This window comes from Capricornis sumatraensis, chromosome 9, assembly GCF_032405125.1.
Source record: "Capricornis sumatraensis isolate serow.1 chromosome 9, serow.2, whole genome shotgun sequence".
NCBI classification, from domain to species: domain Eukaryota; kingdom Metazoa; phylum Chordata; class Mammalia; order Artiodactyla; family Bovidae; genus Capricornis; species Capricornis sumatraensis.
The window spans coordinates 100,545,757-100,689,935 of record NC_091077.1 but is presented as its reverse complement, the minus strand read 5'-3'; the positions used below and the strand labels follow the sequence as shown (position 1 = coordinate 100,689,935).

General features: G+C 37.7%; 1 protein-coding gene across 1 annotated transcript; it reads left to right on the top strand.

Moving 5' to 3' along the window:
• Positions 1-32,669: 32,669 nt before the first annotated feature.
• Positions 32,670-130,746, top strand: SLCO6A1 (solute carrier organic anion transporter family member 6A1). Its single transcript, XM_068981131.1, is given in 18 exon segments — positions 32,670-33,027; positions 46,318-46,578; positions 53,553-53,738; positions 55,342-55,431; positions 66,390-66,402; positions 66,804-66,913; positions 67,983-68,095; positions 75,560-75,704; positions 82,752-82,947; positions 102,010-102,163; positions 110,050-110,237; positions 125,075-125,139; positions 127,488-127,625; positions 129,418-129,530; positions 129,754-130,417; positions 130,420-130,509; positions 130,512-130,607; positions 130,610-130,746. Coding segments are annotated over 18 exon segments (3,117 nt in total).
• The last annotated feature ends 13,433 nt before the right edge of the window (positions 130,747-144,179 follow it).

The window sequence follows — 144,179 nt, the reverse complement described above, 5'->3', positions numbered from 1 at the left end:
TTTACTTACTGGACTTGGTGAGTAGCTCATTCCCTCTCATTGATTTCACTGTTGAATATTGGATAAGGCCTTGCCAAGTCGTTTTCCCATGTCAGAGTTCACCACGAAAGGGCCAGTTTAATGATCTCCCCCGACTTCTAACTCTTAATTAAATTACTGATTCCTACAGTCCTTCTTGAAGTTCTTAGGAAGCAATTTAGTCATCAAAAGATTAAGCATTCACCTGTAGACGCTAATTTTTAAAATACCTATATAAGTGAAAAAAGTATACAAAATAGCTTATAATTCGAAGTCAGAGACTGAGTTATATAAAGTTCATTAATCTACAATTCATCATTTAGTAGAAATGTTAGGGACCACAATGATTTTATAAGATCATTCCTGCATTCATTATTTAATGAAAAGTATACTGCTGTCTATTGCTGTTGTTAAGTTGCTAAGTCATGTCTGACTCTTTGTGACCCCATGGACTGCAGCATGCCAGGCTTCCCTGTTCTTCACCATCTCCTGGAGTTTGCTCAAACTCATATCCATGGAGTCGGTGATGCCATCGAACCATCTCATCCTCTGCTGCCCTCTTCTCCTCCTGCCCTCAATCTGGCCCAGCATCAGGGTATTTTCTAACAGCTCTTCATATCAGGTGGCCAAAGTATTGAAGATTCAGCTTCAGCATCAGTCCTTCAATGAGTATTCAGGACAGATTTCCTTTAGGATGTCCTGTTCCTGAAGGACAGGACAGGTTTGATCTCCTTGCTGTCCAAGGGACTCTCAAGAGTTTTCTTCAGTACCATAACTTGAAAGCATCAGTTCTTCTGTGCTCAACCTCCTTTATGGAGCAACTCTCACATCTGTACATGACTACTGGAAAAACCATGGCTTTGACCATAAGGGACCTTTGTCGGTAAAGTGATGCCTCTGCTTTTTAATATGCTGTCTAGGTTTGTCATAGCTTTCTTTCAAGGAGCAAGTGTCTTTTAATTCCATGGCTGCAGTCACTGTCTGTGGTGATTTTGAAGAAGTTCTATACCATAGCTTAAAAATAGCAGCATATTCTCTTTTAAATATTTGTATAGTGTTTCTTATACTCCTAGCAGTGCTCTAAGCTTCTTCCATGAACTAACACATTTAATCTTCATAATAGCCTTGAGATAGGAGCAATTATTATATCCATGTTATGGAATAGGAAACTGAAGCACAAAGGGGTAGGTGGCCTGCTCAAGATCACACAGCTGGTAAGTTGCCAAACCTTGTTCAAGCCCTTGTGATACAGCTCTGAAATGCATCCCTTAATCACTTTGCCTACTTCTTCACATGATTCCTGAGAGAAAAAATTAGAATCTGTAGTGATTTTACTGAGTATGGTAATGCTAATTATGGATAGGAATTTTTGCTTGTTGGATTTTCCCAAGACCCTATTAAGCAAACATAGATAGTAGAGCTTCCTATTGAAATGTTTAACAAGATGTGTGAAGTGGATACTACAGATAAACTGTGCAGATGTGCCAGTGTTTATTTTATGCTGTCTATTCAGTTGTCTTGACCAGAATGTTCATATTCCAGATCATCTCATTGTATCTTGGTTGCTAGAGGCAGAAGTTCAACTAAATTGGCTAGGCAAGAAAATGAAATTTACTGGCAAATATAAGTAATAGTCCTAATGGGTTGTGCTAGTTTAGGACTGACTATCCAGGACTTCTTTTTCTTTTTCTCTTTTCATCTCTTGGCTCTGAGTTCTTCTATAATAACTTCAGTCAGTTTTCTGTATAAGTGGCATCAATATTGACTCTGGAAACACCAGAGGTACATAACCTTTAGCGCTCTCAGAAGGAAAGCTCCTGCCATCTAGAGTTTACATTTATTGTCAGAGAAAAGCTGATTGGCTTTGCTTGGGTCAAGTATCTGCTGTCATCATTAATTCCAGAGGCATGTGGTGCTTCATTGGCCAACCTGGGCTGGTTAGGATTGATATGTTGTTTGAATCATGTTAAATCACAATAAATCACATTTTATTGTGATTAAAAATCACAATAAATCACATTAAATTTTGGCAATTTTCAGTTACCAGAAAAGGAAAGCAACCTGTGTTAGTCATGGCTACTTGATACTACAAAATCTTCATGTCCCTTCAAGATACTTCATGACAATGGCAATTATAATACACATTTCTGTATCCTGTTTTCTTATTTCCCCAGACAGCAAGATACTTAGGATGAATCATAGAGACTCTGTTCATTATTTACGATTTCCATTAAAGGGTAAAAATAATGTTTTTTTTTTTTTAATCATGGTCCTAAATTGCTGTGGTGATCTATGAAAGTAGGTCATTTAATTTAAAATTAAAATACTATAACTCTTTATAGCACATATAAAACTGCCTAATGATATGTGTGAGCTCACGTCTTCATCTTGAGTCTTGTTTTTTACTGTTTCTTTAGATTCATTTACATTCTAGTTGTGGCAAAGCACGGGAAATTCCCAGATGTGCTCACCTTTTATACATGAACATGATTTTGTGTGTTGCTGTCTTCCTGCCTTATCAGTCTTTGTCTGCCATACACACTCTTGATCTAAGGAAATCCAGTAATACCCCATCCACAGCCCTTGGAGCCTCGCCCTGACCTAACTCTGGTTCCCATTTCCTCCCGCACTGCTCCTTAGGTTATCCTTAGGTTAATTTTGTGAAACCAAGGCACTGAAACATTACAAGGAGTGGGTATATGATGTAGTCAATTCAGGCTGATGAATGTCCATACTCACGTTTTTAATCATTATATTAACTCATTTAAGGAGCTTCCCTTGTAGCTCAGTCAATAAAGAGTCTGTCTGCAATGCAGGAGACCTGGGTTTGATCCCTGGGTCTGGAAGATCCCCTGGAGGAGGAAATGGCAGCCCAGTACTGCCATTTCCAGGAAATTCTCCAGTACTTTTGCCTGGAGAATCCCATGGACAGAGGAGCCCGGCAGCCTACGGTCCATGGAGTCGAAAGAGTCTGACACGACTTAGTGACTAAACCACCACCACCATGGAATGAATAAATAAATGATTATTGAGAATCAGCCCTGATACTATGCTATGACTGACTGAGAAAAAAAAAAGGAGCTGAAGTTAAAAAGAAATCAAAATGGTTTCCCTCAAAAAGAAGACAGAGAAGGCAACCCTTTCACATTTCATTAATGGAATGTCTTTGGTCAAAGCCCTTAGAGTAATATGAGGGTATTTTTGTAGAGTAAGTTATATATGTCTGGGGGAACATTTTTGATCTTTAAGAATCATAGAATTTGATTTAAACACACACACACACATACACACAATCAACGTTCCAGTATTTCCTGCGAATTCAATATATACATTTAATATTTAATTTTTTCCTTGAGGCAAGAGTCAAATGTAAGGTAACCTACATGCATTTATTTTTTCTTTCACAAAATGTCACTTAATGTTTGTCCTTTGACATTTTAGGAATAAGGTCTTCTGACAATGCTGCTGAATCAGTGTCTACTTTGGATGAAAATTCAGCTGTGTTTAGTGAGGTGTGACACACAGCTATCTGAAAACTGGCATGTGGCTACTTCTGCCTGAATAACACTAACTTTCAAAGCAAACATTTGAAATGGATTGGATAATAATCAAGATTGTAATAAATGCAGGTAAAGACAGATGATGGATTCATGCAGAAAAACAAAACAAAACCCATATTACCCTTAAAAGCAATCCTATAATCTCTGCAGGAGCAGAATTTTTGTCTGAAAATTTATAAGCTTTAGACTCCAAATAGCATCATTCTTAGCATATACCATGGGCTTCCCTGATAGCTCAGTTGGTAAAGAATCTGCCTACAATGCAGGAGACTCCAGTTCAGTTCCTGGGTTGGGAAGACCCCCTGGAGAAGGGATAGGCTATCCACTCCAGTATTCTTGGGCTTCCCTTGTGGCTCAGCTGGTAAAGAATCCGCCTACAATGTGGGAGACCTGGGTTCGATCCCTGGGTTGGGAAGATTCCTCTGGAGAAGGGAAAGGCTACCCACCTGGAGAATTACATAGACTGTATAGTCCACGGGGTCTCAAAGAGTTAGACTTGACTGAGTGATTTTCACTAGCATATACCACATCCAGGAGAACTTTTCCTGTGCTCATTTAACAATTATCTTTATGAAATTCCAAGTCCAATCTCATTTAGAAGATCATCATTCATTCTCATTTGCTGGCTTCTCTACAGATAGTGCTGAATATTTCTATTTTTATCTTAACTCTGCCAGTAACCTGAAGAATCTTTCACTGTCAATTCAAATATATTATTCCCTACCAAGAACTTCATTGCCTCTTCTTTATTCTTTAAATAAGTCACTCTATTTTTGACTCTTCATATTATATATTTTGAGATAAATTACAAATAAGTGGTCAGAGAAGAATAATTTTACTTAGATGTAGGTGCTTTTATTTTATTTTATTTTATTTTATTTTATTTTTTTTTAATTTTAAAATCTTTAATTTTTACATGTGTTCCCAAACATGAACCCCCCTCCCACCTCCCTCCCCATAACATCTCAGTGAGTCATCCCCATGCACCAACCCCAAGCATGCTGTATCCTGCGTCAGACATAGACTGGCAATTCAATTCTTACATGATAGTATACATGATAGAATGCCATTCTATGCAAGACAGGAAAAAAGACACAGCTGTGTATAACGGACTTTTGGACTCAGAGGGAGAGGGAGAGGGTGGGATGATTTTGGAGAATGGCATTCTATGATGTAGGTGCTTTTAAAAATAAATCATGTTCATCACCAAATCTGATCTCCTCATTTAAAAGATCATCATTCATTCTCATTTGCTGGCTTCTCCACAGATAATGCCGAATATTTCTTTTTTTATCTTAACTCTGCCAGTTACCTGATGCATCCCTCACTGTTGATTCAAATATATTATTCCCTACCAAGAACTTCATTGCCTTTTCTTTATTCTTTAAATAAGTCACTCTAATTTTGACTCTTCATGTTATATATCTTGGGATAAATGGCAAATAAGTGGTCAAAGAAGAATAATTTTATTTAGGTGCTTAAAAAAATTGTCTTCATCAAATACCGAGTCTTTAGAATCATGTTTCTAAATCCTTTGCTTTTAAAACTCAACATATAAGGTTTACTTAGTCTGTTCACCTCACATAAAATCAGCAGGCATGAGAGAGAGCCATGGAAAATTGTCTCCCAACACTCAGGGTTGTTTTCCCACAATGTTCTCCAATGATTCCTTCATTATTTGGCTACTTTGTCCCACTGCAAAGATATACTAGTACTGGCTATACTATACTCACACGTATATTCCTATTTCAGTGTATTCACACTCCTTTTCCCATACATCATGGGTTTGCCCAGGGAAACATGGCAGTAGGTGATAATTCCAAGGATCCTATTAAGGGTTGAATTTTATCCCCTAGCACCAAATTCATACTTTGAAATTCTAGCCCCTGGTACCTCAGGATATTACCTTATTTGGAAATAGACTCTTTGCGACCTGCCAGGCTCCTCTGTCCATGGAATTCTCCAGGAAAGAATACTGGAGACGGTTGCCATTCCCTTCTCCAGGAGATTTTCCTGACCCAGGGATTGAACCCACATCTCCTGTATGGGCAGATGGATTCTTTATCACTCAGCCGCCTGGGAAGCCCTAGAGTCATTGCTGCTGCTGCTAAGTCGTTTCAGTCATGTCTGATTCTGTGCGATCCCATAGACGGCAGCCCACCAGGCTCCCCCGTCCCTGGGATTCTCCAGGCAAGAACACTGGAGTAGGTTGCCATTTCCTTCTCCAATGCATGAAAGTGAAAAGTGAAAGTGAAGTCTCTCAGTCGTGTCCGACTCTTAGAAGTGAAAGTGAAGTCGCTCAGTCGTGACCGACTCTTCGTGACCCCATGGACTGCAGCCCACCAGGCTCCTCCTCCCATGGGATTCTCCAGGCAAGAGCACTGGAGTGGGGTGCCATTGCCTTCTCCAATACATGGAAGTGAAAAGTGAAAGTGAAGTCGCTCAGTCGTGTCCGACTCTTCGTGACCCCATGGACTGCAGCCCACCAGGCTCCTCCTCCCATGGGATTCTCCAGGCAAGAGCACTGGAGTGGGGTGCCATTGCCTTCTCCAATACATGGAAGTGAAAAGTGAAAGTGAAGTCGCTCAGTCGTGTCCGACTCTTCACGACCGCATGGACTGCAGCCCACCAGGCTCCTCCATCCATGGGAATTTCCAGGCAAGAGCACTGGAGTGGGGTGCCATTGCCTTCTCCAAGAGTCACTGCAGATGTGATTAAATAAGAGGAGGTCAGACTGTAGCAGAGTCAGCCTCTAATCCCATGTGACCGAGCCCTTTAAACATGGGAAACTTGGACACATATGTGCACAAAGGGAGAACACCCTGTGAAAATAAAGGCAGAGATCAAGGTGAGGCTTTTACAAGGCAAGCAATAAGCCGAAGATTATGAGCAAACAATTAGAAGCTAAAAAGAGACTTGCAATAGAGTCTCTCACAGCCTCAGAAGAAACCAACTCTACTGACACCTTGGTCTCAGATTTCTGGTCTGCAGAATGCCGAGACAGAACATTTCTGTGGCTTACGTCTCCTAGTTTGTGGTCTTTTGTTAAAGAAGCCCTAGAAAACTAATACAAACAGGCCTACGCAGACTCTTAGAATGGACAGTTGGTGGAAATCTTAAAGTGGTTTTCCAACTGGGCCCACCCCCAACTTAGTGTTAAAATTTGGTGAATCCCTCAAGCTCAGCAGAGCCTACACTTATGGCCTAGCAGCCGGAAAGAATGCCAGTAATCTCCATTGGCCTTTCATGTTAGGATTTTAGTGCTGAAGCAACCCTTCAGACCTGTACTGTTAATATTATTGATGTGCCTCTCCGGGACTCCTGACCAAGCTTCCTTTGCTCTCAGCTCTTGTAAAACCCAGTCTGTCACAGTTCTGCCCACTACCTTCCTTTCTTGTCTTTGACCCACTAGATTGTTCCCAAACCTTGCCTTATTCATACCATCATCATTACCTTTACAGTGAGATATGTAGCCTTGTTTCTAGCTATCTACACATGAACAAGAGAGTGCCCGTCGAAAACTGACAAGGTGAAAGAATGGGGTTACATTTTTGTTCCTTGACAAAAAGATAAATGGTTACTAATACTTGGGTTCATGTGTGACATACCCTGTGTTTCCAACTTAAATAAAATTGAATGAGAAGTTCCATGCCTCTAGAATGATAACAGCACCTTGTGTACATTGAGTTCCAACTGTTTGCATTATGTTTTGCACCAGGCATTTTGCTAAAGATTTCTAGTTGTTTCTGATAATGTCCACCATTGTCCTGGTTTACTCAGTACACACAGTTCATTTACAACACAGTAATTTTTAATGCACTTAGTTTTAACTCATACCCAGCATGAAGTCAGCCAGGTATTGTTCTCTACATTTTACAGATAAGGAAACTGAAGTTCAGAGATGTCAAATATTTACAGTGCCAAAGTGGGACTTCTGCCTGCCAAGATTCATGCCCTGACAACCTAGGACGAAGTTGTAAACATGAAAAGACTAACTCCTCCCCCTCAAAAAGGAAATTTAATGGGCTGAAGAAGGCAATGGCAACCCACTCCAATACTCTTGCCTGGAAAATCCCATGGATGGAGGGGCCTGGTAGGCTGTAGACCATGGGGTCGCTAAGAGTTGGACATGACTGAGCAGCTTCACGTTCACTTTCACTTCATGCACTGGAGAAGGAAATGGCAACCTACTCCAGTGTTCTTGCCTGGAGAATCCCAGGGATGGCGGAGCCTGGTGGGCTGCCATCTATGGGGTCACACAGAGTCGGACACGACTGAAGCAACGCAGCAGCAGCAGCAGCAGAAGTCTCTACTACATTGTTTATAGTCAAAGAGGTTTATTACCATGTTGGACACACTAATGATCAATAGCATCTCACATCTGAAAGTAATAGCATAATGAGCCTGATTTCTCTGTATTTAACATGCTAAACTCTCAATGACAGTTTCCCCCACTTCAGGGTCAAATTGTTGTGTTTAGTCCCTCTCTCCACCCCCAAGCATGGGTACGGTCATGGCCTGAACTATCACAAGAGCAGACAGAGTGTACAATATAGGCAGTGCTTACCAGTATGTGGCTCATACTGTTATTATCCTTTTTCTTGTTTCCATTATCTCTGACAAGTGACTCTTTACTGGAACTCTAAATGAGAGCTGATTTCTACCAAAAAATTTGCAGTAGCCTGTTAAGTTACTATTGAAATGCAACAGACTGTGGCTAAATCTACCGTCTTTGTGTCTGTGGGAAATGGAGTTTCCTGAAGCTCATAAGGTTAACATTACTTGCAGTAAAATGATTTCCCCAGAGATTATGCTTCAGTATGGAATACCCTCGATTTATGGCACTGTTCCAATCTAGGTTTTGGATTCTTTCTACACATACCCTCATAGATTTTTGAATCACAACACAAATTTAGAAATTAATGGAGGCATGAATCTGAAGATAACAATTCCAAAAGTCCGCTTGTCTTTTAGTGTCATGCAGAAAAAAATAAATTACTCTCAATGGGAACTTAGTTTAATTTACTGCTCAAATATTCAATTGTAATCATTAAGTATACTTTAAATAGATTCTTTCAAAAGTAGTTCATAAAAAATTTGTTGGGAGATAGCTAAGAAAAATTGATAAATCAGATATGACACAAAGTAAAATGGTCACTCACTCCCTATTTGAGGAAAAAAAAAATAAGAAGAAGCTGATCTATTCCTTTTCTTGTGAGCAAAAGAGAAACAAAAAAAAAAATAATTCTTCCAAGAATTGCAATAACATAGTTTCAGGAAATCGTATCTCCCAAAGACACTAATTGCACATTTTCTTTATTTTTGCTCTTGAGACAATGGGATGAATGTGAATCAAGAACTGGGGAAGAGAGATACTGATTTGTATTCATGTTTTCCTTCCTGGCAGCTTTTTCTGGTGCCAGCAAGAAGGAAGAGTAAAATAAAGATTTTAGCAAGTAGAAAAACTGTAGGCTCTAAAAATTATTACCAAAGGGTAGTACGAGATAAAGAGAGAAAATTCAACCAAATGATGTAATATTCATGGTTACAAATTTCTATTTGTAATAGAAAATAATATTAAATAAGTACACAGTATTAGGCATTTAGAAGGAATAGTCTTTGAGTTCATTAAAAATTTCCTTTACTCTCAGCTAGCATTAATTTTTCCGTCCTGTTTTTTTCTGATATGTGGCTTTAAAGCAAGATGTTGTATACATGTATTTACAGTGTGTATAAGAGATATTCAAGAGAGTGCCTAAGAATGTGGGCTTTAGAGAAAACGTGAACGTAAATCCAGCTATGCTAGCTGGTAAGTTTTATGACCTTGGACAAGTGATATTACATCTTTTCCTCCAAATGTTCTAATGAGTAAAATGGATTTCTAATAGCACTTACTTCATGGTGTTGTTCTAAGAATAAAATAGGTTAATATGGTTGCCTGAACCAGGTGCATGAACCCTTCAAAGAGTGTGGATGGTCTTAAAGGAATCGCTTTCCTGATCCTGAACTCAACAATGCTGTGCCTGAGAACTTGTGGCTCGAAAAGTGATCCTGTTAGAGTGTCATGCCTATTTTCCTATCTTTCCCCACAACTCTTTATCACATTCCAAAGTAGGTACACTTCTTAGCCATCCAGAATGCTATGGCGCTGCTTTCATTTAATGCCGAAATCCTCCAGGGCCAAATAAAGGGACTACATGAAATAGTGTTGTTATTGTTCAGATAGTGAGTGATGCTAATGAGCGAAATTATGTTTTTTTGAAAGTCTGGTGAGTTCCAGTTCTTTGCTTTCAACAAAATTGAAGGAAGACCTAATAGAGATTTTAGCTGACAGATCATTAGAAATAATTAAGGATGACAAGAACAGGGGATTCTTCTCTTCCTCTCTACCTCTGAACGAATTTCTTAGCTTGTTATGTGTCCTGGGTCACAATTTTAACAAATTTTAAAATATATATATATATATATATATATATATATATATATATATATATATATTATTTGCATGCATATGTATACACACACACCTGAATATAGTCTATTGCACTGGGGATGGTAGGTATCAAAAGGCTTCATGACCTAACTCAGAAGGCAGAAGGTATCACTGTTGCAGTCACAGCCCATCCAAGGGGAAGATACATAGATCCCAACTCTTGCTGGAGAACTGTCAATATCACATTGTGATGGAGCTTGCTGGGTAGCATGTATTTTTGCAGTTATCACTGAAAAAATATAAACTATCTCATATTAGGAAGGAAAAAATTCTACTATTTTAAAGTTGCATACAGTTTTTTTTTTTCTATAAATGGAGAAGCTTGAATTTACCTTTGAGGTCAGCAATCTTTGTTTTAGGGAAGAAATCTAAGCAGTGTAATAGGGCTTTTTCTATGGTAGGCCAATATACCAGTTTGAAGTGAAGGGATGTGTTATTAATACAGTAAGCAGTGAAATTACTCTGCATTATCAATAAAAGTTTTTTTTTTTCTTAGAATTGGAACCATATCTCTGAAGTTTGTTTCCTTTTCAGAAAGAAAAATTTCCTATTTTCTCCCTTTTTGAATTCCAGGCAGGAGTGTCAATGCTGCAGGACATTCCTATGTCAGGAGCTGAATCAAATGTGACGGGAGACTAGGGACTGAGGAGAGGCGTCCACATGCCCTTGCACTGGGGTGGTCTGGCCAGGGGACTCTAAGTAGCAGGAATGTGTAATGTATGGTTTTGAGTTCTTCTTCGATATTTCTGTCTTCTGATATCCAGACTTCAGTGCCATTCAGTTTGTTACATGATATACATCTTTTTTTCCCTTGTGGAATTAAGGGGATGAGCTTGTGTTAGGATAAACAACTTGTCTGATTCACCAAGGTTTAATACCCAAGTCCCATGTCTCAGGAAACTCCTCAGATTCAGGCAAATAGGAATGGTTGGTGGTCCCTCTAACTGGAGTCTATACTTGAAATTACTTGTTGAGAGTGAAGGGTAACAGCTTGGAGAAAGCTGCTTAAAGATCAGTTAGTGGTAACTTTCAGAAAAGGTATACCATATCTTCTTTGCATGAATGGGGCGGAAACTTAGGTAACTAGTAAAATGTTAAGAAAAATATCCAAATCTTAAAACCACATAAAAGAGATTACTATTTCTTTGGAGTCATGATAGGAATTGTCTCGGAGAAGGCAATGGCACCCCACTCCAGTACTCTTGCCTGGAAAATCCCAAGGACGGAGGAGCCTGGTGGGCTGCAGTCCATGGGGTCGCTAGGAGTCGGACACGACTGAGCCACTTCACTTTCACTTTTCACTTTCATGCACTGTAAGTAAATGGCAATCCACTCCAGTGTTCTTGCCTGGAGGATCCCAGGGACGCGGGAGCCTAGTGGGCTGCCGTCTATGGGGTCGCACAGAGTCGGACATGACTGAAGCGACTTAGCTTAGCTAGCTCAGCTTAGGAATTGTCTAGCTGGTCCATGGAAGTATTATCTAACTCTCTAGGAGTTAATAACTATTTTCACTGCTATTTTAATAGTGATTAGGACATTTTATATCCCAGTAGAAATTATTGCTGACTTGTAGAAGCTGACACACATGATTTCTTTTTTTGATAGCAATACAAATGAATTTTGTTCAAGAGATGAAATGATTTTTACCTTGTAAAAAGATGAACCTCAGAAGTTGCAGGTTTGTAGCCATGTAGGCTATTTGTATTGAAGTTAGCCCCACTACTTGTACTGTCTTCTCTATAAACCACTATAAATACTGGGATTTTTTTCCAATTCTTTTTGCACTAGCTTCACCATCTTTCTGGTTCCCTCATTAATGAGGTAAAACAAATATGGGACTTTATTTGGGTAAGTGATGCTTTTGGTTTTTTTTTAAAATTATATTTTGACATTGAAGATTTGTAGAAAGTGTTACTATGACTTAAAGATGTCTTAGAAATTCATGGAGGGAATGAACTTGGTAAAAGCCTGGTTTTCCTACATCCCCTCTCTCTACCAGGGTTAAGGAGACAATGAATATGAAGAAGAGACCGGGTGTGCCTACAGTGAGGAAGCCCCTCTGTCCGTCCGTCTTCATTGTCGGTCCCCCTGGGCCTTCTCCCCTTTGTGGAGGGTTCCTCCTCTTAGTCCGTGGATTCTATAGATGTGGTGGGGTGACGGCTGGCAGTTCCTTTACAGCCTTCTAACCAAAATATCTGCAAGTCACATCTTTTCTCTCACCGAGATGGATTTCTACCACATTATGATCCCCAAAGAGTTTCTATTACTTTCCTCAGCCTCGCCAAAGATGCTTTCCCAGGAGGAAGTTGGAGATAGACTCAGAATCAAAATCAGACTACATACACACACGTATATGCATATGTGCACATTTTATGTGTTGTAAGAGTCCTAAGGGGGGGGGTAAAAAGAAAGAAACCTAGGACCACTCTACAGTTTCTTTTGAAAGAAGTTAATACCAGGAATTGGTTAAATAGGTGATGGAAAGAGTGAGAAGCCAAATAGCGGACAGTGAGGCACTTGATTAGCACCAGCAGGAGGCTGCTTCAGCCCTGGAGGGAGACAAGGAGGCGGCTTTCCTGATGCCCAGGGGCTGGGCTTAAATGGCAGACACTGGATCCATGGGGAAGAGGCAGCTGTTGGTAGAGGAACTGCCGAGGCAGAGAGAGGAGAGAAATGTTGTGGTTTCCTTTTTCCTCCCACCTTCCCACTGGCCAAACTGAACAGAGAGCAGTGGATTAAAAAGCCTTGGAACTGTAGCCTGCAGGACCAGCACCCTTGAGAGGAGACAGTTTAGTTACAGTTCAGTTGCTCAGTCCTGTCTGATTCTTTGCGAACCCATGGACTGCAGCGCGCCAAGCCTCCCTGTCCATCACCAACTCCTAGAGTTTACTCAAACACATGTCCATTTAGTAAGTGATGCCATCCTACCGTCTCATCCTCTGTCATCTCCTTCTCCCGCCTTCAATCTTTCCCAGGATCAGGGTCTTTTCTAGTGATCAGTTCTTCTCATCAGGTGGCCAAAGTATTGGAGTTTCAGCTTCACATCAGTCCTTCCAATGAATATTCAGGACTGATCTCCTTTAGGATGGACAGATTGGATCTCCTTGCAGTCCAAGAGACTCTCAAGAGTCTTCTCCAACATCACAGTTCAAAAATATCAGTTCTTTGGCACTCAGCTTTCTTTATAGTCTAACTCTCACATCCATACATGACTACTGGAAAAACCATGGCTTTGACTAGACAGACACTTGTTGGCATAGTAGTGTCTCTGCTTTTTAATATGCTGTCTAGATTGATCATAGCTTTTCTTCCAAGGAACAAGCATCTTTTAATTTCATGGTTGCAGGCACCATCTGTAGTGATTTTGGAGCTCCTAAACATAAAGTCTGTCACTGTTTCTACTGTTTCCCAATCTATTTGCCATGAAGTGATGGGACCAGATGCCATAATCTTCATTTTCTGAGTGCTGAGTTTTAAGCAAGCTTTTTCACTCTCCTCTTTCACCAAGAGGTTCTTTAGTTTTTCTTCACTTTCTGCCATCAGCGTGGTGTCATCTGTGTATCTGAGGTTATTGATATTTCTCCTGGCAATCTTAATTCCAGCTGTGCTTCATCCAGCTTGGCATTTCACATGATGTACCCTGCATATAATTTAAATAAGCAGGGTGACAATATACAGTTTTCATGTACTCCTTTCCTGATTTAGAACCAATCTGTTGTTCCATGTCTAGTTTTAATTGTTGACCTGAATACAGATTTATCAGGAGGCAGGTCAGGAGGTCTGGTATTTCCAACTCTTGAAGAATTTTCCACAGTTCATTGTGATCCGCACAGTCAAAGGCATTGGCATAGTCAATAAAGCAGAAGTAGTTGTTTATCTGGACCTCTTTTGCTTTTTAAATTATCCAACAGATGTTGGCAGTTTCATCTGTTTCCTCTGCCTTTTCTAACCAGCTTGATCATATGGAAGTTCATGGTTCACATATTGCTGAAGCCTGGCTTGGAGAATTTTGAGCATTACTTTACCAGCGTGTGAAATGAGTGCAATTGTGCAGTAGTTTGAATATTCTTTGGCATTGCCTTTCTTTGGGATTGGAATGAAAACTGACCTTTTCCAGTCCTGTGGCCACTGCTGAGTTTTCCAAATTTGCTGGCATATTGAGTGCAGCACTTTCACAGCATCATCTTTGAGGATTTGAAACAGCTCAACTGGAATTCCATCACCTCCACTAGCTTTGTTTGTAGTGATGCTTCCTAATGCTCACTTGACTTCACATTCAAGGATGTCTGGCTCTAGGGGAGTGATCATACCATCACTGTTATCTGGGTCATGAAGATCTTTTTTGTACAGTTCTTTTGTGTATTCTTGCCACCTCTTCTTAATATCTTCTGCTTCTGTTAGGTCCCTACCATTTCTGTCCTTTATCGAGCCCATCTTTGCATGAAATGTTCCCTTGGTATCTCTAATTTTCTTGACGAGGTCTTTAGTCTTTCCCATTCTATTGTGTTCTTCTACTTCTTTTCATTGATCACTGAGGAAGGCTTTCTTATCTCTCCTTGCTATTCTTTGGAATTCTGCATTCAGGTGGGTATATCTTTCCTTTTCTTCTTTGCCTTTCACTTCTCTTCTTTTCTCAACTATTTGTAAGGGCTCCTCAGACAGCCAATTTGCTTTTTTGCATTTCTTTTTCTTGGGAATGGTCTGACCACTGCCTCCTGTACAATGTCATGAACCTCTGTCCATAGTTCTTCAGGCACTCTGTCTATCATATCTAATCCCTTGAATCTATTTGTCACTTCTACTGTATAATTGTGGAAGGGATTTGATTTAGATCATATCTGAATGGTTGAGTGGTTTTCCTTACTTTCTAAACTTTAAGCCTAAATTTGGCAATAAGGAGTTCATGATCTGAGCCACAGTCAGCTCCCAGTCTTGGTTTTGCTGACTGTATAGGGCTTCTACATCTTTGGCTGCAAAGAATGTAATCAGTCTGATTTCAGTGTTGACCATCTGGTGGTGTCCATGTGTAGAGTCTTCTCTTGTGTTGTTGGAAGAGGGTGTTTGCTATGACCAGTGCATTCTCTTTGCAAAACTCTATTAGCCTTTGTCCTGATTCATTCTGCACTCCAAGGCCATATTTGCCTATTACTCCAGGTATTTCTTGACTCCCTACTTTTGTATTTGAGCCCCCTATAATGAAAAGGATATCCTTTTGGGGTGTTAGTTCTAGAAGGTCTTGTAGGTCTTCATAGAACTGTTCAACTTCAGCTTCTTCAGCATTAGTGGTCAGGGCATTGACTTGGATTACCATGATATTGAATGGTTTGCCTTGGAAACAAACAGAGATCATTCTGTCATTTTTGAGATTGCATCCAAGTACCTCATTTCTGACTCTTTTGTTGACTATGATGGCTACTCCATTTCTTCTAAGGGATTCTTGCCCACAGTAGTAGATATAATGGTCATCTGGGTTAAATTCACCCATTTCAGTCCATTTTGGTTCACTGATCCTAAAATGTCAACGTTCACTCTTGCCATCTCCTGTTTGACCACTTCCAATTTGTCTTGATTCATGGACATAACATTCCAGGTTCCTATGCAATATTGCTCTTTACAGCATTGGACTTTACTTCCATCACCAGTCACATCCATACCTGGGTATTATTTTTGCTTTGGCTCCATCCCTTCATTCTTTCTGGAGTTATTTCCTCACTGATTTCCAGTAGCATATTGGGCACCTGACTGGAAGGAACACAAGCTGGAATCAAGATTGCCGGGAGAAATATCAATAACCTCAGATATGCAGATGACACCACCCTTATGGTAGAAAGTGAAGAGGAACTAAAAAGCCTCTTGATGAAAGTGAAAGAGGAGAGTGAAAAAGTTGGCTTAAAGTTCGACATTCAGAAAATGAAGATCATGGCATCCTGTCCCATCTCTTCATGGGAAATAGATGGGGAAACAGTGGAAACAGTGTCAGACTTTATTTTTTTGGGCTCCAGAATCACTGCAGATGGTGACTGCAGCCATGAAATTAAAAGACGCTTACTCCTTGGAAGACAAGTTATGACCAACCTAGACAGCATATTCAAAAGCAGAGACATTACTTTGCCAACTAAGGTCCGTCTAGTCAAGGCTATGGTTTTTCCTGTGGTCATGTATGGATGTGAGAGTTGGACTGTGAAGAAGGCTGAGCTCCGAAGAATTGATGCTTTTGAACTGTGGTGTTGGAGAAGACTCTTCAGAGTCCCTTGGACTGCAAGGGGATCCAACCAGTCCATTCTGAAGGAGATCAACCCTGGGATTTCTTTGGAAGGAATGATGCTAAAGCTGAAAGTCCAGTTCTTTGGCCACCTCATGAGAAGAATTGACTCATTGGAAAAAACTCTGATGCTGAGAGGGATTGGGGGCAGGAGGAGAAGGGGATGACCCAGGATGAGATGGCTGGATGGCATCACGGACTCGATGGACGTGAGTCTGAGTGAACTCTGGGAGATGGTGATGGACAGGGAGGCCTGGCATGGTGCGATTCATGGGGTCGCAAAGAGTCGGACACGACTGAGCGACTGAACTGAACTGAACCGACCTGGCGAGTTCATCTTTTAGTGTCCTGTCTTTTTGCCTTTTCACACCTTTCATGGGGTTCTCCAGGCAAGAATACTGAAGTGGTTTGCCATTCCCTTCTCCAGTGGACCTTGTTTTGTCAGAACTCTCCACCGTGACCCACCCATCTTGGGTGGCCTTACATGGCATGGCTAATAGTTTCATTAAGTTAGACAAGGCTGTGGTCCATGTGATCAGTTTGGTTAGTTTGTTGTGACTGTGATTTTCATTCTGTCTGCCCTCTGATGGAGAAGAATAAGAGGTTTATGGAAGCTTCTTGATAGGAGAGGCTGACTGAGGGGGAAACTGGGTCTTGTTCTGATGGGTGGGGCCATGCTCAGTTTAGTTCAGTTCAGTTCAGTCACTCAGTCGTGTCCGACTCTTTGTGACCCCATGAATTTCAGCACACCAGGCCTCCCTGTCCGTCACCATCTCCCGGAGTTCACTCAGACTCACGTTCATCGAGTCCATGATACCATCCAGCCATCTCATCCTGGGTCGTCCCCTTCTCCTCCTGCCCCCAATCTCTCCGATCTCTCTCATCAGAGTCTTTTACAATGAGTCAATTCTTCACATGAGGTGGACAAAGTACTGGAGCAGCTTTAGCATCATTCCTTCCAAAGAAATCCCAGGGTTGATCTCCTTCAGAATGGACTGGTTGGATCCCCTTGCAGTCCGAGGGATCCTCAAGAGTCTTCTCCAACACCACAGTTCAAACGCATCAATTCTTCAGCGCTCAGCCTTCTTCACAGTCCAACTCTCACATCCATACATGACCACAGGAAAAACCACAGCCTTGACTAGATGGACCTTAGTCGGCAAAGTAATGTCTCTGCTTTTGAATATACTATCTAGGTTGGTCATAACTTTTCTTCCAAGGAGTAAGTGTCTTTTAATTTCATGGCTGCAGTCACCAGGGCCATGCTCAGTAAATCTTTAACTCAATTTTCTGTTGATGGGCGGGGATATATTCCCTCCCCCTTATTTGACCTGAGGCCAAACTACAGTGGAGGTAACGAAGATAATGGTGACCTCCTTCAACAGGTGTCATGCATCCACTGTTACACTCAGTGCCCCTAGCCCTGCAGCCAGCCCTCACTGACCCACGCCTCCGCTGGAGACTTTGGACACTCATGGGCAAGTCTTGGTCAGTCTCTTGGGGGTCACTGCTCTTTTCTCATGGGTCCTGTTGCACACAAGGTTCTGTTTGTCTCCTCTAAGAGTCTGTTTCCCCAGAACACATATTAGGCCAACAATGCTATGGTTTTTTTCCTTCCAATTTTGTGCTTTTATAATATATTCCAGGACACTGAGTCAGGTGAAAAACTTTCTAGGAATACAAATCTCTGTTTCACTCTGAATTTCTTGAAAATATCTGTATTTGAGGATGGTCAGCTTTATCAAGCTAAATAGCCACTCTCTCAGATTCTACATTAACTTCAGTACTTTTACAGTAATTCTTGCTTGGCCTCCCAAAGATGATCTTTCTCTATTTATGACTCATCCTTAAATCCCACAAAAAGAAACCTTTTGCCATAGATTTCTCTTCCTCTGATTCAATTGCTGTCCTATTTTATACATATAAGGGGCTTCCCTGGTGGCTCTGTTGGTAAAGAATCTGCCTTCAATGAAGGACACCTGGGTTCAATCCCTGCGTTGGGAAGATCCCCTGGCGAAGGGCATGGCTACCCACTCCAGTACTCTTGCCTGGAGAATCCCATGGACAGAGGAGTTGGGCAGGTTACAGTCCATGGGATTGCAAAGAGTTGGACATGACTGTGTGACTAACTTTCACTTTTTCACACATATAAATGCAAATACTGGGTTTTGTGGTACTACTGATTCTACCCTCTTTTGCCTTTGAGTTCTGAATACACTAAAGAAGATACAGAAATACAGTAAGGAACAAATATTAGCTGTACTATTGGAAAAGCCATATTGAAGAGCACAACTGGAACTGGAAAGTGAAATATGCTTCTTGTTCTTCCCACTGAATTGAGCTTCCTATATTGTCATAGGCAGACTGAACGGACACCACAGGCTACTGAACAGACACTGCAGGTCACTGAACAGACACCACAGGTCACTGAAAGGACACCGCAGGTCACTGAACAGACACCGCATGTCACTGAAAGGACACCGCAGGTCACTGAACGGACATTGAATGTCACTGAACAGACACCGCAGGTCACTGAAAGGACACCACAGGTCACTGAAAGAACACTGCAGGTCAGGGTTCTGTACGTTCAGTGTCCTTACCCTACTTTCACCGGTTTGATAAGTCAGTCCTTCTTCGGGGATAGTCAAGTAATGAGGTGACAGGAGTAAGCAGAAGTAATCTCGATGTTTTTTCTTCAGGAATATGAGACCTGTCTTTTTGTAGATATGAGAGAAGGGTGATAGTGATAGATATTTCCTCCCGTCAAATTATCAGTTTCATAAAATGTCAATCAATGAGCTAAAATCTAGTTATGGGCCAGTTTAGCCCCAATGCTTATCAGTATGTATGTAATCAATTCCTGCCTTAAAGTTGTATAAATCAGGTATTCCTGACTAAAAGAATTTAAAAATCTTGATTCAAAGAGTTAAAATTTTTTCTTTAAAAATGTTTTGCTTTAAAACTCAAGTTTTAAATACACTGTGTGCTGTTTAAAAGGTTGGCATGGCGTAAACAAAAATATACTGTTTTACCCTGAATATATTCAGCAACTCCAGTTCAGCTCTCATGGAATCCTGGGGGCATGATTAGGAACATTAAATCATTTTGTGAAAGTAATTGAAGATATTTTCCTCAAAGAAAGGTAACTTAAAAATGTGACAGCATGTGGTCTGTTTTAAACGTCTAAACCCTTTCTTTTACATTTAATATAAAAATGAAAGTGTATGCCCACTAGATGGCAGCAAACTAAATCTTTTAAAACGTGTGGAGATGTGCACACGTGGGGTCGCACTCTTTGTGACCCCATGGACCATAGCCTGCCAGGCTCCTCTGTCCATGGGATTCTCCAGGCAAGAACACTGGGGTGCAGTGCCTCTGATGAAGCTGGGCTTCCCTATGGCTCAGCAGGTAAAGAATCTGTCTGCAATTCAGGAGACATAGGAGCCACGGATTCGATCCCTGGGTTGGGAAGATACCCTGGAGGAGGAAATGGTAACTCATTCCAGTGTTCCTGCCTGAAAAATCCCATGGACAGAGGAGCGTGGTGACCTCCAGTCCAAAGGGTCCCTAAGAGTTGGACACGACTGAGTGACTAAGCATGGAAGCATGAGGTAGAGGGCAATGGGAGTCCCTGCTGGCAGTGAAGTTGTTAGGGGAGAAGTAGGCATTTAGACAAGCTCTGACTTGTAAAATGCACTGGTAAATCAGATTAACTCTATCAAATTGTTGGAGAAGGAAATGGCAACCCACTCCAGGATTCTTGCCTGGAGAATCCCATGGACAGAGGAGCCTGGTGGGCTACAGTCCATGGGGTTGGAAAAAGTCAGGCATGACTGACTGGCTATCAAACTCTGGTTACAGACTATCTATGCTGGTCTCCCAAAGTTAAACTATTTTTAATACCAATTCCTTTGAACACATATGTTATAAGAAAGTACCACAGACAATGTGAGCCAACCCACCATAGTCTTCTGAGTTCTGAAAATATGGTCATTGACAATGACAGAGGCTGGCCCAGTTTGCAGATTCTGAGTAATCCTTGCCAAGGTTTACTGTGAATTATTCTAGCACTCCAATCCCTTTTGGGACCCTTCCCTACTTCCCCATTTTAGGTATGCATTCTCTCTTGCTTCAGTTAGACTTATGGAGGCGTTCTTATTGGTACTGGTTGATGAGCTTCAATATATCAATGAGACATGAGATTATCAAACTTATTAAGAAATTATTTTCAAAGTTCCTATATACTGAAATATATTTATTACATAGCAAATTAAATACAACCTGTATAAATATAGAAACAACCAAAAAGAAACATTTAAAAACCAAACCAGTCTGCTCTTCATTACCCTCAAATTTTGAGCTGGATTACATGATGATAAGTAAATACAAAAATCTTTAAATACAGATAATATGTGCTGCAACTAAATATGTAGCACTGTATTCAAATAATATATTTCATCTAGTAGAAGATGGGGGTTCCCAGGTGGCTCTAGGGGTAAAGAACCCACCTGCCAATGCAGGAGACACAAGAGACATGGGTTCAATCCCTGGGCCAGGAAGATACCCTGGAGAGGGGCATGGCAACCCACTCCAGTATTCTTGCCTGAATCCCATGGACAGAGGAGCCTGGTGGGCTACAGTCCATAGGGTCACCAAGAGTTGGACATCACTGAAGCAACTTAGCACAGTGCAGTAGAAGATAGTTGTAAATGAAAAACATACTATATTTGGAATCAGAGACCTAGGTCAAAAATCTATCTTCCTTGGTTATTAACCTTATATCTTTGACAATATATCTTTAATGGTTGAGAAAAGTAGTACTTAAATAGCGCCCACATTTTAAACATTTTTAACAGTATATTGCATTTTTCAGTATACTACATTTTGAAGTATTTTGCATATATTGCATCCTCAGTGTAGAACCTGAGGATGTTATATTTTGTGCAGAATATGTAATAAATTTAATTATATAAACTATGAAAGGCAACATATTGGAAACAAAAAGTAGCGAAAATTCACTACTTTTAACCAGAGAGGAAGCAAGAATCATTTACTAAGCTAAGCAAACGAAGGCAGTTTACTAAAGGAGAACACAGTTCTATTCTCCAAGCCAGGCTTCATCAGTACGTGAACCATGAACTTCCAAATATTCAAGCTTGATTCAGAAAAGGCAGAGGAACCAGAGATCAAATTGCCAACATCCTCTGGATCATTGAAAAAGCAAGAGAACTCCAGAAAAACATCTACTTTTGTTTCATTGATTATGCCAAAGCCTTTGACTATGTGGATCACAACAAACTGTGGAAAATTCTTAAAGAGACAGGAATACCAGACCACATGACCTGCCTTCTGAGAAATCTGAATGCAGGTCAAGAAGCAACAGTTAGAAGTGGACATGGAACAACACACTGGTTCCAAATCGGAAAAGGAGTACATCAAGGCTGTATATTGTCACCTTGCTTATTTAACTGATACGCAGAGTACATCATGCAAAATGCTGGGTTGGCTAAAGCACAAGCTGGAATCAAGATTGCCGGGAGAAATATCAGTAACCTCAGATATGCAGATGACACCATCCTTATGGCAGAAAGTGAAGAGGAACTAAAGAGCCTTCTGATGAAAGTGAAAGCGGAGAGTGAAAATGTTGGCTTAAAACTCAACATTCAGAAAACTAAGATCATGGCATCCAGTCCCATCAGTTCACGGCAAATAGATGCGGCAACAATGGAAACAGTGACAGACTTTATTTTTCTGGGCTCCAAAATCACTGCAGGTGGTGATTGCAGCCATGAAATTAAAAGACACTTGCTCCTTGGAAGAAAAGCTATGACCAACTTAGACAGAGTATTAAAAAGCAGAGACATTACTTTGCCAACAAAGGTCCATCTAGTCAAAGCCATGGTTTTTCCAGTGGTCATGTGTGAATGTGAGAGTTAGACTGTAAAGAAAGCTGAGTGCTGAAGAATTTATGCTTTTGAACTGTGATGTTGGAGAAGACTCTTAAGAGTCCCTTGGACTGCAAGGAGATCCAACCAATCCATCCTAAAGATAATCAGTCCTGAATATTCATTGGAAAGACTGATGCTAAAGCTGAAACTCCAATACTTTGGCCACCTGATGTGAAGAACTGAGTCACTGGATAAGACTCTGATGCTGGGAAAGATTGAAGGCAGGAGGAGAAGGGGACAACAGAGAATGAAATGGTTGGATGGCATTACTGATGTGATGCACATGATTTTGAGTAGACTCCCGGAGTTGGTGATGGACAGGGAGGCCTGACGTGCTGCAGTCCATAGGGTCACAAAGAGTGACTGAGTGACTGAACTGAACACAGTTCTATATCCCTTAATAGTTGAGGTCATTCCTGTATTAAACTATGTTACAGTAACCTGTACCATCATGTATCTGATTTGTGATTCATTTGTCAAAAAGAGTTACGTGAATTACTCTTAACAGGTTACTTTAGTGAGTCAGTTCAGTTCAGTTGCTCAGTCTTGTCCGACTCTTTGTGATCCCATGAATTGCAGCATGCCAGGCCTCCCTGTCCATCACCAACTCCTGGAGTCCACCCAAACCCATGTCCATCAAGTCAGTGATGCCATCCAGCCATCTCATCCTCTGTCGTCCCCTTCTCCTCCCGCCCCCAATCCCTCCCAGCATCAGAGTCTTTTCCAATGAGTCAATTCTTCACATCAGGTGGCCAAAGTATTGGAGTTTCAGCTTTAGTATCAGTCCTTCCAATGAACACCCAGGACTGATCTCCTTTAGAATGGACTGGTTGGATCTCCTTGCAGTCCAAGGGACTCTCAGGAGTCTTCTCCAACACCACAGTTCAAAACCATCAGTTCTGTGCTCAGCTTTCTTCACAGTCCAACTCTCACATCCATACATGACTAGGAAAAACCATAGCCCTGACTAGACGGACCTTCGCTGGCAAAATAATATCTTTGCTTCTGAATATGCTATCTAGGTTGGTCATAACTTTCCTTAGTTCTTCCTATATACAAGTTTAGAGATTTTAGCCAAAGTAAATCTTAGATGGGGGATATTTACCAGCACATTATAAACATTCATTGTTTTATTCAAGCTGATCTCTTGAAATATCTCAAGGTCTTGGTTTGCTTAATTTATCAGGGGCTGCTTTATTCAGCAGCTGCATTTTAATACCTACATTGAAATTTTATGCAATAGTAACTTGTTAACTTCTAGAAAACATGCAAAAGAATTCTAATATCCATACTTTTATAGATTCAAAGATAGTTTATTCATATTTAGTATTACTATAATTGGAATATGTTTTATAATTCTTATTTACATTTTCTATGAAACGCTACTAACTCAGCAATCTGTCTTTTGGGAAAATATTCTACACACGAAGATATTCATTTCAGTACTGTCAGAGCAAAAATTGGAAACAAGCCAATTTCATCAATATGAGAGTGGCTAAATAAATTATATTAAATCCATACAATGAAATTCCTTGTAGATATTGTGCCACCATTAAAACAGAATCAACATGGAGTTTTCAGTATGATATTTACTGAGGTTAAATGTATAAGGCAGGAAAGAGCCACTGTTTCTTCTTAAATACTTGGCTACAGTTCTTGCAACTGGATGACAGTGCCCTCTATTACATAATAAGTGAAGTGAAGTCTCTCAGTCGTGTCTGACTCTTTGCGACCCCATAGACTGTAGCCTACCATGCTCCTCCATCCATGGGATTTTCCAGGCAAGAGTACTGGAATGGATTGCCATTTCCTTCTCCAGAGGACCTTCCCGACCCAGGAATCGAACCCAGGTCTCCTGCATTGTAGGCAGACGCTTTACCATCTGAGCCACAAGGGAAGTCCTCTATTACATAATAAATCTTGTGATTAGACACTTCTCGAATTGAATAAACCCTGAGATTAAAAAAAAGACACAACTAAGTAATTTAGCTTGACTTAAAAAAAACAAATTTGTTTCTAAAAATGGAAAAAGCCTCATTTTATGTTAAATAATGAAAGAACACAAAAGCATTGGTTAAATAATGAATAACTAAAAAAATTATTTTTAATTCTGTGATTTAAATTCTAGCCTTAAAATAACTTATAGACTTAGATTTTCAAACTAAAAATGAACCTCTGTAACTGCACTCCCTGCTATAGCAGCCACCAGCCACATGTGGCTACTGAGCGCTTGGAATGTGGCCAGTACATACTGAGATGTGCTCCAAGTGTAAAATACACACTAAATACTGAAGACTTAGTTGGAATAAAAGAATGTAAATTATCTTCTTATAGTTAATGCCTTAAAAATATTGATTACATGCTGAAAGGTCAGTATTTTGAGCATATTTGGTTAAAGGAAATATATAATTCAAATGAATTTCATTCTTTTTTATTTTTTATGGTGGTACTATAAAATTCTTTTTTGTACTTTTACAAATCTTTTTAAAAATTTTATTTTTAATTTAAGGATAGTTGCTTTATAGAATTTTGTTTGTTTCTGCTAAACATCAGCATGAGCCAGCCATAGGTACACATATGTCCCCTCCCTCTTGACTAGAAAATTTTTAATTACACAGGTGCTGAGATTTTGTTTCTATTGGACAGCACTGCTTTATAACTTTTGTTTCTTAGAGACTTAGAAACTTAAAAGGTCTCATTTCTGGCTAAAGTTAAAAAAGAATCATATATTATTTCTTTCTGATACTCATTTAGACTTAAAAAATTTTGTAATCAGAACACCCACCACAAAAGTTAAGCCATGGGCAGAACTTCCCCCTTGGACTTCCTCTTTCCTTTAGGGTGCAGTTGTGCTAATAAATAACACTGGTGCTGTTGCAATGACCTTCTAACACATGTTGTCTTGCACAGTGAAAAGGACATATCTCTTTAAGTCTGCCACCTACTGCTTTCAGAAGTGATGTCCAGATTTACATTCTTAAGGGGGTAAATCATTTTTTTTCCTCCATGGATACTTTAAACATCATTGGTTATTTAAAATATGACTACATGGTCATATAGTTGTATCTTTGCATAAAGGATGACTCAAATAACCTTGAAGACAAGTCAAAGATCAATAAATCAGCATCAGCAGAAAGGAGATCATCTCTGTCAGTTTCCTTGATAAGGAAGGCATTGCTATCCAAGTCAGTAATGCGATTAATAATCCAGATATATGCAGATATTAAAGGCTAACATGTTATTTGCAGAATCATAGCTGGTCTAATATTTCTAGCTAAAAATGGTTCTTATAAAATCTTCTGTTCATGGAATGAATGCTCTTTTGTTTTCTGCACAGCTTTCCCAGGGTAAATTAATCCAAAGACAATAAGTTCTCTGGTTTTATCTTCAGCCCAGTAATACGCTCCATGCCCCTTTAAAGATTTTCTTAACTATTACTAATAGTTTCCACTGGTTTAGTCATTTGCTTCATATAGCATTCACTTTTAATTAGTTAATTAATCAATTGCTAATCAAATATTAATTAAATTCTCCAAAGTGCTAAGTACTGTGCCCTCAAGATGCTTTTGGTTTAGTGGAGAAAACTATATACAAAAACAACCAGATGTTTTGTTTTGTTTTTGTTGTTGTTTAATAATGTTAACTAATATTTTCTGCATGTTTCTTATGTACGAGGATCTCTGTGCTAAGTAATTTTTTTGATGTGGCCCATTTTTAAAGACTTTATTGAATTTGTTACAATATTGCTTCTGTTCTATGTTTTGGTTTTTTGGCTACGAGGCACATGGGATCTTAGCTCTCCAACCAGGGATTGAACCCGTACCCTGTGCATTGGAAGGCAAAGTCTTAACCACTGGACCTACAGGGAAGTCCCTAAGATGCTTGTTTTAATGGAGATTTATGTGGTCAAACTGAAATGGTGGCATGAACTCTCTGGGAAGTCACAATGAACTGAATAGAGCAGGAACCTGATGATCAAACTCATATAAAGTCAGTCAGAAGGCAGCAGTCAGAGCAGGAAGAGCCCCGCAGATCTCAACCTGGAAAAGCACAGACTTCAAATAACTTTTCAACTATGGACTGCTTCATTCCAATTAAATATTACATAGAGTCTCTGTGAGTAAAGCATGTAAATAGATTGCAATACTAGAAAACCTCTTCTATCACTGGGTTTGAAGAGTTCCAAGGAGTTAGGAAGAAGAAGAAATTACAGATGACTACCAAGACTTGTCCCCTGGTGGCTCAGATGGTGAAGAATTTGGTGGCAATGAAGGAGACCGAGGTTTGATCTCTGGGTTGGGAAGATCCCCTGGAGAAAGGAATGGCTACCCACTCCAATATTTCTGCCTGGAGAATTCCATTCTTGCCTGGAGAGTGACAGCTATAGTCCATGGGGTTGCAAAAGTCGGACACAACTGAGTGACTAACACTTTCAATTTTTTTTTTCACCAAGACTTGTAACTGAGTGGATGTTGGTACAATTCACAGAGTCAAGGAATACAAAAATATTGGCTTTATAGACTTCTCTTTTCTAGCTCTAGAATTATCGTTGGCTGCCAAACCTCTATGAAAGTATTTTAAAGCTGCAGATTCTTGGACACCATTAAGCTCCAGTGTGATCTGCTTCCAAATGTGAAGTTCTTCTGACCAAACTTAGGTTCGGGCACAGAACTGCTTTTTTCATGTTCCTGCATCAGTTTCCGAGAAGCCTCTCCAAATAGGAATAGTATTCTTTCCTCTCTTTGGTATTCAAAGAGAGGGAAGCTTCATAAAAAACTCCTTTAGTGTTTGCTTGCGTTCCTCTCTCACTAGGACACAGTGCTGTTTGGTGGGCGTGTGGGAGAAGAAGCCAGGATGAGATTTGAGAAACAGGCCTCCAGCCTTTCTCAAAATCATCCTTGCTCTCTGACCTCGAATCATTTTCCTTGGACTGATTAGCATGAACATTTTCCAGAAACCTTCTTTACTGCTTGAATAAAAAGATAATTTAGTGGGATCTTAAAATGGAGTTTCCCAAACAGACTCAAAACAGAATATATCTAAGATTGAACCTGGTACATCTGTGACAGCTCAGTGTTGTGGAATAAACATGGAAATAGCTTTTATTTTCAACCTTACATGGTAGAGTGAGCATGAGCTTTGAAATCTGACCAAGACATTTTAGTCTCAGCACTTTTGACATTTAGAGCTCGATAATTATTTGTTGTGGAAGCTGTTCCTATGCATTGTGGGATATTCAGCAGAATCCTACTCCTCACCCTGAACTGTGACAGACAAACATGTCTGTAGACATTGTCAAGTGAACCCCAGGGGCAAAATAGTCCCTTGTCAAGAACCCTTGAAACTACATCAAATACAGAAATACTTCCTCCTGATTCATGTGATATTTTAAGCAAAAGGCTTAACTTTCCTGAGCCAGTATATCTGAAAAACTGAGTGAAATGCTAAATACCTAGCACAGTGATTGATAGAGTAGGCAGGGAACGAATTTCAGTTCTTTTTGCTTCCTCCTTCTTTTCAGTTTTGAAAATCCAACAAGTTATCCTAGACTCTAGAAATGGAAACGTATGCTAACAAAGCAGTTTACCCTTTAAGATCTTAGTGCGGTAAATAATGAGACTTTATTTTAAACTAGAAGTAAATCCTGGCAGTAGACATTGAAGAAAGAGTTGTGGTAATTTTGTTAATATTTTCTTTTTATATTTTTAAATTTAAATTACTTAAAAATTTTATTTTAATATTTATTTTTAAATTTACAATGTATATATTTTGTAGTTATAATTCATTTTAATTTGTATTGTCACCCCTGATTTTTCACAACAACCATATGAAACAAGCAAGATAGGAAGAATCTCATTTTATAAATAAAGATTCTTGGGTTAAGAGAATTTAAGTGACTTGTCAAAGACAATGTTAATAAGTAAGGAAGACAGATATTGACCTAGGTCTCTGATTTCAAATGTAGTATGTTTTCCATTTATTATAATAACTATTTTCTGTTAAAATATATTACCTTAAATATATTTTATTTGAATACATTTGTTGCATATTTAGTTCTATCACATTATCTTAATTTAGAGATTTTTATATTTACTTATCATCATGTAACCTAGTTCAAAATTTGAGGGTTATGAAGAGTAGAATGATTTGTTTTTTTAATATTTCTTTTTGATTGTTTTTAAATTTATACAGGTTGAACTTAATTTGCCATGTAATAAAAGTTATGAAAAAAAATCACACAGAAATGTGAAACGAACTTTGTCCAAATGTACAATTCTCTGTACAAACTCATGGACAGGTTTTTTTTTTTTTTTTGAAACCTGTTAGTAAGCCAAGACTTCACAATGAAAACGTGCTCTTAATTGTTGGAAAAGAGCTTTCAAATCACTAGTTAAAAATGTTCCTATCTAAGAAGAAACCAGTCTGTCACTTGCATAATAACAACTTGTGGTATTATTTTTATAATTTACCATTATGACACACTTGAAAGTCTTAGAAGAGGTTTTTGGAATCAAATGAGAAATATTAGGAGACAGAATACTAAGATATTATGTGAAAAAAAGTTGAAGTTCAAAAAAATACCTTAAGTCAAAACTGTACAACTTTGGAAAAGTTATGAAGGATGGAAAATAAAATGGTATTTGTTCTCAAAATAAAGACTGATGAGAAAGGTCTAACTAGTTAACCTCAAAGCTCACTGACACAAGGAAAAGATTATTGTGCTTTAATTTTAGTTTAAGTGAAGAATTTTAGAATTCCCCTTGTGATACCTTGGGATCTATTGTATTCCTTTTATTAGAGAGGAAAAAGAGAAAGCTCTGTAACCAATACTACCTGGGAATTCTAATAAAATAAAGGTAAATTTGACAACTCTTCTGGTAATCTGTGGAGATTACTATACCAAAGATGAAACAGTTTGTGAGTCTCTTGAAGTTTCTGAAGCTAAATGTCTAGAACTCTCTCTAAGGATGACTGATGTCAAATGAAAAATGATCCAGAACAAGTAGAGGGGGAGAAAGGGAAAGAAGGAGGGAAAAAGAAATAAAGGGACTGGGTAAAGGCAGTTGATCAGTTGAGTTCTAAAGGGTATATATTCACTGTTTTCTGTACACTCAGAGTGTTGATGGTATGTCTTTATAAGGTAGTGTAAGCATCAACTTCATTCTTAGTATTAAATGTAAGGACAAGCAACATTCTGAAAGCTGATACTTCACATAATTCTGAAAGCTGATACTGACATTCAGGAGCTGACTACCGACATTTCATTACTTTATCCATCCCTTTCCACTTCATTTTCACTCTCTCAACTAACCTGTGACCAAAACATCAAATCAGTAAGAAGTATGGAGAAAGTTTCTATTGTGTAGCTCTTATAGGGTTATTTTAGGACTTTGATATTTCAGGGTTCACAGTTCATATTTACAACTCGAAGCACAGGAATGAAGACCACAGGAGAGGGAAGAAAGTTTACAGGATGGTACGTTCATAAATAAACATTATTCTTGAGGCTCTTCACCCTCTTTTTCTTAACAGACAAAGGATGAGATGGTTGGATGGCATCACCAACTCAATGGACATGAGTTTGAGTAAACTCCGGGACTTGATGATGGACAGGGAGGCCTGGAGTGCTGCGGTCCATGGGGTCGCAAAGGGTCAAATACGACTGAGCGACTGAACTGAACTGATACTATTTCAAAGGGATCTTTAGAGGCGGCCACATTCTTGCATCAGTGGTTCTCAAACTCTGCCAAAGATGAAACGGTTTGTCTCATCCCTCTTCCCAGGTATGTTACCCTTGGAGTCATTTCACCTGATTGCTTTGGAAATATAGTTCTCTGATAGGCTCAAAAAAGTGATAATTTTTAAAATATTATTTCTAGTTTTCTTTTGGCTTTTTTCTTTTGGTTATTGTCATTGGTAGAGTGGGGGTAACATTCATTACGGCTCTTTGTATTTTTGAGTAGAAGCAAAAGTACTAGCATCATTTATTTTGATCAGTGTTGACTTTTTCCTTCTTTCAGGTAGTGCCCAGTCTGGTACCAAAGCACAAAAGAAAAGAGTTACCCCTTTCCTACCTCCTGTTTCCTTTATGCTTATTAATGTCATGAAGCAATATGAAGGGAGAATCCTGTTTGAGTATGATTGTTGCTGTTCAGTTGCTAAGTCGTGTCTGACTCTTTGCAACCCCATGGACTGCAGCATGCCAGGCCTCCCTGTCCTTCACTATCTCCCAGAGTTTGCTCAAACTGATGTCCACTGAGTTGGTGACGCTCTCTAACCATTGTGTCCTCTGCTGTCCTCTTCTCCTTTTGCCTTCTATCTTCCCCAGCATCAGGGTCTTTTCCAGTGCGTCAGCTCTTCACATCAGGTGGCCAAAGTATCGAAACTTCAGCTTCAGCATCAGTCCTTCCAATGAATATTCATCATAGAGATGAAGATGGGAAAACTAGGACATTGCTTCTCTATGGAGTCACACATATTTGACAAGGTAAGTTTCTTAGTATAGGAAAAATAACATTTCCGTTCACCCATATGCATATAGATCTGTTGAGGAAACCCTGGCCTCAGGTCAGCGGTGGTGTGTGGGCTGCCTTCTTTTTCAGCTCTTCTCAGAGCCCCAGTACCATTAGAGCAGCCCTAGTACCATGCTAGCAGCACAAAAACTTGTCCTGGTGGGTTGTTTTTGATAATACAAATCTAATCCATGGGAGGAACGAAAGTTTAATTTTCTCCTGGAAAGTCATCCTCCCCAAATGTTATGTCCCAAATAACTTATATTTTTGCCCATGGAAAAAAAAAAAAAACAGTAAGAATCTGCATTTTTACATAACACATTTCATATCCTGGTAATATTCTCTTACCTCTTTTCTCTTCAGAAAAAAATTTTATACCTGGGAAAGTACATTGTCTTTTCATCTTTGCTGGTTTTCATCCATTTACTAGGTGTTTTTCACATAGAAATTATTGTCCCAGAATCTGTATACCTCATTAAGAACAGAAAGGATTATTATTTTCTTCCCTACATAGGGGGATGGGACCTAGCATGTGATTTATTTTCCAGGTACAAAAACAACCTGCTCTAATGGAAAAGAAAATTCCTCCACCCCCCACGTCTTCTGATTTCCCAGTTATTTAACAATGTTCAGATTGTATCTCGGAGAAGACAATGGCACCCCACTCCAGTACTCTTACCTGGAAAATCCCCTGGATGGAGGAGCCTGGAAGGCTGCAGTCCATGGGGTCGCTAAGAGTCGGACATGACTGAGCGACTTCCCTTTCACTTTTCACTTCCCACTTTCATGGATTGGAGAAGGCAATGGCAACCCACTCCAGTGTTCTTGCCTGGAGAATCCCAGGGACGAGGGAGCCTGGTGGGCTGCCGTCTATGGGGTCGCACAGAGTCGGACACGACTGACGTGACTTAGCAGCAACAGCAGCAGGTTGTTTCCAGTGAGGTCACCCAGTTCACAAAACACCAGGATAAAATAAGTGTGAGGAGACCGGGAGACGGTTTCAATGTCTCATCACTAAACAGAACTTCCCTTCCCTTCCCTTCCTTCCTAACGAGGAAGTATTAAGTAAGAAGTAGCATCCTTCGATGGAGAAGGCAATAGCACCCTACTCCAGTACTCTTGCCTGGAAAATCCCGTGGATGGAGGAGCCTGGTGGGCTGCGGTCCGTGGGGTCGCTAAGAGTCGGACATGACTGAGCGACTTCACTTTCACTTTTCACTTTCATGCATTGGAGAAGGAAATGGGGTCGCACAGAGTCAGACAGGACTGAAGTGACTTAGCAGCAGCAGCAGCAGCAGCAGCAGCAGCATCCTTCAATCGTGGTGGATTGGAGGCACTAATGGATCTCTTCCATCCAAGTTCCTCTGGGGGCCCCTGTCCATGCGAGCAGTTATAATAATCTAGCAAAACTGAGGGGACTTCCCTGATGGCTCAGACAGCAAAGAAGGAAACTGTGGGTTCGATCCCTGGGTTGGGAAGATCCCCTGGATAAGGAAATGGCTACCCACTCCAGTACGCTTGCCTGGAGAATCCCATGGACAGAGGAGCTGGTGGATGGGCTACAGTTCATGGGGTCGCAAAGTCGGACACGACCTAGTTACTCTCTCTCCCTCTCACACACACACATACGCAGTAGGACTAGCGTCCCCTCCACCCCACCCCCTGCCCCACGTGGAAGCAAAGCAGGAAGCAGCCCCGGACGTTCTCCTGGGGCAACTGCCAACCTCCCCGCGGGACGTTTGCCTCCTGCCCAAGGAGAAACGTTCCCCCTGAAGGCTGGGGTTGCAGGCGGCCCTGGTGGCCCACCGGTCCCCGACCTCCAGGCCTGGCAGGCTTATTTCTGGCTGAGACCAGCCACGGCCCCGGCTCAGCGTGATGCAGCGGAGCCTGGTGCAGGTGCAGCCGGAGGTGGCGCAGGCCCAGGAGCAGGTGCAGTCGCAGGCCGAGCAGGGCGCACCCTCCGGGCCACCCGCGGCCAAGGCCAAGAAGGCCGGACTGAGGCGCCCGCACCTCAGGATCTTCCCGGTTAGCCTCCTGCAGCTCGGCGCTTTCAGCAAACACGGAGGCGGCCAGGCTGGGGCCACGCGGTGCGGCGCCAAAACGGGACTCGGACACCAGAAAGGGACTTTGGAGGGGCCCTGCGGCTGGAGCTGTCTGGTTTTCCCCTGGTGTCAGCGTTTTAACAACGTCCGTTGCTTCCTGATTTTCTTCTGCATTCTGGTCATGGCTCAATGTAAGCGCGCCGAGGGGGCTGCGTCGAGGAGAGCTTGTTCTGGCGTGGGCTGAAGGGGGCGCCAGAGGGCCCCCTGCACTGAGGAGGCAGACGAGGGGCGAGAGCCCCAGGAGGGCTGAGGGGGGCGCCAGAGGGCCCCCTGCACTGAGGAGGCGGACGAGGGGCAAGAGCCCCAGGAGGGCTGAGGGGGGCGCCAGAGGGCCCCCTATGCTGAGGAGGCGGACAAGGCGCCCGGGGAGGGCTGAGCGGGGCGGAGAGGGCCCTCTACACTGAGGAGGTGGACAAGGGGCGAGAGCCCCAGGAGGGCTGAGGGGGGCGCCAGAGGGCCCCCTGCACTGAGGAGGCGGACGAGGGGCGAGAGCCCCAGGAGGGCTGAGGGGGGCGCCAGAGGGCCCCCTACACTGAGGAGGTGGACAAGGGGCGAGGGCCCCAGGAGGGCTGAGGGGGGCGCCAGAGGGCAGAGGCCGCTCTACCCTGCGGAAGTGGTGTGGTGGGGAGGCCCGGCTCCATGTGGATGTGCTCGCCAGCGTTCTCCAGGTGCGTCTGGAATCCGCGCAGGTTCACAGGGCCCCGCCCTGGTTTACTTCAGCTCCTCAGGCCCCCGGTTTGACCTAATTCTTCCTCATAGTGGGGCCTGGCCACCAGGTAACTTGACGGGATGAGGGTGTTGTTGAGTCATTTCACCAGGTGTGTTTGGTCACCAACCCAGAGAAGCTCCTTCACTCAAGGTCGAGTCACTTAGAGGATTAAAATAAGGTCAGAAAGAACGTGACCACCAGGTGGTTTCTGCTTCTACCCATAATTTTGAGACGCCCTGACCGAGCCACTTCCCTCCAGGATCTTGTTTCCTCGTGTGTGAATTAAAGAGGTGGTGTGGGACCTCAGACGATATCAGAGAACCCAAACTCTAAGGTGTTTATGTTTGTCCGCACAGCTGGACGAAAAATGTGAATCTGAATGCCTTTAGAGGGTCACGTTGGAGAAAGTGAAAGTGAGGTCGCTCAGTCGTGTCCGACTCTTTGCGACCCTGTGGACTGTAGCCCAACAGGCTCCGCTGTCCATGGGATTCTCCAGGCAAGAACACTGGAGTGGGTTGCCATTTCCTTCTCCAGGGGATCTTCCCGACCCAGGGATCGAACCCAGGTCTCCTGCATTGCAGGAAATGGCAACCCACTCTAGTATCCTTGCCTGGAAAATGCGTGTACAGAAGCATCTGGCAGGCTACAGCCTTTGGGGTTGCAAAGGGTTGAGTGCGACTTAGCGACTAAACAATAGAGGGGGCATATATTTTCTGCTTGGCCACAACCCTCACCACTCCCATGACATGTAAATTCTTCACGAGCCTTTTTACACTGATGGTATTGGAAGCTGCCAAACATGGTCTGTTTTTGCTGTAAAATGCTGTATCTAAATAACATCAGTAAAAAGGATGTATGTGATAAGAACCATATGAGAGGAACAAATATTGATAAATAGTCATCAGTTTGTCTTGAAAAATCATCAAAGACATTTCTTTGGGAAAGAAGAATTTGAATTATGCCTTGACAAATAGGTACAATAATAGCTGGGGATGTAGAATACTTTTTGAATCAGGAAATGAATGAGTGTTTTGGTAAACAAACAGATACAGGAAAACCTTGCTTCAGAATGGTGAGTGACAAAATTGAGATCTTAACAATATCGAGTGTTTTGATACCTGACCGTTGTGTATCTATTTACTTAGGTCTTCGCTCCTGCAGGTTTGCTATAGTAATTTATTACTTTTAGGAGCCTTTTGGCAGATTCCTTAGAATTTTTAACTACATGATCATTTCATCTGTGAATCAGGACAATTTTACTTCTTTCTTCCCAGTCTGTATGCTTTTTATTTCTTTTTCTTGATTTCTTGCAGTGACTAGGACCTCCAGTACAGTGTTGAATAGAAGTTTTGAAAGAGATATTAATTTATTTTTCCTGATTTTAGGTAGAAATCATTTAGCCTTTCACAATTAAACATATTTACTGCAGATTTTTTGTGGATACTTGTTACCAATTTGCAGATGTTCCTTTTTTATTTTTAGTTAGTTGGGAATTTTTTTTTATCATCAATGGTGTTACGTTTTATCAAGTGTTTTTTTCCTGTATCAGTTGAGACCATCATATTCATTTATTTATTCTACTAACATTATATATTGTGCTTTTTGATTTTTGGATGTTTAATCAACCTTGTATTCCTGGGATAAACCCTTATTGCTATCTTATTTTCTTTCTTTTTAATAGATTGCTGGATTCAGTTTGTGAACATTTTGCTAAGAATTTTTTTTTTTTAATGAGGATATTGGTTTTTAGTTTCCTTGGAATGTTTTAGCCTGTCTTTAGTATGAGGTTATACTGGCTTCATTAAATGTGGGTACATTCCTTTCTCTTGTTTTTTTCTGAAAGAGTTTATGTAAGATTGGGTGCCTGCATGAACTCTTTCAGAATCAATTTGTCAATTTATTGCCTCTCAGTTCCAAACATCCATTTTGCCTACTCTGTGGAAATGGACCTGGGCCCTCTAATTTTTTTTTTTTCCCCTAGCTGTAAGAGTGTTCAATTTTGGCAGTAGGAGGTACAGGAGAGCCACTGCACAGGAAATATTGCTTCTTGGTTCCAGGGTGTTTGCTTGGCGAGCCTCTGCAATGTGTACAGCTTTCTCTGTCATCAGGCTCCTGCGTGTTTCCATCTTCTCTGGTATCCCTCTCCTGCAGTACATGGTGGCCAGAAGCCCTCAGTGGCTGGCAGCTCCCTCTGGTATCTCTCATGAAGAGATCTCCCCACCACATAGAAGGAGACCTACCACAAAGTTTTAGAGTATAGATTTCCTGCTAGTTTTGTTAGCATGGCATCACAGTGACTTCTTGGTCATTCAGTAAGCCACGGCTGTGCACTATTCACAAGGTCTGGCTTTTAGCCCTTGAATGCTCTCTCTCAATCCTAAGGGAAATGACTATTCCTCATACTGGCTGTTTCTACATTTAGCATTCTCTTTACTTGTAACTATAATGCCTTGTTTTGCAAATATCCCATTATAGCTAATGATTCTTTATGTTAAACTTTTCTTGTTCAAATTGCTGTGTGGTTTCTCTCTTCTGATTGGATTAAGAATAGTATGGAATTGGTATCAGGAGTAGTACCAGAAGATATATACTCATAAAGCTGGGATTTTAGGGTTGGTTTTGTTGGGCCTTTAATCTTGAGTGAAATGCTGAGCTCTTTGCCAGTGGAAAATGGCTGGTAATTCTTGGCATGTGGTAGTATCATAATTAATCAAAGTATCACCTGTGCTTGACTGGGATGAAATGCCAGGTGAAGCATGTACCTTGAAAGCTGAGTGGATGCTACAGTTTACCTTATGATAGCAATGAGGACTATAAGGACCCTGGTATTGGATGGAATGTTTTGAGTGCCCTTTGGGAATACCAGACCACCTGACTTGCCTCTTGAGAAACCTGTACTCAGGTCAGGAAGCAACAGTTAGGACTGGACATGGAACAACAAACTGGTTCCAATTAGGAAAAGGAGTACGTGAAGGCTGTATATTGTCACCCTGCTTATTTAACTTCTATGAAGAGTACATCATGGGAAATGCTGGGCTGGAAGAAGCACAAGCTGGAATCAAGATTTCTGGGAGAAATATCAATAACCTCAGATATGCAGATGACACCACCCTTATGGCAGAAAGTGAAGAAGAACTAAAGAGCCTCTTGATGAAAGTGAAAGAGGAGAGCAAAAAAGTTGGCTCAACATTCAGAAAACTAAGATCATGGCATCCGGTCCCATCACTTCATGGAAAATAGATGGGGGAACAGTGGAAACAGGGGCTGACTTTATTTTTCTGGGCTCCCAAATCACAGCAGATGGTGTTTGCAGCCATGAAATTAAAAGACATTTACTCCTTGGAAGAAAAGTTATGACCAAACTATATAGCATATTAAAAAGCAGAGACATTACTTTGTCAACAAAGGTCCATCTGGTCAAGGCTATGGTTTTTTCAGTACTCATGTATAGATGTGAGAGTTGGACTATAAAGCTGAGCGCTGAAGAATTGATGCTTTTGAACTGTGGTGCTGGAGAAGACTCTTGAGAGTCCTTTGGACTGCAATGAGATCCAACCAGTCCATCCTAGAGGAGATCAGTCCTGGGTGTTCATTGGAAGGACTGATGTTGAGGCTGAAGCTCCAATACTTTGGCCACCTGTTGTGAAGAGATGACTCTTTTGAAAAGACCCTGATGCTGGGAAAGATTGAAAGCAGGAGGAGAAGAGAACGATAGAGGATTAGATGGTTGGATGGCATCACCAACTCGATGGACATGAGTTTGGGTAAACTGTGGGAGTTGGTGATGGGTAGGGAGGCCTGGCCTGCTGCAGTTCATGGAGTCGCAAAGAGTCGGACATGACTGAGTGACTGAACTGAACTGAACTGAGCTGAAGCACTTGTGAAGGAAAAATGACAGACTTGGGTTTGTTAACTCTCAGCTCAAGTTTTCATCTGAAAATTCGAGGGCTCCCATGAAAGCCCTGAAATAAGCTATCACTTTTTTTAACCACATATTTTTGGAAATCAAACACAAAATTAAATGTATGGGTTAATGAATTGTGATGACAGTTGAATTCAAAATTTTGTCAAGTTTGCCCTGTGTCTTCCCATCTTTAAACATCCTTAAACACGGGACTGGAACTGTGTGTAAATATTTGTGTGGACACATGTTTTCATTTCTCTGGAATTTATACCTAGGAGTGAAATTTCTGGATCATATGCTACATCTGTAGTTAAATTTTTCAGTATGCTGTAGGTTTTGCATATATGTACTTCATTAATTTATGAAGTTCTCCTTCTCTCAAAGGAGTGTTTCATGTGTTTTTGAATTATGTTTTCATCAAGCGTTTTTATTACAGAAAGGTGTTAGATTTTGTCAAATGTTTTTTATGCATTTGTTCATGTGGCCTTTTGTTTTTAAAATTTAGTAAATTACAATGATTCATTTTCATATATTGAATTGAAATTAAGGAGACCTATGAATTTGGACACTTAAACTTGGTGAAATATTGAAAATAATCACAAACAGAGACAATTTATTTGAAGAGCTTTGTTTTGTAAAGTATTCGTCAAAGAAAGATTTTCTAAACTGTTAGGCTGAAATATTTTGGTGCAAAGATATAACTGAAGATATTCTTTATTTAGTAGTGTTTTCTTTAGCTTGTTAGATACTTACATACTTATAAAGAGTGTTTTCTCAATGAAAATATTATGCTTTGCCATAAAGAGTCATTTGGAGGCCTTAGCCACTTCAAAATTTATTAACTATTATTTTGGACATCTCTAAAACCTCACTCAGCCTAAGTGATTCACTAGAAGGACTCAGAGAAAGATGTTATACTCATGAATATCATTTATTATAGTGAAAGTATACAGATTGAAATTAACAAAGGGAAAAGGCACATGAGACAATGTCCAGAAGAAACCAGGCCAAGCTTCCATTGTCCATTCCCAGTGGAGTCACAGGGATTGCTTAATACTTTCAGCAATAATGTATGACAACACTTGCAAAGAGTTACCAACCAAGGAAGCTCAACCATGTGAACCTGGGTATTCAGGGGTTTGTTTTTTTTTTTTTTTTTGAGGGGGGAGGTCTCAGGCATGTAAACATGCAACATCTGTGTGACTGACCTCAGCTACTCAGACTCTATTATCCCACCCCCACACACAACAGAAAAGGCATTCACTGCAAATCATGTTGCTAACATAAACTATCTGACCAAAATGGTACTTTGTGGCCCAAGGCCTCCAGCATATAAAAAGTACTCTTATATGGCAGAATATTCTATGGGCTCAGAGTCCTCTCCTTGGAGCCCTCCAAAGACCAGCCCTGAAGCCAGGCCTTTTTTGAATAACCCATGCCTTCTGAGTTAACTCTTACTGTAAAGCTATGAAAGCATCTTTGTTGAATAAGTTAATCTTATAAGAACAATTAGAAATAGTTCAGTTTAGTTGCTCAGTTGTGTCCAACTCTTGTGACACCATGGACTGCAGCAGGCAAGGCCTCCCTGTCCATCACCAACTCCCAGAGTTTATCCAAACTCATGTCCATTGAATCAGTGATGCCATCTAACCATCTCATCCTCTGTCGTCCCGTTCTCCTCCTGCCTTCAATCTTTCCCAGCATCAGGGTCTTTTCAAAAGAGTCAGCTCTTCACATCAGGTGGCCAAAGTATTGGAGATTCAGCTTCAACTTCAATCTTCAATCTTTCCAACGAACACCCAGGACTGATCTCCTTTAGGATAGACTGGATGGATCTTCTTGCAGTCCAAGGGACTCCTAAGAGTCTTCTCCAGCACCACAGTTCAAAAGCATCAGTTCTTTGGCACTGATTTCTTTATAGTCCAACCCTCACATCCATGCATGACTACTGAAAAAACCATAGCCTTGACTAGACAGACCTTTGTTGACAAAATAATGTCTCTGCTTTTTAATATGCTGTCTAGGTTGGTCATAACTTTCCTTCCAAGGAGTAAGCATCTTTTAATTTCATAGCTGCAATCACCATCTGCAGTGATTTTGGAGCCCCAAAAAATAAAGTCAGCGACTGTTTCCAGTGTTCCCCCATCTATTTGCCATGAAGTGATGGGACCGGATGCCATGATCTTAGTTTTCTGGATGTTGAGCTTTAAGCCAACTTTTTCACTCTCTTCTTTAACTTCATCAAGAGGCTCTTTAGTTCTTCTTCATTTTCTGCCATAAGGGTGGTGTCATCTGCATATCTGAGGTTATTAATATTTCTCCCAGCAATCTTGATTCCAGCTTGTGCTTCTTCCAGCCCAGCATTTCTCATGATGTACTCTGCATAGAAGTTAAATAAGCAGGGTGACAATATACAGCCTTCACGTACTCCTTTTCCTAATTGGAACCAGCCTGTTGTTCCATGTCCAGTTCTAACTGTTGCTTCCTGACCTGCATGCAGATTTCTCAAAAGGCAGGTCAGGTGGTCTGGTATTCACATTTCTTTCAGAATTTATGACAGTTTATTGTGATCCACACAGTCAAAGACTTTGGGATAGTCAAAAGCAGAAATAGATGTTTTTCTGGAAAGCACTTGCTTTTTCAATGATCCAGCAGATGTTGGCAATTTGATCTCAGGCTCCTCTGCCTTTTCTAAAACCAGCTTGAACATCTGGGGTTCACAGTTCATGTATTGCTGAAGCCTGGCTTGGAGAATTTGAGCATTACTTTACCTAGCGTGTGAGATGAATGCAATTATGCAGTAGTTTGAGCATTCTTTGGCATTGCCTTTCTTAGGGATTGAAATGAAAACTGACCTTTTTCAGTCCTGTGGCCACTGATGAGTTTTCCAAATTTGCTGACATATTGAGTGCAGCACTTTCACAGCATCATCTTTTAGGATTTGAAAGAACTCAGCTGGAATTCCATCACCTTCACTAGCTTTGTTCATAGTGATGCTTCCTGTCACTCACTTGACTTCACATTACAGGATGTCTGGCTCTAGGTGAGTGATCACACCATTGTGATTATCTGGGTCATGAAGATCTTTTTTGTACAGTTCTTTTGTGTATTCCTGCCACCTCTTCTTAATATCTTAATATCTTCTGCTTCCTACCATTTCTGTCCTTTATTGAGCCCATATTTGCATGAAATGTTCCCTTGGTATCTCTAATTTTCTTGAAGACATCTCTAGTCTTTCCCAGTCTATTGTTTTCCTCTATTTTTTGCACTGATCTCTGAGGAAGGCTTTCTTATCTCTCCTTGCTATTCTTTGGAACTCTGCACTCACCTGGGTCTATCTTTCCTTTTTTCCTTTTGTCTTTCAGTTTTCTTCTTTTCACAGCTATTTGTCAGGCCTCCTCAGACAGTCATTTTGCTTTTTTTGCATTTCTTTTCCATGGGGATGGTCTTGATCCCTTTCTCCTGTACAATGTCACGAACCTTCATCCGTAGTTCATCAGGCACTCTATCAGATCTAGTCCCTTAAATCTATTTCTCACTTCCACTGTATAATCGTAAGGGATTTGATTTAGGTCATACTTGAATGGTCTAGTGGTTTTCCCCACTTTCTTCAATTTAAGTCTGAATCTGGCATAAGGATTTCATGATCTGAGCCACAGTCAACTCCTGGTCTCCTTTTTGCTGACTGTATAGAGTGTCTCCATCTTTGGCTGCAAAAAATATAATCAATATTGTTGGCCATCTGGTGGTGTCCATGTGTAGAGTCTTCTCTTGTATTGTTGGAAGAGGGTGTTTGCTATGACCATTGCATTCTCTTTGCAAAGTAGCCTTTGCCCTACTTCATTCTGTATTCCAAGGTCAAATTTGCCTCTTACTCCAGGTGTTTCTTGACTTCTTACTTTTGCATTCCAGTCCCCTGTAATGAAAAGGACCTCTGTTTTTGGTGTTAATTCTAAAAGGTCTTGTAGGTCTTCATAGAACTATTCAATTTCAGCTTCTTCAATGTTACTGGTTGGGTCTTAAATTTGGATTACCGTGATATTGAATGGTTTGCCCTGGAAATGAACAGAGATCAATTCTGTCATTTTTGAGATTGAATCTAAGTACTGTATTTCTGGCTCTTTTGTTGACTATGATGGCTACTCCATTTCCTCTAAGGGATTCTCGCCCACAGTAGTAGATATAATGGTCATCTGAAGTAAATTCACCCATTCCAGTCCATTTTCATTCAGTTAGAAATAAGATCACATTAAAAACATATTCTTTGGAAAAATTATGAATTGAGGTGGCCAAGAAATCGGTTAAGGTATCTGATGTGTAACGGGAATAATATTCCTTTATCTTGTAAATATCATGATATATAAAGATATTTGAAAAGGGTTTTTACTAAATTTTTGGCTTCATTAATGTAATAAAACTAGTTTCTCTATAAATGCAAAAATTATATGATTTTTTAATGTAGTACTCCATACCAGGCATTGAGGCAGGAAAAATACAAATAAATCAACCCTCAAAGATAGGAATCCAAAATTGGTTATCTGACTTGACTGGGCTTGAAAGTAATGAAAAAAACAGTATTTGTGCCTGTGGAAAATGGTACATTGGAAGTCAACACATGAAGTGACTTTAGAGTTATTTAAAATGTTGCTGGGGTAAAGTTATTATTAGACTCAAGATTTTGGGAGACCAATAGCTTCTGCAGTTAACTCCTATGGCGGTATTATTGACTACAAGGGTTTTGGGATTGACTGTTTCTCACTTCACTGAAAAAGTTACAGAAAGAAAATGAGAATTTTAGGGCATGAGTAGAAAATGTGTGAGGTTCTGTGATGGTCCTGTGAGAATTTTCCCTTTTTGCCTCATACTGTGTATTTGGAACAATAGCAAGCCTTATCCACACTTGCAGAACTGCAGCATAAGTTGAATTCACAAATTCATGTGATCTCCTGTGTGAGAGTTGGGACAATGATTGGAGGAGAGAGGAACCCTGAGAACTGGGCCAAAAGCATTAGTGTGGATTTCCATGAATCCAACAACTATAAACCCTGAATCCTGAACTTCCTTTCCCAGTATAGGCATCTGTTCTTCTATGTCTCAAAAAAGCAATTGCTTGCTTGCAGACACTGAATTTACTTCACCTGAGTTAAGGGAATACTGATTGCTCTCTTGACCCATCCTACCTCTCAATGCTACTAGACTCGTAGCTAGAATCAGATTCTAGCCTTCTTAGAATGACTAACATAAAATCTGTCATGGGAGATAATATCTTATATACCCAAAATTTGCCTGCCACTTCAGCAATGCCTCTAGGGATATGCTGATATATCAGCATATAACTGATATGCTGCAGGGCTACATCTTCTAAAATGAAGGAAAAGTTTCTTCATTTCTACCATCTACTACTAAGAAAGAACATAATCTTTGGTGAACCTGTGGTTTTTTGAAGGCCAAAGTATGCTACAGTATAATGTTATATGTAGCAGCATAGCCCTGAAAAACACAGGAGAAAGGAAATCCTTCCAGTGGGCAAAACATTGGAGAGTATGTCTGATTGTCTGTATTGCTTAGATACCATGCTGCCATTGTTAATGGTTTGACCATTTGGTGACTAGGAAAGTGCTGGGTAAGTAGTATGTGTCTCTGAATGGGCAAAGTTATCCTATTTGAATGGTTCACCAAAAGAAATCCATTGCAGAGGATGCTATCAATAATGAAGTAGATAGATAAACTATTCTGTGAATATTAATCAGCCTCTTTTCCCTGCCATTATATGTGTTCTCAATGGGCTCATATTTATAGTGATAATTGCATTTGAGAAAAAGTTTATATGAGAGATGAATGCAAGGATTTATCTTCACCAGAGCTGATCTGACTATTGCATTTTTAAGTGCCTGAATTGCCACCAGGAAAATTCAATACAATCCAGGAAATAACTTAATTCCCTAGAGAAACCAACCAGCTACCTAGAAGCAGGTTGATTATGTTGCTTGTTTAATTTCTCCCTACTGAAATAGATGTTTACATCTGGGTTCTTTTAGCACCACGGTTCTGCCAGAACAACTATAATTGGACTTGATGAGTGCCTCATGCACCATCATAATCATCTTATGTATTATCACATTGCTTTTAATGAAGGAACTCCTCTTACAGATGTACATCAAGAGGTTCATATTCATGGAATTCACTGGCCTTACTACACAGCTCACGAACTAGAAACGCTTAGCTTTACATATTGTTATATTGTCCTGTTAAAGACTCAGATGAGACTTCAGCTAGGAGACAGCAATCAAAAGTTTGGGTACTATCCTAAAGAGGGAGGCATATACTTTATGATAGTAACCTACATATGTGTTATATGAGACCTAGGGGAAGAAGAAAGGGTAAATAATGGAAAAAGGAAGTTATGAATATCAACTGTGGTATATTCAGATTTAAATAAAATAGGTAGCAACTGTGCATTTTTCTCTTGTTTTATGTGTGCACACACATAACCATATATACATTTGTGTGTATTTCAATTTTTAAGTTTTTCTCTTCCTCTTTCCCTTACTATTTAACAGTGTAGTATTGTGGAAGAGAACTTTACAAATTTGTCTCTAGGTTGCAAAGTATTCATGAATTAGAGGGGGAACTAATGCCCCAACCCGAGAGACAGACACAGTTACTAACAGGACATTCTTTGCCTTGGCCATTATCCTCCTTGGCCACATCTAAAATGAGAGTTGAAAAAATTCTTTTAGGTACAGAAAAATGTTTATATCTTGTTTCTTGCTAATTTAGGTCCGTTAAACTGTGGTTCTAAGTCCGAGTATGATTTCTTTTGCAGTATAGTTCCCTCACAGTTTTAGTTAGGCCTACATCTTTGCTGACTTATTTACTTACTTATACCACTTATATCTTGCAACTCATTTTTATATTGAAGAAATGCATTCAGGTTTGTGATTGGATTGAAGAAGAGTGAGAATGACCTTTCTGGGGGAAAGAGTGAGAACATTTTTGTTTGTAAGAATTATTATTGTGGCATATTTGGCAGAAGCATGATTATGTTGCTGTTAATTTGGTATGGAAGTTTAAACATGGAAAGAAGGGTGAAAATGTGTCCTGAGTAGTCCAGAGGGTGAGCTCTTCAAGTTGTCTGTTGCCCATAAGCTCCACTGTTTACCTTCTGTTTTCAAGGGGACTGGCAGCCTGTAAACTACATTTATCAGACTTCCTTGACAGTTGGCTTCCACTTAGGTGTTGCCAGTAAGAGGCTGCAGCAGAACATTTGAGAAAGGGACAGGGGGAGCTTTTCTCTTTTTTCTCTCTCTATTCTGGTGATAATTTTGGCAACAGCAGTAGTACTGCGTAAGTGAGGCGCCTGGGTTTATAGTCAGCAGTGAATAGAGCTCCAACAGTCTCAAGCAACTGCAAGAGCTGTGGGAATAGCACGTGACTATGAGGTAGCCAGCTTTCATAGTATTATTAGGTGTGTGGGTCATGGCTTCCTGCAAGAGGCAGTGATTGCAGTTCCAATAGCAGTAGCAGCAGCAGTAGCTGTTGCCACCCCAGTCGCTACTCCAGTTAGTGGCATATATTTCATGAGTTTTGACTAGTAACTTTTTTCTTTTCATTCCAACAAATGTATTACTTTTGTAACCAACCCCTAGATCAATTTCTTTCTGTTTCAAATATTTAGTATGTTTGTTTTTCCCAGTTGGATGCTGAGTTATAGAAATGCACCTATATGATACCATTTACTTAATGTTCAAAGAAATGACAAATGATACTCTATATTGTCTAAGGATGTATATATGCATTGTCAAAAAAAAGTGTTAAAATGGCTCAGAAATGGTAAACTTCAAATATAGGATATGAATTGTGGCATGAGAGTGAAGAATGTGTTTAGGGAGTACATGTGGAGTTTCAACTATTTTGGTAAAGTTTCATTTCCTATTCTGGATGGGAGATAAAAATATATTCATTAGATTGTTACTTATTGTTTTTTAAATGATTAAAACATAATACATTGAAATAAGAAGGTTTCCCTGTTGGCTCAGACAGTAAAGCGTCTACCTGCAAGGCAGGAGACCCGGGTTTGATTCCTGGGTTGGGAAGATCCCCTGGAGAAGGAAATGGCAATCCACTCCAGCACTCTTGCCTGGAAAATCCCATGGATGGAGGAAAATAAAGATTGAAATAAAGATCAGTACTAAGTGAAATGATTAAAAAGAGCACATTCTTTAGTAAATTACTCATAAATACTGTTTAAAATAGTTACAAAAAAGTTCAATAGCAAATCATAGAGGTTAGGAGAAGACTCTTGAGTGTCTCTTGGACTGCAAGGAGATCCAACCCGTCCATCCTAAAGGAAATCAGTCCTGGATATTCACTGGAAGGACTGATGCTGAAGCTGAAGCTACAATACTTTGGCTACCTGATGTGAAGAACTGACACATTGGAAAAGACCATGATGCTGGGAAAGATTGGAGGCAGGAGAAGGGGACAACAGAGGATGAGATGGTTGGATGGCATCACTGACTTGATGGATGTGAGTTTAAGCAAGCTCTGGGAGTTGGTGACGGACAGGGAGCCCTGACATGCTGCAGTCCATGGGGTCACAAACAGTCCAACATGAACTGAACTGAACTGAAGTCTTATTAGTATTTTGGAAAAGAAGTTATTAGCCTTTTATAGATCTTAAGCATTCAGAGTAATTTAAAAGAAATTTAAATCATTGTGAATTGTTTTTTAATGATTATAATGATCTATTATTTTGTCTTTATAAAGATTGTTTAATGCATATTATTTTTTCTTTTTACATTTTAGGTATTGTGTTTGGTCTTGTAGATCTGAGCACCGACAGTTTTAAGAAGGAAAATAATTTGAACATCATTGAGAATATATTCTTGTCATTGACTTATGATATTTCATCTTGCCTGTTAGTAGTGTTTATAGCATACTATGGAGGAAAAGGAAACATACCAAGATGGATTACCGTTTCCTCCTTTTTAGTAGGATATGGATCACTCTTATTTGCTTTTCCATACTTTAATGTTGAAGATTCTCAAATGAATGTAGAATTTGAAGGTAAGATTTTAAAAGATACTGTCATCCATCAAATCATTATTCATTTAAACCGTTGACTCTAGGAATTTAATGTAAACAGTGATACTTGTCTGTCCATTCATTCATCTATATCTATTTATGTGATCAAGTTTACTTAGCTAATTAATGGTGGCTCCTTAATAACATATATGCCATTTTCTTCCATCTTTTCATGAACATATATCCTTTCATCTAAGAGAAGGGCCTAGGAAAACGAAAGAATATTTAGGACAATATTTGGGATAATTATTTCGTGAAGTTGTTTTTCTTCTGTCAGTTTTCATATATATTATAAATCTTTTGAGAACTTTTTCTTATGTCTTCTACAATATATTTTAACTGATCCCTTTATTTTGACCTCAACACGTGTATATAAATACAAAGGCAAAGATACACACTTACACAGACATACTCAAAAAGTCAGAACTTTTCTAGCTATTTCTACAATTTCAAAAATGGGTGCTGCCCTTTGGCATAGGACTTAGAAAAGATAGGTGGCATCTTTGCTTTTTTAATTTTTTCTGATTTATTCCACATTTTTAAAATCTACCCCCAGTAGATAAAAACACTATTTGAAGTTTTAAAGCAATATTTTTGACATTTTTATGTCAGATACTTTCTTGTGTATAGGTGTGTAAAAATGTTGAAATGCATTTACCCATTTGTAATCTTTAGACTGGGCTTAAGCAAGAAATGATGGAAAAGGCATGAAGATATCTTTATGCATGTGTATGTGTATATATGTGTATATACATGTTTATGATGTTTAGAAGTATATTTATGGTGTGTGTTTATAACATAAATAAAATAGTTCATATTAAATTTAATAATTTATGTGTTGATATTATACTATAATTCATATTATAAATAATGTATCATATATCACTAATTTATGAAGTATATAATGTTCACATATATTTATAATATGTATATTTACATAATGTATATAGAATAAATACATTTATTAATTTATAGGATATATTTGTAATATCTTTATTGTATTTATAGAATGGACAGCTAATTGGACTAGAACATGACTTATGGAAAGAAGGGAATGGAGAACATTTTGCTCTCATTTTTCCTTTAACCCTGTTCTGATCAGAAAGGATGAAAAGTTAGGAAGCACTGCTTGAGATACTGAAAATGCTGCTTGATGAGTCCTCAGGAGTAATGAGAGTAGATATAGTATAGTTGTTCTTCCTTTGTCTTCTTTATATTATCTAGATTCTACTTATTTTATTTTCTCTTTGTGATTAGGAACATGAAATTTATCTAACAACATTCATTCAGTGTGTTGACTGGGTAACCCTTTGGTTGGTATTAGAAAAACAGAAATAAAGTAAATGAATGATCTTTGCCAGAAGTGCTCATTTCATCCATCTGTCTATGTAGCTGTTTTGCTCATTATGTTTAGAAGTTTAGTTTTTACATAACTAATTTTCTGCACTATGCCCACAATTCAGTTTACACATATATATATTTTTAATTTCTTTATCTTCTTTCATCTTATTTTGGGGACAGTCCATCTCTTCCTCTTTTCTGAATATCTCTCCTGTTCTATTTGGTCTGTATTCCCCAGTTACCTGCCATGCTCATCTTCCTGTACGACTGGTCTGAAGCTTGAAGTACCATTTACCACTACCTCACGTTCCCTTTCTCTGCCCCTCTACCCTGTCTCAGTTTTAAGTATTCATAATAAATTGGTCTTCATCCCCTATGTCCTAATTAACATGTAGAAATCATATTCCACCAAATCCTTGAGAAGTTAAAAACTAATTTTCCCCTCTAGTTCATGGAAACAGTTGTATCACACTCTGGCCTTTAGTTTCTAAATCTCTACATATAATTGAATACCTGCCATATCAGTGGTTTCAGGGCATTGTCAGTTTACTAAGAACTTCCTAAATATCTCTGGTCTTGCTCTCTGATTATATCCACTAGTTCTCCTAGCTCACTCATGCAACCGAGACTTCAGTTCTCTCCTTCCATTGAAACTTTTAGTACATTGCAATCTACTTTCTCCCTTTATCAGGTTCTCCTTGTTGCTACTTTCTTTCATTGGTAGCTTGCTTTGTGTCCCTTAATATGACATGTTAGAGTATTTCAAACACACTGTAATGATTATACTAAGCTCTCTGTCTCATTGTCCTTTCTTGTTCCTGGTCTGGAAAACTTTTGATCAAACCATACACCTCTCTTTTATATCTCTACCTGGTGCTGATGAGTATTTTAGAGAAAAAATATCACACAAGAGGACTGCTTAGTCCCACAGTGAATTTACTACTTTCAACCTCAGTTATATTTTCAAATGGATCTATTCCCCTGACTTTTTTTTGACTCCCTTCTGTAATTCACAACAAAGATTTTCGATTTTCCTCATGTCTTAGTTTGTGCTGCCATAGGAAAAACATCATAGACTGCTATAGCAAAATCATTTCTCACAGCCCTGAAGGCTGAGAGTTCAAGATCCATGTGCCAGCTGATTCATTTCCAGGTTATGTTCTCATATAACAGAGAGAGAGAAAGCAAGCCCTCATGTGTCCTCTCTTCTTATAAGGGTACCAATCCCACTCATGAGGGTCCTACCTTCATGAGCTACTTACTATTCAAAACCCCCATCTCCAAATGTCATCACATTGGGGATTCAGTTCAGTTCAGTTCAGTTCAGTCGCTCAGTTGTATCCAACTCTTTGTGGTCCAATGAATTGCAGCACACCAGGCCTCCCTGTCCATCACCAACTCCTGGAGTTCACTCAGACTCACGTCTATCGAGTCCGTGATGCCATCCAGCCATCTCATCCTCTGTCGTCCCCTTCTCCTCCTGCCCCCAATCCCTCCCAGCATCAGAGTCTTTTCCAATGAGTCTACTCTTCGCATGAGGTGGCCAAAGTACTGCAGTTTCAGCTTTAGCATCATTCCTTCCAAAGAAATCCCAGAGCTGATCTCTTTCAGAATGGACTAGTTGGATCTCCTTGCAGTCCAAGGGACTCTCAAGAGTCTTCTCCAACACCACAGTTCAAAAGCATCAATTCTTTGGCACTCAGCCTTCTTCACAGTCCAACTCTCACATCCATACATGACCACAGGAAAAACCATAGCCTTGACTAGACGGACCTTAGACAGCAAAGTAATGTCTCTGCTTTTGAATATGCTATCTAGGTTGGTCATGACTTTTCTTCCAAGGAGTAAGTGTCTTTTAATTTCATGGCTGCAATCACCATCTGCAGTGATTTTGGAGCCCCAAAAAATAAAGTCTGACACTGTTTCCCCTGTTCCCCATCTATTTCCCATGAAGTGATGGGACCGGATGCCATGATCTTCGTTTTCTGAATGTTGAGCTTTAAGCCAACTTTTTCGCTCTCCTCTTTCACTTTCATCAAGAGGCTCTTTAGTTCTTCTTCACTTTCTGCCATAAGGGTGGTGTCATCCGCATATCTGAGGTTATTGGTATTTCTCCCGGCAATCCTGATTCCAGCTTGTGCTTCTTCCAGTCCAGCATTTCTCATGATGTATTCTGCATATAAGTTAAATAAGCAGGGTGACAATATACAGCCTTGATGTACTCCTTTTCCTATTTGGAACCAGTCTGTTGTTCCATGTCCAGTTCTAACTGTTGCTTCCTGACCTGCATACAGGTTTCTCAAGAGGCAGGTCAGGTGGTCTGGTATTCCCATCTCTCTCAGAATTTTCCACAGTTTATTGTGATCCATACAGTCAAAGGTTTTGGCATAGTCAATAAAGCAGAAATAGATGTTTTTCTGGAACTCTCTTGCTTTTTCCATGATTCAGCGGATGTTGGCTATTTGATCCTGGTTCCCCTGCCTTTTCTAAAACCAGCTTGAACATCAGGAAGTTCTGCAACTTCTCCTTCTCTTTTGCTTCTCGTGTATTTGCATTTAAACGTGCTCAGGGTTTTTCCTATTCTTAAACAACTGAAACAACAATAGACATAAGCAACAGTATCCCTTAGCACTACTTACTCATTTTCATTGAAAAATTTGGAAAGAATTCCAGAATGCTTTCTGGCTTTACCTCATATTCTTCACTCAACACACTTTAACATGGCCCTCACTATAAACACTGCAACAGATATATTTTCACCAAACTATAGTAATAATTTGTTATTTAATATAATCAAAAGTTTTATTTATTACATTTCTTGCCTGCCACCCTTCTTGAAATTATAGTCCAATCAAAGGATATTTTTTAAGATGAAGAAGGGTACCAAAAGATTAGTTGTATCCTACTGATGGAAAAACTTGTTTTCAAATGTTGGACGTTTGAATCTCAGGCCGACGATCCTTAGGAGAAGGAAAACAAGTTGAATTTCCTAGGAGAAGCCAAGAGTGGTCAATTAGGGACATATTTGATTATCAGGAGGGTGAAGGGCCTAGTTGAGATTAACAATCATGCATTCAAAGTGAGATTTGCCTCATTGTATGTTTCCCTCCAGCCACATTCAGCTTTAAACGCGTAGGTGTAGAGTAGGGAACAGAGTTTAATTTGACTGAAAGGCTGAAATTTTACTAAGGGATTGCATGATATAAAAGAGAACAAAGGTTTTAAAAGTGCTAAGATGACTATGAAAGTAAGGTGATGGAGGTGACATTGAGATAGTGAAACGGAGTGGGCTCAGTGGGTTGATTATAGATCTGGGTAGGTTTTAAGGAGTGTAGCAACTTGGTTGCTAGAAGGAGTGATCTGGAAAGGTGGAAATAGTTTGAGTGTAGGATGCTTGGAATTGCAGTTAAGGAAGGTTTGTAGTTATTCTTTCCAAAAGTTTAAAATGAATAGCTAAGGTAAATGGAGTACAAGTACATGGACAGAGTGAAATTCAAGAAACTAAGAGGCTAGGGTGTTGAAAATGTCAGATTGATTGTGATATCACCACTAGTTAATACGTTTATGTAAAATTGAATCATTTGTAGTTTGGATCACAGTTCTAGAGACCTCCTCCCATTTGACATGTGGATACTGGACCAGCTGAAAACTTCCACTTGTGTACTCTTTTGCAGTCTGTACTTTTGCCAGTTTTAAAAAAGCAAGAGAGTTCCAGAAAAACATCTATTTCTGCTTTATTGACTATGCCAAAGCCTCTGACTGTGTGGATCACAATAAACTGTGGAAAATTCTGAAACAGATGGGAATACCAGACCACCTGACCTGCCTCTTGAGAAACCTGTATGCAGTCAGGAAGCAACAGTTAGAACTGGACATGGAACAGCAGACTGGTTCCAAATAGGAAAAGGAGTACATCAAGGCTGTATATTGTCACCCTGCTTATTTAACTTCTATGCAGAGTACATCATGAGAAACGCTGCGCTAGAGGAAGCACAAGCTGGAATCAAGATTGCCGGGAGAAATATCAATAACCTCAGATATGCAGATGACACCACCCTTATGGTATAAAGTGAAGAAGAACTAAGGAGCCTCTTGATGAAAGTGAAAGAGGAGAGTGAAAAAGTTGGCTTCAATCTCAACATTCAGAAAATCAAGATCATGGCATCCGGTCCCATCACTTCCTGGCAAATAGATGGGGAAACTGTGGAAACAGTAGCTGACTTTATTTTTCTAGGCTACCAAATCACTGCAGATGGTGATTGCAGCCATGAAATTCAAAGACGCTTACTCCTTGGAAGGAAAGTTATGACCAACCTAAACAGCATATTAAAAAGCAGAGACATTAGTTTGTCAACAAACGTCTGTCTAGTCAAGGATATGGTTTTTCCAGTAGTCATGTATGGATGTGAGAGTTGGACTATAAAGAAAGCTGAGCACCAAAGAATTAATGCTTTTGAACTGTGGTGTTGGAGAAGACTCTTGAGAGTCCCTTGGACAGCAAGGAGATCCAACCAGTCCATTCTAAAGGAGGTCAGTCCTGGGTGTTCATTGGAAGGATTCATGTTGAAGCTGAAACTCCAATACTTTGGTCACCTGATGCAAAGAGCTGACTCATTTGATAAGACCCTGATGGTGGGAAAGATTGAGGGAAGGAAGAGAAGGGGATGAGAGGATGAGATGGCTGGATAGCATCACTGACTCAATGGACATGGGTTTGGGTGGACTCCAGCAGTTGGTGATGGACAGGGAGGCCTGGCGTGCTGCAGTTCATGGGGTCACAAAGAGTTGGACATGCCTGAGCGACTGAACTGAACTGAACTAATATTTTAAGAATATTTTATTATATAGACACATTTGAATCAAAATAGACAATCAGAATGGTCTAATAGCATTGCTTGGATCTGCCAATCTAACAACAAATGTAATTCCAACAAACATCTGTTGACTATTGAGCTACAGTCATGTGAATTTGAGAAAGCATAAGAAATAGAATGTCACTTCATAGAATTTAAAATATAGTACATTGCTATATTATGAGTAACTCTAATAGAGAGAAATTTTATTGTATAATGCCTTTTCCTTATGCACGTGTATTCTAGAAGTTAAGGGGTTTATAATGGAAAACTATTTAGTGACATGAAGTTAACTTTAAGATTGCTGACGAAGTTGATCTACAATTAATCTCAGAAAGTAATCTTTAGTAATTCAGATAACTTAGGACATCAGAAATACTTTTCTTCTGGGGTTGAAACTCAGGGGTACCAGATGCCAGATTTAAGAGGAATATGTGTGTATGTGTGGTTATATATATACACTTATGCACACATAAATGGATATATAAATATAATCATGCAATAAAGATTTATATTTGGTTTGTAATATGTGCATCTCTTCCAGTATTCCCACAAATTTTCTTTTATCATTGTTTTTTTCTGAGAACATAATGATTTACTGTAGAACTACTACATTCAATATAAATGAGATGTTAACTAAAATTAAAGCATTATGGTAGAAATAGCTTATAAAAGGTAAAACATTTCATAGAATACGCTGCATATCTGTTGTATGTTTAACTTTTGACCCATTTAACAAAAATGTAATTATCTTTTCAAAAGATATTTGCCAAGAAGTGAAGATTGTCAAGCCTTGCTCGGAAACTTCATTCTCATTCCGATCAAACTACATGACTTTCTTCATCCTCGGGCAGAGTGTGCAGGGAATAGCAGCCATACCTCTTTATATCCTTGGAGTAACCTTTATTTACAACAGCGTTGCCACACACTCAGCTGGTATTTATCTAGGCAAGTTCTTTTCCCTTGTAATATGATTTTTATATATTTTCATCCTATCAAACTATTTAGGTTGTGGTTCATTTCTCTAGGAAATAAACAACTCAAATTACTAGATTAAATTGCTTGAATATTTGTATGCTTAAGCTTTGAAGATATAATGGGATTTGCTGCCATCATGTCCTTAAGGGAATGAAAACATCGTTTTATGCTTCCTCAGAACTAGATTCAGTGCAGTGCTGAAATAATTATTACTGTACTAAGTTCTCTACATATACCAACTCAGTCTTTTTGAAGGGCTTTGACATTTTGAAGTTAATGAATTTATAACAGTTCTTGTTGTAATCTTGTTCATCCTATCAAGGAGAGGCATGGCATGCTATTTAATTAGCTACAATGTAGAATCCACTTTTATAATATTTCATGCTAGTGTGTCATACAAAAAGTAACCCTGAGTGTATCTCACAATAATCTGTACTCCTTTATATTGTAATAGTTTCTGGTCCCGGTAGATTATCTATTTGTACAGGGTTATCTAACTTTCCTTTTTGAAAAAAATTAGGTTGTTTTTACATACCTGTTGTGAAGGTGACTTAACAGAAAATAACATTTTACACCAAAATAATAATTTTTCCACCAGAGATAAGGAAAGTCATGTCAATAAACTAAAATAGATGACATTCATATTTATGCTTGCTTTTAGAACAAAATTGCACCAATTTATTAGTGTTGGCTGATGGAAGCAACAAATCTGTTTGTTTTGCTTTTAGTTTTATGGAATAGCAATTAAAAGCATACATGTATATATTACAGAGAATAGATTACTTTATTATTACCTCCTGCCTCCCTGGCAGCTATAGTGGAGGATGCAAAAATGATGTTTATATTGAAATATCATCTTGCTTTAGTACCACAAATTAAAGTGAAATACTTTTGAATTATATTAAATATATGTATATTTATTTAAATTATATTAAAATATAGATTAAATGTTATAGTGAATTATAAAATTATCTGAATTTCTCTATGTGCGTTGAGTAATATGCATGATTAATTTTATGTGTCAGCTTGGCTAGGTTATGATAACTAGTTCTTTTATCAAACACCAGGCTAGATATTTCTGTGATATGTTTTAGATGTGACCAGTATTTACAGTCAGTACGCTTTGAGTCAAGATTACCCTCAATAATATGGATGAGCCTCATCCAATCAGCTGAAGCCTTGCAGAACAGACAGGTTTCCCAAGAAAGAAACAATTCTGTCTCCAGACTGCAATGTACAAACTCTGTCTGAGTTTTCCCATCCTACTGACCTGCCCTGTGGATTTAACCTTATGAACTCAAGACTGTAACATTAACTCTTACCTGAATTTTCAGCCTGAGAGCCTGCCCTACAAATTTGGACTTGCCAGCCCTACAATTCATGAGCCACTTCCTTGAAATCTCTGTCTCTGTCTCTCTTTCTCTCTCAATATTCTATTTGTTCTGTTTCTTTGGAGACTAACAAAGTATGCAATGAAGCTTTTAGAAGTAACCCATTTCCATTAGATAATTTTTATCATTTTGCAACAAAGCTGGGTTATGTAGTTATTTGATGTTCAGTATTCATTTTATAGGCATTGTGGAAGCTGTAGGAATACTTGGATATTCTTTGGGTTATACTCTAGGAGCACCCCTAATTAAGGTCTCTGTGCTATCTGTGAATAGTACTTTTGAGAAAAGGTAAGCTGTTTTTTTGCCTTTCTTTCTGGTTTACATTGTATAAAATATTTATTGAATAGATACTGTAGCTTATAAATGTATATTTAATTTATAATCATTATATTTTTTAAAGTATATAAATGTGACTAGTATGCACATATATGTACATATAAATACATCTAAATACACTTTGCTGTTTGAAATGTAATTTAAAAAGTGGCTTATGATGAGAGCCTTACTACTAATTCTGCATAGTTTTTTTAATTGTGTTAAAAAACACATAGTATAAAATTTACCATTCTAACCATTTTTAAGTGTATAATATAATAATATTAGCTATATGCATAATATTGTGCAGCTTATCTCTAAAATTTTTTGTCTTGGAAAGCTGAAACTTTATATCCATTATACAATTGGGACTTCTCTGGCAATCCAGTGGTTAAGACTCTGAGCTTTCAGTTCAGGGGGCACAGGTTCAATCCCTGGTCAGAGAATTAAGATTCCACATGCTGTGCAGCACAGCCAAAAAAAAAAAATCTAAAAAATACAAGTAAGAAATGATGTTCATTATACAACAACATTTCCCTCTTTCCCTCAGCCCCTGTTTACTTTCTGTTTCTAAGAGTTTGACTACTTTAGATACTTTACATAAATGGAATCATGAAGTAATTTGTCTTTTTATGACTGGCTTATTTCACTTAGGATAATGTCTTCAAGACTCATCCATGTTGTGACATATAACAGTATTTCCTTCTGTTTTAAGTGAAAGTGAAGTCAATCAGTCATGTCCGACTCTTTGCGACCCCATGGACTGCAGCCTACCAGGCTCCTCTGTTTTAAGGATAAATAGTATTTCATTGTATGTATGAACCACATTTTCTTTATCTATTTGTCAGTTGACCTTTAGGTTACTTCAACATGGATGTGTGAATATCTCTTTGAGATTCTATCTTCAATATTTTGGGGATATATATACCCAGATTATTAGATTGTATGGTATTCCTATTTTTAATTTTTTGAGGAACTTCCATATTGTTTTCCACAGTGGCTGTATCATTTTACATTCCCACTAATAGTGCATAGTGCTTCCAGTTTCTCAATATCTTCGCCAACGCTTATTATTTTCTCTTTTTTTAAATGGCTATCCTAATAGGTGTGTACGAGGTGATATTTTGTTGTGGTTTTGATTTTCATTTTCCTGATGATTAGTGATGTTCAAATACTTGTTGGTCATTTGTATATCTTTTTTGGAGGAATATCTTTTCAAGTCCTTTGCACATTTTTAAAATCAGATTTTTGTTCTTATTGAGTTGACACAATTCTTTCTATATTCTGGATATTAGCTTTACTCCAGATAACTGGTTTGCCTATATTTTCTCCCATTCTGTAGTTTCTCGGTTCACTCTGTTGTTCCCTTTGCTGTCCAGTTTAAGTTCAATGTAGTCCCATTGCTCTAATCTTATTTTTGTTGCCTGTGCTTTTGGTGTCATATCAAAAATTAACTCCCAAAATCAACACCATGAAGATTTTCTCATATATTATCTTCTGGGAGCTTTATTGTTGCAAGTTTTATGTTTAGATATTTAATCCATTTTGAGTTATTTTCATATATATTGTAAGGAAAGGATCTCACTTCATTCTTTTGCACATGAATATTTAGTTTTTCCAGCACCATTTATTCAAGAGGTTATCCTTTCCATGTTGTATATTCTTATTCTTTTTGTAAAATATGATTTGTCTCATATTTATGAGAATATATTACTTGGATCTTTATTCTCTTCCATTGTTCTAGATTCTGGAACCAGTACCATACTTTATACCAGTACCATACTGTTTTGATTACTATAGCTTTGTAATATATTTTGAAACCAGGACATATGAAGCCTCTGACTTTGTTTTTTCTTTCTTGGGATTGTTTTGACTATTTGGGGTCTTTTGAGATTCCATATGAAATTTTAGGATTTTTTTCTGATTCTGTGAAAAATTCTGTTGGGGTTTTGATAGGGATTGCATTGAATCTGTAGGTCACTTTGGGTATTAAGGGCATTTTAGTAATACTGAGTTTCAGATCTATGAGCATGTCTTTCTTCCATTTATTTGTATCTTCTTTAATTCTTTCAGCAATGTTTTGGAGTTTTCAGTGTACAGGTCTTTGCCTTGCATGTTGCTCATTGTTAGTGTATAGAACTACACTTGAGTTGTATTAACTTTGTATCCTGCAACTTTGCTCAATTCATTTATTAGTTCTAACAGTTTTTTTCCTTTGGAGTGTTTAGCACTTTCTCAGAAGTTCATATCATCTTCAGACAGAGATAATTTTACCTCTTCCTTCTAATGTGGATGCCTTTTATTTCTTTTTCTTGCCTATTTGTTTTGGTTAGAATTTGAGTATTATGTTGAATAGAAGTGGTAAAAGTAAGTAGATATCTTTACCTTGTTCCAGATATTAGAGGGAGAACTTTCAGTTTTTCACATTGAATACAATATTAGAAGTGGGCTTGGCATATATAGCTTTTATTATGTTGGCATAATTTCCTTCTGTTCATAGTTTGTTGAGTGTTTTTTTTATAATGAAATGGTGTTAAACTTTGTTGAATGCTTTTTCTGAATCCTTTAAGATGATCATGTTTTTGTCCTTTATTCTGTTAATGTGGTATATCACATTAACTGATAATTATATGTTGAATTTTTCTTGCATGCTGTAATACATATAGCTTCTTTTAATAATACTGGAAAATATTCCAGGTAAAAGGAAACATTTAAATTTGTGAATATAAAGTTCTCTTACTGAAATGAAAAAAAGGATAGCCACTATATTACAGTGGCTGCTCAACAGTGGCCTTGAAATACAGGAAATCATGCTAGTGAATGTCAGGCTGTTGACCACTTAGCATAGAAGGGATACCCTGAAGTATGCTATGCTTAGTTGCTCAGTTGTGTCCAACACTTTGCAACCCCATTGACTGTAGCCTGCCAGGCTCCTCCATCCATGGGATTCTCCAGGCAAGAATACTGGAGTGGGTTGCCATACCCTCCTCCAGGGGATCTTCCCAACCCAGGGATTGAACCAAGTCTCCTGTATTTTAGGCAGATACTTTACGTTTTGAGCCACCAGGGAAGCCCAAGAATACTGGAGTGGGTAGCCTTCTTCAGGGGAACTTTCTGACCCAGGAATCAAATGGGGTCTCCTGCACTGCAAGAGGATTCTTTACCAGCTGAGTCACCCAGGAGGTATAAATTTATACTAATTTTTATAGGTATTCAGTTCAGTTCAGTTCAGTCACTCAGTTGTGTCCAACTCTTTGCGACCCCATGACTGCAGCACACCAGGCCTCCCTGACAATCACCAGCCCCAGGAGTTTACCCAGACTCATGTCCATTGAGTCAGTGATGCCATCCAACCATCTTATCCTCTGATACTAAATTTATACTGAGGTATAAATTTATACTAATGTATGGTTAGAACCTAGAGCAATATAAAAATTATGTAACCAGGAGAATATCTAGATGAACCTCTTGCAACTAGCACATGAAAATTGTATGCATTTTTAAGAGGCTCTTTAGCAGTTGGACAAGGTGACCCATCCTGTCAATGTTAATCAGCCTCTCTCATTTTTTTCTAACTACTCTAAATTCTTCCTCAGTAAGCTCATGTAAAAAGAGCTGGTTAGAGTAATGATGACTTTGCATGAATGCACTACTTGGACTTCTTCACACTAAGGACAATCTGTCAACAAGAATATTTACCAGGATATAATTATTAATACTGCTTATTGTCCAGTTCATCAATAGTAGCAGTAAACCGTGAGTTCCAGATATGATACTTTCATCAGAAGACAAGCTTTTATCAGGTTGATTACTTTGTCATCAGGTTGGCCCTCCATTAACCAAGAGATTTATCTTTATAGGGAAAGATACATATCCTGGTTATGTTCTTTGCAGCCAAAGATGTAGAAACTCTACAGACAGTAAAACCAAGACCTGGAACACACTGTGGCTCAGATCATAAACTCTTTATTGCAAAATTCAGGCTTAAATTGAGGAAAGTGGGGAAAATATCTAGGCTCTTCTGGTGTGAGCTAAATCAAATCCTTTATGATTATACAGTGGAAGTGATGAATAGATTCCAAGGATTAGATCTGGTAGAGAGAGTGCCTGAGAACTGTGGATGGAGGTTCATACATTGTATAAGAGCTAGTGACCAAAACCATCCAAAAGAAAAACAAATGCAAGAAGGCAAAGTTGTCTGAGGATGCTTTACAAATAGCTGAGGAAACAAGAGAAGTGAATGGCATGGGCAAAAGAGAAAGATATACCCAACTGAATGCAGTTAGAGAGAATAGCAAGGAGAGATAAGAAGGTGTTCTCAAGTGAACAAAGAAATAGAGGAAAACAACAGAATGGAAAGGACTAGAGATCTCTTCAATAAAATTGGAGATATCAAGGGAACATTTCATGCAAGGATGGGCATGGTAAAGGACAGAAATGGTAAGGCCGTAACAGCAGCAGGAGAGATTAAGAAGAGGTGGCAAGAGCACATAAATGAACTGTACAAAAAAGGTCTTAATGTCCTGGATATCCACCTTGATGTGGTCACTCACCTAGAGACAGACATCCTGCAGTGTAAAGTCAAATAAAGCTAATGGGAGTGATGGAATTTCAGCTGAACTATTTAAAATCCTAAAAGATGATGCTGTTAAAGTGCTGTGCTCAGTACATCAGCAGATTTGGAAAACTCAGCAGTGGTCACAGAACTGGAAAAAGTCAGTTTTCATTCCAATCCCAAAGAAGGGCAATTTCAAAGAATGTTCAAACTACAATTCAATTACAGTCATTTCATGTGCTGGCAAGGTTATGCTCAAAATCCTTCAAGCTAGGCTTCAGCAGTATATGAACTGAGAACTTCCAGATGTACAAGCTGGGTTTCAAAGAGGCAGAGAAACCAGAGATTAAATAGCCAACATTTGTTGGATGATGGAGAAGGCAAGAAACTTGTAGAGAAACATCTGCTTCTGCTTCCTTGACTACACTGAAACCTTTGTGCATATCACAACAAACTGTGGAAAATTCTTAAAGAGATGGAAGTACCAGACCACCTTACCTGCCTCCTGAGAAACCTGTTTACAGGTCAAGAAGCAGCAGTTAGAACTGGCCATGGAACTACTGAATTATTGTCACCATGCTTATTTAACTTCTATGCAGAGTACATCATGTGAAATGGCAGGCTAGATGAATCACAAGCTGGAATCAAGATTGCAGGGAAAAAATATCAACAACTTCAGTCATAGAAATGATACCATTCTAATGGCAGAAAGTGAAGAGGAACTAAAATGTGTCTTGATGAAGGTGGAAGAGAAGAGTGAAAAAGTTGGCTTGAAACAATGTGAAAAAAGCTAAGATCATGGCATCCAGTTCCATCAGTTCAGTTCAGTTCAGTCACTCAGTCGTGTCCGACTCTTTGTGACCCCATGAACTGCAGCACGCCAGGGTCTCCCTGTCTATCACCAACTCCTGGAGTTTACCCACACTCATGTCCATTGAGTCAGTGATGCCATCCAACCATCTCATCCTCTGTCATCCCCTTCTCCTCCTGCCCTCAGGAGGAGGGGAGGATCTTTCCCAGCATCGGGTGTTTTCAAATGAGTCAGCTCTTCGCATCAGGTGACCAAAGTATTGGAGTTTAAACTTCAACATCAGTCCTTCCAATGAACACCCAGGACTGATCACCTTTAGGATGGACTGGTTGGGTCTCCTTGCAGTCCAAGGGACTCTCAAGAGTCTTCTCCAACACCACAGTTCAAAAGCATAAATTCTTTGGTGCTCCGCTTTCTTCACAGTCCAACTCTCACATCCATACATGACTACTGGAAAAACCTAGCCTTGACTAGATGGACCTTCGTTGACAAACTAATGTCTCTGCTTTTTAATATGCTGTCTAGGTTGGTCATAACTTTCCTTCCAAGGAGCAAGCATCTTTTAATTTCATGGCTGCAATCACCATCTTCATTGATTTTGGAGCCCCCCAAAATAAAGTCAGCTGCTATTTCCACTGTTTGCCCATCTATTTCCCATGAAGTGATGGGGCTGGATACCATGATCTTTGTTTTCTGAATGTTGAGCTTTAAGCCAACTTTCTGACTCTCCTCTTTCACTTTCATCAAGAGGCTTTTTAGTTCTTCTTCACTTTCTGCCATAAGGGTGGTGTCATTTGCATATCTGAGGTTATTGATATTTCAACGAGTAGGCATATTTTAATTTCCTGGCTACAGTCAGCATCCACAGTGATTTTGGGGGCCAAGGAAATAAATAAAATCTTTACTGCTCCAGTTTTTCCCCTTCTATTTGCCATTAAGTGATAGAACTGGTTTATTTCTGCTTTATTGACTATGCCAAAGCCTTTGACTGTGTGGATCACCACAAACTGTGAAAAATTCTGAAAGAGATGGGAATACCAGATCACCTGACCTGCCTCTTGAGAAATCTGTATGCAGGTCAAGAAGCAACAGGTGGAACTGGACATGGAACAGACAGGTTCCAAATAGGAAAAGGAGTACGTCAAGGCTGTATATTGTCACCCTGCTTATTTAACTTATATGCAGAGTACATCATGAGAAACACTGGACTGGAAGAAGCACAAGCTGGAATCAAGATTGCTGGGAGAAATATCAATGACTTCAGATATGCAGATGATTCCACCCTTATGGCAGAAAGTGAAGAAGAACTAAAGAGCCTCCTGATGAAAGTGAAAGAGGAGAGTGAAAAAGTTGGCTTAAAACTCAACATTCAGAAAACTAAGATCATGGCATCTGGTCCTATCACTTCATGGGAAATAGATGGGGAAACAGTGCTAACAGTGTCAGACTTTATTTTGGGGGGCCTCAACATCACTGTAAGTGGTGACTGCAGCCATGAAATTAAAAGACGCTTGTTCTTTGGAAGAAAAGTTATGACCAACCTAGACAGCTTATTAAAAAGCAGAGACATTACTTAGCCAACAGTGATCCATCTAGTCAAATCTATGGTTTTTCCAGTAGTCATGTATGGATGTGAGAGTTGGACTACAAAGAAAGCTGAGTGCCAAAGAAATTATGCTTCTGAACTGTGGTGTTGGAGAAGACTCTTGAGAGTCCCTTGGACTGCAAGGAGATCCAACAGTCCCTCCTAAAGGAAATCAGTCCTTAATATTCATCGGAAGGACTGATGCTGAAACTGAAGCTCCAATACTTTGACCACCTGATGTGAAGAACTGACTCATTTAAATAGACCCTGATGCTGGGAAAGATTGAAGGCAGGAGAAGGGGATGGCAGAGGATGAGATGGTTGGATGGTATCACTGACAAAATGGGCATGGGTTTGAGTAAGCTCCAGGAGCTGGTGATGAACAGGGAGGCCTGGAGAGGTACAATACATGGGGCTGCAAAAAGTTAGACATGACTGAGCGACTGAACTGAATGGAACTGAACTTCTTGAAAGGAAAGGTATGACAAATCTAGATATTGTATTTAAAAGGAAGCATCACTTTGCTAATAAATGTCCATGTAGTCCAGGCTATGATTTTTCCAGTAGTCATATACATATGTGAGAGTTGGATTGTAGAGCAGGCTAAATGCCAAAGAATTGATTCTTTTGAATTGTATGATGGTGGAGAAAACTCTTGAGAGTCCCTTGGACAGCAAGGAGATCAAACCAATCAACCCTAAAGGAAATTAACCCTGAATATTCATTGGTAGACTGATGACAAAGCTTAAGCTCCAATATTTTGGCCACCAGATGTGAAGAGCTGACTCACTGGAAAAGACCCTGATGCTAGGACAGATTGAAGGCAAAAGGAGAATGGAGCATCAGAGGATGAGATGCTTAGGTAGCATCATCTACTCAATGAACAGGAATTTGAGCAAGCTCCAGGAAATAGTGGAGGACAGAAGAGTCTGTTGTGCTACAATCCATGGGTCACAAAGAGTGGGACACAACTTAGCAACAACAGTAACAACAGCACATATCCTAGGCAAGAATTTTCTTCTCTACTGTCTGTCTATTTGGATAGGTGAAACTCCAATACTTTGGCCCAGCTGATGCAAAGAGCTGACTCATTTGAAAAGACCCTGATGCTGGGAAAGATTGAGGGAGGGAGAAGAAAGGGATGACAGAGAATGAGGTGGCTGGATGACATCACTGACTCAATGGACATGGGTTTGGGTGGACTCCAGGAGTTGGTAATGGACAGGGATGCCTGGCGTGCTGCAGTTCACGGGGTTGCAAAGAGACGGACATGACTGAGCGACTGAACCTAACTGAACTGAATAGAAATCTCATACTCTGAGCTTACAGAAACAGAAATTTACTTCTTATATTTCTGTATGCTGACAAGTCCATGATCAAGGTGCTGGCAAATTCAGTGTCTGGTGAGATCCTGCTTCCTGGTTCATAGATACAGCTATTTTCTCCCTGTATCTTTTCATGGGTGAAGGGGCAAGAAGTCTGTCTGGGGTTTTTAATCACATTCATGCAGACTCTACCATCATAACCTAATCACTTCCCCAAAGCTCCACTTCCTAGAACCATTAAAAGGAACCTTAACGTATGAATTTTCAGGGGACACAAATATTCATTCATAACAATGTTTATTCTACCAACAGTGCCTATGCTATCACTACCATTCATATAGATGCCCTATTCATCCCTGTGGTATCTCATTCCTGTGGTTATCTCTCTAGGCTTTTTCTATACATACAAAGGCAGTATGACAGCATGGTAATTACAAAATTTACTGGTCTTAATCTGCACACCATTTTCCAGAAATATCTGGCTAAATAGAACGGTGTCATAGCTTGGGGCCCTCGCCAGGTTTTTAGGTGGAGTTTTTGGATGATATGTAATATCATGCCATTTTCACACAGAAACAGTTTTACTTATTTCTTTCTGATTTGGTTGCTTTTTATTTCTTTCTCTTGCCTAATTGCTGTGGCTAGTTTAGCATCCTTGCCTTTATCTGATTTCAGAAGAAATGTTTTTAGCTTTTCACTGTTCAGTGTGATGTTAGCTGTGTGTTTGTCATGTACGGCCTTTTTAATGTTGAGGTATGTTCCCTCTGTGGACTTCCTCAGTGGCTCATTGGTAAAGAATTCACATGCCAATGCAGTTTGATCTGTGGGTGGGGAAGATCCCCTGTAGAAGGAAATGGTAACCCATTCCAGTATTTTTGCTTGGGAAATCCTATGGACAGAGCAGTCTGGCAGGCTACAGTCCATGGGGTTGCAATAGAGTCAGACACAAGTTAGAGACTAAACAACAAAATTTTTCCTGTATACTCAATCCATTGAGTGTCTTTCATCATAAATGGATGTTGGATTTTCTCAAATGCTTTTTCTGCTTTAATTGGCATGATCATATGATTTTTATCCTTCATTTTGTTAATGTGGTGAATCATATTGATTGATTTGCAGATATGTTGAATCATCCTTGTATCCTTGGAAGAAATCCCACTTGATCATGGTTGTGATCCTTTTAATATACTGTTTAGTTCAGTTTTCTAGTATTTGGTTGAGTATTTTTGCACTGATGTTCATCACAGATATTGACCTGTAATTTTCTTTACTTGTGGTGTCCTTGTCTGGATTTGATTGATTTAAATTTAACATCAATTTCAGTTTATTTTTGCATATAATATGAGAAAGGGGACACATTTATATTTTTTCCTGAAAGGAATATTTATTTATACTGATAACATTTTTTAGTCAGTCCATGATTTTTTAAATATTAACTTAATTTTTAATATTAAATACCATCTTTATGATAAGTAAAATTTTCTTGTATATATAGATTTTCTTCCTGTCTCTGTATCTCTAGTATGTTCCCTGATATATTTTTTTATTTCATGCCAATACTAAAGGGTTTCAATAACTAAAGCTTTATTGTATTATTTTCTATATTGTTAAATAAGTCCTCATTCATCAAATAAGGGGCTGTTTTTACAAAATTGCTCTTCCAGATACATTTGATAATTATAGGTTATAATAAAATGTTTTGACTTGTAACAGTTGGATTTGTGTGTCAAATGAGAGTAGTTGCATGGTAATAATTGGAACCAATGCATACATATAGTTAGAATGCATAGATGGGTTCAAATGTAAAAAGAAAGATTTCAAAAAGATAAAAAGCTATAATTTTATAAATAAAAGAGAGAAAAATAGAAATTTTATGAATGTTATAGTCAACAAGGAAACAGAGCCCAGTGATAATCTGGAGTTGAAACTCCCTGGGCATAACATATCTACATGTATATATCCTTACTGAATTATGGATATCAAATTTGTAACACTGTGTCATTGCAAGTTGGTATTTGTATCCCTGAATAATGTAGCAATGGATAGGAAGTTGTCCCATTGATAAAGAAACTGGGAATATTCTCCATACTCTGTGACAGTCAAAGCCTAAATGCAGGCTACTCACCAGGTTCTGTTGGCAGCAGATCTTGCTGGCATTAGAGTACCACCAAAGCTGTTTCCTGTGGATGTGGACTTTTTCCCACAACAGCTGGTTGGACAGCATCTTAAGTGTGTGTGGAACTGAAGATAATGGCAGCGATGTGGTAATCAGCTTCCCCAAGTCTCCTCCCTAAATGATATAAAATAATGTCATAACATGAAAATCTCTCACAAAAATCATGGCCTGAGCATAATTGGAAACAAAGAATGTTGAAACTACAAAACAACTGTGACTGAAAAGGGGGAAAAAAAATCAACAAAATCCCAGCAGAGGACCCTTAACATTTCCATCTTGCTCTGCCCACTGCAAAGCTTTGTGGTTTGCAAAGATAGACCAAGAAAAACCACAGGGGAGATAGAAGACAAAGGCTATCAAAGCGTGATGAGTTAGGGTTACTAGAAGGCTAAAACATGCTCAATCCGAGAGTTCAGAGAAAGGACTATAAGAAAAAGATTACCAAGAAATGGTAATGAGTCAGATACCCGGATTAAGTGTTGGTTGTGCAATTTAAAGGGCCAAGCTTGTTCTAAAGAATTTGGCACATGATTTAAAGGAGGTAAGAATGATTTAAAAAAATAGATCAGATTTAGAGTGATAGTCTTCTAAATGTGTAACTTCTGTCAGAGAAAGAAGTTTAAAAGGGACAAAGAATTACTGTTCACCACCTGAGCAGACAGGGGAAAAGTGGGGAAAGGAAAAAGTTTAGCATCCTACATGAAAGAAGAGAACCACATAATTGGAGAACTCACAACCACTCAATCTCAGCAAAACAAAGCAATAACAAAGACAAATTAACAGAAAATGCTCTTTCTCTCTCTGTTTAATTATGGCTTTGTAATAAACTATGCAAAGTTGAAAATTTTCATTTTCTCTATTAAAGTGTTGGAGACAGTGATGATAAAGAACGTTGGCGGCAGAGTTGGTGGAGTTATTTTGTTATTATTGCAGTTATTGCATGGTCTACATTAATACCATTTTCATGCTTTCCACAGAGTTTACGAGGTGACTATAAAAATATAATTCATTAAATTAAAGGAGAGTATATTCCTCACCCCTACCCTGATCCCCAATTCTCAGAATATGACTGAATTTCATTACTTTCTGTGTACATTTCTTTCTGTGATGGACAAACAGTGACATGTGCTAGTATTATTTGAACAAATAAAGCATGCCACCAAGTAATTATTTTATTTATGTACCAGACTGTCATTAGTACATATTTTTGTTTTTTTGTCATTCCTGTCTAAAAATGCTTCATGCTATCTATAATTTTCTTCATGAAAGAAGCATATTTAATCTTATTTACCTATCATGATTTATGTTATAAGGTAAAGTACTAACTATTAAAAGTCTTTCAGAAACACTGGAATATACATGTAACATTAGAGAAATCAAATAGCTTCCTAATGGTAGTAAATTTAATTGGTACAAAATATTTTTAGTGATACCAAATTTGTACTTTTATATTTTAGGGCTATGCTGTCAAATACTGTAGTCGTTATATGTAGCTATTTAAATTTTAATTTAAATTAAAAATCCATTTACTCAATCATAGGAGCTACATTTTAAAATATTTAATAGCCTCATCATAACTAATGGCTACGATATTGGAGATATTGGAAAGTACAGATATGGGAAATTTCCCTTATCACAAAGATCTTTAGGACAGTACTGTTTTAGAAGAGCATGTCTTTTAGTTTATTAGCTTGACTTTGAAAGTGAAAGTGAAGTCGCTCAGTTGTGTCCTACTCTTTGGGACTCCATGGACTGTAGCCTACCAGGCTCCTCAGTTCATGGAATTTTCCAGGCAAGAGTACTGGAGTGGGTTGCCATTTCCTTCTCCAGGGGATCTTCCCAACCCAAGGATTTAACCTGGGTCTCCTGAATTGCAGGCAGACGCTTTACCGTCTGAGCCACCTGGGGCCACCAGTTTGACTTTAGCTTGTTCAAAAATAGTTCACTTACCATTTCAGGACCAATTGGGTATATGTTGGACTGTGTATGAATGCTTATTATATGTGTGTTAGTTATTTGAACATGTTATAAGATTCTTCTCCTTGTTAATGTATAGGCACAGCAAGGATAAAAGCTGGGAAACGTAAACAGCCTCATATTTTGGACAGAGATCAAACAAAAGATCAGGAATTTGGACCTAGTATCAAGGACTTATTTGCTACTTTCAGGGTAAAGTATTTTATATGAACAAGCAAATTAACTTGGCATGTACAATGTTATTGTTATGGACTTAAGAAAAGTATAAAGTGTTCAACTTGAATCTGAAAGGAACTTTTGAGGTCTTAATTAACCTACTCATTTTATAGATAATGGAAAATAGGATGCATTTCACCTATGTGGCATCAGTACAAACTTGGTTAGTGTCAAAGACTGATACCAAGTATTTTTCCTTCTTCTATTGCTTTTAACTTTTATATTATAATGAATTTATTTTTTCTCTCTATAAATAAATAAGCCATTTAATAAGATGACAGAGGTAGGTATTAGCATTATCTTTTTATTATATTTAAATAACTTAGAAAAGAACTTTCGAAGTTAACAAATACTCTCACAAACAACTTTTTTTTTTTTTAATTTAGAAATGTTTATTTCAGAATGGCCTATAGGACCTTACCCAGTTAAAATTCCTGTTAGCCCTTCTCATGGGTCATGACTGAGTTTTGCTTTTATGAACCTACATGTCAAAGCAACAAAACCAACAAACATGTATTCAATTTGCTAATTTTTTTTGAGGATTTATGCATCTATTTTCATCAGAAAATTTGACCTGTAGTTTTATTTTTATGTGCTTGTCTTTATCTGATTTGGTATGAGGGTAATGGTGACCTTGCAGAATGAATTAGAGAGTGTTCCCTCCAAAATTTTTTGAGATGGCTTGAGAAGGATAAATATTAGCTCTTATCTATATGCTTGGTAGAATTCCCCTATGAGGTTGTTCAGTCCTGGACTTATTTGCTGGAAATTTTTTCTTACAAATTCAATTTCATTACTAGTGATGGATCTGTTCAGATTGTTTATTTCTTCTTTAGATTCAGTTTTGGAAGATTGTATGTTTCTAGAAATTTATCCATTTGTTCTAGATTGTCCATTTGTTGGCCTTTAACTATTTGCTATATTCTCTTACAATTTTTGTATCTCTGTGATATCAGTTGTAATTTTTCCTCTTTAATTTCTTATTTTGTTTATTTGTATCCTCTATCTTTTTTTCTTAGTGAACTTAAGCCTTTTCTTAAGGCTTATCTTTAAAAAAAAAAACAAACAGCTCTTGATTTGGTTGATATCTTCTATTTAGACGGTAGGTTAAGTTGTTGGTTTCTGAGATTTGTTTCTCCAAGCAGGACTGTATTGCTATGAACTCCCCTCTTTGAACTGCTTTTGATGTATCCTATTGATTTTGGAATTTGTCTTTTTAATTTCCATTTTTCTCTGTACCTTTTCTGTTTTCCGCTTTGATTTCTTCACTGGCCCATTGATTTTTTAGTAGCATGTTGTTTTGTTTCCATGTTTGTGCTTTATCCATTTTTTTGCCTATAACTGATTTCTAGTTACATACCACTGTGGTTAGAAAAAGTGCGCAATACGGTTTCTGTCCTCTTAAATTTGTTGAGACTTATTTTGTGGCCGACATATGATCTGACCCGAAGAACACTCTATGTGCACCTGAAAAGAATGTATATCTGCTGTTTGGGGATGCAATGTCCTATGGATGTCTGTTAAGCCAAGTAGTCTAATGTGTCGTGTAAGACCACCATTTCCATATTGATTTTATGTCTGGATGGTGTGTCAATTGATACAAATGGGGTATTAATGCCCCCTACTATTTTTGTATTCTTGCTAATTTCTCCTTTTATGTCGTTAGTGTTTGCTTTGTATATTTAGGTGCTCATATATTCAGTTCAGTTCAGTTGCTCAGTCATGTCTGACTCTTTGCGACCCCATGGATTGCAGGATGCCAGGCCTCCCTGTCCATCACCAACTCCCGGAGTTCACTCAAACTCACGTCCATCGAGTCAGTGATGCCATCCAGCCATCTCATCCTCTGTCGTCCCTTTTTCCTCCTGCCCCCAATCCCTCCCAGCATCAGAGTCTTTTCCAATGAGTCAGCTCTTCACATCAGGTGGCCAAAGTACTGGAGTTTCAGCTTTAGCATCATTCCTTCCAAAGAACACCCAGGGCTGATCTCTTTTAGAAAGGACTAGTTGAATCTCCTTGCAGTCCAAGGGACTCTCAAGAGTCTTCTCCAACACCACAGTTCAAAACATCAATTCTTCAGCGCTCAGGTTTCTTCACAGTCCAACTCTCATATCCATACATGACTACTGGAAAAACCATAGCTTTGACTATACCGATCTTTGTCAACAAAGTGATGTCTCAGCTTTTTAACATGCTGTCTAGGTTTGTCATAGCTTTTCTTCCAAGGAGCAAGCATCTTTTAGTTTCATGCCTGCAGTCACCATCTGCAGTGATCTTGGAGCCCCCCAAAATAAAGTCTTTCAGTATTTCACCATCTGTTTGCCATGAAAGATGGTACCAGATGCCATGATCTTAGTTTTCCGAATTGAGTTTTAAGCCAGCTTTTCCACTCTTAACTCTTTCACTTTCATCAAGAGGCTGTTCCTCCTAGCTTTCAGCCATGAGGGTGGTGTCATCTGCATATCTGAGGTTATTGATATTTCTCCCGGCAATCTTGATTCCAGCTTGAACTTCATCCAGCCTGGCTTTTCACAGGATGTACTCTGCATAGAAGTTAAATAAGCAGGGTGACAATATACAGCCTTGATGTGCTCCTCTCCCAATTTTGAACCAGTTTGTTGTTCCATGTCCAGTTCTAACTGTTGCTTTTTGACATTCATACAGATATTTCAAGAGGCAGGTAAGGTAGTCTGTTATTTCCATCTCTTAAAGAATTTTCCACAGTTTGTTGTGATCCACACAGTCAAAGGCTTTACCATAGCCAGTGAAGCAGAAGTAGATATTTTTCTGAAATTCTCTTGCTTTTTCTGTGATCCAGTGTATGTTGGCAATTTGATCTCTGGTTCCTCTGCCTTTTCTAAATCCAGCTTGTACATCTGGAAGTCCTCAGTTCAATACTGTTTGAGCATTACCTTACTAGCATGTGAAATGAGTTCAGTTGTGCAGTAGTCTGAATATTTTTTGGCCTTGCCCTTCTTGGTGATTGGAATGAAAACTGACTTTTTCAAATTTTTGGCCTTAGCTGAGTTTTCCAAATTTGCTGGCATATTGAGTGCACCACTTTCACAGCATCATTTTTCAGGATTTGAAATAACTCAATGGGTATTCCATCATCTCCACTAGCTTTGCTCATAGTAATGCTTCCTAAGGCCCACTTGACTTCACACTCTAGGATGCCTGGCTCTCAGTGAGTGATCACAACAAAATGGTTATCTGGGTCATTAAGATATTTTCTCTACAGTTCTTCTGTGTATTCTTGCCATCTTTTCTGAATATCTTCTGCTTCTGTTAGGTCCATACCATTCCTGTCCTTTATTGAGCCCATCTTTGCATGAAATTTTCCCTTGGTATCTCTAATTTTCTTGAAGAGATCTCTAGGCTTCCCCATTGTATTGTTTTCCTCTATTTCTTTGCACTGGTCACTGAGGAAGGCTTTCTTATCTTCCCTTGCTATTCTGTGAATTCTGCATTCAGATGAATGTATCTTTCCTTTTCTCCTTTGCCTTTTTCTTCTCTTCTTCTCTCACTTATTTGTCAGGTCTCCTTAGACAACCATTTTGCCTTGTTTGCATTTTTTTTCCTTGGGAATGGTTTTGATCACTGCTTCCTGTACAATGTCACAAACCTCTGTCCGTAGATAGGCACTCTATCAGATCTAATCCCTTGAATTTATTTCTCACTTCCATTGTATAATCATAAGATATTTGATTTAGGTCATATTTGAATAGCCTGGGCTTCCGTGGTGGCTCAGAGGTTAAAGCGTCTGCCTCCAATGCGGGAGACCCGGGTTCGATCTCTGGGTTGGGAAGATCCCCTGGAGAAGGAAACGGCAACCCACTCCAGTAGTCTTGCCTGGAAAATCCCATGGACTGAGAAGCCTGGTAGGCTACAGTCCATGGGGTCGCAAAGAGTCGGACACGACTGAGCGACTTCACGTCACTTCACTTCACTTCTGAATAGCCTAGTGGTTTACCCTACTTTCTTCATAGCTCAGTTGGTAAAGAATCTGCCTGCAATGCAGTAGACCTGGATTCCATTCCTGGGTTGGGAAGATCCCCTGGAGAAGGGAAAGGCTTCACACTCCAGTATTCTGGCCTGGAGAATTCCATTGACTGTATAGTCCATGGGGTCAAAGAATCGGGCATGACTGAGCAACTTTCACTCACTTCACTTCCATTTAAGTCTGAATTTTTCAATAAGGAGTTCATGATCTGAGCCACAATCAGCTACCAGTCTTGGTTTTGCTGACTGTATAGAGCATATCCATCTTTAACTGCAAAGAATATAATCAATCTGATTTCACTATTGACCATCTGGTGGTGTCCATGTGTTGAGTCATCTTTTGTGTCGGTGGAAGAGGGTGTTTGCTATGGCCAGGGTGTTCTCTTGGCAAAACTGTTAGCCTTGCTCTGTTTCATTTTGCATCTCAGGGCCAAACTTGCCTGTTACTCCCAGTATCTCTTGATTTCCTACTTTTGCATTCCAGGCCCCTGTGATGAAAAGGACATCTTTTTTTGGTGTTAGTTGTACAGGTCTTATAGATCTTCACAGGACCATACAGTTTCAGCTCTTTGGCATTAGTGGTTGGGGCATAGACTTGGATTACTGTAATACTGAATGGTTTGCCTTTGAAATGAACAGAGACCATTCTGTCATTTTTGAGATTGCACCCAAGTACTGCATTTTGGACTCTTTTGTTGACTATGACAGCTACTCCATTTCTTCAAAGGGATTCTTGCCCACAGTAGTAGATATAACGGTCGTCTGAATTAAATTCACCCATTCCAACCTTCTTTAGTTCGCTCATTCCTGAAATGTCAATGTTCACTCTTGTCATCTCCTGTTTGACCACTTCCAAATTACCTTGATTCAAGAATCTAACAAGTTCCTATGCAGTATTGTTCTTTAGAGCATCAGACTTTACATTCACCACCAGACATACCCACAACTGGGCATTGTTTCTGCTTTGGCTCAGCCTCTTCATTCCTTCTGGACCTATTTCTCTGCTCTTCTCCAGTAGTATCATATCTTTTTGCCTTTTCATACTGTTCATGGGGTTCTCAAGGCAAGAATGCTGAAATGGTTTGCCATTTCTTTCTCCAGTGGACCACAGTTTGTCATAACTCTCTACCATGACCCATCCGTCTTGGGTGACCCTATAGGACATGGCTCATAGGCTTATAGTGACCCTATAGGACATTACGTTACACAAAGCTGTGATCTATGTGATCATTTTGGTTAGTTTTCTGTGATTGTAGTTTTGATTCTATCTGCCCTCTGATGGATAAGGGTAAGAGGCTTGTGCAAGCTTCTGATGGGAGGGACTGGCTGTGGGGGAAAGTGGGTGTTACTCTGGTGTGCAAGGTCATGCTCTTCCCTGGGTTGGGAAAATCCCCTGCAGAAGGAAGTGGCAACCCACTCTAGTATCCTTGCCTGGAAAATTTCATGGACAGAGGAGCCTGGCAGGGAAGTCACTGAGTGACTGGGCATGCAAGGGCATGAATAAGTAAAAGAAAGAATGTTTATTCTAGTACACAATAAGACCCGATATAAAGCCATAGTGGTTAAAAAAAGAAAAGATAGTATTTCCTCAGTACAAATAAACAGGCCAGTGGAACAGAAAACCCAGCTACAGATTAGTGTATATAAGAACTTGTCATATGATAGAGGAGGCACTCCGAAGATAATTGTTCAGTAGGTATGATGACTAACTCGGTTCTTTGTGTGGTAAAATGAAGTTGGCTGTCTACTTCATATTATGCAAAAAGATAATTTCTAGGTTAATAGAATGTGACTATAAAAAATGACAAAGTCAAGGTTTAAACTGAAAGAAACACCTTGCAATATATGGATATGAAAATAATAGACAAGATTTGTAATAGTGTCAAATATGAACTTATTTATGGATTGATTACATTAAGACATTAATGTAATTTAAATTTCTTAAGTACCTTACATCAAGATTTCTGTTCAATGAAGGAAGCTGCCAGTATTAAAAGGTGGGTGACAGATATCTAAATCCAACACAAGATTAGTATTTAGAATAAATTAGAGTTCTTGGAAAATCTACAGAAGAATTTCAGGAAGCATATAAACAGCCAGTTCATACTCCCAAGTGAATACTGAATAGCTAAGAAATTATATGAAGAAATGCTCAGTTATATGTTTGAAGTTAGAGAATTATAAAATATAGCACTGTAATAATATGCATTCATCAGAATGGTGAAATTTTGAAAGCCAACTAATATTAAAGTGTTTGTGATTATGTGGGATGTGCCAGTTATCTGTTGCTACATGACAAACCACCCCCAAACTTAGTGGCTTAAAATAATAGAGCATCTGTTTTGATCAACTATAGTGAAGTAAGTCTGGGTGATAAAGTCATCTGAAGGCTTGTTCCAGATATTAGCTTTTGATTCTGGCTGTTTGCTAGAATGCCCACACATGACCTCCCCATCTGGCCTGGTTTTTCTCAGAACGTGGTAACCAAGTTCCATGGGCAGACTCCTGAGAGTGAGAGTTCCCAACAGAAGTCCTACTGTCAGTTTATGACCCAGTCTCAGAACTTGTGCAGCATTACTTGCTTTGTGAGGCAGTCAGTTAGGCCTTTTAAAGTTCAACACCTCTTGGAGAATGGCGAAGTTCTGGAAAGGGATATGAAATCAGAAATGTTGCTCTGATGAATTTTAAAAAGTATCAGTCACTACATGAAGAAAATGGGATTCCCTTGTATTAAGGTGGGAGTATAAACTGATAATTTTGGAGAAAAATTTGGAGAAATAATGGCATGAGGTAGACCAAATCCCAGAGCCCTAGTAATCCCTGTCTAGTATATATACTTTCAAAGACGCTCTATCCTATTTCCTTAAGGGTTGCACAAGGATGTTTAATGTCACCTTGTTTGCACCAGTAGGAAGCTCAAGTCGACTTAAGCATTTAACCCTATGGGAGTGGTATTACACTATGTAATGTGTTAAATTTAACCCAGAAGATGAATTTGATAAATACGCAGAAAATGATAAATTTCAGAAATAGTGTTAAGGGATAGAAAAAGAAATTTTAAGTTTATTTAAAAATATACAAATATGAAACATCACTGAACATTCTCAAAGATATATACATATCTAAGAAATATAGAAATCAGTTTGAAAATTAATATTCTAGTTCTAGCAGTCCTAACACACTGCCAGAGTCACAAATAAAAATTATGGGTGGTATGGAGATCAAATAGCAAATAAAAATGGTTCGAACACTACATGTCTTTTATGGTATATTGGTGAATTTTAAGTTTCTGTTTCAATTTTTATATACATATAGTATTGTCAGTTATTGACAAAGGTAAACTTTTTGTGGATCGGTCACTAATATACAGGTGGGTATATCTATTTTTCTTTACCTAATAAAATAAAATAATTCATACATAACTTATTTCTATTTCAGATTCTGATCAAGAATCCAATATTTATGTATCTATCTCTGTCAAGAGCTTCAGAATCTTTAGTTATGATCGGAGCATCTGAATTTTTGCCTATATATATAGAAAATCAGTTTATATTATCACCCAGCGAGGCAACTACACTGGCAGGTAGACATTTCCACTCATTGTACTCATTGTGAAATTTTTATGTAAAGTTTTCTTTTATGTATTTATGAAATATTTCAACTAAGTGGGAAGTAGAAGGAGCAGTAGTGTTTGCTTAAATTTTAAATATCTGAACACTGGTTGTTCAACTTTTAAAAATATGAACATTTTCCCATCATTGCATCACTAGTTTTTAACATATAGAAATTTGTAGGACTTCTGCATTTCTCTTTTATCACATTTCTTTTCCTCCCTCTGCAGAGGTAACTTACACCTCTTTTAAAGTTGGAGTTCTTCCTTCTCACACATTTATATATTGTTACGTCTTATGTACCTGTCTATTTCTAAAATCTATATATCATTTTGTATGTGCTCTTCTGTTACTTTTATCTGAAATTATGTTCATCAGATTCATATTGATCTCTATTTAAGGCATTTTAACATTGCTATGGGATTCTATTTTATGAATACTGTTTCTTTTTCTATATCATATATATCGACAATGAAGTTGCCTCCAACTGTTTCACTTTTCCAAACAATGAAGTAACAAATAGACTCGTATACATGTTCCTTGTGCACATTTGTAAAAGTTGATCTATGTTTAGACATCAAAGAGACCTTGCTATTAAGTACATCAGTTTTATTAGATATTGAGAATTGGTTCTCCAAAAGAGGTTGCAAGTGGAATTAAATGTTTTAAGGTTCTAGCATTAATGGGAAGATGGTGAATGTGATCATTTATTTTATGTTGTAAAAAATCAGGGATACATACTGTAACTTGCAGGTAACCAGTAAGAGAGTAGTAAAGAGTACATTAACTTGAAATATTTTATTAACAATTTAAAAAAATAAGAAAGGAAAATAAAGGAACATAAAACATGTAAGCCAAATAAAAACAAATGTTAATACATGCAAAAGTTTTGACTTTCAGCCCATTGTTGAGTAGATTTTGTGGTAAAGGGCACACCATTGTTGGATTGCACATAGTCCAAGAGCCAAACATGACACAGTTTCAGGGGCCATATGACAGATTTTTCCACAGGTATACCATTTTGTTTGACAATGATTAATATAATTAACAGAGATAGGGACCAGATCATTCAGTTTTTTTTCATACAGTACTTAATTAAAGCTAATATCAATAAGACTCCAAAGAACAGGATAAGGCCACCTGCAGTATTGGCCTCAATCATGCTAGCAGAGTTTGGATGCAGCCAGCTGACCAATTTTTTTGGTCCTCAGGGTCTACCTTAGACAGCAAGATAACTTTCTGCTTAAGTTTCTGTATTGACTTTTCCACTTAGCCTGAGGTATTCATGCAGGCATAACAGAATGTGTTAATAATTACATATATTCTACCCGGGCCTGCGAGGATGAAGTTTTGGGCAATTCAGTCATCCGTAACAATGAGGCTCAGTGACTGAGGCTGACCAGAGTGCTTTCCAGGGATGAGGGTCATTGATTATTTCAACAAAATTAGGGACAAGTTTTTTTGTACCACCTTTTCTGGTTGGATTACTTGTTGAGAAGTAGAGACAACTGCCCTCAGGGTATGTAGAGATAGTGTATCAGTAGTCCCTCTGAAAATCTTCCCAGAGTAAAGAAAGTAACTTCATTTGAAAGAAATTCCCACAGTATTCTGAGGGCTATGCGGTCTAGTGGTGGTGTTTCGTTAAACATTTGTTGCTCTTTTATGACCACCTCCGTGGCTTGACCATACCAATTCCAGTTGACAAGTAAGGCTTGTCAAATGGTTAGTGGTGAGTCTGTTTTGGTTCATCTCCAAATGAGACTATCAGTCCATAAAATCAAGTTTTCTGTGAGTCAGGACTTTGTTTATGCCAAGAGATCAGTAATAAGCTAAGTGTTAGTGTTCGTCACTTAGTCGTGTTCGACTCCCTATGACCCCGAGGACTGCAGCCTACCAGGCTCCTCTCCCCACGGAATTCTCCAGGCAAGAGTACTGGAATGGGTTTCCAGTTTCTTCCCCAGAATAAGCTGAGTTGCTTTTAAATGTAGCTGTTTCAGGGAGTCTGTGACTCCTATACAAGCAACAATGCTTCTGAGTGGGGGCTTCCTCCCTTTTTCCAGAGGCTCCAGCACACAAAATCATCAGTCACAGAGCCTTGCAGATGAAATCGGTTTATTAAGTTTGTGGGATAGAGAATCAGAGGTTAAAGTGTCTGCCTGCAATGCAGGAGACCCAGGTTCGATCCTTGGGTCGGGAAGATCCCTTGGAGAAGGAAATGGCAACCCACTCCAGTATTCTTGCCTGGAGAATCCCATGGACAGAAGAGCCTGGTGGGCTACAGTCCACGGGGTTGTAAAGAGTCAGACATGACTGAGCGACTTGACTTTCACCTCAAAGTATGGAGCATACCACAGCTTGCTGATTAGCATTCAGTGTAGGTCCATGGGTCAGCTAAGAAACCCTAAGTGAATTGTCTACTGTGTTCAATACTCAAAAATCCAAAATCCAGTGCTAGACTGGCTCTTGGTTGGGGAAAAGGGAGACAGTTTTTCCTCAACTTCCAGAGGGATAGAGCACTATGATTCTGTCTGCAGAGTGCCCGAAAACTTGATGAGCGGTCTCTGGATTTTGTTAGGCTTGATCAGTCTTCCTTGCTGATGATGGTATAATAACACCAAAGTCAGAGCCATTGAGTCAGGCCTCTCACCCTACAACCAACTGAGTATCATCTATCATTGAAAGCTTTGGGTATTGCAGATGAAGTGAAGTGAAGTGAAGTCACTCAGTCGTGTCTGACTCTTTGTGACCCCACGGACTGTAGCCTACCAGGCTTCTCAGTCCATGGGATTTTCCAGGCAAGAGTACTGGAGTGGGTTGCCATTTCCTTCTCCAGGGGATCTTCCTGACCCAGGGATCAAACTCGGGTCTCCCGCATTGGAGGCAGACGCTTTAACCTCTGAGCCACCAGGGAAGCCCTTGGGTATCGTAGGTAGTGGCCGTCAAAATAAATCTGTCCCTTGTAATAAATGGGAGAGGAATTTAGGTACTTCTGAGGGAGTACTGCAGATGTATGTTTGTGACCTTCTAGCATGAATGAAAATTAGTCTTCTTTGGGTGCTAGTGGAGTGCAAAAGAAGACTTTGGCAATGTCCAAGACAGTGTATCCAGTGCCATCAGTCTATGCCAAAAATTTAGTGACATCACCACTTACAGGCCATTCAGGGCTGTAGGGACAATGGGATTCAGTTGGTGGTTAATCCACTGTAAACCTCAAGCCCCTGGTAACTTTTTTTCACTGGACGTAAGGTCTGTTGATGAGACACTGCTTCATTTAAGTCCCTAATCTAAGCTGGGACTTTCCTTTCTCCTCCTGGGGTCCTGGGTTGTTCCTGTTGGGCCATACATGAGGAAAAGGATAGCAATTTATGTGCTCCACTGTCGCTCTTAGAATTTAGAAGCATATGCAGTACCAGTGTGCAAAATACAGTCACCAATTCTATACTTTGAAATTGGAACCACAGCATACTATAGAAATATCTGTGAAAGTGTAGAACAAAAAGCAGTCAGCGTATCTACTTGTAGGCTATATAGCATCAGAGGGTAGTAGAGAATTGCCGCCCAATAAATAAAGTAGTAATTTTTTAAATACAAAAGTTTAAATTTAAATATTTTTTAAATTTAAAATTATTTGGATACAGTTATTGTTTAAATCTGGTACATTTAAATGAAGACAAATCTTGACCTTTATGTAACTACATACAAAGATACCAATTCTAGGTAGATTGCAGGTCTCAATGTGTGTGGTAAAACAATAAAGCTTTTTAGAAAGACATAGGAAAATAATCTTCATGTCTTAGAAAAGATAAAGATTTATTAAACAAGACACAAATTATATAAATATGAAGGAAAAATGTGGTATTACATTAAAATTAAGAACTTATGTTCATCAAAAGTCAGCATGAAGAGTGAAACTGCATATGAAACAATCTTTTCAATAGAAATATTCTACAAAGCATTTGGGTCCAGAATATATTAAAAAATATGACAATAATAAAAAGGTAGATAATCCAATAAAAATGGAAAAAGATTTGAACAAGCATTATATAAAAGATGATACCAGTTGGCCAATATTTATGTGAAAACGGGCTCACCTTCAGTGGTTTTTCAGGGAAATACATATTAAAATCACAAGGCAATACTAGTACCTTTCACCAGAATTGCTAAAATGGAAGAGAAAGATATGTTGGTATGAATGTGGAGCAATTGCCATTTTACCCACTCCTGGTGAGAGTGTAAATTGGTTTATCATTTCATAAATCTGTTTGACAGTGTCATAAAAATCTGAACCTATACATGTCCTCTGACCCAAGAATTCAACTTCTAGTTATATACACAAATTCTTTTCTTAAGAATATATTCAACAGAAATGCAAATGTTTACAAAAAGAACATATACATGAATTTTTAAAGTAGCAGCAAAATTTGTTAATATCACAGTGAGTAAATAAGTTGTGTTGTATGCACATACTAGAATACTATTCAGCAGTGATAAGGCATGAACTAGTATTATTATATACAAAAACATGGGTGGATTTTTCAAATATCATGTCCAATAAAAGAAGCTATAATGTATGCATACTTTGCAATTCATATTTTATAAAATCTTGTAAGTGCACAAAAAAGCCTCTGGCCTTCTAGTAAATGTTTGATTAATTTTTACCTGGGCATGGTTACAGAGTTAAGTCTGCTTTGGAAATTCATCAGATGTATAATTTCGATTTGTGTATTTTTCTGTACATCAGTATAATATTTACATAAAAAGTTGCTTGGAAGTTCTGTGCTTTGCAATTCAATTTTCAACCGTTTTGTTTCTTTTTAGGGCAGTCCTCAAGGACCCAGTTTTTAATTGTTGAACTTCCAGTGTTCAGTATTTTCTTATTGCCTAGGGTGATGAGCCTGGCAGCCAATACTTTTTCAGTTGAATTGTGTTTTCAGTTTTATGCTCACAGATGTACTTGGCTTTCTCAACTCTATGGTTGTTTCTATGAAGAAACCTAGTGTCCTCTGGCATTGTGGTTAGGCATAGGAATTGGGGATCAAACATTTTATGTAGACTGCCATCCAAACCTCTTGTTTTTTTTTAAGTCTACCTCACTCTTGCTTTCAGTCATATTAGTACCTACCCTTAATTTCTGAGATTATGAGTTGCAATGTGGTTTACTTCTTCTTGACTTCTTTACCTATAGCCTTATTGCTCACCCGCTGATTCACTTCAAGTTCCCACAAATTTCTTAATAAATATTGCCTCTGTACTATTTGCACTTTTTGCTTTTCTAATAAATGATTTTGTCTGTAAATTCTACCTTTAAACAAACACTCAAATAATGTTTGCTGCATGACTGTACTCTGTGCTGAGCACTTAAGTGTTAACTCATTTAGTTCTCCTAACAAGTTATGATGGAGGTATCATTACTTATAGATTTTATTTGATAGCACCTCCCTCATACATTTAGATGTAATTTGTATTATTGTTTGGTTCTGAGCATTTTAAATTCTCATCAGCATATTTCTACTTAAGCCATGCTTTGTTGAAAAGAGGGTTTTTTTGTTTGCAGATAAGGCTTTTATTTCTCTTTTTAAATAACTCCTGTTCAAATCAGTTAATATTTTACATATCTTTAATAGTGTTGTAAAGTAAATCTTCATCTCTGAGACAGCTGATTTAAAACACTTTGTTTATAGATTTTTAATTTCCTTGAAATCTAGGCAGTGTTTATATAATTTATTTAATGTGATGTCATTAGGTATAAACATGTTCATGATTTACATTTCATGGTACACATTTTTTGCTATTTATTTTCAAACTTTCCATTCTAAAAAATATCAAATTTCATCATCTGTCTTTCTAATAGTTGTTTTATTCATACATCATTATTGTGAATTCTGACATATTTAATTTTTCATTTTTTAATTGTATATTTTGGTTTTTTGCACTTCTCTTTTGCTTCTTACCCCTTCCCCCATTATTCTTTCTTCTCTCAATGGATTTATGTTTTATTCATTTTATCCTCATCAGTTGGTTTAGGAAATTTTAGCTGCTCATTTGCAGTTAACTAACTCCACTCCTCAGGACTGTGTGTATGTATGTGTGTTTGGTCTAGGTTATTAATTTTATCTTTTTAAAAAATAAACTATAATTTTTTGGCAAGTAACAGACTCTGTGGCAGCTTTTACAGTTTTCATTTTAGTCTTGATGTTATAAAGTTTTCTTACCTTATTACTTTATATGATTTAATATTTTTACATTTCTCTGTAATTATAGTACACATTTATTCCCAGGACTATTATCACTTTAATTACTTAAATTTATCATAGTTGGCTACAGACTTTCAAATGTTGTTTCTCTGGTATTGATTTTATTGTATTGCTCACAACTGCTGTAAAACATTTTGTGGGACCTCTTATTCTTTTGCTTTTCTAATAAATGCTTTTGTCTGTAAATTCTAGCTTTAAACAAACACTCAAATAATGTTTGCTGCATGACTGTACTCTGTGCTGAGCACTGAAGTGTTAACTCATTTAGTTAACAGCTTCCCTGGTGGCTCAGAGGTTAAAGCGTCTGCCTGCAATGCAGGAGACCTGGGTTCCATCCCTGGGTTGGGGAAGATCCCCTGGAGAAGGAAATGGCAACCCACTCCAATATTCTTGCCTGGAGAGTCCCATGGACAGAGGAGCCTGGTGGGCTACAGTCCACGGGGTCACAAAGAGTTGGACACGACTTCACTTTCACTTTCACTTCAGCCTATAGTATCAGCCCCATGCACAAATTTGTATTTCTCTTAAGGTTAAGCTTTGTTATTTATTGTGTCTTTAAATTTTCTCTTGGCTTCTTAGTTAAACTTAGGTTTGCTATATGATTAAAGCAGAGGAGAGTGCATAAGTGTGTGAATTTTCTGTCCTGTCTTTAGCTGACTATTTTTTGTTGTTGTTGGAGGAGGATAATTACTTTACAATATTGTGCTAGTGTCTGCCATACATCTACTATTTCTAACTGTGTTTTCTCTTCCTCCTTTCTTATAGGACTTGTTTTACTTCCAGGAGGTGCACTAGGCCAGATTCTGGGAGGTATCATTATTTCCAAGTTACACGTATCTACTAAAGGCCTTATGAGATTTGTAATAGTTACATCTGTTCTATCCCTTGTACTGCTTGCACTTGTAGTTTTTGTAAACTGTGATCCGATACCATTTGCTGGGATCACTGAAGATTATGGTGGGTAAGTATAATTTTGTATTTTCATATCCAAACCAATCACATATTTGTTAGTCAATAATTATTTACCCAGTAATCCTAATAGGTTCATAACATTCGTGGCATTACTGAACATGTAAAAGAAACATAAAGCATAGTTTCACCTTTCATTGTAAGGGCAGAAATATCATAATGATAGCTTGTGGTGTAACTGCTTGTGCATTCTTATAAAGAAAGAAGATATTGAAATGAATCAGAACCTAGAAGTAGAAATCTGTATTAAAGTGAGTAGCAACTAGGTGACCATACTAACTGTATGAAGTGAGGCTTACCTTTGTCTGAATTGGTATGTCAGCCTTCTTGTCAAAGAATGGAACTGAAGGCATCTGAAAGTATGCATGAACAAGGTCTCCTTTTAGTTAAACCTTCAAAAATTCAAAGAACTGGGAACAGATTGTTTTAATGATGGACAAGGAGGCCTGGCGTGCTGCAATTCATGGAGTTGCAAAGAGTCGGACGTGACTGAGCGCCTGAAACTGAACTGAACTGAACTGAATGTTAAGGAAGAGAAACAGAGCTGAAATTAGAAACTGAAAGACTAATTAAGTAAAATAAGTAAAGAAAATTAGACTTCTATTTCAACTACACGGCAGACCAGTGCTTCAACTGAGTATATCTAGAAAAGCTGAATTAATGTTTTAAAAGATTGGTTTAAAGATATCAGACAGTTGCTTAGGCAAGTAGCGGCTAAAGCACCAAAATCCTGGGGAAGGGCAAACCTTGTGAGGAGAAGCAACCTTCTGCAATTACTGTTTTCCCTGAGTACATTTACTATTTCTGGACATTGGAAAGAAACTGGGAATTCTGGCAAAAGGTCTGGGTGAAAAACATCTATTAGGTTGGTGCAACAGTAATTATGTTTTGGACACTAAATTTCAAATCATTATAACTAGACTCAAGTATGTCTTTATTAATCAAAATAGGAACCACTAGCCAACACATTTTTGCCAACAAGGAATAAGTCTGTTTACCCCTGCAACATAAAATTCCATTCTCTGGGACTTGACAAACTCTCGGAAAGCATTTCCTGAGTCCTGCTAGCTGTGGAAGCATTTTCTCTGCAAAAAGTTTTCAAGATGCTTAAAGAAATGGTAGTCGGTTGGCAAGAGGACAGGTGAATATGGCAGATGAGGCAAAACGTCATAGCCCAATTCATTCAAATTTGAAGCATTGGTTGTGCAAAGTACTGTCAGGCATTGTCATGGAGAATTGGGTCCTTTCTGCTGACCAGTGCCAATGGCAGATGTTGCAGTTTTCAGCCCATCTCACCAATTTGCTGAACATACTTTTCAGGTAAAATGGTTTTGCTGGGATTCAGAAAGCTATAGTAGATCAGACCAGCAGCAGACTACCAGACAGTGACCATGATCTTTTTTTCTCTGGTGCAAGTTTGGCTTTGGGAAGTGTTTCGGAGCTTTATCTAGGTCCAGCCACTGAGTTGGTCATCGCTGGTTGTCGTATAAAATGCACTTTTCATTGCACATCAAATCCAATTGAGAAATGGTTTGTTGTTGCATAAAATAAGAGAAGATGACACTTCAGAATGACAATATTTTTGATTTGCTGTCAGCTCGTGAACACCCATTTATTGAGCTTTCTACCTTTCCAGTTTGCTTCAAATGCCAAACGACCATAGACTGGTTGACGAATTCTCAGGCAACTTCTTATGTAGTGATCCTCTCAGCTGGTCATTGTCAACTTCCAATGGCCAGCCACTGCACTCCTCATCTTTAAGGCTCTTGCCTCGTTTGCAAAACTTCGTTTACCACCATTGCACTGTACCTTCATTAGCAGCTCCTCAGTCACATGCACTGTTGATGTTGGGAGTTGTTTCTGCTGTTTTATGACCCACTTCGAACTCGAATAAGAAAATTGCTTCAAATTTGTTTTTTGTCTAGCATCATTTCCATGGTCTAAAGTACATATAAAATAAATAGCAAGTAGTAATTCATTAGCAAAAGATGTAAAATGAGAGATGCACATTAAAATGATGTATAACATAGCCACATTTAGTTAAGAATGTATTCCAATATCAAAGGGCAAAGTTCAACAATGCTTAACCACAATTACTTTTGCACCAACCTAATAGTAAGATGACCAAAATCTGGCATAAATTTTTGACAGAACTTTGAGCCCAAAGTGACAAAAATTAGGCCCTGGAGTGGGACACAACATCAGTAAGAAGAGAAGGAAACAAATAAGATAACGCTCTTTTGGGGTTTCACTCAGCACATTTACCAAGCAGTGAAGCTAAAAGGCCAAGATAAAGTAAAAATAATATAAAAAGCAAAGAAAATTTTCACTGGTCTTGTGATGCTCTATAGATAAGAATTCAATTTTAGAATGTGCTGTTGGAAAGGAACCATGGTAACCACCATGTTCTTAATTGATACCTCTGTAAGGTTAAGATCTAGGAGTGAGGGGCTCCCTATAGTACTATAACCAGCCAGGAGTTAGTTTTTCTCTATTTGGATTAATTTGGTCAGCCAGCACTGTAGCAGCAGAAAGACTTGACACTCTGAAAGAAAGATAATATCATACAAAGCTGTAAAGTGTTGTAAACAACAGTCTTGCATTAAAAGAAAACACCAGATAAGCGCAAAACCCTGAGACAGAACAGATTATAGAATAGACTTATAGGGGATCCAGATATTGACATTATCAAGTGAGAATGTTAAAATAGTAATTATAGGTACAGTGAGACAATGACTGTGAATTTCTCATCAGAAGCCACAGGTTCAAAAGATAGTAGAACAATGTCTTAAGAGTCCTGACAGAAAAGAACTTTCAACACATAATTTATTATCCAGTGAAAATATTCTTCAAGAAAGAAGATGAAAGATAGTTTCAGGTTAAGGATAATTAATAACATTTGTTGTTGGCTCTAAAAGAAATGAGATTTTGGAATTATCAGACTGGGAACATAAAGTAACTATGATTAATATTCTACGGGTTCTAATGGAAAAAGTGGACAACATAAAGAAAATCTAGATTAATGCAAGTAGAGAAATGAAAACTCTAAGAAAAATATCAAAAGTAAATTCTAGAAAGCCAAAGCAGCTCTATAATAACATGAAGAATTCCTTTCATTGATTCATCAGTAAACTGGCCAGAACTGAAGAAAGTATTAATGACTTTGAAGACACATCAATGGAAACTTTTCAAACTGAAAAGCAAAGAGGAAAAAGAATGAAAAAAAAAAAAACGGAAACGGAATATCCAAGAACGATGATGCAACTACAAAGTTGTAACACTAGTATAATGGAAATGCCAGAAAGAGAAGAAGGAGACAAAAGAACTGAAGAAATAGGTGCAGTAGTAATGGCTGAGAATTTTCCATAGTTAATGACAGACACCAAACCATACATTTGGGAAGCTCAGGAACACCAGAATTGATTAATATTACAAAAAAACTACATGTAGGCATATAACATTCAACCTGCATAATCAAAAACAATCTTGAAAAAAAGCCAGAAGGAATAAAACTTTACTTATAACCGTGCAAGCAAGAAAAGAATGGAGTGAAATATGTAAAGGATTGAAAAAAAGTGAACCTTGAATGGTATATACGATGAAACTATCTTTCAAAAGTGAAGGAGTAATATTCCCAGATACTCTTAAACAAAATATAAGGGAATTGTCACTGGTAAACCTGCTTTGTAAGAAATGTGTAAAGAATTTCTTCAGAAAAAATGATATGATTTATTAGATGTATTAATAAATTCATGTAAAATGAAGAGCACTATAGGTGAATATAAATGTTGGTAGACTATGTTCTTTTATTTTTATTATTTTAATTGTTATGATAGGTAATTCTTCAAAATAATCATGGTATTAAGGTACTCAGTGATTATAATTTATGGATAGTGAAATAAATGACAGTAGTCTTAAAGGAGGGAGGAATTGGGGATACATTTTTATAAAGCACTTGTAATACCAATGAAGTGTTATAATGTTATTTGAAAGTAAACTTAAATAACTTGTAAATGTATATTGGGAATTCTAGGAAAAAAACCATTAAAACATTTTAAAAAATCAATATAAATGCTATACTAACAGATAAGAGAAAATGAAATCTCATACCAAAAACCAGAGAAAGCAAAAAAACGGGAAAGATGAAAACCACAAAGAACAAATTTTTGTTGTGTAATTCTTCACAGTAGTCTCTTATGACCTTTATATTTGTAATGCATCAGCTATAATGTCTCTACTTTCATTTATAATTACATCTATTTCATTCCTTTTTTTCTCTTGCAAGTCTAGCTATAAGTTATTCTATTTTATTTATCTTTATTTTTTTTAAAAACTCAATTTTATTAATCTTTTCTTTTGGTCTTTTCTATTAATCATTTATTTCTGTTCTGATATTTATTTTCTTTATTGTACCAGTTTTGGACTTATTAGTTTATTCTTTTTCTAGTTTCTTGAAGTATAAATTTAGATTGTTTATTTGAGATCATTCTTTTCTCTTCGTCTAAGGTTTTATTGATATGAATTTCTTAGAATTGCTTTTTTTTACTGAAAACTAGTTGATTTGCAATATTATATTAGTTTCATGGGTACAAAAGAGTGATTCGTATTTTTATAGATTATAATCCTTTTAAGGTTATTATAAAATAATAGCTTATTTCCCTGTGCTGTACAATATATCCTTATTGCTTTTTTATGCATGGTAGTTTGTATCTTTCAATTCTGTACTCTATCCGGCCCCTTCCTCCTTCCTTATCCTTGCTGGTAACCAGTAGTTTGTTCTCTGTATCTTTGAGTCTCTCTGTTTTGTTACATACATTTATTAATTTTTTTTTTTCAGTACAGTTCAGTTCAGTCTCTTATTTGTGTCTGACTCTTTGTGACCCCATGAACTGCAGCACACCAGGCCTCCCTGTCCATCACCAACTCCCAGAGTTTACCCAAACTCATGTCCATTGAATCGGTGATACCATCCAACCATTTCATCCTCTGTCATCCCCTTCTCCTCCTGCCTTCAATCTTTGCCAGCATCAGGGTCTTTCCCAATGAATCAGCTCTTTGCATCAGGTGGCCAAAACATTGGAATTTCAGCTTCAACATCAGTCCTTCCAATGAACATCCAGGACTGATCTCCTTTAGAATGGACTGTTTGGATCTCCTTGCAGTCCAAGGGACTCTCAAGAGTCTTCTCCAACACCACAGTTCAAAAGCATCAATTCTTCGGCACTCAGCTTTCTTTATTTTTTAGAGTTCACATGTAAGTGATAACATAGAGTTACTTGTTGTTCTCTGTTTGACTTATTTCACAAAGCATATTACCCTGTAGGTCCACCCATGTTGTTGCAAATGGCAGAATTTCATTCTTTTTTATAACTGAGAAGTAATATTTCATTGTATATAAATACCACATCTTCTTGATCCATTCATCCTTTGATGGACACTTAGGTTGCTTCCATATTTTGGCAACTGCAAATAATGCTATCAACATTTATTCAGTTCAGTTCAGTTCAGTACATTTCAGTCGCTCAGTCGTGTCCGACTCTTTGCGACCTCGTGGATCGCAGCACGCCATGCCTCCCTGTCCATCACCAACTCCCGGAGTTCACTCAGACTCACGTCGATCGAGTCAGTGATACCATCTAACCCAACATTTATTGGGGTGTATGTATTAATATCTTTTCGAATTAGTGTCTTCATGTTCTTTGGATATATACCCAGGAGTGTAATTGCTGGATCTTGTGGTAGTTCTGCTTTTAGTTTTTTAAAGAACCTTCATACTTTCGCTTTGTCCCATTGGCTTTGGTATGCTTTCAATTTTATTTCAGGGTATTTAAAAATTTCTCTTTTGATTTATTCTATGACCAGTTGGTTGTTTAGTGGTATGTTGTTTAATCTTCACATATTTGTGAATTTTCCAGTCCTCTTCTTGTAAATGATTTCTAGTTTCATAATATTGTAGTTGGAAAAGGTGCATGATATAATCCCCAATCTTCTTAAATTTATGAAGACTTGTGACATAACATATGGAGAATTTTTATGTGCACTTGAGAAATATATGTATTCTGTTACTATTGTATGGAATGTCCTGTAAATGTCTGGTGAGTCTTGTATTTCAAACCTATGGCTTAATTTCAGTGTTTCCGTATTGATTTTCTGTCTGAATGTTTTATTCATTGCTGAAAGTAGAATGTCAAAGTCTTCTAGTATTATTGTATTGCCATCTATTTCTCCCTTTAGGTCTATTAATATTTGCTTTATATGTTTAGGTGTTCATGTGTTGGGTGCATAAATATTTACAAGTGTTATATTTCCTTGTTGGCTTGATCCCTTTTTATTGTAAAATGACCTTTTTGTCTTCTTGCAGTCTTTGTCTTAAAGTCTTTTTTGTCTGATATAAGTATAGCTGTCCCAGTTTTATTTTGGTTTCCATTTGTATGTAATATAATTTTCCATCACGTCAGTTTCAGTCTGTGTGTGTCCTTATTCTGAAATGAGTCTCTAGTATGCACCCTAAATATGGGGCTTTTTTTTTTTTTTATCCATTCAGATCCCTCATGTCTTTTAATCAGGGAATTAGTCTATTTACATTTAAAGTGTTTGTTGATAGGTATGTACTTGCTGCAATTTTGTTAATTACTGCAATTTTGTTAATTGTTTTCTGGCTGTTTTGTAGTTCCTGTGTTTCTTCTTGTTTCTTACTCTTCTTTTGTAATTTGGTGATTTTATTTAGTGCTTAGACTCTTTTCTCTTTCTTTTGTGCATTTTCTATAGGTTTTTGTTTTGTGGTTACCATGAGGCTTATAGAAAGCATATTTATGACAGTCTTTTTAAGCTGATAACAACCTAACCCTGAATGCATAATAAAGCTCTACACTTTTACCTTCCCCCTGCATTTTATGTATGTTTTTGATGTCAAAATTTGTACCTTTTACCTTGTATATCTATAAGCAAATTATTGTAGTTATATTTTGATGGCTATAATAACTAGATGAACCTTATCTATAACAGTGGTGGTTTAGTCGCTAAGTAGTGTCTGACTCTTGTGATACCTCATGGACTGTAGCCTGCCAGGCTCCTCTGTCCATGGGATTTTCCAGGCAAGAATACTTGAGTGGATTGCCATTTCCTTCTCCAGGGGATCTTCCTGACCCAGGAACCAAACGTTGGTCTCCTGCACTGGAGGCAGATTCTTTACCGACTGAGATATGAGGGAAGCCCATAGCTCTGTATCTATAACAGTAACCTTATCTATAATTATACTGACTAAATAGCCGTATCGCTTAACCACCCCTGAGTTCTTGGCCGTTCATCTCTGTGATGGCCCAGATGTCCTTCTTTCACCCCCAGTAGTTAAGGATGGCTGACATGTGTCAGTGGCCCAAGGGAGAGGGTGGCAGCTGGCACATAGATCAGGCAGATGGGAAGCCGGATCCTTAAGCAGTGGAGGAGAAAATATGTAGTTAGGTTGCTTTTAGAGAGAAACTGGGAGATAGGCTTTTTCTGCCTGCTCCCTCTGTGCTAAGCTTGAGTTTATCGCTGCAGGAGGGGTGTTCTTGTGCCTATTAATAACTGCTTTTTTGTTTACATACCTGTGAATACAAGGCCCATTGGCTATCACAGCCAAGTGATCCCGGGACCTGTCCCTTCCTTGGGCAGCAGTCAGAAAAGCTGGGATGGGAAATACGTGTACTTGCTCCTTCCAGGGAGACTGGCCATTTGTACTGGGCTAGAGTGAGAAGTCAAAGGTGGTGTCTGATGTCTTTTCCAGTCTCTGGGAAGATCACAGTTGGCTCCCAGACACCTGAGAATATACATTAGACAGCACAAGTCTTGTGAAGCCTAAATATTTACTGTCTGGCTCCTTATACAATGTATTCATTGATCCCTAATCTAAACCTACCTATTTAAAGGCAGTGATTGTCAGAGATCCAACCAGTCCATTCTGAAGGAGATCAACCCTGGGATTTCTTTGGAAGGAATGATGCTAAAGCTGAAACTGCAGTACTTTGGACACCTCATGAGAAGAGTTGACTCATTGGAAAAGACCCTGATGCTGGGAGGGATTGGGGGCAGGAGGAGAAGGGGACGACAGAGGATGAGATGGTTGGATGGCATCATGGACTCAGTGGACGTGAGTCTGAGTGAACTCCGGGAGATGGTGATGGACAGGGAAGCCTGGCGTGCTGTGATTCATGGGGTCGCAAAGAGTTGGACACGACTGAGCGACTGAACTGAACTGAAGCTAAACTCAGTCTAAATGAAATCTATAATAAACAATGACATATATATTGAAAGTCAAAAGATGAAAAAATCATGACATACAAACACTAAACAAAAGAAATTTAACATAAATATATTAATATCAGGCTTTAGAATCAAGAATAAAGAAACTGGGATAAAGAAACATTGTAAAATTATAAAATGGTCAATTTACAAAGAGCAAACAATTCTACTTAAATGTGCACCTAACAACAGAGACTCAAGATCTAAGAGGAAAAAGCTAGTAAAACTGAAAGAAAAAAGATAAATCCAAAAATATACTGGAAAACTTTATTACTACTCTCTCAAGGGAGATAAAAAGTACTGAATAGCACAGTTAGTCAGCTTAAACTAATTTATGCTTATGGAACACTCTGGTCAACAGAAGCAGAATACCTATTCTCTTTGAATGCGAATGGAATATGTATTAAAATAGGCCATATTTTGGGTTATAAGACAGACCTTTATAGTATAAAAGAACTGAAACTATACAGAGCACTATACCACAGCAGAATCAAACTATCATCAAACAACAATAATGAGACAATCTCTAAACACTTGGAAACCGTATAACACACTTCTAAGAACCCACAGATCAAAGACGTCTGAAGAGAAATTAACAGAAAATACATTTACCTGAATGAAAATGAAAATACCACATACCACAATTGTGGGACCAAACTAAAACAGTATTGAGAGGGAAATTTATAGCACTAAATGCATACAATAAAAAATAGGAAATATCTCAATAATCTAAAGTCCCACCCAAGAATTTAAGAGCAAAATAAACTCAAAAGAAGCAGAAGGAAGCAAATAATAATACAAGTAGAAATTGAAAAAAACACCTTATTCTTTTAAAGATCAATAAAATTGACATATCACTAGCAAGATTAACAAAGAAAAAAAGCAGAAAACATACAATTTACCATTATGAGGAATAAAATAGGCAATAACTATCTTCATAGATATTTAAAGAATAATAAGGGCCTACCAAAAGTAACTCCACACATATAAATTTGACAGGTAATATGGACTAACTCTTGAAAACGGAAAAAAAAAAAAAAACTCACCCAAAATGAACTAGATAATTTGAATAGTTATAGAAGGAACTATGGAACAAATTGAATCCACCATTTACAAAGTACCCCTAAAACATATTCTAGCCCAGATGATTTCACTGGAGAATTCTACCAAATATTTAAGGAATTAACAGTGATTCTACACAGTATCTTCTAGAAAGTATAAAAGGAAAGAGTACTTCCTAACTTGATTGATGAGGCTGGTATTATTCTGATAGCAAAGCCAAAGACAGTAAAAAAAAAAAAAATGGATCACACAGAACAATATCTCTCATAAACTTAGATGCAGTAGCATCAACAAAACATTAGCAAGTTAAATGCAACAATATATATCACAAATTTATACAAAAACTATACCTTCCTGGTGCCTAATATTCATCCTCTCTCCTGTTTGGGGCTCATTCAGTGTACATGTCAGGCAGGGCCTTGCCTCATCTATCCTTCTTCAGTGGATCTTCCCAACCCAGGAATCAAACCGGGCTCTCCTGCATTGCAGGCAGATTCTCTACCAACTGAGCTATCAGGAAAGCCCCCTAAATCAACCAAAAGGAGATACATACTAGTCTTCTCATCAGCAGGTGTATGAGTTAGGCTCATCTGATTGGACTGCTCCCTCAAGATTTTGATATTTGAGAAAGTAAGAAAAAAGCCCATGGTCAGCCAGAGATTACCTGCAGCACCCAGTGTAAAACTGGATACTGCAGTGCATCAGATCCCGGGGGTGGAGGCACGGGGGACATCTCGCTAAGATCAGTCCTATAATGTACTTTTGCTTGCCTTTTTTGGGTTCTCGATGGTTTTTAGAATCTACTTTTTGAGGCTTCTTACTTATTTCTATGAGCTCTTTGACATACTCTCAATAAATTCATGCACTTTACCCAGAATTAGTTCATGCTGCCTATATTGGTTCAAATACATAGTTTATAAAGAAAAAAATGATAGTCTTAAAAATGATTTTAAATATAGCTACTTTTTCAAATTACTAATAATGTAAATTAAGATCCTTTGATTTCCTTATAAATTTATATTTAGCAATTGTTCTGGATTTCCGCTTTCAGCCAAGATGGAATAACACATTTCCCCTACTACAAAAGCCAACCAAAATTTTGACAAAAATTGAAACAGTGGTTTATATGACAGAGGACTCGGTCAGTGAAAGACAGTGATACATGAGAGGTAGGAAACATTTAAGGTGAGCCTTATAATTCCTCCAGCTTTGCCTTAAGAGGGTTTTGAGGTCATGGTACAGGAAGGGGGAACCATACAGATTCTGTCAAACTCCCTGAGTTGAAGCAATGAAGCTGAGAGTCCAGAAAAAATCAGTGCAGCTAGAGTTCAGAGGATAGTATACCAGAAGACACAGTGTATCTACAGAGGATGAAGTATGAAGCGGAGTACTAACTAGCATATATGTGAGTAAAGTAGCTGAGTCTAAGGCTACAAAGGAAAAAAAAAATTAAAGCAAGCAGAACCCATCACACACACACTGTTGGGGTTAGTACCTGTTCTGTCCAGTTAGACTGGGAAACCTCCAAAATCACAGAGCGTATAGAATACAGAAGGATCTTGCCTCAGTAATGGGTAATAATTAGCTCTAAACTGAGCACTACTTTGGCTCTAACAAATCTTGGAAGCAAGAGCTTAAAAACGAAAAGTATTTACCTATAAATTAGCTGCATTCCAGAACAAAGCTTATTTATAAAAATACAAAAATATCTAGTTTCCAAAATAGTGAAATTTACAAGACCTAATAACCCTTGAAAAATTAAAAGAAACTCAAATCAGCTGAAAAATACAACCCATAATGATTAGCAAAATTACAAATGCATAACTGATGTATATGTTAAGATTATCAGAGAAGAATGTTAACACAGTTATTATACCAGTAATCCATATGATAAAAATTCAAGTAGAAGACAATTTAAAACTACAAATAAAAATTCAAACCACTGCAATAATGTAAGAAAAAAATAAACAAAAAGCATGAGAAGCAAAACTCTGTTATCAACACCATTGTCTATGTAGAAAATCCAAAAAAAACCACTATAATAAAATGAGCTTAGCAAGTTTGTAAGATACTAATCAATCGACAAGAATCTATGTCATTTATATTTGCTAGCTACAACTGTAGAAATCAATATTAAAAATAATATTATTAACTCCCATAAGGCTATCAATTGACTTTTCAACAGAAACTCTAGGCCAGAAGGGAGTGGCTTAATGTATTTAAAGTGATGAAAGGGAAAAAATCTAATACTATACCAAACAGGGCTTTTATTCAGATGTGATGGAGAGATAAAAAGTTAGATAAGCAAAAGCTGAAAGAGTTCAGTTCAGTTCAGTTCAGTCTCCCAGTTGTGTCCAACTCTTTGCCACCCCATGAATTGCAGCACGCCAGGCCTCCCTGTTCATCACCAGCTCCCGGAGTTCACTCAAACTCACGTCCATCGAGTTCGTGATGCCATCCAGCCATCTCATCCTTGGTTGTCCCCTTCTTCTCCTGCCCCCAATCCCTCCCAGCATCAGAGTATTTTCCAATGAGTCAACTCTTCGCATGAGGTGGCCAAAGTACTGCAGTTTCAGCTTTAGCATCATTCCTTCCAAAGAACACCCAGGGCTGATCTCCTTCAGAATGGACTGGTTGGATCTCTTTGCAGTCCAAGGGACTCTCAAGAGTCTTCTCCAACACCACAGTTCAAACGCATCAATTCTTCGGCTCAGAGCCTTCTTCACAGTCCAACTCTCACATCCATACATGACCACTGGAAAAACCATAGCCTTGACTAGGCGGACCTTAGTCGGCCAAGTAATGTCTCTGCTTTTGAATATGCTGTCTAGGTTGGTCATAACTTCCCTTCCAAGGAGTAAGCATATTTTAATTTCATGGCTGCAGTCACCATCTGCAGTGATTTTGGAGCCCCCAAAAATAAAGTCTGCCACTGTTTCTACTGTTTCCCCATCTATTTCCCATGAAGTGATAAGACCGGATGCCATGATCTTCATTTTCTGAATGTTAAGCTTTAGGCCAGCTTTTTCACTCTCCTCTTTCACTTTCATCAAGAGGCTTTTTAGCTCCTCTTCACTTTCTTCCATAAGGGTGGTGTCATCTGCATATCTGAGGTGATTGATATTTCTCCCAGCAATCTTGATCCAGCTTGTGTTTCTTCCAGTCCAGCGTTTCTCATGATGTACTCTGCATAGAAGTTAAATAAGCAGGGTGACAATATACAGCCTTGATGTACTCCTTTTCCTATTTGGAACCAGTCTGTTGTTCTATGTCCAGTTCGAACTGTTGCTTCCTGACCTGCATACAGATTTCTCAAGAGGCAGGTCAGGTGGTCTGGTATTCCCATCTCTTTCAGAATTTTCCACAGTTTATTGTGATCCACACAGTCAAAGGCTTTGGCATAGTCAATAAAACAGAAATAGATGTTTTTCTGGAACTCTCTAGGTTTTTCCATGATCCAGTGGATGTTGGCAATTTGATCTCTGGTTCCTCTGCCTTTTCTAAAACCAGCTTGAACTTCAGGGACTTCACAGTTCATGTATTGCTGAAGCCTGGCTTGGAAAATTTTGAGCATTACTTTATTAGCATGTGAGATGAGTGCAATTGTGTGGTAGTTTGAGCATTCTTTGGCGTTGCCTTTCTTTGGGATTGGAATGAAAACTGACCTTTTTCCAGTCCTGTGGCCACTGCTGAGTTTTCCAAATTTGCTGGCATATTGAGTGCAGCACTTTCACAGCATCATCTTTCAGGATTTGAAACAGCTCAATTGGAATTCCATCACCTCCACTAGCTTTGTTCGTAGTGATGCTTTCTAAGGCCCACTTGACTTCACATTACAAGATGTCTGGTTCTAGATTAGTGATCACATCATCATGACTATCTGGGTCGTGAAGATCTTTTTCGTACAGTTCTTCCGTGTATTCTTGCCACCTCTTTTTAATATCTTCTGCTTCTGTTAGGTCCATACCATTTCTGTCCTTTATCAAGCCCATCTTTGCATGAAATGTTCCCTTGGTATCTCTAATTTTCTGGAAGAGATCTCTAGTCTTTCCCAATCTGTTGTTTTCCTCTATTTCTTTGCATTGATCGCTTAAGAAGGCTTTCTTATCTCTTCTTGCTATTCGTTGGAACTCTGCATTTAGAGCACCACTAAAGTAATTTTATGAAAAATATTAAAAGGACTTCTCTAACTGAAAAAGAAAAGGCCATTACTAGAAACATGAAAATTACAAAAGGAAAAAACTCATTGGTGACAGCAATATGAAGGGAAGATAGTAAATCAACCACATATAAATTAGTAGAAAGACTAAAAGACAAAACTAATAAAATTATATCTGCAATAAATAGTTAAAGGGTACACAAAAAGATGTAATCTAGGTAAAAAACAGCAAACACGGGTGGAGTAAAAATGCGGGGTTATTAAAATGTGTTTGAACTTGAGATAAATAAAATAATGATGTGTGTGTCTCTGTGTGTGTGTACCAGCTTATGGTAACTGAAAATCAAAAATCTCTTAGTTATACAGACATACACACAAGAAAGGAATCCAAACATAACACAAAAAATAGTCATCAAATCACAAGGGATGAGAGCAAAAGAAGAAAAAGGAACAAAAAGGACCCACAGAAACAAACCCCCCCAAAATGAACAAAATGACAGTAAAGTACCTACCTAGTAACAATTTCTTTGAATGTCAATGTTCTAAAGACGCTAATGAAAATATATAGAGTGGCTGGAAAGGAGTCAAAACAGGATATAAAAACTACTAGAGCTCATTACTGAATTTGGTAATGTTGCAAGATATAAATTTAATACACAAAAATCTGTTGCATTTCTATACACTAACACAATACTATCAGAAATTTAGAAAACAATCTCCAGCTTCCCAGGTGGTCCAGTAGCTAAGAATCCACCTTGCAATACAGGGGATACTGGTTTGATCCCTGGTCTGGGAAAATCCCACATGCTGTGAGGCAATTAAGCTGTGACCACAGCTACTGAGCCTGTGCGCTGAGAATCCACAAGCTGCAGTCACTGAGGCTCAGAGACCGTGCTCTGCAGCAAAGGAAGCCACTGAAATGAGAAGCCCACACACTGCAGTGAAGAGTAACCCACACTCACTGCAACTAGAGAAAGCCTGCACACAGCAATGAAGACCCAGCACACCCCAAAACAAATACATTTTTAAAAATTAAAAGGAAAAGAAAACGATCCCATTTTAAATGCATTACAAGAACAGAATACCTAGAAGTAAATCTAAGCAGGTAAAGGACTTGTACGCAGAAGACTATAATGGACAATGATGAATGAAATAGAAGATGACACACACAGACGGAAAGATAGACCATGTTAACGGGTGAAATAATTAATATTGTTAAAATGACCATACTACCCAATGAGAACTTCAGATTCAGTGCAATCCCTAAAAATATCAATGACATTTTTCAGAGAACTAGAACAACTAATGCTAAAATTTGTAAGGAAACAAAAGACCCTAAGCAGCCAAAATAATCTCATGAAAGAAGAAATCATGCTCCCCTGATTTCAAACTATACTACAGAGCTACAGTCATCAAAACATATAGCACAGGCAAAAAACAGACACATAAATCAGTGGAAATAAAACCAATCTTATATGGACAATTAAGCTACAACAATGAAGGTATATACAATGCGGAAAAGACAGCTTCTTCAACAAATGGTATTGGGAAAACTGGACAGCTACGTGCAAAAGAATCAAACTGGTCTACTCTCTCATACCACAAACAAAAATAAATTCAAGATGGAGTGAAGACTTAAATGTAAGACCTGAGATCACAAAAGTCCTGGAAGAAAACAGGCAGTACATTCTTTGACTTCAGTCTTAGTGATAGTTTTGGATGAATTCCTCAGGCAAAGAAAACAAATAAAAAATAAACAAATGGGACTATATCAAACTAAAAATCTTTTGTTCAGTAAAAGAAAGCATCAGCAAAAGATAAAGGCTGTGTACTGAATGGGAGAAGATATTTGCAAAGGATATATCTGAGAAGGGATTTATATCCAAAATATACAAAGCATACATACAAGTTTAGTTTCTACTCCTGGGTATTTAGCTGAAGAGAAGAAAAGCACTAATTAGAAAAGATATATGCACCTTAGTAATTATTACAGCATTATTTACAATAGCCGAGGTATAGAAACATCCCAAGTGCCTATGAATAGATGAATGTATAAAAAAAGATGTAACTCTCAAGCAGTGGAATATCAGTCACAAATAATAATGAAATCTTGCCATTTGTAACAATGAAGATGGAAATAGAGGGTATTTAAATATAAGTTAAATATGTCAAAGACAAATACTGTATGATTTCACTTATGTGTGGAATCTATTTAAAAAGCGAATGAACAAACATCACACAACAGAAATAAACACAGAGAACAAACAATTGCTTGCCAGGAAGAAGGGAGTTGAGGGGAGGAATTAAATAGGTGAGGGAGTTTAGGAGATACAAACTTTTAGTTGCAAAATAAGTGAGTCACGGATATGAAATGCGCAGTGTGGGCATTATAGTCAGTGACTGTGTAATATCTTTGTGTGGTGATGTACTGTAACTAGACTTAGTGTGATGGTAAGTTTGAAATGTATAGAAAACCACATCACCATGCTGTGTAATAGGAATTAATAGTGTTGCAGACCAATTATACTTCAAAAACCAACCAACCAATCAACTAACTCATAGAAAGATAGATCAAATTGGTTACTAAGGCAGAGGTTTAAGGGAGCAGAAACTGAACGAAGGCAGTGGAAATGTACAAACTACCATTTATATATGAGTACTAGGGATGTAATGGACACTAGACAAATGCAATTAATACTGCCCCATATTATAGATGAGAGTTGTTAGAGTAAATTCTAAGAGTTCTCATTACAAGGAAATTTTTTTTTTCTTTATTTAATTTTATGTTGATGAAGGATGCTCACTAAACTTATTGTGGTAATCATTTCATGGCATGTGTAAGTCTAATAATTATGCTGTACACCTTAAGTTTATAAAGTGTAAATTATATCTCAATAAAACTAGAAAAGCTTAAAAAATAACATTAACAATACTATTAAGCAAGAAAAAATTCTGTAGAAGAAAAGATCAGTATTCAAAAATCTTTGGTATTTAATACACTACCTACAAACAACTTGAAAATGATATTAAACAACAATACCATTAGCAATAGTATCAAGAAAAAGAAAAATTTAAAGATAAATATGATAAAAAATATAAAAACTCTATACAATGATTACTGTAAAACATGCTGAGAGAAATTAAAGACCTAAATTTTAAAATGAAGATATATCCAATGTTGGTGGAATAAAAGACTCAATATCTTTAACATGTTAATCTTCAGATGTTAATACAAAAGTTAATGTGTGTATTCGATGTAATCACAACCAAAATCCTAGTGAGCTTCCTTCTTTAGATATTGGAAAAATGACGTTTAAATTCATATAGTTACACAAAGGACCTAGAAAAACCACAAACAAACAATTCTAAAGAACAAAGATGGAGGACTAACACTATTTGATTTCAAGACATTATAAAGCCACAATAATCAAGAAAGTAGTATTGGTGTAATATAGACAAATAAGTCAGTGGAACAGAATAAAGCCCAAAAGTGCACAAATACATATATAGATAATTGATTTATGATAGAGTGCATATGCAGTTTATGGAACACTTAGATATCTATATTTAAACAAATAAACTTTGATCTCTATATTATACAATGCTAATAGTTAATTTTAAATCGATTGTAGATGTAAAATATACAATTCCAGGGATACGAGAAAAAATTTATGTGAACTTGTGTTCAGCAAAGATTTCTTAGATATGACACCAAATATGTGATCCATAAAGAAACATATTGACAAATTGGACTTAATTAAAATAAAAAACACATGCTCTTTGAAAGAGTCCATCAAAGTAATGCAGAGACAGACAATAGACTGTGAGAAGATATTTGAAAATTATATGTTTAACAAAGAACTTGATCTCTTGATAAATTTAACAACTCTCAATGCTTAATAATAGTTCAGTTCAGTTCAGTCGCTCAGTTGTGTCCAACTGTTTGTGACCCCATGAATCGCAGTATGCCAGGCCTGCCTGTCCATCACCAACTCCCGGAGTTCACTCATACTCACGTCCATCGAGTCCATGATGCCATCCAGCCATCTCATCCTGGGTTGTCCCCTTCTCCTCCTGCCCCCAATCCCTCCCAGCATCAGAGTCTTTTCCAATGAGTCAGCTCTTCGCATGAGGTGGCCAAAGTACAGCAGTTTCATCTTTAGCATCATTCCTTCCAAAGAAATCCCAGGGCTGATCTCCTTCAGAATGGACTGGTTGGATCTCCTTGCAGTCCAAGGGACTCTCAAGAGTCTTCTCCAACACCACAGTTCAAAAGCATCAATTCTTCAGCGCTCAGCCTTCTTCACAGTCCAACTCTCACATCCATACACAACCACAGGAAAAACCATAGCCTTGACTAGGCGGACCTTAGTCGGCAAAGTAATGTCTCTGCTTTTGAATATGCTATTTAGGTTGGTCATAACTTTTCTTCCAAGGAGTAAGCGTCTTTTAATTTCATGGCTGCAGTCACCATCTGCAGTGATTTTGGAGCCCAAAATGGGGAGAAGATTTGAACAGATATTTAACCAAATAATAAATATAGATGGAAAATAAGTGCATGGAAAGATGTCTAGCATCAGTCATTAGGGAAACTCATATTCAGTTCAGTTCAGTTACTCATTCGTGTCTGACTCTTTGTGACCCCATAGACTGTAGCACACCAGGCCTCCCTGTCCATCACCAACTCCCAGAGTTCACCCAAACCCATGTCCATTGAGTCAGTGATGCCCTCCAATCATCTCATCCTCTGTTGTTCCCTTCTCCTCCTGCCTTCAATCTTTCCCAGCATCAGGGGCTTTTCAATTGAATCAGTTCTTCGCATCAGGTACCCAAAGTAGAGTTTCAGCTTCAGCATCAGTCCTTAAAATGAATATTCAGCACTGATTTCCTTTAGGATGGACTGGCTGAATCTCCCGGCAGTCCAAGGGACTCTCAAACTATATCTTTGTTAGAATGTCTAAAATTAAAAAGATTCTTCCAAGTGCTGGCAAGAGATATAGGAAACAGTTGAAATCTTATACACTGTTTCTGAGAATATGAAATAACACAATCACTTTGGAAAACTAATTGACAGTTTCTTAAAAAGTTAAATGAACACCTACCATATGACCCCAAAATTCTAGTCCTTGATGTTACTCAAGAGACCATACAAAGACCATGTAAAGACCAACTTCACGAAAGAAGTCAGACAAAGAAAGGGCACATACTGTATGATTCCATTTCATAAAATGCTTTGAAATTGAAAGTAATGAATAGTGTCAGAAAGTAGATCAGCAGATGCCATGGGGTGGAGGAATTATTAACACAAAGGAGCATGAGGGAACCGTTGCAGGTGATGATCATGTTCTTTAACATGATTGCAGTGATGATTTCACAAGTGTATGCGAATTGTATACCTAGTATATGTACAGTTTATTGTATATCAGTTATACCTAAATCTATTAAAATTAATAATCATATTTTATTGATCTCATTGATATCTCGATGTGTGTGTTAATATGTATAATACAGTAGTATTATAAATACATTCAATTTCCTTTTTTTTATTTACAGAACAGGGCAGTTGGGAAACCTGACAGCTCCTTGCAATTCTCATTGTAAATGCTCAACTGCATTTTATTCTGCTACATGTGGAAGAGACGATATTGCATATTTTTCTCCTTGCTTTGCAGGTTGTACACAGTCTAAAACATTAAAGGCTAGCAAGGTTATTATCTTCTATTATGCTTCTTTCTCTCCATTAAGAAGTGCATCTTATGGATGTTTACATTTTATTCTTGTTCTCTACAAAATCCTTTTTTTCCCTTATTTTCCCTTTTCTTAAATTTTTCTTAAATTGTGGATTTATTGGTCACAATTCATAGGACTTATGGAGAACCGTAAGTGAAGTGAATATGTTAGTCACTCAGTGGAGTCCGACTCTGTGACACCATGGACTGTAGCCTGCCAGGCTCCTCTGTCCATAGGATTCTCCAGACAAGAATACTCAAGATTCCCTTCTCCAGGGGATCTTCCCAACCCAGGGATGGGACCCGGGTCTCCTGCATTGTAGACAGATTCTTTACCATCTGAGCCACCAGGGAAGCCCAGGAATGACTTTGGGATCCATATTTTATTCAGTGTTTCTCTCTCCTCTCTCTTTGTCTAGTCTTTGTGAGGGGAAGAGAAAAACAAAAAGCATTTTTCCTCACATATGGACATTATACCATCTTCCCAAGTAGGCAATAAGGTACTTTATTGGTACTTCATTTATTAGTATCTACACCACAATATTCTTTTTTGCTGTTACAAACAGATGATTTTATTACAAGATAATAACGTACCTGACCAACTTTAGTTCATCATTGTCGTATTTTCTCTGGCCTATGATTTAACAATATATCTTCAGTTTTTATTGAATATTTATATTGAAAAGATTATATACCCTTGAAAAATTTTTTTCTTAAATGTTTAAAATGATTGTTTAAATTTTTTAAATTTAGGATGGTTATTTATAAATATTATATTTTCTAAAAACTGTTACATATTTTAAATGATTTATATATTTTAAAATATGTTTAAAATATTTTAAATCATTCAAAATAGGTTACTATGGAAACCTTTAAACGTAGTAGAAAAGCATAATGGACTCCTATGTGTTACTCATCTTCAACAATTTATTAACTTATGGAAAATCTTATTTTAAATAAACGATTTTTTAAGTGTTCACATTGTAACAGGAATAATGAATAATGAATAATGAATTCTTAAGGAATAATGAAGTAATTCACAAAATAGTGACTCAAACTGTGTGATAACATTTTTTATTTTATATCATTGGTATTGACATAATACACTATCATCTGTAAGATAGATAGCTGGTGGGAAGCTGCTGCATAACACAGGGAGCCCAGGCTGGTGCTCTGTGATGACATATGATGCCAAATAAAAATGAAAATAATGAAATATTTTTGACCAAAAATTAGGTGTTACAAATTACCCAAGACAAACAATTAGTTTGAAAAGCAAAAAGTCTCTGAAGGAAAACTGACCATAGTAGATGTTATTATTAGTACCATCTGATACAGATGAAGCCAATTAATGGATAAAACATAAATTAACTTCAACTGGGAAAGAACTGATACCAATAAACATAATTTTAACAAAATGAAAATTAAGAGAAATATCACATATAAAAAAACTATTGTGTCTAAATTGTGTTAATGGAATTCCTTCTGGAAATTTTTTTTTCATTGAAAATATATCAGCTTTGAAACAATTCTGATTAAATGTTCATATTCAAAGTACGATAAGGGTCAAATGTGTTAGAATTGAGTACTCTTCAGTTAGATTTATGCAAAAATTTACAAGAGGAGTGGTAGGAAACACTACACCTCTGAAGATTTCTAATTTTCTGTAGAAAATCACAGCTATACCAAAACTGAAAACAGATATCTGCTATTCATGTTGATAATATTCCAAGTGTTTTGCCTCTTTGAGATCCACATGTATTGCTATTATCCATGCTATCAAAGACCTTCAAATATCCTAACATAGGTATGAAAGAAATCTCTAGCTTTTCTTCATGATCTTTTCACTGGGACTAGTTCTTTTCAGCAGCTGATATGGCTTTCATCATAAAATAGCAGTTTCAGGGGGCTTCTTGTAGAGACTGCTCTCATTCAACAGGAGCCTCATTCTAATTATTTACAGAGAGGGGAAGTCAATATTGTCCAAAGTATTAAGGATTACAGGAAGCCAGGCTTAGGGTCTCTTCCAGTTGAAACACCCCTAGAATATTTTAATTTCATTTACTGATTTGCCTCCTTTGTGTTACTTTTGTCATATATATATATATTTATTTCCTCATATACTTTTAAGGACACATATCCTTTTTGTTGGGCTTCCCTGGTGGCTCAGCTGGTGAAGAATTCACCTGCAATGCCGGAAATCCCACATGAAAGGGTCAGGAAAATCCCCTGGAGAAGGGATAGGCAACCCACTCCAGTATTCTTGGGTGACATATTCCAGTATTCTTGCAGACATATGTAATTTTGGTAAACTATGTAAATTATGGGCTTCCCTGGTGACTCAGATGGTTAAGAATCTGCCTGCAATGCAGGAGACCTGGGTTCGATCCCTGAGTTGGGAAGATCCCCTGGAGGAGGAAATGGCAACCCCCTCCATGGACAGAAGAGCCTGGCAGGCTACAATCCACGGGGTCACAAAGAGTCAGACACAGCACACACCACACCCTTTTTGTTGTTGTTGTGTACAGTCAATATGCATTTATATTTGCCCATTTCCTTGCGTTTTCATGTTTTCATGTGAGGTTATTTTCTTTCTTCCTGAAGAACCATATTTTACCTTCCATTTCTGAAAAGAAAAACTGTTTTCATTTGGCATGGAATTCTATATTGATAACGATCTGTCCCCACTCCCTGCCCCACCCCTACATTTGGAAGATGCCATTATATCGTCTTTATGTCTCGGCTGCTTAGCTGCTTTTAAAATTTTCTCTTTAATTTTTGATTTTCAAGAATTTTACTGTGATGTGCTTGGATGTGGTTTTCATTATAATCATTTTGCTAGAGTTTCACAGAACGTTTTTAGTTTTTGGATTTTTGTCTATCAGTTGGAAAATCCTTGGTAATTGTTTCTCCCTCATTTTCTCCTCTTTTATTGGAGGGGGAAGCACTGTATATTAGCTTAATATTGCTGTGTAACACATTATTACAGCCTTAGTGTCTTTAAATAATACTCATTTATTAGCTGACAGGATCAGAAGTCCAGATATGGCATCACTCAGTCCTCTGCTCAGTCTCACAGACTGAAATCAGGGTATTGGCTGAAATATATTCCTTTCTGGAGGCTCTGGGGGAAAAAACCTACTTCCAAGCTCATTCAGATTATGGGCCAAATTTAGTTCCTTTGGACTGTAAAAAATGAAGCCTCCTTTTGTTTGTTAGCTGTCTGCTAAGGGCCGATTTTAGGTCTCAGAGGCCACCCCCCTTCTTTGCTACATGACTCCTTCCACCTTCAAAGCCAGCAAGGGAATCTCCCTTATGACACATGCTCTGAATCTCTGAGTTAGGGAAAGGCCCAGTTGCTTATATACACTACCTGACTGGGTGAGGTTTACCACCTCTTAGCAATGCCATGTAACATAAACTTAGTAAGAGGATTACAATTCACCAGTCTCCATTAACCTAGGGATTATGCAGGTTTATAAAACAGAGGGGTGGGATTCTTAGGGGCCATTTTAGAATTCTGCCTAACACTAGACTACAAATAGACTTTTCTACTGTGTCCCATCCTTTTTTTTTTCTTTCTTTCTCTATTTTCCATCTCCTTTTATCTGTTTAGATGTTTAGATGTTTCCTATTGGCCTGTCTTCCAGTTGCTAGTTCTGTTTTCTGCAGTGTCTGCTCTGCTGTTAAACCCATTAACTGAGGTGGTAAGTTTATTCATTGTATTTTTCAGTTCTAACACTGTGTTTTTGCAGAATCCAAACCCTTGGGGAAATTTTACATTCCTTAAGATATTTTATCCATTTACCTTCTATTTTCTGGAAAATGTTAATTATAATGTTTTAAAGTTCTTGTTTTCAGGTCTATTTGTAGTAGCCTACTTATGTTTGTTCCTCTAGTTTTAAGCCAATTATTCTTGTCATTTTGCATACTTTGTAATGATATATGAAATCCTAAACATTATATATAAAAATATATCAACATAATTATACAACCATCTATTTCTCTATTTTGGCTTCATGCATTTTCAAACTCTCTCATTGTGTGCATAACATTAATAATTGTCACAGCTTCTTGATGAATTGTTTATCTTTACAAAATGTTCTTTCCAACTCTGATAATACTCTTTTTCTTGAAGTATATTTTGTGTATTAAATAGTCACTATAGATTTTCTTGCTGATTTCATGGTGCATCTTATTTCTATCATTTTATTTTCCAATGGTTTGTGTCTTTATGTTTAAAGTCTCTCCCGTAGCCTGTGGATAATATGCTTTTGCTTTTTTCCAGGTTTCTGCTAATGTCTGTGTTTCAACTGGCATTTTTAGACAACTGACAATTATTGTAATTATTGATATTGTAGAGTTAGATCTGTCTTCCTCTTTTATTATTTGGATTGAATGTTTTTTTAATGTTTCAGTTTTAATTTAACTTTGCCATTTTGGTTATATCTCTTTGGTTATAACTCCACAGAGCCTAATATCTTGTAATTCTATCATCTGTTCACTAAACTTTGTTCATATTTTCACTTTTCCTGTTGGTCAGCTTAGGTTCTATGGCCTACAGTTGTTTGTTGTGCTAGATATCTACTTTTCACCTTCTCTACCTACTCATTGTTCCAGAAGACTGGACTATAAAATGAGAGTTTCTTTGCCCTCTAGCTTCAGACTGGATTATATGCTAGCAAGAAGTCCCAGGAGAACATCAGAAATATGGGGTAGGAGAAAATAAAGTCATTGGGTTTATTTTCTTGGTTCCCTCTCCGTGCCTTGGACTGACCGCTCTTGCCCTGCAAAGCTTAGTTTCTTTCAGGGAGGCCTTCTCCATATGACTTTCTCCTTCTGGTAACCATTCTTATCCTCAGTTCAGTTCAGTTCAGTCGCTCAGTCATGTCCGACTCTTTGAGACCCCATGAATTGCAGCACGCCAGGCCTCCCTGTCCATCACCAACTCCCAGAGTTCACTCAAACTCACATCCATCGAGTCGGTGATGCCTTCCAGCCATCTCATCCTCTGTCGTCCCCTTCTCCTGCTGCCCCCAGTCCCTCCCAGCATCAGTCTTTTCCAATGAGTCAACTCTTCTCATAAGGTGGCCAAAGTATTGGAGTTTCAGCTTTAGCATCATTCCTTCCAAAGAACACCCAGGGCTGATCTCCTTTAGAATGGACTGGTTTGGAGACTCTTGCAGTCCAAGGGACTCTCAAGAGTCTTCTCCAACACCACAGTTCAGACATCAATTCTTCAGTGCTCAGCTTTCTTTACAGTCCAACTCTCACATCCATACATGACCACTGGAAAAACCATAGCCTTGACTAGACGGACCTTTGTTGGCAAAGTAATGTCTCTGCTTTTGAATATGCTATCTATGTTGGTCATAACTTTCCTTCCAAGGAGTAAGCGTCTTTTAATTTCATGGCTGCAGTCACCATCTGCAGTGATTTTGGAGCCCAGAAAGATAAAGTCTGACACTGTTTCCACTGTTTCCCCATCTATTTCCCAAGAAGTGATGGGACCAGATGCCATGATCTTCGTTTTCTGAATGTTGAGCTTTAAGCCAACTTTTTAACTCTTCTCTTTCATTTTCATCAAGAGGCTTTTTAGTTCCTCTTCACTTTCTGCCACAAGGGTGGTGTCATATGCATATTAAATCTACTTTTAAAATACATGCTGCATCTGATTATCTTCATCATTTTCTTTGATACCTGGGCCCCAATCACCACTGACTTGCATCTTATTTCAATAGCCTTTTAACTTTTCTCTGCTTTCACAGTTCAGTAGTATCAATATAGATGCTAAAGTGGTCCTTTTAAATATATCACTTATACATATACCCCTCTAATGATTTCATATTGCTAAGAATATAAACCAAAGTTCTTAATTGTTCTTGCAATTACCTACCAGTTTCTGTATAAATCCTTTCCTCATTACTCTGATCTTGTTTTCTCTTAGTTTTCTTTATGTCCACTCTGATTCAACCAAATTTTTCACCTTGTTTTCTTTAAACTTGTCAAGCAAGTTCAAGTCCCAAGTCTTTTTAATTTCTATTTTATTTTTCCTACCTGGAATATACTTCTTTCAGATGGCTACAGTGGCTCACTTCCTTACCTTCTTCAAATCTCTGCTTAAATATCGCTGTATCATTGTGGCATTACCCAACCATGCAAAACTCACCCCTACCATCTCTCTGAATTTTCCTTCCTTTATTTTTTTTCTCCATAGTATTCATCACCATGTTCTCCATTAAAGGTTCTTTTTATATATTAAAAAATCACTTATCTTATGCCAGTAAATTTTCTGCATGAGGGCAGGGATTTCTGTGGTGTGTTTACTTTGTTTTCATAATACCTAGAATGATGTTTCATACAAGGGCATTATAAAAAAAATATGATGGAAAGAATGATTTGCTCTTTGGGTATTTCTATTTTTGTTTAACATATCCAGCAACCACTTAGCAGCTTCCCTAAACAACTGATATGACTTTTGTACCATCATTTTCTGAATCACTGAGGCTCAAGTCATTTTTATTTTCCCTTATTTTTTTACCAGTAACTTAGTTGAATATTTCTACTGAATTTTTAAAAATTATTACTATTAGTATGAGCAAACTCAGGGAGACAGTGAAGGACAGAGAAGCCTGGTGTGCTGCCGTACATAGAGTCACAAAAAGTTGGATGTGACTTAGCGACTGAACAACAAAATTACTTAATTTAGAATCTTTTCAATATATTAGCAAACTGCTTACTAGTTTTTGTAGCTCCAGCTCTGTTTAGCTCTTCTTAGAAAATGTCACCTATTCATCTTCCTTGAATTACCAGTACTAAAATAACAACCTGAAGTTTTTATTGGTTCTCATTAGGGACTACATTATGACTTACATTGACTTTAGGTACTTTTGCCTTTGTAAATCTCTTCTTTCACTTAAAACAAAAGAAAGAGAGAGAGAATTTGATTTAATGTTCAACTGCAATGGTGTAAAGACAAATATGATCCAGACTTGATACATTATAATATATTTCTTTATTATGACATTTATTTTTTCTCTGATTTTAAAAGACACTAAAATTAAAACCTCTGTTTTGGTCCTGAAAGTATTGTGGGCCCTAGGCACACTGTGCCTCCTCTGCCTAACAGATAGCAGCCCTGTCATCATCACATACAGAGTAAAGTCTTATCTTTTCATCACAGTTCTAAAACTGTCTGTAATTGAGTAATTCTCCTTAGTTCAAATCCCATCTAAAATTCCATTTTGTTCATTATATTTTCCTTATTCATTCTCAACCCATATCTCTCTCAGTTATTGTACAATTAAATATAACTATTTTTAGTGAAATTTCTTAAATTAATGGACTATTTCCTAAGTAACTATAATTGTATATTCACATGTACACAATTCTTTGTTAGGTAAAATGCCTTGATATTATTTATCATGAGTGCTTAATTTATATATTAACAACAACGATGATTTAATGTAAGTATGTTTACTAATTGGGCTTTCCCGGTGGCTCAGCAGTAAAGAATCTGTATGCAATGCAGGAGATGCGGGTTCAATCCCTGTATCAGGAAGATCCCCTAGAGGAGGAAATGGCAACCTACTCCAGTATTCTTGCCTGGAAAATCCCATGGACAGAAGAGCCTGGTAGGCTACAGACCATGGGGGTTGGACATAACTTAAGAGTTATGTCCACAAAGAGTTGGACATAACTTAGTGACTAAAACAACAAATATCAGCAACACAGCAAAAAATATTTACTAATAAAACTGCCTAGTCTCCCTACAGTTAATGATTTAATTTTTATTTTATGACTATAAGAGCTTTTACCTTATGATTATATTTCTAAAGACTGTTTCCTATCTTCATTTTCATAGACATACTACAATTGTTCTTGCATTAAAGAAGGAATAGCAACCTCAGATGATCAGGGTGATTTTATTGATGCATCAAGTGGGATATGTGATCCAAAGTGTTATAAATTACCTTTGTTCATTGCTTTTATCTTTGCTACAATTGTATTTTCTGCTTTTGCTGGTGTACCAAGCATCCTGACCATCCTTCGGTGTGTATATGTTATTCATAATCATTATTCATTTAATACATGTGAAAGACAATTTTAGGAAGCTTTTAGAATATTCCAGTAAATAATTTAAGCTTTTGTTTCAAGGTAGCAACTGCTCGAGGGGAAAATTGTTATATTTTCAAAATTCTTGTATGTGCTTAATCTTCTAATTCATTTGCAGAAGTTATGTAGAAAACAGATTTAGTTTAATTTAAAACTAAACATTAATTTTACATACCTGGAAATTTCATCGATATAGGAAAAATCTTAATTTTAACACATTATTTCAATGTTCATTCACTCGTTATAGATATTTATTGGCTACTTATTTCTATATTAGCCAGTTTGACTATAAGAAAACATCAGTGTCATCAATAAAGGAACAAAATAATAGCTTCTAGAATTTTGGAATTTTAATATATAAGTTTATTATTATTCTAAAATAAACAAACACTTGTTATTCATTTATTCTTCCTGAATATATGAAGTATATTTAATATTTTTATCATAGTAACAGAATAATTGGTCATTATTTTCAATTTTTTTTTTCAAAAGGCTAACATAAATCCTTAGGTCATGAGAAGCAATTTGTTGTCTGCTAGAAAAATAGACTAGAAAACATGAATAAATATATGCCAACGAAAAGTCTAAGTTGGGCATATATGGTGTCTGTCTGTAGTGAACTTGCAGTTTAAATGGTGACAAAACTTGAACATATCTGTAGGTGGGCTTTTAGTTTATTCACCTGTATCTGGTACTGAAACTACAAAGACCTTGTATGGACCTGTCTTTATGTTGCCTAGAGTTTAATAGGAGGAGAAAAACACATAAAAAGGAGTGAAGTGAGTACTCAGAATGCCTTGATTAGAGCTTGTACAGGTTGACCTGGGAACAAAGGAGAAAAAATGGTCATTTTTATTTAGGATGATTTGGAAATGCTTACAGACAATGTGGCACTTGAACTGAGTCATAAAGATGAGTGATTTCTCATGATGCAAGCAAACAGGGGACAGTTCTTAACAGGAAAAATAAGTAGGGAATGTAAGGCAAAAGTGTGTGAACTATACTGGCAAGGAGTTAGTTACAAGAGTACCATGATTGTGAATTGGACAGGGAGATTTGACCTTGATAATGGCCTGGTCATGGAAGGCTTTCTTTGCCATGTTAACATGAATGATGTTATTCTGTGTACACCAGAAAGCCATTGAAGAGAGCAGACTTCAGAAGTAAAAGTTATCAAATACGTGTTTGAGATATATTACTTTGAAGATAGTCTGGGTGCTGGAGCTGATGGGGGAAAACTGGAAACAAAGAAAAGAACTTAGGAAACCATTTTAGAATTTATCTCTACTTAAAGAGAGAAAGAATAGATCATAACTGAGAAATATTTAGTTTGGATAAAAGGGCAAGGTTATTAATTTGATGTTCCTGGTATAAAATGTGGAAAAATGTAGTACTACATTACTGCTAGTAAAGTAATGCTCAAAATTCTCCAAGCCAGGCTTCAGCAATATGTGAACCGTGAACTTCCAGATGTTCAAGCTGGATTTAGAAAAGGCAGAGGAACCAGAGATCAAATTGCCAACATCTGCTGGATCATGGAAAAAGCAAGAGAGTTCCAGAAAAACATCTATTTCTACTTTATTGACTATGCCAAAGCCTTTGACTGTGTAGATCACAGTAAACTGTGGAAACTTCTGAAAGAGATGGGAATACCAGACCACTTGACCTGCCCCTTGAGAAACCTATATGCAGGTCAGGAAGCAACAGTTAGAACTGGACATGGAACAATAGACTGGTTCCAAATAGGAAAAGGAGTACATCAAGGCTGTATATTGTCACCCTGCTTATTTAACTTCTATGCAGAGTACATCATGAGAAACGCTGGGCTGGAAGAAGCACAAGCTGAAATCAAGATTGCCGGGAGAAATATGCAGATGACACCACCCTTATGGCAGAAAATGAAGAGGAACTGAAAAGCTTCTTGATGAAAGTGAAAGAGGAGAGTGAAAAAGTTGGCTTAAAGCTCAACATTCAGAAAACTAAGATCACGGCATCCGGTCCCATCACTTCATGGCAGACAGATGGGGAAACAGTGGAAACAGTGTCATACTTCATTTTGGGGGGCTCCAAAACCGCTGCAGATGGTGATTGCAGCCATTAAATTAAAGACGCTTACTTCTTGGAAGGAAAGTTATGACCAACCTCGATATCATATTCAAAAGCAGAGATATTACTTTGCCAAAAAAGGTCCATCTAGTCAAGCCTATTGTTTTTCTAGTAGTCATGTATGGATGAGAGAGTTGGACTGTGAAGAAGGCTGAGCACCGAAGAACTGATGCTTTTGAACTGTGGTGTTGGAGAAGACTCTTGAGAGTCCCTTGGACTGCAAGAAGAACCAACCAGTCCATTCTAGAGGATATCAGCCCTGGGTGTTCTTTGGAAGGACTGATGCTAAAGCTGAAACTCCAGTACTTTGGCCACCTCATGCGAAGAGTTGACTCTGGAAAAGACTCTGATGCTGGGAGGGATTAGGGGCAGGAGGAGAAGGGGACGTTAGAGGATGAGATGGCTGGATGGCACCACCAACTCGATGGATGTGAGTTTGAGTGAATTCCGGGAGATGGTGATGGACAGGGAGGCCTGGCCTTCTCCAATTCATGGGGTCGCAAAGAATCAGACACGACTGAGCGACTGAACTGAACTGAACTGATGTCCAGATACCTAGTCTGGGAACTAAATGAATGATAATCCATTAACTGAGATAAGAAATTCAAGAAGAGAAAGCCCAGATTGGTGATAATGATTAAAGTATTGATCATGCCTTATTTAAAGTTCATGTGAAACTAGTGAGCAAATATTCTCAGCAGTGAGATGACAAAGATGATGTAATTTTCTAGAAGTCTGGTTCTGAATCTTCTCACTTCTGATAACTATACAAAGCAATAAGAAGAATAAAACACATAAATATGCACACACAAACACACATGAGCACACTTATAATGTTGTTTTAGTATAGTTATGGACAAAAAAAGAGTTGTAATTACATATAAATATTACCAAAATTGAAGTAGAACAAGGAATCAGATAGTAGATTCACAAAGATATCACAAAAAGATACAGAAAATGTTGAGAGAGTCTTGGAATTGACAGATCTCAATATCTCCAGCATATATTACTGTTTCTTGGAAGGTGAGAGTTCCACCTTAAGATGAAAGTTCTGGGAGTAAGACCTAGGTAGATAAGTCAGAGCAGATTATTTTTGGAAAGAATGGGAGAAAAGCTTTGCAAAATGCCTTCGAGGTCCAGACAGCAGATCTCAAAAAGTGCCAGCAAAATGTACCTTCTATAAATGAATACATAACCTTGGAAAGCAAGAAATATGAAGAGATCTCAGAAGCTCAGAGCTGGCAATAGAAGTTCTTTTCAAGCAGGCCAGGTTTGCAGGAATGGAGACGGTGTAACCACACATAGGGACTATATTAAAACCCCTCCTCTATATAAACAGAGAAGATCTCTTCAGTTTTGAAGCTTGGAAACCTGTTGCATGTTCCATTCCCATAACTTTCTGCCTCTAGTTTAAGAAAATGCATCTCATTCAAATATGGTTAAGTAAAAATGGATAAAAAAGGAAGAGTTCCTTCCTACATACCAAATAATTATGGTAAAATAAATTAAAATTATTAAGCATTACTTTGCTATAGACAGTGAAAATGCTCCAGAACAATGTTACCATGAATCCAATAAAAATATAAGCATAGCTATATGTTAACTGAATGCAGAGCTCCAGAGAATAGCAAGGAGAGATAAGAAAGCCTTCTTAAGTGAACTGTGCAGAGAAAATAGAAGAAAACAGTTGAATGGGAAAGACTAGAGGTCTCTTCAAGAAAATTGGAAATACCAAGGGAACATTTCATGCAAAGATAGGCACAATAAAGGACAAAAACAATATGGACCTATTAGAAACAAAAGATATTAAGAAGAGGTGACAAGAATACATAAAAGAACATTAAAAAAAAAAAAGTCTTAATGACCCAAGTAACCATGATGGTATGGTCACTCACCCAGAGCCAGACATCCTGGAGTGTGAAGTCAAGTGGGCCTTAGGAAGCATTACTGCAAACAAATCTAATGGAGGTGATGGAATTGCAGCTATTTCAAATCTTAAAAGATGATGCTGTAGAAGTTCTGCACTCAATATATCAACAAATTTGGAAAACTGAGCAGTGGTCACAGGATTGGAAAAGGTCAGTTTTCATTCCTATCCCAAAAGAAAGGCAATGCCAAAGAATATTCCAACTCTGATACAGTTGTGCTCATTTCACCTGGAGCAAGGTAATTCTCAAAATCCTTCAAGCTGGACTTCAATAGTATATGAACCAAGAACTTCCAGATATATAAGCTGGATTTAGAAAAGGCAGAGGATGCCAAGAGCTGACTCATTGGAAAAGACCCTGATGCTGGGAAAGATTGAGGGCAGGAGGAGAAGGGGACGACAGAGGATGAGATGGTTGGATGGCATCACCGATCAATGGACATGAGTTTGAGCAAGCTATGGGAGACAGTGAAGGATAGGGAGGCCTGGCATGCTGCAGTCCATGGGGTTGCAGAGAGTCGGACACGACTGAGCCACTGAACAAAAACAAAAATGTGGCCTAGAAGGCAGAGGGTGGAGAATATAAAAAAAGAGTAAGAAATGTATTAGTGAGAAGAGACAAATATAGAAGGTAGGAAAAGGAGATCCAGTGTGCACAGACAACTGACAAAAATTGGAGAAGTAAACAGGGTAAAGATCAAAAGAAGGAAAACTTGCTGGCTGCCTAATAGGTGGGGAGACTAGAGATATTATTATTTCATTTTAGTTTTTCAACCTTATGCTCAGCTTAGTATTAGTCTTAGTTCTAGTATTAATTAATTAAGTATGCCAGCTAATGTAAGTGGTTAAATCTATGTAGTTAAATCCAAGTAGTATAACATATGAAGTTTAAGGTGCTTGATGCCAGTCATCAGACCTTTTATCAAAGTATATCTAGTTATTTGCCTTGCTGTCAGTTCTTAAAGAGTATCTAGTATCTCAACATTGAGATATATTGTGGTAAAATTATTGGATTTAAAAATGAAGAAAAAGTCCTTTTGTCATCTAAAAAAAAGAGAGAACTCAAAAATGTTTTGAATCAAATTTCTCATCGGTAGCATTCATCTCCTGAAAACTAGCCAAACAAAAGATCCTCAAGGAAAGAAAACATTAGCTCATTATTTCATCATCAAAAAACTATTTTACAGTTATAAACAATTTGTATATGGATATATGCAGGAAATATTGATACCATTTTTACAGATATTTTATTGAAGCATAATACATTTTCAGAAGACCGTGCTAAATTGCCAGTATAGATTGATAGATTTTTACAAAGTGAAGACATCTATGTAACCAGAGTCCAGCTGAAGAAACAGATAATTCAACTATTTCAAAAACTTTGCCTCCACCTCCTTTCTTATCTAAATCCTTAATCCCTAAGATTACCACTCTCTTGACTTCTGCAATGAATAGGTTAATTTGTCCTATTTTTGAAGTTTATGCAGAAACAGGAGGATACAGCATATAGTTATTTGTGTCTGCATCTCGTTACTTAAGACGGGCTTATGAGTCATTCATATAGTTGCAAATAGCAGAAATTCACCTTTATTTCTCTATCGCAGTGCTATCCATTCAGATTTTCTAAAATGATGGAAATGTTCTGTATCTCTAATGTTCATTATAGCCTCTGGCCACATGTGCTATCGTGCATTTGAAACGTGGTCAGTGTGAATGAAGCACTGAACTCTAATTTTATTTAATTTTAACTGACTTAAATTTAAGTAGGCACATGTGGGTAATAGTTACCATATTGTACAGAATGGTTTTATACTAGTCCATTGAGTAAATATACTGAAATTTATTCTTTCTATAGTTAATGTTGTTCCCACTTTAGGCTAATATAATTACTATTTCTATGAACATGGTTTTACTTGTCTTTTGGAAAAAATGAATACATTTCTGTTGACTACATATATAAACAGAATTTATGAATCATAGTATGTTAAGCATTTTAATAAATATTTAAAGTATTTGCATAAGTGCATAAGTTCTTCTAGCAGTCTACTTTTGTGTTACTGTGGATATTTCATTGTAATCTTAATTTCCTTATTCATAGGACTAATATTATCGAACATATTTTCTTTTATTCATCAGCCATTCAGTTCAGTTCAGTTCAGTTGCTCTGTCTGACTCTCTGAGACCCCATGAACCACAGCATGCCAGGCCTCCCTGTCCATCGCCAACTTCCAGAATCCACCCAAACCCATGTTCATCGATTTGGTGATGCCATCCAGCCATCTCATCCTCTGCTGTCCCCTTCTCCTCCTGCCCCCAATCACTCCCAGCATGAGGGTCTTTTCCAATGAGTCAACTCTTCACATGAGGTGGCCAAAGTATTGGAGTTTCAGCGTTAGCATCAGTTCTTCCAATGAACACCCAGGACTGATCTTCTTTAGGATGGACTGGTTGGATCTCCTTGCAGTCCAAGGGACTTTCAAGAGTCTTCTCCAACACCACAGTTCAAAAGCATCAATTCTTCAGAGCTCAGCTTTCTTCACAGTCCAACTCTCACATCCATACATGACACTGGAAAAACCATAGCATTGACTAGATGGACCTTTGCTGGCAAAGTAATGTCTCTGCTTTTGAATATGCTATATAGGTTGGTCATAACTTCTCTTCCAAGGAGTAAGTGTCTTTTAATTTCATGGCTGTAATCACCATCTGCAGTGATTTTGGAGCCCCCCAAAATAAAGTCAGCCACTGTTTCCACTGTTTCCCCATCTATTTCCCATGAAGTGATTGGACCAGATGCCATGATCTTAGTTTTCTGAATGTTGAGCTTTAAGCCAACGTTTTTTACTCTCCTCTTTCACTTTCAAGGGGCTTTTTAGTTCTTCTTCACTTTCTGCCTTAAGGGTGGTGTCACCTCCATATCAGGTTATTGATATTTCTCCCAGCAATCTTGATTCCAGCTTGTGTTTCTTCCAGCCCAGTGTTTCTTCCATCCCAGTGTTTCTCATGATGTACTCTGCATAGAAGTTAAATAAGCAGGGTGACAATATACAGCCTTGACGTACTCCTTTTCCTATTTGGAACCAGTCTGTTGTTCTATGTCCAGTTCTAACTGTTGCTTTCTGACCTGCATAAAGATTTCTCAGGAGGCAGGTCAAGTGGTCTGGGGTTCCCATCTCTTTCATAATTTTCCACAGTTTGTAGTGATCCACACAGTCAAAGGCTTTGGCATAGTCAATAAAGCAGAAGTAGATGTTTTTCTGGAACACTCTTGCTTTTTCCATGATCCAGCGGATGTTGGCAATTTGATCTCTGGTTCCTCTGCCTTTCCCAAATCCAGCTTGAACATCTGGAAGTTCACAGTTCACGTACTGTTGAAGCCTGGCTTGGAGAATTTTGCTCATTACTTTGTATTTCTAGGTGATTAAAATCACCTAGTCAATGTCCATTAAAAAAAGATGCTGAGATTTGGTTTGGAATGTCTTTGAATCAATTTGGGAGCATTGCTCTACTTACCACACTGAGTCGGTTGATAAATCAGTGAAGTATGATTCCTTCATTTGTTTAAATTTTCATGTATTTCTCCAATAAGGCTTCATAATTTTCTTTTCCAAAGTGAAGGTCTTAAACCTCCTTCAATAGATTCAGTCCTAGGTAACTGTTTGTCATATTTAGTATAGCATAGTATGATATACCAGAGAAGGCAATGGCACCCCACTCCAGTACTCTTGCCTGAAAACTCCCGTGGATGGAGGAGCCTGGTAGGCTGCAGTCCATGGGGTCGCTGAGAGTTGGACATGACTCAGTGACTTCACTTTCATGCATTGGAGAAGGAAATGGCAACCTACTCCAGTGTTCTTGCCTGGAGAATCCCAGGGACAGGGGAGCCTGGTAGGGTCGCACAGAGTCGGACACGACTGAAGCAACTTAGCAGCAGCAGCAGCAGTATAATATACTGAACAGTATAGTATAATATACTTGTTTATTACTGATTTGAAAGAAATGCAATTTATTCTTGTGCTTTTATCCTGTATCCTGTGACAGCATTCATGTTAATTTCTAATAGTTAGTTGGTAGATTACTTCAGATTTTGTATACAATGTAGAAGAAAATTCACCACAGTAGAACTGCGAAGGATAAAGGCTTTATTTGGGGCCTGAGAATTCCAGTACTGAAGACATTGGTTTGAGCGAGTTGAAATATGTTCCAAGAAGGAGATAAAATGTAGGTGTTTGTAAAGGCAAACCCCACAAGGCTGCAAAGTTGCTTCAGAAGAATTATGCTCCCTGCTGGCAAGCTGAAGCTATTTTTATCTTTACATGATTGATTGCTAAAGGCTATCACTAGAGGGAGATTAAGGTTCATTACTGTGACAGGTTGCAGGTTTTTTTTGTAGAGTCCTTGGAACGTGAAAGTCATTCAGTTCTGTCTGGCTTTTTGTGACCCCATGGACTATACAGTCCATGGAATTCTTCAGCCCAGAATACTGGAGTGGGTAGCCTTTCCCTTCTCCAGGGATCTTCCCAACCGAGGGATCAACCCAGGTCTCCTGCATTGCAAGTGGATATTTTACCAGCTGAGCCACAAGGGAAGCCCCAAGAATACTGGAGTGGGTTGCCATTTCTTCCTCCAGGGGATTTTCCTGACCTAGGGATCGAACCCATGTCTTTTACGTTTCCTTCAGTCAGGCAGATTCTTTAACACTGCACCACCTGCGAAGCTCCATTTTCAAGAATAAGGTTGACCTTTTTTTTTTTGAAGTTTGCCTTAGAATTTTCCTTCTTATCAATGTGCTTGTTAGGTTTGGGCATCATTATTAATCTGGTTTTATTATTATGTATTATGTTTTAATTAAATCTTTAGAAGAAATTATTTGTGATGTACCTGGGCCTAGAATTTATTTGTGAGAATATTTTAAATTAAAATTTGTATGTGTGTGCATGTGGCTAATAAATTATTCTTCTTTTTATCTTTATAATTTCTATCATTTTGCTTCTGCATTTTTAGTATTTTTATTTTATTCACCTATGTCTTCTGTGTATTGATATATATGCCTTTTCTACCCAAGTATAAATTTAGCTGCATCCCAGAAGTCTTGATTTATATATTTTTTCTCATACTTTCAAGTATGCCTTTCAATGCTGTCTTTCCCTGAGTCTTCATATTATCTTCACTCTGTGAATGTCTGTGTCCAGATTCTCTCTTCTTATAAGAATGCCAGTCCTATTGGATTAGGGCCTACCCAACTGACCTCATTTTTAACTTAATTATCTCTGTAAAACCCTGTCTCTAATTTGATGACATTCTAAAGTACTGGGGGGTAGAATTTCAGCATATAGATTTTGAAGGGAAGTCAGCCCACAGCAGTAACAAACCATCCCAAATTTAATCACTTAGCAACATTTTTTTCCTCATATTTCATGGTTCTGTGAGTTGACTGGGCTCAACAGAATAGTTCTTGCTTGAGGTTTCTCTGGAGTTGGTGCTCAGATGACGTATAACATTTGAGTTATCTGATAGCATGACTGGGCTAGATTTCCCAGATGGCTGATAATTTAGGCTGAGTTTTGCTAGGAGCCTAGGTAGGGCTGTTGCCAAGTGGCTTTGCTATGTAACTTAAACGTCTGCTAACAAAGTGCAAGAATTCCAAAAGGGAACACCGCAAGTTTTAGTGTTCTAAGAGACACAGGCATAAACTACAAGTGTAAACTGCAAGGCTCCATTTGATCCAGGTTGAAAGTCCAAGAATGCCGTTCTTCTGCATTCTGTTTGTCCAAAAAGTCATGTTTCAAAAGGAGGGTGATTAGATTCCACTTCTTGAGATCAGGAGTAACGTGCATGTCTTAGGGGAAAAAAGAATCAATGATAGCCATCTCAAGCAATTATCTACCACAGTACCTTTCATTGGTTTTGGAAAATACTTTCTATTATCTCTTCACTGCTTCTGCTCCATTCTTAGTCTGCTTACCTTTTGGAAATCAGTTACACAAATTGTTAACCTTTTGCTATATCCATGTATCTTCTCACTTTTACTTTCAGTTTCATTTGTTTTTATGCTCTGTGCTTCACCCTAAGTTTTTTCACTGATCTCCAATGTATTAATCATATTTCCACCTGCTTTTTCAGTTATGTACCCTAGGTTACTAATTCTAGCTGTCTCTGTATCTTATTAGCTTTTAAATTCATCCATGAGTTGACTATAATTAGTGTACTTTAATGTTATAGAATTTTATTTCTTTTTAATATAGTTCTCTGATAATATTCTCTACCTTGTCATTTGTTTCCTTGGACTTATTAGTCCCCTAGATTTAAAATATCTGTCAGGTATCTAGTATCTGAATTTTCTGTAGGATTATTAAAGTTCAGTTTTTCTCTTGACTCTGTCTCTTAAAACACCTGTACTTATTTTTAACCATATGTGAGATTTTATGCACCAAAAAATAATAGAGACTCTGAATGTTAATAACTCCAGAAATATTTTACAATAGCTTTATTAAGAAAGGTAGATAGGAACAGTTACCTGTAAACCAAGCAAAAACTTAGCTGATTTGACGATAGGTTTAAGTTTTTAAAGTAGTAGTATCAGTTGCTCAGTCATGTATGACTTTGTGACCCCATGGACTACAGCTCACCAGGCTCCTCTGTCCGTGGGATTCTCCAGGCAAGAATCTTGGAGTGTGTTGCCATTTCCTTCTCCACATAAGTTTTTTAAAGACCTTATCAATTCTAAGAATGATACTAGGGTATAGTCTTTCAGGAGGATTTAATTGAAAGAAAGGTATGTTAAAAATAAGATCCTTCACTTTTGGTGAGATTTGAACTCCAGTACTTATCTATCCAGCCACAATAGAACTTCTAAGAGCAATATTACCAGTTCTTTTTTACACTGTATTAGAAATAATAGCCAATACATTCAGCTAGGTGTTTAGTAAGGTAACAGAATATAAAAAAATAACAGATACATTGAACTACACACACACACAAATTCAGTTTAAAAATTTAACATTTATTAACTGAAAAGTGAAAATAAATTAAGGTCTATAGTTTGGTTAACAGCAATGAGCCAATGTCAGTTTCCTAGTTTTAATATTATAATTATGGTTATATAAGATTTCACCATTTACTGATGCTGGATGAGGGTACACAGCATGCTTTGTACTATTAATATTTTTACAACTACCTGTGAGTATCAAGATAAATAATAATTTTAAAATAAAGCAAAACACACTTGAATGTCACAAAAACTGGCTTGAACAATTTGGAAGGATATATCTCCTATTATTGAATAGGAAGACCTAACACCACCAATATATCAATTCTCCTTAAGTTAATGTGTAATTTTAGTGTGATAATGAAAATACCAATAGAATTATTGAAGTGTAAAACCTGATTTTAAAGTTTTTTTTTGGAAAAATAAGAGTGGTTTGGGAATCTGAGACAAAGAGGCATGAATAACAGAGGCTTATCCTTATAAGCTAAAATGCACCAGAAAGGCTCAACACTGAAGCAGTATAGTGTTGATTTATGAATAGAATGACATTAAGTTTAGAAATAAATCTCAACCCATGTAGGAAATTAATACAACAAAAGTAAAATTCTAATTAAGTGCATCGAGGAAGTAGATGAGAGCAGGGGTATAAACAAGCATGTCTCTCCAGTATGTGCTCTTTTTATAGTTTTCCAAAACATATAATTATAATACAAATTCAAAAAAACTTATTTTAAAAAAACACAATAATAGAGTCAAATACCTAAATTGTGAGGTCATTGTCAAGTGATGCTTCATGTCATGGAAGTGATGCAGGATGAAATACTTAGCAGCAGGCCAGTGCTCTTTCAGAAGATCACTAGCAAAGTTGAGTTAAATGTATTAAAGGCACAAGGTGGCAGAGGACTAGAGGGATCAAAATTCCAGAGAGAGCAGGGCTTTTAGGGATGTAGTAGGGATCTAAAACCGACCCTCAAAGATTTTTAAGGATCAGATCTAAAACTGACCCTTAAAGAACTGATGTTTTTGCCAGTTCTTGATGAGGGGTAGTATTTCCCTGTTGGCTCAGCAGTAAAGAATCTGCCTGCCAATGCAGGAGATGCACGTTGGATCGCCAGGTCAGGAAGATCCCCTGGAGAAGGAAATGGCAACCCACTCTAGTATTCCTACCTGGAGAATCCTGTGGAAAGAGGAGTCTGGTGTGTTACAGCTCAAGGGGTTGCAAAAGTATCGGACATAACTTGGCGACAAAACAATAACAAAGAAAGACAACATTCCTTTTCCTCTGGACAAATATGACCTGTCTGAAGCTGTGAGGCTTAAGTATAAACAGAGAAGTATGATTTTTCAGTTCTCTCTCCATCAAGGTGCTCATGAAGAAAAATTAGTTCTTCATGTCTTTCCCTTCCATTCCTCATTATTTTAACATGTCTAGGTATTATTCTCACCTGAGATAGGTACCATGGATTAAAGCTAGAAGGTGGATGAGCACTTTCAGGGAAAATGGTGAACTGAAAGAGCAATAGAAATGACCAGGTCCCTGCTTCTCTGATGGACTTGGGAGAGTTGTAAGGACGGAAAAAAAAAGTAGTTTCACTTATAAGTGTTTAATTATAACATTAAAATATACTGCAAAGAAAATGTAGAAGAATGCCAAGAGAAAATTATGGGACAATCTTAATTAGTCTGGGGATTCAGAGAGGGTATCCTTAAAGAAATCACATTTTAACTAAGTCCTACAAGGTGGGGAGTGAGAATTTCACACAGTGGGAACAATATATGCAAAGACTCTGAGCTGAGTGCAAGAAACAGCTTTGTAAGAGTGTTGTGGATAGAATGTAAGCAAAGAGGATGACAAAGGCAAAAGTTATGAGGTGGCGTGCAATGAGACTGATGAGCCATTGAAGGATCTTAGTGGGGCAATGAAATAATCAAAATTTTACCTTAAAAAAATCACTATGGCTGTATGTAGAGAGTGGGCTGAAAGCATTAAAAATGATTTGGGGGAGATAAGGAAACTTCAGGCCAAAAAAAAAAAAAATACAGGCTTGGAATAGGTTAGTGGAATTAGAGATTAAAATCAAAGATAGGGAAAAGGTTATTTTCAAAAATCACAGTATTTTATTATTGATTTGATGAAAGCAAGAAAGGATACTCTTTTTAAAGCATGCCCCATTCTAAATTTTGGGCTTGAAAGCTGCGTGGATGATGATTCTACTTGTGATGGGGGCATGAGGGGGATGCAACTTTTGTGCAAGATAGGAAATGAAGTCTAGAACTTAAGAAAGATATGGGCTGAAAGTATAAACTTATAAGTTATCAGAGATATTGGAAACTGCCTGTTCCATTTTGGAAGAGTACTAATACATGTTTTGTTTATTCCATGAAATTCTTAAACCATCTTATCATAGCCTTACCCCTTAGACAAAATACCAAAAAAATTTCACTTTACTTCCTTTATATGTCTTTAATGAATCTACTCATAATATCAGTTGAAATATTTTTTATTTAAAAACATCATTACCCTTTAAGAATTGGTAAATTTGTTTTCATTTTCCTAGTAGTAAACTTTTCAGAGAAGAGTATGTAATTTTATCAGGTTGATACAGGTGGAGTTATCTCACTTTTTACAAAAGAGTCATAAAATACTGTCCAAATGCTGAATTTTAATACACTGAGTCATTTTTAGGTGACAATATTGGTCATATTTGTTTATTATTCAAGTTCCAGAACAAGGAAATAAAGGATAAGCATAGGATTTGTTTAAATATCCATTTAAATGTAGCTTTGCTTTTTTTACTTTTGAAAATGTTCAAAGGTTGATTACTTTTATTTTAGTTTAGTTTATTTTCCAAACTACTAATATATGACATTATGCATTATGATTTCTTTTTAAAATTAATATTTGGTTTGACCTATACAAAGTACAGAGATCTTCATTCTTTATATATATTTTTAGAAAGTTATTTTTTCATTTATTTCAACTTTTGAATACTGAGGGTAAAATTTAGATTTCCAACAGAAAAGAGATGGCACTCTCCAATTAGAACAAGTAAGGTTGAATAAAGTGGCTCTTTAAAATGTGGGCAGGGTACAAGGCACCCCAAAGTATACAGCTTCAGGTCTCTTACCACCCCCACACCCAAGGGGAGCAAGGGTAGAAAGAGGAGAGGCCTGTAGAGGGGACTGCTTTGCCTAGAGACCTAGTCAGCATGGGAAACTCTTCAGGGAGGAAACCTGGGGCTGAAGACCTTGACGTCACTTTCCTTTCTCACTCTGGAGCACAGCGTTGGCAGAACCCCATCGGTAGCCAGAGGCGAGAGAGTCCCCTGATGAAGTCCATTCAAGTCAGCTTCCCAAGGCAGAGAGCAAGGGAGAGAAAGGTAGAGAACGAATCTCATGGGGACAAAAGGAAGACATCTGAGACAACTGCCCCACAGAATGAAAAATGAGAAGTAGGAAAGGTAGTGCTGTTCACTTTTTTCCAGCAAAGACCGGAGCAGAGAGTTTGGGCCATAAATGCTTCCTCCTTGAGAAGTGCAAGAAGTTTTAAAGTTGGTTGGCAAAGGGCAAAATATGGGGAAATGTGAAGAGCTGTAATTAATTCAACCAGACTGAATTCTGTCAACTGGCTAAAGATTCTTAGTCTAATGGATGCACAGGGAAAAAAAAAGAAAATTACCCCTGAACCTAGCAAGCATTCTCTATAGCTAATAATAATGCTGTTTTGATGATATCATTGCTATTTGCTTGCAGGATTGTGTCTGACAAACAGCGTCCTCTGGCCATGGGTATGACGTTTGTGATTTTGAGAATATGTGGTATGGATTTTTGGCAATCTATTATTAAACTGAATTGAATTGTTTCTCTTTTGATTTATACGTGTCAACATGTATATATAGAATTTCAAACAAATAATAATGATAAACTGACACAAAACAAGTGAATAGGGGAGATGCTTTATAGAATTTAGGAGACAGTATAAAAAGATAATACTTAATGTAAATCCATCTTGTCATATAAAATGTGTATTAATTTTTTATTCAACTAGAAGAAAATCTTTTTATCAGAAATATATTCTTCAAGCTTATACAAATGGTTTGGTAAGCTGAAACAAAGCACATATAAGCACAGAAACTATATTTTACATTCTTGCGTGTTTGAGACGTCATTAACCTAGATTAGTGCTTTAAAATCTTTTCATTGCCAAAGATACTGTATCTGATATTTTAAAAGATTTACATACAAAGAGCAAATTGATTTTTCTGATGGTGATGCACTCTGTACTTCAGGCTTTTTTAAAGTGCAAAAACTATCTTTCAAGTCCACATTAAGCCTATATTAGGAGCTCTGATTCAAGAAGTTGATTTAAAATATTGGTGGGGTAAAGAAACAAGATTAGACTGGGTTGAAGACAAAGACAGACAGTAATAAGGGTCAAGAATGTAGAAAAATTTAAGTGTGGCTCTAATGGGGCATCTGAGAAATTCTTAGATCAGCATTCAGGGTTCAAAATAGCTATTTTGATTGAGAAAGATTAGATTAGATTAGAGGAGATTAGACAGTGATCCAGTGGATAAAGATAGATTCTGAATGGTAGAGGGAGCATAAGAAAGAGGAAGCGGTAGGAAGCGGACAGTTTCCTACCTCAGAAATGGAGCCAGTGAGGCTGGTGCATTTTTGAATGAGAGAGGGTGGGATAAGGTGGTGATTTTTTAGATATGACTGTCTCTAGCTCTCAGAAAATTTAAGCAGATGATAGATGTTACTTGCTCTACATTTAAAAGATAACTTTGCTGCTGGAGAGAAGTATTTATAAAAGATAAATGTGCTTGCTGAAGTCTTAGTCTGGGTTATATTAAATTAGATTCTGGGGGTTGTAATGAAAAAGAGAAATCAAGATATACTTGGAGTTAGTGTTACAAAGATTTATCATGGATTGGAAAAAGCATGGTGGGAAATAGAAAAAAAAAATGAGTTAATAGGCCTCATTTCACTTTGAGCAATTGTAGACAGAGTACCAGCACTCCCTGGGATTGGGAAATCTGGTGATGGGTAGCTTTCTTGATAGGCATCAAAGTCATGACGCATGAGAATTCACAATTTCTTGAGCAAGAAGGTTAGTCATTAGATACGTTAGTTCTGAGAACCCAGATATGTTAGTTCTGAGAATCTAGCTCTAATGTCTTTGGAGTGGTATTTATTTATTTATTTACTTATTCATTTTTTTAAAGATTTCATTCACTTTTATCTGAAAGTGATACTATTGCTGGGAAGATGTTTTCCCTGTGAGTATACAGAGATTTCCCTCAGGCAGCACACAAGTATGCCTCTAGATTTGGGGTCTTCTGAAGCTAGGGCTGCTACAAACATACCGAAGCATTTACTTTTTCATTTACTTTCATTTACTTTTTATTTCTCTCAATATCTCGACACATAACAGATAACACACTGCATTTCAAAACTAATTTTTCAGTCATTGAAAATTTCAGAATTTTAAATCTTTTGGGAGGTACATTGGATTCACAAAATCAGTATTTAGAATCTCTGTTTTAAATACTTCCTCCTAAACATTTAATTCATAAAATAACAAAAATGTTGAGATGTCAACTAGATCAGGGGTCCTCAACCCTTAGGGCATGGACCAGTACTGTTTGGTGGCCTGTTAGGAACCGGGCCACACAGCAGGAGATGAGGGGCAGGTGAGCAAGCGAAGTTTCTTTTGTATTTGCAGTTATACTCCATTGCTCGCATGACCACCTGAGCTCTGCCTCCTGTGAGATCAGTGGTGGCGTAGGAAATGTCATGTGCTTGAGTCATACCCCACCCCCTGCCGCCATCTGTGGGAGGACTGTCTTCCCCGAAACTGGTCCCTGATGCCAAAAAGGTTGAGGACCACTGAACTAAATAAGAGTATGCATACCATTCTAAGAAGATGAGAATCTGCTAGTTTTTTTTTTAATATCTACAAGAATAAGAATTTTCAAAAACACAATTGTGCTTTCAGTTTTTAACAATCCTATTAAAAAATAAATTCTTAGATAATTTAAAATGGTATGTTTAGAGTGATGATGACTAAGTATGTAAGTTTAAGTTTGGGATAAAAATCATTCTGATTCCAGCCTACAGTGTTTTCATGGAGAATTTATCATCATTGCATTTTTGATAGGGACTCTACCTGGACCAGTACTTTTTAAAATAATAAAAGAAACTTCTTGCATCTTTCGGGATACTGAGCGCTGTGGAAGCACTGGAAATTGTTGGATCTATTACAAGACAAAAATGGCCTACCTATCGGTAGCAGTATGTAAGTGATATCTATTGAAGAATGTCAAGAAGTAAAATTGTTTTCTTAAAACTTATGGCTGTTTGGAGTAAGGCATAGTCATAATAAACTAAGAACAAGTGTATACTTTAATTATTAAACTTTATGTTATTATATACAAAATATTTTAGAAACTAAATTACTATGGAATTTATGTATTTGAAATGCTGCATCACATATAAAGCTGTTTTCTGTTAATCTAATGCAATTAAACATCCAGTCCCTCTGTAGGACAGGCCATTGTCACAGAAAGTTCTATGCACACCACTATTCTAGGGCAAAACTTATTCAAGAGGGATCCAGGAACCCTGGGAGCCCACATTAAACTTTGTGTATTTTTGAAATCCTAAAATTCTGTTTGTACAGCCATGAATCTGCTATGGAGGAAGACTGTGGCACTCATCAGATCCTCAAAAGTTTTATCACTCAAAAAAGTTAGGAATTATGTATTTTATCAGTCTGCCAGTTCTCCTTGGTAGCAAGGAAATTCATCAAGCAACTTCGTCAAGTTTGAGTTTTTTTGGTAAAATTTTTATAGAAAATATAAAGAAAGAACACATGTTATAAATGTATAGCTGAACACATTTTTATAAAGTGAGCATATGTATCATTAGCACTCAAATTAAGAAACACAGTATATTAGAATTAATACATGAATTTAGTAAAGTTGCTTAGTATACAATCAATACACAGAAATCATGTGCACAACCAAATACAGAAATAATCTAAAAAATACAGTAACATTAAAAAATCAAGTACCAAGAAAAATTTTGTTGCAAGTTTTATAAAACCTCTACATGGACAAATATAAAATTTATTTGAGGGAAATTATAACCTAAATAAATGAAACAAATGTATCATTCTTACAGATAGGAAGATTTAAAAGTGCCACCTCTCCTAAATTAATTTATAGCCTTGGTGTGGTCACAGAATCCCAGAAGGAAATTTTTTAATTGACAAGGGAATTGAAATTCATATGGGGAGCTGAAGTGCTAAGATCTATCCAAAGAATCTTGAAGAAGAAACAAAATTGAAAGGTATATGCCACCAGATATCAAAACCTACTATCAACTTGTAATAATCAATACAAAAGGGTATTAGTGTGAGTGTCCGCACATTAACCAATAGAACAGAGTAGAGAACCCAGAAATAAACCCACACTTGCACACTCATCTGATAATGACAAAGGAGACACTAGGGGCATAAAAAGGTGGCTTTTTAAGTAAAGGGTAATAGATTACTTTATATCTCCATATCTGAAAAAATGTATCTTGATCCCTACCTTATGTTATATACAAAAATCACTTCTAGATGCACTGAAGATCTAAGTGTGAGAGATTAACAGTAGAATATATTCACAACCTTGAAGTAGGAAAAGACTGCATAAAGAAGGATACAAAAAGCACAAGCTATAAAATTAATTAAAATTAATAAAATTTGATCACCCAAAGGAACAACTGAGAGACAGAAAAGACAACCACAATGTTAGAAGACAGTGGAAAAAGTAAAAAGCTGAAAAAACTAATGTCCAAGACATTTTTTTTAAAACTCCCACAGAACAACAATAAATAAAGGATATATAACTTAATAGAAAAGTGAACAAAACACTGGAAAGAACTCTTTAGAAAAGTGGATAATCAAAGAGTCGTAAAACTCTTTCACAACGGATTTGCCGCCAGGACACAAGTGTCTTGAAAACCACCATTAAACCTAACCAAAAATGGAAAAGGAAAAGACCCCCATCAACACTGTTGTGTCTTCATTGGGCACGTAGATTCAGGGAGGTCTTCTGTGACTGGCCATCTGGTCTACAAATGCGGCGGGATCGACAAAAGAACAGTGGAAACGTTCAAGAAGGAGGCTGCTGAGGTGGAAGGGCTCCTTCAAGTACGTCTGGGTCTTGGACAAACTGAAAGCTGACCGTGCATGGTATCACCATTGCTCTCTCTCCCTGTGAAAATCTGAGACCAGCAAGTGCTGTGTTACCATCACTGATGTCCCCGGACACAGAGGCTTCATCAAAAACGTGGTTACAGGCGCCTCCCAGGCTTACTGTGCTGTTCTGACTGTTGCTGCTGGTGCTGGTGAATTTGAAGCTGGCATCTCCTAGAGTGGGCAGACCCATGAGCATGCCCTTCTGGCTTGCACTCTGGGTGTGAAACAACTAATTGTTGGAGTTAAAATGGATTCCACGGAGCCACCCTACAGCCAGAAGAGATACGAGGAAATTATTAAGGAAGTCAGCGCCTACATTAAGAAAATTGGCCACAGCCCTGACACAGTAGCTTTTGTGCCAATTTCTGCCTGGAATGGTGACAACATGCCGGAGCCAAGTGCTAACAGGCCATCATGGTTTAAGGGATGGAAAGTCACCCGTAAGGATGGCACCCGTCCAGGGTGCCCATGGACCACCCTGCTTGAAGCTCTGGAGTGCATCCTGCCACCAACTCATCCAACTGATAGACCCTTGTGTTTGCGCGTCCAGGATGTCTATAAGATTGGTGGTACTGTCCCTGTGGGTCATATGGAGACTGCTGTTCTCAAACCTGGCATGGTGGTCACCTTTGCTCCAGTCAATGTAACCACTGAAGTGAAGTCTTCAGAAATGCACCATGAAGCACTGAGTGAAGCCCTTCCTGGGGACAATGTGGGCTTCCATGTCAAGAACGTGTCTGTCAAAGATGTTCGTCATGGCAACATGGCTGGTGACAGCAAAAATGACCCATCAATGGAAGCCGCTGGCTTCACAGCTCAGCTGATTATTTTGAACCATCCAGTGCAGGATATGCACCTGTGCTGGACTGTCACACAGCTCACATTGCTTGCAAGGTTGTTGAGCTGAAGGGGGAGATTGATCGTTGTTCTGGAAAAAGCTGGAAGATGGCCCTAAATCCTTGAAATCCGGCGATGCTGCCGTTGTTGATGTGGTTCCTGGCAAGCCCATGTGTGTCGAGAGCTTCTCTGACTTCCTCCCCTGGGCCGTTTTGCTGTGTGTGACATGAGACAGACGGTTGCTGTGGGTGTCATCAAAGCAGTGGGCAAGAAGGCAGCTGGAGCTGGCGAGGTCACCAAGTCTGCCCAGAACGCTCAGAAGGCTGGATGAATGTTATCCCCAGTACCTGCCACCCCAAGTCTTAATCAGTGGTGGAAGAACGGTCTCAGAACTGTTTGTCTCAATAGGCCATTTAAGTTTAATAGCAAAATACTGGTTAATGATAACAATGCATCATAAAACCTTCAGAAGGAAAGGAGAATCTTTGTGGACCATATGTTTTGTGTGTGGCAGTTTAAGTTATTAGTTCTTAAAATCAGTACTTTTTAAAGAAAACAACTTGACCAAAAATCTGTCATGGAATTTGAGACCCATTAATGAAAAGCTTAATGAGAAACCAGTGTCTTCTTTGGGTCAACACTGTAACTCCCTGTAGTACTACTTTGGTAAGAGTTGCTCATAACCTGTTTCTGCTAAAACAATTTTTCTATTCATGGGTTTGTATTTCTAGAGTGGTGCTTCAGATTTGTTAAGCTTGTGTTAAGAGCTCATCTGTTTTAAGAACATCTTAAAAAGCATTGGTGCAACACTTTCTAGGTTAGGACACATGAGTAAAGAGTAACTATGTTTTCTATGTAAGCTAGTTTGTAAGGTCAGATTCTATAGTCTAAAAGCTCCTGGTGCATATAAAATTTTGTTACATAAATAATGAGTAAATCTATGTCATTTAGATTCCCAGTTATCAGGCTGTGCATTCACCTTTATAATATTAAGTAGTTAATCTAAAATGTGAGGCTTAAACAGATGCTGAAAGCTAAATATATATATATAGTCATAAAACAATGGAATGGATAAATTGTGATAACATCAACAATGGAATATATGAAACAGAAATTTAAAAGCACACAACTTCATAAAATATGAATCATAAACATAATGTTGCAGGAAAGAAACTAGACACAAATGAATATGCATTGTATGACTCCACTTACAGAATTTTAACCTGCTATAAATATTCTTCAAAAGCAAATAAAATTAAACTTTTGTCATCAGTGACTTTGAGGAAATATGAGAAGGGTTTCTGGTGTGTTGGCAATGCTTAGTTTTCTTCATCCAGATGCTGGTCACACTATTTAGTTTGTAAAAATGTATCAAGTGGTACTCTTTTTTAAAAAAATAAGATTCAGTTAGCCTACGATTAACATAGGTGTTCATATGGCAAGGTCTTGGGTGTTCCATGTGATGGCTTTTGATAATTGGGTGCACCTGTGCAAGCTGCATCCAAAAAAACTATAGAAATTTATCCTATGCCCTTTTCGAGTCAATTTTCCTTCTCCACAAATAAACCCTTTTCATATTTCTACTACAATACATTGGTTTAGCCTGTTCTAGAAATTATGCAGATGGAATAGAATATATGCTGAGGGCTGGGCAGATTTCACCTGTCTTGCTTAATATTGCACTTTGGGGAGATTCATCCATGTTACTCTATGCAGTAGTTTGTGCTTTTTAAAAATTTCTGAATACCATTTCATTTTTGAATATGCTACAGTTTATTCATGCTCTTATTAATGGATATTTAAACTGTTTTCCATGTTCAGCTGTTATAAATAAATGTTTGAAATGTATCATTACAAATGATATAGACTCACTAATGTTTCCTATTTTATCTTTGAAACCACTATAACTGATATTGTTGCTGTGAAATATTTTTACTTTAACGGGGTTATTTGCATCCAAATTTCAAGTACTTTGATATAATGCTTGTACTTTTATGAAACTTGAAAAATGAAAATGAATTTAAAAACTTAAACATAGTCAATTAGTTTTTCTAAAATGTTTCTGTTGGTATTTAGAAAATTATATATATTTCAAAAAGAGTAAAGTTGCATGAAATGCCTTTGAAAGGTTCCAGTTTCCACTGATAATTAGTTTTGAAAGTAGAAATGTATTTTTATGTTTTAGAGTTAATACATTCTGTGAAATAGTAATACACTATTGCATTTTTCTTTGGCTATACATTTAAGAAATCTAAAAGGTTTTACAAACATTTAAACAAATTTTCCTTTAAGTAACTTGATATAAGTTTATGACATTAATTACATTCTACAATTGGAAAATTGGTAACTTTAGAGATGAAATATGTTCACCTTTTCTTTGGTAAATATCTTTCTTTCCATAAACATTTTGCTCTACATAAATTGATGCATCTGATGACTGTATTTTTTTTTTTTTTCAAATTCAGGTTTTACTTGCAAAGTAGCTACTATTTTCTTCAATGCTGTTGCATTGGGCCTATATGGAAATCTACCACAGGAAAATAGCGATGCCTTGCCTACAGTTGTGAAGAATCCAAGAGTTAAAAAAAATGAAAGAAAAGAATCAACATTATGTAAGAATTACACATTTGTCAATCTATCAATGGGATATTATTAGATATTAATAAAATTTAAAATAATTTAATATAACTACATGTTTAATAAGTTCATGTGATCTTATAAGTTTTATTATTTTGAGCATAAAATAATAATATAGTCTGTGTTTTGCACTTTTAAAAGATATCACACATATTTAATACTTTCAATAGAAAGGTCATACTTTGAAAGAAAAAGATGAAGTGGAAGTAGAAATACACATAAGTTAATTGTGACTGCAGTGATGTCTTATATATTCATTATTGGTCTTTGGTTATGTAGGATTGGGCTTCCCTGGTGGCTCAGATAGTAAGGAATCTGCCTGCAATGAGGGAGTTGTTCAGTCTTTAAATCATGTCTGACTCTGTGACCCCGTGGACTGCAGCACGCCAGGTTTCCCTGTCCTTCACCGTCTCCCAGAGCTTGCTCAAACTCATGTCCATTGAGTTGGTGATGCCATCCAACCATCTCGTCCTCTGTCATCCCCTTCTCCTCTTGCCCTCAGTCTTTGCCAGAAATGAGACCCCAGTTCAATCCCTGGGTTGGGAACATCCCCTTGAGAAGGAAATGGCAACCCCCTCCAGTAATGTTGCCTAGAGAATTCCATGGACAGAGGAGCCTGGAGGGCTACACTCCATGGGGTCGCAAAGAGTCAGAGACAACTGAGCAACTAACACTTTCACTTTTTTATGTAGAATTATTTAGGTTTCATATAGTTTATTCTTGCTACTTTTCATCTGGGCTGTGCATATTTATAAATAATTTTCAAAATAAGACTAGATGTGCCAATCCAGTTTGTATAATAAATATTTACATGAAAGTCATATTTGCTCTCCAAAAGGAGACATGTCAAACTATTTAAAAATTAACATTTTTCCTTTATTTGGTAATGGAAAGGTTTTCTCAGAAAATTTATCCAAACAGTCAATTGGCCAGTTTACGATACATATTTTCACGCTTCTTTACTATTAGTAGACATGAAATTCAATATGGTCATATACTTCTCTGTTTTATTTAATATCGTGACTTGAATTTTATTGGTAAAGACTACTGATACTCAGTTGATATCCATATTTGTGTTTTTATATTTAATTTTATGATTAATCATAATCATTTCACTTAAATAAATATTCAAATCTGAATGCAGAAAATGTGCCAACCATTTGTGGAGTTTTTCTTAAGCTTAAATGTGTTTCAATAGAAAAATGTTGATATAATTATTTCATACATGATTTAATACCTATCCAAATTATATAGCAATTTTCCAACTATTAAAAAATAAAGTTGTTATGAAACAAAATCTTCTCTACAATGTTTCTTTTGTTCTCTTGGGAGAATGAACAACTGGCAAAATCTCTCCTTTGTTATTCATATTAGCCAGTGACCCTGTGTGTAAGGGCAGACATGGCCCTATTCGTGGTCTTGGCTGGCAGAAGGAAATGTGAAGCAGGGAGTGTTCATATCTTCCTATACGTTTTTCTACCTAGCTTTAACATGCATTTATGAAAATCTATAAACTTGCCTTTATGTGAAACTTGACTGTTTTCTGTTTGAACCAACAGGATGGTAGAATATCTGAGGATCACAATGTGAAAACAGAAGTTTTTCCTTTAAAGATTCTACAAGATCTGTTGCTGTGCTACATTCAGAAAAGGAAAATCACATGTGATGTTTGCAAAAGTAGTAGAAATGTACTCTGTAGGGATTTGTATTTTCATAATAAAGTACATTCTTATAAAGTGTTTCTCTTATGTTTTTAATGTATGTAGGATTTTAAACGCCAATGTACAGTATAGGTTTTCCTAGAATTACAGGTCAATAATTGCAGGGTATTTATATTCTTTCTTAGTATTCTATTGTCTAAAAATATTATTTGAAAATTTATGCAATGAGGAGATAAGATAAAACAATAATATCCTGATCCATTTTGAAGGAACTTGTAGTATGTTTCTGTGTTTATGTGTAAATATCTATATATGTATTTTTTGCATAAGTATAGTAAAAGTATAGTAAAGATTATAACAATTTGGAGAGTAGTGTTAAGACTTCAACTTGCATATAATATTCTGCTACAATGGAACATGTGTTTCTATGCCGCAAACTAGTTCACAGAGGACTGATAGAGAAAATATAACCCCAAAGTCACTGGTTAACACCAGTTTAGCAGCTTTTGAAACAATCAGTGGAAGCTTCTCAATGTTAATGAGAAAACCTTAGTCTTAACAAAAAAGGCCAGCTAAAAATCCTATTGAAATACCTTTCTTTGTAATCAGTTTTGAGTATTTTAACGCCATCGAGGATCAGTACGCTTTCTAGAGTGTTACTGTATCCAGTGAAGCTGCAACTGCAGATGAAGAAGCTGCAAAGACATTTTTAAGTACCAGATTTTAAATTTAAATTTTTGATGAAACTGTTTTCTGTTGACAGTTGGTGCCCTCAAGGAACTACTTCTCAAAGGAAGGAGGTGAGCCCCAACCTTAAAACTTAAAGAATTGATTGACTGTGATGCAGGGTGAAAATGCTACAGAGATTTAGCTAAGCTAAAATTCATTAAGATTGTGATTATTTTTGTTAGGGCTGTGGTTACAAAGTTGCATAGGTTTTTGAATGGTTCACTTCTACAGTATTTTCTCCATCAGCCTCATTATTTTGGGTGCTTGATTTTGCCTGAAGGGATATTTTTAAGCAAAGCCTACTTAATATTGGGCTTCCGTAGTGACTCAGTGGTAAAGGAGCCACCTGCCAACACAGGAGATGCAAGAGACAAGTTTCTATCCCTGCAGAAGGGAACGGCAACCCACTCCAGTATTTGTGCCTGGGAAATCCCATGGACAGAGGAGCCTGGCAGGCTACAGTCCATGGGATCAAAAGAGTTGGACACAACTTAGTGACTAAACAACAATACCTGGTATTTCAGCAGAGTGCTTATGTTTTAGAATTGATAAGAGTTTATTTGTGCTCTTGAAGTTGCATTTTCACCAAAGTCTTAATACCTATGACTATCCTGCCTCTTCAATCTTTTTCTTCTCTGGATTCTTATGTAAACTAGATTGATGCTTTCTTGATTTAACATTTAGCATTTAACCTTACATATATAGTCTAGAAAAGTATCAAGTTTTGGTTTATTAACAGAACATTTTCCTTTTAAGCACTAAGAGTTTATTCCCCTTTTCCCCCAGCTTTAAGATATAATTGACACACAGTACTGTATAAGGTTGGGCTCCAGGTGGCGCAGTGGTAAAGAAATTGCCTGCCAAGGCAGGAGACACAAAGGATGGCCTGCAGTAGGAAATGGCAACCCATTCCAGTATTCTTGCCTGGAGAATTTCATGACCAGAGGAGCCTGGCAGGCAATAGTCCAGGGGATCACAAAGAGTCAGACACAGCTGGGCACAGCACGCCCTGTGTAAGGTTAAGGTGTGGAGTGTGATGCCTTGAGTCACACATATGGTGTAGTGGTTACCACAGTAAGTTTACCACAGCCACATTCGTCATCTAATACAGATAAGAAAGAGGAAGGAAGGAAGAAAAACAAAGAAAGAGCCAACGTTTCTTCCTCATGCTGAGAACTCTTAGGCTCTTCCCTCTTAACTCTCAGTGACACAGTGCTAACTAGTCATCATGCGGTGTACATCCCCAGTCCTTTTATATCTTATGACTGGAGGTTTGTGTCTTTGACCATCTTAATTGCCCCTGATCAAATCAGATCCTTTTTCTATGACTTTGGTTTGTTTCAAATCCCGTATAAGTGCTAACATAAAATAGTTGCCTTCCTCTTTGTGACTTATTTCACTAAGCATAATATTCTCTGGGTCTATTCATGTTTTTGCAAATGACAGAATTCTTTTTTAGGTCTTGAGTGATCCCTCATGGTATATATGTATGTACATACATACACATACTCTTTATCCATTTATCTGTTGATACAAACCTAGTTTGCTTCTATATCTTAAAAAAATAGTATAGTTATTTTATTTTTTATTTATTATGGCATTCAGGACCTTGTTCCCTGGCCAAGGATTGAGCGTGGGCCCCCTTCATTGGAAGCTCAGAGTCTTAATATTGGACCACTGGGGAAGCCCCTGCTTCCATATCTTGGTTGTTGTAAATAGTACTGCTATGAACACTGGGTGAAGGTATCTTTTTGAATTAGTGATTTGTTGTTTTGTTTTTTTCCTTTGGATATATATCAAGAAGAGTTATTGAATTACATGGTAGTTCTATGTTTAGCTTTCCTTAGAAACCAACATACTGTCTTCCCAGGGTCTGCCCCCCTTTGCATTCTAACAGTGTGTTAAGAGTTCCCATTTATCCACACCCTGACCAGCATTTGTTCTTTGTAGACTTTTTGATGATAGCCATTCTGACACGTACAAGGTGATATCTCACTGTGGTTTTGGTTTTCATCTTTCTGGTGATTAGTGATACTGAGCGTCTTTTCATGTGCTGTTAGGCCATCCATGTCTTCTTTGGAAAAGATGTGTATTCAGGTCTTGTGCCCATTTTTTAATTGGGTTGTTTGTTTTTTTGGTATTGAGTTGTATGAAATGATTGTACATTTTGGATATCAACCCCTTATTGGCCATATCATTTGGAAGTATTTTTCTCACTTGGTAGGCTGTCAACGGTTTTCTTTGCTGTGAAAAACCTTTCATATTTAATTAGGTAAGACTATTTTATTTTTGCTTCTGTTTCTTTGGCCTCAGGAGACAGACTCAAAAGAATACTGCTATGATTTATGTCAAAGAGTGTTCTGCATGTTTTCTTCTAGGAGTTTTTTGTTTGTTTGTTTTGTTTTCAGGCTTACACTTAGGTCTTTAACTCATTTGAATTTACTTTTGTATATGGTGTGGGAAAATGTTCGAATATTATTGTTTTATGTGTTGATGGCAAGTTTTCCCAGCACCATTTACAAAGAGGCTATCTTTTATCCATTGTATATGACATGCCTCCTTTGTCATAGACGAGCTGTAAGTGTTTGGGCTTGTTTCTGGGCTCTGTATTCTGTTCCATTGTACTTTCTGTTTGTGTCAGTCCCATACGATTTTGATTACTGTATCTTTGTGATATAGCTTGAAGTCAGGGAACATGATACCTCCAGTTTTGTTATTTTTTTTCAAGATTATTTTGGCTATTCTGGATAATTTTGTGGTTCCATATAAATTTTAGGATTGTGTGTTCTAGTTCTGTGGAAATTATGATGGGTATTCTGATAAGGATCGCATTAAATTAATAGATTGCTTTAGGTAGTATGGGCATCTTCACAATATTAAATCTCCTTAAAGGGAACCCTCTTGCACTGTTGGTGGGAAGGTAAACTGATACAACCACTATAGAACTACCATATGACCCAGGAATCCCACTACTGGGCATATACCCTGAGAAAATCATAATTGAAAATTGAGTCATTTTGTATGCATCAAAATTAAAAATTTAAAAAACAGAACAAGATCTCTTGTTGAGGATTTGGGAAAACAGAGTTTCTCTGGTGGAAGTGTAAAACTGTAGAAGCATTGTGAACAGTTATCTGCTTTATGTTCTAATTTGAAAGTGTATACCATGTAACCCAAAATTCCATTCCTAGGAGTATAAATCTTAGAAAACCCTTACATATGTTCAGAAAGAGACATACTAGGAAATGTTCATAGAAGTAATGGTTTGTATGAGAAAATAAGGGAACAATAAAAAGTATAATCAGTAAGATAACATAAATGCATTATGTGATATTTTTATAATGGGAACCAATCACTATTAAACAGTGAAACTGAGGTGGAGCTGTCAAAATGAATGTCTTAAAAATAAAATTATGAACAAAAATGCCAAATTTCAACTTATGTATATAAATGTGCATAACATACAATATTTTATTATTTATGATTGTATATGGATCACAAAAAACTGTGAAAAATTCTTAGAGATGGGAATACCAGACCACCTTACCTGTCTCCTGAGAATACTGTATGCAAGACAAAGTGTAACAGTTAGAACTGTATATGGAACAATGGACTGATTCAAAATTAGGAAAGGGGTACATCAAGGCTGTATACTGTCACCCTGCTTATTTAACTTATATGCAGAGTACATCATGAGACATGCTGGGCTGGATGACTCACAAGCTGAAATCAAGATTTCTGGGAAAAATATCAATAACCTCAGATATGCAGATGACACCACCCTTCTGGCAGAAAAGCGAAGAACTAAAAAGCCTCTTGATGAAAGTGAAAGGAGAGTGAAAAAGCTGGCTTAAAACCCAACATTCAGAAAACTAAAATCATGGCATCCAGTTCCATCACTTCATGGCAAATAGATGGGGAAACAGTGACAGATTTTATTTTCTTGGGCTCCGAAATCACTGTGGACAGTGACTATGGTCATGAAATGAAGAGAAACTTGCTTCTTGTCAGAAAAACTAAGACAAACCTAGACAGTGTATTAGAAAACAGAGACATAACTTTGCCAACAAAAGTCTGTCTAGTCAAAGCTATGGTTTTTCCAGTGATCATGTATGGATGTGAGAGTTGGACTATAAAGAAAGCTGAGCACCGAAGAATTGATGCTTTTGAACTGTGGTGTTGGAGAAGATTCTTGGGAGTCCCTTGGACTGCAAGAAGATCCAACCAGTCCATCCTAAAGGAAATCAATCTTGAATATTCGTTGGAAGGAAGGACTGATGCTGAAGCTGAAATGCCAATACTATGTGAAAAGCCAAATTCATTGGAAAAGACCCTGAAAGGATTGAAGAAAGGAGGAGAAAGATTGAAGGCAGGAAGAGAAGGGAGTGGCAGAGGATGAGATGGTTGGATGACATCACCAGTTCAAAGGACATGAGTTTGCAAAAACTCTGGGAGATAGTGAAAGACAGGGAAGCCTGGCTGGCATGCTGCAGTCCTTGGGGTCGCAAAGAATCGGACACAACTGAGCGACTGAAGTGAACTGAACTGACTAAATATGGTCATTTTGGATTCCAAAATGCATAATGGTCAGGGGTCGCATGTGAAGAATCAGAAAATTATTAATATAAGGAAGATAGCAACTCCTTTGTACATATGGATGACAAAAAACTAAAGTGTATTCAATGCATCTCAGGAGCAGCCTGGTATTTCTAAAAGAGTGAAATATTTCAGGACTTCTCATTCATTTATTTTATTCAATGTTTTGATAATTTTCTCTGTGACGGGTAAGTATTTTTCTACTATTTTTTTGAACTTTGCTTTCTTTTGGTAAACACCAGCATTGGCATTTCTGAGTACAAACCTTTGTCCCTTTCTCTTGGAACCACTCTCCCACTAACCCCTAGTAGAAATTTCCAAACTTCATTTTACCTAGACTCTCATGTAAGCTTTTTTCTTTTCCATTTTTCTTCCCCCAAACAAACAAGTAATTTATCATATCACCTGTGCTATTTGAATTTACTTATACTGCCTTACTTGTCTGTTGTAGCCCCTACCTCCCAGTGGTGTTCAATCTGCTAAGGTCTGGGGTCAGTAACCTTGCTCTGCCAAGTCCTAGAGGGTAAAAGTTTTGGGTTTGCTTATAATACATAAGCAAATGAGCATGGCTATGTTCTAATAAAAGTTTATGGACACTGAAATTTGAATTTAATATACTTTTCATGTGCCACAAAATCTGCTTCTTTTGATTTGTTTTAAGCCATTAAAAAAAATGTGAAAACCATTCTTAGGCTGTACAATAACAAGAAACAGGAGGTCCACAGTTAGTTACTCTCTCAAGCAGCTACGCTAATTTATATTCCCGCCACCAACAGTACACAAGGGCTTCCTTTTCTTCACATCCTCATCAACACTATCTCGTCTTTTTAATAATAGCCATTCTGACTGGTGTGAGGTAATATTTTATTGTTGTTTTGATTTACATTTCCCTGATAATTAGTGACCTTTTGATGTAATTGTTGGCCATTTAAATATATTCTTGGAAAAATGTCTATTAATGTCTTGCCGTTTTCTAATTGGATTGTTCGATTTTTTTTTTTGGCCTTTGAGTTGTATAAGTTCCTTATACATTTTGCATATTAGCATCTTAACAGATGTCAGATTCGCACACACTTTCTTTGATTTTGTAGGTTGTCTCTTCGTTTTGTTGACTGCTTCTCTTGCTGTATAGAGACTTTTTAGTTGATGTAGTTGTACTTATTTACCTTTGCTTTCATTGCTTGTGTTGTTCATGTCATAGCCATAAAACCATTGCCAAGAGGAGATTTTTCCCTGTGTGTTATTCCAGGAGCTTTATAGCTTAAGATTTTATATTTATCTTTAATCTATCTTGAGTTAAGTTTTGTGAGTGATGTAAGATAGGGGTTCAGTTTCATTCTCTTTTACATGACTATTTAGTTTTACCAGGATCATTTTTTTCAGGAGGCTATCTTTACTCCACTGAGTGTTCTTGCTGCTGCTGTTGCTAAGTCGCTTCACTCGTGTCCAACTCTGTGCGACCCCATAGACGGCAGCCCACCAGGCTCCCCTGTCCCTGGGATTCTCCAGGCAAGAACACTGGAGTGGGTTTCCATTTCCTTCTCCAATGCATGAAAGTGAAAAGTGAAAGTGAAGTCGCTTAGATCTTGTCAAGTATTAGTTTACCACACATGCAAGGGTTTATCTTGGGGCTCATGATTCTGTTCCATTGGCCTATATATCTGTTTTTATACCAGTGTCATACTGTTTTGATTGCTATAGCTCTATAATGGGGTTTGAAATTAGGAAGTGTGATATTTCTGAATTATTTTTTCTAAAATATTATACATAGCCTTGGTTTCTCCATTATTGCCTATTAGAGTCCAAGATGAGGCACTACTGCCCTAAATAATTACCTTTCCCATCATCCTGTAAATATATAAATGTGCCTTTTCTTGCATACATGAAAAGTATATCTCTCTTAATATAAAACATGAAGAACCCATGTTGGAGCAGTCATCATTGGGAAGAATTTCTGCTCTTTCATTGGAGTGATTAAAGAGGCAGAAATGTACTTCTGTAATTCTGCTTTAGAAATTAAAACTTATTTCTTCTCAGGAAAAAAAAAATATCCTGTAATTCGGTACAGCAGGAATCCTATTATTTCTGTTATAATTCAGATGGACTAAGTGTAAATATAGTTTAATTATACAGCCTAAGAATTTGGTCACTAACAAAATATTCTTATTCTTCTGAAATATTTTTGAATTTTCATTCCTATCTGTATCAAAAGCAAAAGCAGAACTAAAAAAGCAGAGTTAATATCTGGGGATGGATGCTGTAGTCAGATACCACAATGAACACTGGCATTTATATTAGAACATTTTGCAGTTAGTTTGCATCAATTATTGTGGGCATGTACCTGAAACCTTCCTCTAATTCTCAGTATGACTGGTGATTCATATTGTGGAAACATGTCACCTCTTTGGAGTTTGAACTATTATCTACCTTATAAAGCATGGGCTAAAATGTCAGATTTATAATTTACATGTATAATGCACTATGTTGAGGGCTTTTTTTAAATTAGAAGGATAGAACTAGCCTAAATTTTGTTGACATACTTTACCATGTGACATCATCTGTTGACAAAAGTAAAAAACACAATGTAAAAGTTGTGAATTACATTTTATTCCGGGACCTTACTGAGGGAAACAGCCCAGGAAACCAGCCTCTCAGAGTTCTGAGGACCTGCTCCAAAGAGGTAAGGGAGGAGTCAGGATATATATGATTTTTTTTTTTTTTTTGCTAGGAAAAAACATGTCAAACATCAAAATATTACTTCTAATCACAAAGAATAGACATCTCAGGTTAATGATTTTAGTCCTTTTCTACACATGAAAAGATACAAAAATCTGAAGTTCATTGAAATGTTTCCTGAGATCTGTGTTTCAACTGTGTAGGGGCCTGCACATGCACAGCATAGACTGCTTCCTGTTCTTCTTCCTCTTGAGATTCTCCCAGGGTGCTCAATCCGTGGGCAACTTGAGGAACTAAAGGCTGATCTTGGTAGACCTGGAATGGCAGTCAACCGTTTCTCCTTTACTTCTCCTTCACATGTTTTACCGTGAGGGTAATATAATTCAAAATTTAAATTAGCCATCTCCAGCAGTTAATGATGTTTTTCTTCACAGATAAAAGTTTCTTAGAAATATGTGTTTCAGAGGCAATTAAGAAAAATACAGGGTGACTGTTTTTAGTTTAATAGTATCACCTGAATTCTGGTCCTAGTGGAATTGCCTGGCAGGAGAGTCATGGATTTTAGAGCTACTTCTTTGCAATCCTCACCCTGGCTTGTTGCTGCCACTGGTGCAAAACCTTATGAGGCAGCAGATACCATTGCAGAGACAAACTAGAGAGACCTGAGCTCAGTCTGTATATTGTTGTCTCTAATTAGATTCTATCCCTAGGGGCTATAAAGTGTGCCATTTCAGATAACACTGGGAATTCAGAATACCTAACTGGAGCCCCAAAACTGCCTCTATTTTTCAGATTATTATTTTTTCCATTGATAGCTAGAAGCCCATGGTTGATCTTGAGAGTGACTGACTCAGTATTCCGTTCAGTCAGTTCAGTTGCTCAGTCGTGTCTGACTCTTTGTGACCCCATGGACTGCAGCACACCAGACCTCCCTGTCCATCACCAACTCCCGGAGTTTACTCAAACTCGTGTCCATTGAGTTGGAGATACCATTCAACCATCTCATCCTCTGTCGTCCCCTTCTCTTCCCACCTTCAATCATTCCCAGCATCAGAGCCTTTTCAAATGAGTCAGTTCTCACATCAGGTGGCCAAAGTATTGGAGTTTCAGCTTCAGCATCAGTCCTTCCAATGAAAATTCAGGACATATTTCCATTAGAATGGACTGGTTGGGTCTCCTTGCAGTCCAAGTGACTCTCAAGAGTCTTCTTCAACACCACTGTTCCAAAGCATCAATTCTTTATAGTCCAACTCTCACATCCATACATGACTACTGGAAAAACCATAGCCTCGACTAGATGGACCTTTGTTGGCAAAGTAACATCTCTGCTTTTTAATATGCTGTCTAGTTGGGTCTTAACTTTTCTTCCAAGGAGTAAGCGTCTTCTAATTTCATGGCTGCAGTCTCCATCTGCAGTGATTTTGGAGCCCAAGAAAATAAAGTGTTAGTCAGGAACCAAGATTGG